General features: G+C 41.2%; 6 protein-coding genes across 15 annotated transcripts; 3 read left to right on the plus strand and 3 right to left on the minus strand.

The window, feature by feature from the left end:
- Window positions 1-11,989: 11,989 nt before the first annotated feature.
- spast (spastin) lies at window positions 11,990-16,279 on the minus strand. The gene is made up of 16 exons (XM_086045943.1): window positions 15,891-16,279; window positions 15,725-15,808; window positions 15,571-15,654; window positions 15,146-15,324; window positions 14,963-15,075; window positions 14,796-14,889; window positions 14,645-14,719; window positions 14,425-14,496; window positions 14,252-14,327; window positions 14,076-14,167; window positions 13,882-13,961; window positions 13,754-13,796; window positions 13,599-13,678; window positions 13,441-13,511; window positions 12,829-12,869; window positions 11,990-12,746 (listed from the first exon to the last, which is right to left on the minus strand). Exons 1-16 carry the CDS (start codon window positions 16,006-16,008, stop codon window positions 12,621-12,623), a joined length of 1,428 nt encoding a protein of 475 aa, XP_085902069.1. The 5' UTR covers window positions 16,009-16,279; the 3' UTR covers window positions 11,990-12,620.
- Window positions 16,280-17,873: 1,594 nt separating this feature from the next.
- On the plus strand, window positions 17,874-28,661 carry memo1 (mediator of cell motility 1). Its single transcript, XM_086045767.1, has 9 exons — window positions 17,874-18,332; window positions 20,304-20,385; window positions 20,474-20,542; window positions 22,714-22,826; window positions 23,022-23,133; window positions 23,340-23,482; window positions 23,583-23,659; window positions 23,832-23,936; window positions 26,121-28,661. The coding sequence occupies exons 1-9, from the start codon at window positions 18,272-18,274 to the stop codon at window positions 26,250-26,252; spliced, it is 894 nt and encodes a 297-aa protein (XP_085901893.1). The 5' UTR covers window positions 17,874-18,271; the 3' UTR covers window positions 26,253-28,661.
- Window positions 28,662-29,146: 485 nt separating this feature from the next.
- Window positions 29,147-34,871, plus strand: LOC147139707 (3-oxo-5-alpha-steroid 4-dehydrogenase 2-like). Of its 4 annotated transcripts, none has more exons than XM_086044478.1 (7): window positions 29,147-29,315; window positions 32,909-33,233; window positions 34,064-34,085; window positions 34,161-34,224; window positions 34,316-34,417; window positions 34,489-34,639; window positions 34,736-34,871. In XM_086044478.1, the coding sequence occupies exons 2-7, from the start codon at window positions 32,959-32,961 to the stop codon at window positions 34,800-34,802; spliced, it is 681 nt and encodes a 226-aa protein (XP_085900604.1). In that variant the 5' UTR covers window positions 29,147-29,315; window positions 32,909-32,958; the 3' UTR covers window positions 34,803-34,871. The 4 variants fall into 4 exon arrangements, with proteins under 4 accessions (XP_085900604.1, XP_085900601.1, XP_085900602.1 ...); XM_086044477.1 differs by lacking the exon at window positions 29,147-29,315 and adding exons at window positions 29,343-29,421; window positions 30,910-31,009 and having other exon boundaries at window positions 34,064-34,224; XM_086044475.1 differs by having other exon boundaries at window positions 29,150-29,315; window positions 34,064-34,224.
- Window positions 34,872-34,925: 54 nt separating this feature from the next.
- Window positions 34,926-37,382, minus strand: mkks (MKKS centrosomal shuttling protein). 3 transcript variants are annotated; one of them, XM_086044471.1, is made up of 5 exons: window positions 36,732-37,382; window positions 36,321-36,539; window positions 35,882-36,063; window positions 35,689-35,799; window positions 34,926-35,619 (listed from the first exon to the last, which is right to left on the minus strand). In XM_086044471.1, exons 1-5 carry the CDS (start codon window positions 37,303-37,305, stop codon window positions 35,197-35,199), a joined length of 1,509 nt encoding a protein of 502 aa, XP_085900597.1. In that variant the 5' UTR covers window positions 37,306-37,382; the 3' UTR covers window positions 34,926-35,196. The 3 variants fall into 3 exon arrangements, with proteins under 3 accessions (XP_085900597.1, XP_085900596.1, XP_085900598.1); XM_086044470.1 differs by having other exon boundaries at window positions 36,321-37,382; XM_086044472.1 differs by having other exon boundaries at window positions 35,491-35,619; window positions 35,733-35,799; window positions 36,321-37,382.
- slx4ip (SLX4 interacting protein) lies at window positions 36,760-74,078 on the plus strand. Of its 2 annotated transcripts, none has more exons than XM_086044474.1 (8): window positions 36,760-36,915; window positions 38,031-38,086; window positions 45,235-45,324; window positions 45,604-45,730; window positions 60,083-60,160; window positions 61,139-61,227; window positions 70,258-70,364; window positions 70,442-74,078. In XM_086044474.1, exons 2-8 carry the CDS (start codon window positions 38,060-38,062, stop codon window positions 71,166-71,168), a joined length of 1,245 nt encoding a protein of 414 aa, XP_085900600.1. In that variant the 5' UTR covers window positions 36,760-36,915; window positions 38,031-38,059; the 3' UTR covers window positions 71,169-74,078. The 2 variants fall into 2 exon arrangements, with proteins under 2 accessions (XP_085900600.1, XP_085900599.1); XM_086044473.1 differs by lacking the exon at window positions 36,760-36,915 and adding an exon at window positions 37,615-37,738 and having other exon boundaries at window positions 70,442-74,077.
- On the minus strand, window positions 73,233-116,498 carry jag1b (jagged canonical Notch ligand 1b). 4 transcript variants are annotated; one of them, XM_086044467.1, is made up of 27 exons: window positions 116,395-116,498; window positions 106,442-106,653; window positions 105,910-106,215; window positions 97,937-97,988; window positions 95,634-95,891; window positions 95,135-95,195; window positions 93,059-93,189; window positions 92,473-92,592; window positions 89,999-90,112; window positions 89,518-89,631; window positions 89,293-89,406; window positions 88,844-88,890; window positions 88,164-88,337; window positions 87,654-87,804; window positions 85,012-85,176; window positions 84,801-84,914; window positions 84,598-84,711; window positions 84,316-84,429; window positions 83,824-83,940; window positions 80,650-80,677; window positions 79,858-79,943; window positions 79,155-79,268; window positions 78,947-79,056; window positions 76,396-76,635; window positions 75,893-76,033; window positions 75,571-75,712; window positions 73,233-75,171 (listed from the first exon to the last, which is right to left on the minus strand). In XM_086044467.1, exons 2-27 carry the CDS (start codon window positions 106,496-106,498, stop codon window positions 74,684-74,686), a joined length of 3,672 nt encoding a protein of 1,223 aa, XP_085900593.1. In that variant the 5' UTR covers window positions 106,499-106,653; window positions 116,395-116,498; the 3' UTR covers window positions 73,233-74,683. The 4 variants fall into 4 exon arrangements, with proteins under 4 accessions (XP_085900593.1, XP_085900595.1, XP_085900594.1 ...); XM_086044469.1 differs by lacking the exon at window positions 106,442-106,653 and having other exon boundaries at window positions 116,395-116,495; XM_086044468.1 differs by lacking the exon at window positions 116,395-116,498 and having other exon boundaries at window positions 95,634-95,885; window positions 106,442-106,930.
- Between the last annotated feature and the right edge of the window lie 27,681 nt (window positions 116,499-144,179).

Raw genomic sequence — 144,179 nt, forward strand, 5'->3', positions numbered from 1 at the left:
CTCTCTGATTGTCAAAGTTTTTTTTTTTACTTTTTAATCAAGCAAGCACACATTTTGTTGACTTTTGGAGGCAAAGTTCCCATAAATTGTAATGTGTCAATGTTTAAGACGATACATAGTATATTTTAGTTTGGGTCCCAGTGGGGGCAACACAATACCATCAGGGTCAGCACGTCACCTGTTAGTTCTGAGGTTCAGTGTTCAATTCTCAGCTCTGTGGAATTTGCTCTAGCTTCCTCCTACATCCCTAAAACATGTATGGAAGGTTAATTGAAGAGTCTAATTGTCCATTGGCGTGAATGTTGAGCATGACTAGTCCGTATGTGCCTTGCAATTGGCTGAAGACCAGTCCAGGGTGTAACCCACCTCTCGCCTAAAGTAGGGGACAAGCGGTCTAGAAAATGGATGCATGGATGCATATCAGTGAGGAACCAAATTTCAAATTCAGGTCTTGCCTTGAAGATATTTGGGAAATCTGGCCCCCAAAATCCCCTTGTGAAATTAATCACATTATATTAGAGTGGAGTAAATTCAACAATCATAATAACTCCATACTTAAAGTATGTCTGTGTGACAGTATAATTAGCAATTACGTGTCAGTGAAAGTGTGTGTTGCATGTCAGTGCTGAGGACAACTGCAACCAAGATTGCAGTGTTGCTAAAATACGAGGTTGAAGTTCAACAGAGAAAACAGCAATCAGCAGGTGCTGCATATGACTGAAGTACTATGTGCCATCTACCTTGTCACTCTATTGCTCACTTTGCTGTTAAGATCCTTAAAGGGACGGTGGGGCCGGGATGGCCATGTTTTCACTAACAAGTTCATTTTATATATTTTTTGATCAGGAAAATGAAAGAGTTGTCATTTTCTATTTTATCATTAAATTTGCGAGAAATTAGGAAACAAGTGACTCCATGAATAACGCCTCTTGTTAATGAGGGGAATCATATCATTGTTCGGTCAGAGTCGCCGGAGGAACCGATTAACAAACTCTCCATTGGAAATCATTGTACTTTCATTACTTATAACGTCCAAAAACGGTGATCAATTGGCACCAAAACGTATGTGGACATCCTTACTAATGACCACTTCAACATATCAAAAGGATTAACCTCTCCTTGGCCGATTTATATGAGAATGAGGAAATGTAGAAGTGAGCAGAGCTACATAGATTTATGCTGGGACAAGCGCGCACTGCTTCTTTGCTTAAAAAAAACCAAAACAAAACATTGCTTCTTTGCTGATCACAGTTAGGACGGGTGAGGCATTTAACACCAGTCAAGATATTTACAGAGACTGAGGTGGGAATGAATTCACGTGCACATTTATTTGGATGAGGTATGGCCACAGTTTTTCGACCGACAACACGCCGTCCAATGGAACGTAAAGGCCGAAATGGTGCGTTCCAATGCGGCCACACTCGGTTGTGGAGTCGGATGCGCACGTTCAAGACACTCCTGGTGTTCGATGAGGTCTTACCTCACTCTGACGCCGGCTCTGCTTCACTCTCGCGGCTGCAAGCGGTGTCGGACAACGCACGCGAGCTTGGGAGGCAACCCCGTGACATGAAGACACAGGCTCATGATCACCTCCACACGCTGCGCGGACAGTAAGGAGCTAATGTTGTTGTGCTAACGCCTTTTGTTTTAACGGCCTGAAGCTAGTTGTTGCTTTTAGCTGTACCGTTATTCTACTGTTAGCCGGGGAGGGAAGGGAGGCTGGGGAAATAAAGATCCATGCTTGCCTGATTGCTTGCCCACTGCCAGTCGCCTTCTGCCTCCCGAGAGTTGACACGAGTTTAGTGTCGCTAAATGTCAGAAATATAACCAGTCGGGACTCATGTGCGAATTCATGCTCTTGTCCGCTCAGCTTGTGAAAGTGAAGGAGCAATCGCCACGGTGTTTTTGATTTTGTGGAGGTCATCATGATGGGATCATGTTTTATGTCAATGAATCCAAACTATTGTGCAGAACATTTTTATACTTTCACAGGTTGAAGTGGACAAGAGTAGTAATGTGCATTTGCATTTTGTTGGCCGCTGAGACCGAAAACATAACATCAGCCACGCCCCAAAACGGGGCGGGGCAATTTGTCGTAAATCTAATCACAAAAAAAGACCTTAAGTCACGACAGAGTGTTTTGGGGGGGCACTTTAGTACTGATGGCATTTTTACATGCAAACCTATTATAAAAGTGCCAATGTTAAGCTCACCTAAGTGTCTCTTTAAGGGCGTGACATAGTAATGATGAAGAGCAGTTCTATTTTTGCCTGGATACCAAAAGCGTGCACCAACAGTGAGCCAGTGTAACTTTGGTCTTAAGATGATTACTTTCTCTCTGGTTTACTCTGTCCCCCTAAGGCCGGGATGTGATGTTAAAAACGCACAGTATTCCGAATGGAAAATCACAGACATAGATACTATTATGGAGGTGAGTTAATGGGGTGCAAACTGTGAAAGGGCAACAAAGTCTCTCTTCACACTGGGACATAGACTCACTCGAGAGAGCAATACAGAATCTCCTTGAAAAGGTCCACACACTTTTTTTTTTAATCCTTGTCTCCAAACGACGCTGCTCCAACACAGAGAGTGCTTGTTCCGAGCCTCCACACAGTGGCCTGTCTGTCAATTTGGGCTTGGCCCTTGTACCATATTGGTAAGGTGTCATTTCATGTCTTTCACAACAACAAAATAGAATAGCACTCAATGAGGTGCAGATCTCAACTGAGACAGAAATGTCAACAAAAGTGACAAAAGTGTTTATTTGTGCTTCCATTAGTACAAATGCAGGCCACTTCTTGACTCTTTGAGGGTGATGATAGGACCACACCATTTCTTTGAGAATTTTAGCGCTGTTTTCTCAAATAGAAATTCCCGAATGTACACTTTATCATTGTCTGTCTATTTGTAGGTTAGCTTCTAGTTCATGGAGAATGAGGTAAGCAAGTGGAAATATACATTTGCATTTGAATTCCGAGGCAACAGGAACGGTCCCAATGACAACTGGCAAAAATAAAAAAATGACATAATAGTGAAAATTGTGAAGCGGTATCCCTCAGTTTGTTAATAAGCAGGCTACTTCTCGGATCATGGAGAATGATGTCATGAAGTAAGACACTGAAAATGTACTTTACCATTTGGATTTTTATGTGTTTGGAACAGTTCCATTGCCCCACAAATTATTAAAAAAGAATACATGATGTATTCAAAGTAATAAAAAAAAAAAACGACTTGCATTTTTATCCATATTTTTACTTTCAATTGGATTCAAGGAAAGTGCTTATGTATGTACAGAATGTGTCCTATACTACCAGTGAACAAAACATCAATTGCGCTTGAATTTGCCCTTTCGCCCTTGAGGAAAATGTGACGATGAACAGGAGGGAAAACAGCCTAGAAATGGTGCCATATTAGTGGTAATTCTTCCTTCCACACGGTTCTGAGGGAGTGGTGGGCTAATTTAAAGGGACATTCAGCTGGCCTATAGGTGAGGATGGCAAACATCCAAAAACAAAAACCTCTAAACCACAACTTCCTGACCCTGGCATGTTCTCACCTCCTCAAAGAACCCAAATCTCTGTTGAGTAGTGCTGTCAGGTGTTGATAGTTGGCGCCGTCATTGCATTTTTGTCGTTCATGTTACAGTAGTGCTACACGTGGACAAGGTGTCTCCCCGAATGCTTGGCAGTTGATGCAATCAGGATATTGCACTGAACATGATATGCACTCTGAGAGCTCCTCAGCCTCCTTTAAAGCTCCTCTTCCATGTGTGAGGCTCACAGTTTAGGAGGTGCCTCAGTCAAGTACAAACAGGTGATTGTTTTTCACTTGCCAACAAAACTCAAGGCTGCTGCTTTCACGTACAATTACTTGAAATCTGTGAGCAATGTAGTCTTGCCGGCAGACTAAGTTGCTGGAAATTACGGGCAGGAATGGGGCAGTTGCGCCATTGTGGGAGGGAACACAGTTGACTCCCGGCCTATCGTAACTCCCCGTAGGCATGCGGTCTACGTGGCTTGTAGATGCGGGAGATCAGCACGTGCAAAGTACATTTAAAGGGAAAACCAACCCAAACATATTTTTTCAAGAATATGTTCCCAGCAGGCCCAACGGTTGAAACGCGGCATTGTGATTAATATTGCATTTGTGGAATATGAGTTAAGCAGCAAAATCCACACCTTTTTAGCCATCTCAGGGGGCGGTCATTTTGTCACTTCTGTCGACTGAAAATGACATCACAACTGCTCAGGGCTCAGGTAACGATCAATCACGGCTCAGCTTCAGAAAACAGGTCAGCCGTGATTGGTCGTTATCTGAGCCCTGAGTAGTTGTGATGTCATTTTGAGATGGCCAGAAAGGGGTGGATTTATCTGCTTAACTCATATTCCACGAACACAATATTTATCAGAATGTCTTTTTTCAACTAGTGGGCTTCTATTGAACATATTCTTGAAAAAAATATATTTGGGTTGACAAGATCTCGACTTGCTTGCAGAGGGCGTAACGTTGGCCACCGTGGAGTGATCATTTGGCGGCCGCCGGCCACCTTCTACGCCTGATCGAATGTCCGTCTTCCGTAACGCAAAATTACTGCGTAGTACACAGTGATAAACCTCAGTGGGGAAAGAAAAGGATATGTTAAGCGTGCCTCATGTGTGGAAACCAAAAGGTGAGGTGGGGTGCTTCTGTGGCCCAAAAACCACATACAAACATTTATTTGGGCAAGTTTGCAAATTTCTTTTCCGTGTATTTGCGTAAGCAGGTTACTTATGTAAGAAGGTCTAATTAAGGGTGGAAAACCTTTTCCCCAGAGGTTTGCGCATGGCTCTTGACACGAGGGGGTGTTCAACAAAAATATGGAGAGATTTCCTTGCAGAAATGGGATTCTGTGAGTAAAACACTCCTTACACAGATGGTTCTAAATTCATGAATGTCTTTGTTGTCCTAGCTGCTAATAATGAAAGGTTTATGAAGTGACACCGTCCTCTGGATCCTCTTCTCAGACCGTCTGTGGATTGAGGAGATTAGTGACCTCGCTCTTCTACAGCTGCGTGATCCTGATCGCACCTTGTGACCCCTGCGTTCTTGTGATCACTGTCGCTCAAAGTAATGTGTTGTGACACAAGTCTGCTTCTGTCTGTGGTGTGAAAAATTCACCAAGCATGACCCCTCCAGTCAGGTTCAAAGTCACATCACGGAAGCATTTGGAATCCATTTTAAAATCCCTAACCCCATCAGTGACACCTCAGCTGGCCTGGCTTTCCGTTGGGGTCGTTGAGCTGACCCATGTGTGATGGGTGGTTAGAGGGCTACTCCCTCACTTAAATAACGACTACACAAAGATGACATCCTGACTGCAAGTGTTGAACCATGAGACTGTGCCTATTTACGAAGACAACACTTCGCCGCCCTTTAGACCTTTACGTGTATGTGGCCCCTTCAAGATCTCTATTAAGCCTCCGGACATTTTTTTTACTCAACAAATTCCACATAGGGCTTCACGGTGAGCCATGGTTCACACATTTGCCCTACGGTCAGACGTTCTAGGACCTCATCTTGGACCTTTCAGTGCACAGTTTGCATATTCTCTCTGTACTTATGTCAGTTTTCTCTAGGAACTTCCATATTCCTCCCATATTACAAAATATTGTAGGTATAGTATGTACTGTAGATGTCTATGTATGTATGTATTAGGGCTGCACAATATATCGAAAACATATCTATATTGCGATAATGGCCTAGAGATATGCAATCATTTTCTTATGGAATTTTTGTCTGAATTTGACCAGTCAGATGCAAATTTAAATGACCATCGCAACCCAATAGTTGGACTAGGGGAATCTAAATCTAGGGGAATTTCAATTTATTTGCTGAGAACCCATTGAACTTGCTTATTTTGCCGCATGAAAAAAATATACTTCTTTCATTAGATAATAAAAATGTCATTTCTTTAGGTACATGTCAAATAATGCAATAATATTGATGCATCGCTATAGTTGGCATCCATATCGCATATCGCATGTTTTTCCAATATCATGTAGCCCTTAATGTATGTATGTATGGTCTTACATTGCTAACATATTCATCCATGTATTAGCTACAGTACTTGCTCTATCTACATGTATCTTTTAGGATGTGAGATGTTCTGGATTTCTCATGGTTGGTTTGAGGGAGGGCAAACAAGACCTTTCGCTTCATGGAGATTGAACTGGGAGCATCATCCTGAGCTTAAATATTTGATTGTTTGTTTTGCACAATACAGGGGTTCCTCAGTTTGCATATGACATTTTGAGGAAACAAATAACACACAATAACCTCATTTGCTCACACAGGTAATTTGTTCTGGCACATGAAGTCACACACTTATTACTGCCCTGAGTTTCCACTCACGTACAAATTTGTGTGAAATAAATGAATAAACCGAGGACCCCATGTAGACTTAATCGTGTGAGTATTTGCATCATAATTTTTCAGGGTACAGAGACATTAACATTAACTATTCTAAGTCACATATGTAAGGTTTAAGTCCAATTTCATATGTCGGGCCGATACACCAGAGTATGTCAACATGTTCAGATCTGCAAGGCCCTAAGCCTGAAAACCGCCTGAATGTTTTTAGGCCAAACCCTAATGCCAAGGCAGGAATGTGAAGTTTGATTGACTATCTCAATACTTGCCAAACAGATAGTCACAATCTCATAAGTAGTAGCTGCACCAAATCCTGTACAAATAAAATATATGTGAGCTTTAAGGTGCATATAAAAACAACAAAAGGGCAAACAGACTTGGGATTCCCGGGAATTGCATGGTTATGCTTTCTTGACAATAAAATCCTAATGACTCCGGTGTGTGAGCTTAGTAGAGTACATGTCAACACCTTCTAGTGATCAGCTAGCTGTAAAAGTGTAAAGAGGGCCCCCCCCCTTTCATTTCAGGAGCTCACAAAGTGCATCTCAAGTTCATCACCACCTCTAACGTGCTGACTTACGACTGCCTTTTATTTTTAGTCACACAATCACGATGAGATGGCGCTCATGTCATTTTTCATATGCATGTTTATTTCTGGACGCACGGGAATGCAGTGATTGTATGATTGCTGCACTTAACATGACTGGGGTCAGAGATAGAGCTTGTCTTTGCAAGAACGGCGATGGAAGGACAGCAAATAGATAATACAAAGGGGAACATAATGGCGTGTGATCAGTCCTTGCGGCTTATACTTTTCACGGAGCGTCTTGGCTGCACACGAGCTGAAGGAATTTCAGCACAAGGTAGCCTGCAGCACAACATGACAGTGCCCCATTTCCCTTAGTCTCAAGGCCTCGTCCTAACACGTCCATCTCTGGCCAATTTTAAACGTGGATCTTCAGCGTCATACGGAAAGGAGAGTATGCATACAAATAATGTCTTGAAATGACTTGGCTCCACATGATATCTCAGATGTTACCAAGATTATGGCTTAGCAAGGCATGTGCATTTTGCTGCTTTGTGGTTTTGACTGGAGAGAAAATATGTATACTTAGCTTGCTTCACTCCAAGGAATAAATTATACATTCTTTCTAAAAGAATTTGGATGAATTCCCAATCAAAATACTCATAGTGGACTCCAGGGTACATATGCATTTTAACTCCCGAAGAGGAGACTGAAGTGAGAAACCCCCAGAATCTTTTGATCAGAAACCCAAATGACTTCAGCATACAACAAAAAGGAAATGACCTTGCCATTCCAATACTAACAATACTTTTTCCAGTACTGAACTCAGTATTTTTACAGATTGCAAAGGTGGCATACACAACAGCTTTTGATCTCTTCCAGTGATTTCAAAATCAAATCCCTTAAGACAGTTGCTTTAAAAGGTAACATTTTCAAATGAATTTGAAATCGTTTTAAAGTGTTTTTGTATCATATTTTGGGGTATATTTATGGTTTAAAATATCAATGTGGATACTTAGTAGCATCATCAGGTTTAGCCTCTGTTACTCACTTTTTTTTGGATACCTTCTTGAAAGATAAATCAAACACGCATTGACTAAGTAATTGTTTTGTAAATTGCTAATTGGGCTTATGGCTTCGAGACCTACAAAACATTTCTGTAGCAACAGTAAAACAGCGCTACTGTTTATGTATGTAGTACGATACATTCTTGTACTTGTCAGTAGGTTTGAACCAATTGGGTAAACCTCTCTGTATTAATGACGCCTGTATGACTATTTAAATTTCTTTTTGATGATGATTGTATTAATTAAACACAAAGAGTTCAACATTGCAGGACATTTGTTTTATTTGTTTTCATGCAGACATTTGGATGAAAACATCAATATCAGCGCTGAGAGCTCGCTTGGCTTGGCAAAAATGAAAAGGAAACACGCTGAGCCTGTCTCTGCGGGTTAGTAGGCATAGAATGACAACAGATACAAAACCACAACATGTTGGTTTTGAAAGGCAGTTTCTCAAGGGAATATGTAATGATCATGTACATGTAGCAGTCATTTCTGTGAAATCAAAACAGAAGTAATTACATCACAAATGGGTCGTGTTTAAAGGCGCTCAGATTTAACTCTTTAAGACAAGTGTGAATTGGACTGCTCATATGTGTATATCTGGATACAAACACTCATTTTTTCCACTCTCACGCACCCACAAATATGAGCATACCATAAATAAACACAGTAAGAAAAATAAATGTGCTCATAAAAGACAGATGTTGCCATTGGATATGTGATTAGGCTTGGCCTCCAGGCTCCCATGAGACAGAACGATAACAGTCCCAAGGTAAATGAACGGACATATTAGGTGTGCAAGACTGCTGGAACAGTAGCAGCCAGTAGTGGAAAGGGGATACAAGTCAGTCCTGAAGGCCCTTCACTGTGCTTAGCCTCAATCACATCTTTAAACTCATGGTGATAAAACTGCCCCGGAATGAAATCTCTCTTGGCCATGTATGTATAGTGAAACATTTCTTGCCTGTCTACTAATAATCCACTGTACCAGATTATCGACACTTAAAGGGGAATTGAGCTCAAACATATTTTTTTTCAAGAATATGTTCTATACAAGCCCACTAGTTGAAACAAGTCATTCTGATAAATATTGCGTTTGTGGAATAAGAGTTACTCCACCCATTTTTAGGGGTGGCCATTTTGTCACTTTTGCAGACTAAAAAATGACATCACAACTGCTCAGGGCTCAGGTAACGACCAATCACGGCTGATCTGTTTTCTGAAGCTGAGCTGCGATTGGTTGTTGCCTGAGCCATTAGCAGTTGTGATGTCATTTTCAGTCGACAGAAGTGAGAAAATGGCCGCCCCGTGAGATGGCTCAAAAGGAGTGGATTTTGTTGCTAAACTCATATTCAACAAACGCGATATTAATCAGAATGCCGTGTTTCAACTCGTGGACCTTCCGGGAACATATTCTTGAAAAAAATATGTTTGGGTTCATTTCTACTTTAATGCCACAGTTGATGCTGGTCGACTTCCATCCATCCATTTATTTTCTTGGTCATCGGCCAATTGCATGGCACATACAGACAAACAACCATTCACACGAAAAGTCACACTGATGGACAATTTAATGTCTTCAAATACCCTAACATGCATGTTTGTGGAATGCATATAACATGTAAATCTGGCGGGCTTGAGCCGAGATTTGAACACCACAATGCTTGATCGACTACAAATTTGCTATAATAATAATTTAAAAAAATTGTAATTGACCTGAGTGGTTCCAATGTCAAACCGTTGACATCATAAACCCTTAAACTAAGGCAATGTTTAAAGCAAGGTTTGAACATTCTACTGGTGTACAAATACAAAATACTCTTAGTTAACCACTGTTGATACCACTATATACTCAACTATGCTCAAAGAGAGGATGCAAGTCTTGTATACTTGCATCATATTATATATTATTGTCAACCTAATTGTGAGCAGCCTTGACAGAGATGTTTGTAAAGAATGACCAACTAGTTTCTGAAAGCGCTGCATAAATAAAGATGAGTTGAGTGGAGTTGCGCAACTTTGCTTTCTTACTTTACTGTGAGGAAATGTGCAGATTACCTTCTTTTATTTTTACAAGTTGTACCGTGCAGCCAGAACAACAATGCATGTTCCCCTTTTCCACTTAATTCAAGCATCCAATTAATCACAAATACCTAAAGAAAGAAGTTAAATACACTTGTGGAGCTCATATATTTCCCACTGAGCTGAAGTCCCACAAATATTTCCGGCATCTTTTCTAACATCAAGAATGATGATTGTTTGACCTTCACGTTTTTGTGTAACTTCAAGGTCTTATTTTTTTCCATTGTAATTAATGCCTCCACAAATAAATAATCCCTGCGTGTGAAGTGGTGCACGTGCAACACATTTCAACAAAACCCTCCCAGCCACATATCATACTTAAGGAGCCACTTGAAGAAACACTCCCAGACTGTTTGTTCAAGCAGAGAGGGGTTCTTGCTGTGTTGACTATTATTCTACTGTCTACAGGGTGGGCTCTTTCACTCGGTGGTATCAAGTGATCACCTATTCTGTTTTCTCTCAAGTGGATGTTGTGGTCAAAGCATCAATGAACCACTGTGGAGGTGGAAACATCTGACACGCAACTATGAAGGGAGGCTGTCAGTCATCACGCAGGCGTACGGACAAATGTATAGGGACACCTGGAAGAGATTAGAGAATAAGACAATATAGTTTAATATATGTAAAATATATTATACAGTATATACATCGATGATAGAATGAAATATGGTGTTGGTCAAGCTATGTGTATCTACAGTATAACAGCCGTCACTACTTAGAAGACATTAAGCAAGATGTTGGAGTGTTTCTGTAGGAATTGTACACATGTGGACAAAATTGTTGGCACCCCACTGCTAGTGAAAGAAAAATCCACAGTGGTCACAAAAATAAATTGAGTATGACAAAAGTAATAATCAAGCATTGAAAATCTGACATTTCTTTTGAATTGTGGTTCTACAGATTTTTTTTCTTTTTTTTTAAACACACTCATGATAAAATGTGTGCAGTCATTGAATTATCTTGGAAAGATAAAATAGAATTTCTAGCTGTAAACTTAACCATCCATTTCTATACCATCCATTTGTGTACATGTAGACAACCATGCACATGTACACAATTACTGATGAGGAAATCAACCCACGCCGCGTGCATGTGGTCAAATCAGGCAATCAAACCACTACACCATCAATGCATGCACTAACTTTTTAAGAACGAAAACCTACCAGTTTACTACAAGCATCATCTGTCAGGTCAAACGGACTTCAGATTATTCATGCATCAATTCTTTACAGGAATGTTTGGGGTCACAAGCTAGAGCTCCACCTGTACATCCGCCTGTTGTTTATAGAGACGTGGTGGAAAACATCATGAGCATCTTGTCTGTCTTAAAGGGAAGATGGTTTGCTTTGTAGGATGCTCTCAGTTAAGAGAAAACACAAAAAAAGTGATGAAAGAAGCTCTTCAGTCATGACATGTTTTAAAATTAAAAAGAAATAAAAATAAAAAAAACGTCCAGAGTGTATTCATGCATTCATCTGAGAGGACAACGTTATGGCGCTAAATCAATAAGTGTAAATAAAGGTTTGCATTTTGCACAGTGAGTAAACATCCACAAAGATGATGCAGCTGCTGTACCACATGAACCACAGGTAACACCACGGCTTGACCACAGGAAGGCCTGTGGGAATAACGTCACATTTGGTTGAAGTTTTAAGAGGGTACAAGTAGCACTAAAATAAAGCTCTCTGACCACACGCATTTACTACATCCCAGTAAACTATTCCACAACAGTTAACGAGCAAACGAGCAGATTCATGTGCAAACTGGTTGTTAGCTTTTTGTCTGGTCATGAGGTCTCGACCAGAGGTGCATAACTTCACTTATCACCACTGTGATCAGTTCTTCACAAATATTCACACATACATGTATGTGCATGAACACACACGACACACACTTGACACTTCAATGTGATGGCCAACATTTCAGAAGTGGAGCTTTATTTTCAATTTCACAGCATTCCACTCATCCGTGGCTACTTGTAAAATGGGTTGATTCCAGATGCAGCAAGACCACAGAGAAGAGTTGTCGAGGAGCTCCAAACAAATCTACAGTAACCTCAGTACAATACCGAAGCTCTTGATTCAAGCAGTAATGCAATCATTGAAATGTTAATACTAAAATGTGTGACATGACTGGAGACATTTTTTCCAATTATTCTACTTTTGCATAAGTCGAGAGCGCTTATTGAGCCGTAAGTGAAACAACTATGCTGGTACTGTCCTGTAAATGAGCTATTCCGAGCATTACATCAGTGTGCTGCCCTCTGGTGGCAGGGATAAAAACGGGAATTTTCAAGACATTCTTGAGAATAAATACAATGCAATAGTACTGTGGCGTGTATTAATGAAATAAGAACATATTGAAAGTCATAGAAAATTGCATCAAATTTTCACTGTAAAACAGGAAATGCAAACAGTGCTTCAAGTCAAATAATTATACAACTAAAGGTTTGCCAAAAGATCTCAGTTGTTAGTATTGTCTTGTATACATATATATATAAAAAAAAAGTTTTATTTTGATATACAAATGAATTCAATTCAAAATGCAGTTGTGTCACCGAAGTCCTTGTTCCATTGGTTGTACATATGGAGCGTTCCTGGGTTAACGCTGGGCTTGATGCGCTTCAGGGAATCCTCAAAGTCTTTTATCTTTATGTTGCGCATCTGTGAATGAGCGGAGGACATTTTGGGAGGTTAACCTCCAAACTAATAAGTACAAGGAACATCTTTGAATGCATGAACCAACCTGACTAGCAGCCATGTGCCGAACTTGGTCTAGTCCCAATTCTGTGTGAGAAGATTTTCCACATTAAATAACGTAGATTAATAACTATGATAATATAAATGGATTCAGGACATTAAAAGTAAACAATCATCATTTGCAAACAAATTTACCTATATGTGATCTAAAAGAGTACATCAATTTGTTTCTCATATAAGCATTTGGTTCAATTATACCCACTCGCGGTGGTTTGGGAGATTACATCACACACATTCCTAATTCAGTCTGAATTTGTGTTGACAATGACTGAACATTTCATACATGTATTCTTATCTCAAGTAATCTGTTCACCAGGAGAATGTTGCTGTTTTTGAGCTGACCACTGTCTTGGTACCTACCTGTTTCTATGACACAATCTGTGTGTTACCTTTGTGATTTAACATTATAAAAACATAGAGGTGGGTAGATGTGATAACATTATGGCATGAATTACCATCTGGATAATACTGCAGGTAGGAATTATTTCCCATTGTGTATAATTTACCAACACACTCAGTTGTCAGACTAATACAAGATTCAGGAATGATTTTAGCTATGGGAAAAGATGCGATCATTTATTGGTTTGAAGTTACTTACCTCTAATTGGCCCAAGTGCAGCATCTTTAGCCAGGGCTGTCAGATCACTTCCGGAATATCCTGCAGTTGCTCTATCAAAACAGAAAGGGTGGCACATTTATCATAAAATTGGGGAGTAAAGTTGTGAATATGGATGTGCAAACCATAAAAAAACTCACTTTGCAAGCCAGCTCAACTCATTTTTGCTCAGTGGACTCCCATGCTTTGCTAAAAGATGTTGCATAAGTGTGGCTCTTGTCTGAGAAAATATAATGTCAACAATTAAAGGTTCATTCAAAAAAAAGAACAGATTTTTGGTAGGTACAGCAAATACCTTCTCATCAGGCAATGCTACATAGACTCTTTTGGCAAAGCGCCTGGAGGTTAAATCAGAGAACACTTTGATGATCTGAACAAAAACAACAGCAATGTGACTTGTGCAGAACAAAAAGTAAATGGTACCTTAAAACTGCTTCATCTAGCTCCTGAGGTCTGTTGGTGGCTCCCATGACAAGCACCCTGTCATCTCCTCCAGATTGCACCTGACCCAAAAAAACACACCAAAGTGACAATAAGGAAGCAAAGACTGTGACACAAGCACAGTGTGTCCGTTATTAAATCTTAAATGTCCTTAAAAGACACTCCACATTTCTTACCCCATCAAATTCAATGAGGAACTCTGTTTTTAAACGGCGCGAGAACTCCTGTTCTCCCTCCCGCCGTTCACAGAGCAAACTGTCAACTTCATCTAAACACGGATGCAAAAACAGAATATGGCTGTTGAAATATAAAGGGGTCCAAATTGAGTGTAAAGTTGCATTCCAACACAAACCAATAAAGATGACAGAAGGCTGCAATTCCCTCGCAGCTGCAAACAATGCTCGGACAAGCTTCTCACTTTCTCCCACCTGGAAAGATGTCACAGTGGAACATTTCACAGTTAATATACTGCAGAGAAAAATGTACAAATTACTATGATCACTTGAGCAAATTGACTTTATTTACAAATTTAGACGTCAAACTGGCTGCACTCATGTTGAAGAATGTGCTGTTTGACTCTGCTGCAACTGCTTTGGCCTGGTAAAAAGCAAAAAAGCAAAAGCTGTGATTCATCTATCCATTATCTGAGCCGCACAAATGTGTGTTTTAGGGTCATGAAACCAAGCACATCCATGCTACCTTGCATGGAAAAAAAATTGAGATTGATATGAAATCATTCACTCACCAGCAAGGTTTTCCCATTTCCTGGTGGGCCAAATAAGAGCAAACCTCGAGCTGGAGCTCTCAAGCCAGTGAAGAGCTACACAGGGCAAGATTGACAAATTATGAAATGTGTCGCATATTACGGTGATCATGACACATCTTTAGACATTCACCTCCGGTCTTAAGGCAGGAAGAATGACAATCTCCTGGAGTGCTTGTTTGGCCAGATCCAGGCCCGCAATATCATTAAATGTTACAGATGCCCCGCTAAAATGAACACATGTGAAATATGGAATTACTTCATAGAATCTTTCCTGAAAAGTGCATTATTTCAACTTACGTGTCTACAATTTCATTCAGGATCATATTTGCCAGTTTGCTGTCCACATTCTTGAAATTTTTCAGCTCCCTCTTCTGGGGCTGTTTTGAAGGTCTGCCCACTTGTGGTGTTACCTTAGCCACAGCAAAAAAAAACATTTCATCCTCCATAATAATAAGGCACATGATTATGAAGGTTGTTTACCTTTAAATCAGGGGTTCTATAAGGTGGTCTTCCTGCTGTGGAGGGTCTGGTGTTTTTGGACACCCCTCGGACCGCAGGCTGACTTTTAGGAGGGTGTTTTGTTTGTTTCTGAGCATTATCTGAAGCATTATCTGAAGCATTCTGGGGTTGAATCCTGCCTTTTGAAGCCAATGTGGCCTCTGTTCAAACAGCAACAGTACTGATCAACATTTTTTTTGTCAGGCAAACAGAAGATAAAGCGTGCAGCATAAATGATAACCCAACAGAGTTGTTAGGAAACCATTTACTGGTGTCTAGTGAAAAGGGAGAACATGCAAACTCCAGGCAGAAAAGGCAGAGGGTGGAATTTGAATCAAAACCTCAGAACTGTAAGGCAAATGTGCCCGTAGAGAAATTATAAGGGAGAAAATCAGACAGTCTCCTACCTAAAAGAGCAAGTCTGTCTTTAGCCATGGTGAGGTTGGTGATCATTTTATCCTGAAGTCTCTTGGCCCGCTCATACTGCTCCCCTGTTGACAAACAGCTGAATTAGCATGAAAGCAAGCCAGTGCTGTACTGTCCTGATTGCTCGGCTCCTACCTTGGCCTGTGATCGTCACCGCGATGCCGCTTTCGAGCTCAACAATCCCCCTCTTGTACCATTGCAGAGCCTCCTCCTTTTCTCCTGCCACCACACAAGAGTTCTTACAAAGCTGTCATAGGATCGCACCAACTAAGCTAGTAACCCATGAGCACCGCAAACACACCTGTATCATCTTCGTCGATCCTCAGTGCTTTGGATATATACTCAAATGCTTGCTTATGATAGTTTTTAACCACCTCGCCGCTATCTCTGCCTTTACACGCGTTCGTTTTTACCGACATCACTGCCTTATTGCAATTCTACAGTTCAGACTTTAGCATATTATTTGGCACGATGCGGTGAAGTTGGACTAAACCATTATAACAAAGTCGGATTGATGCGACATGTGGTTTTTAAAATACAGCGGTATCAAAATATTTAAAATAGCTAATCTCGTCTGAAAACTATTCCGAAAATAAAACGGTATTCTTGTTTATCAGCGGGTTATGCCACAGTTTAGACGCTGTTTTCCAAAAGCGATCCCTAACTTCCGCTTTCGCATTCAAGCCCCGCCCTTCTTACTTCCCCCCAGCAGCAAACGTAGAGGTACTTCCTTGTATATTTTCAAAATAATAGGACCTTTTTGTTTATGTCGAGTCGGAAATACAATACAACACAATGAATTGACACTACGAAACACGAGTTTAATATGAACATTAATTGATTACAAAAAATGGGACAAATTGGTATACAATAATAATAATAATGATGATAATAATAATAATAATTATTATTATTATTATTTGTATTATTATTATTATATATTTTATTCATATCTACATAGGGACTGAAGGATAAAAAACACAGTTTTCTCAACTTAATACTCAAATTAAAAGTAATAATATAATTTAAGGTTATTTTGTCATGTCAGAGGTGAATTACAGAAATGCGATGTAGTTCTGTGCTACCTAGTAGAGCAATATGACAGAAACAACTTGGAATAAGAACGCCCTTAAATGAAATTTTCCCATTTAATTTATCATACCCATGGGCAGCACGGTGGGGAATGTAGAGTCCATTTCCATCTTTCCTTAACCTCTGTATCCACTGCTTGAACTATTTGCAAGTCTTGCTTCACCACATCCGCAAATCTCTGTGGTCTTCCTCTTTGTTTCATATACCACACGTGTACTCTGTCTTGCTGAGACTGACGATTCCTGGTGTCTCCATACATATTTCCATCTCTCCCCAATTTAATTGTATACTGAGCAATGACAATGAAAGATACTAATTCTAACTACAGTTTCTCGTCTTCTGTGCTCCCAATGCTCGACACAGATCACAATGTCATCCTGAAACATTGCAGCCTGTTGAGACTGATGTGCTGTCTGACTTCATCTGTCAATCTGACCATCACCATAGCAAACAAGGGACGGCAGTCCCACTGCTGCTTTGAAGTCTTCTGACACTCCTGCAGACTACAACACAGGATAATCACATCACAGCATACTAGACCATTCCCTCCATATTATGAAAATGTGCCACCTAGTTCTGTGAAAGCTTCTCAATCTTGTTGGATGCTCGGTAAATGATCCTCATTCCTGTTTTCTATAGATGTTGTCCTCAGTAGGGTTGCAGCTGAGCTAGAATCCATCCTATCTGATTTTGAGCAAGAGGCCGGGTGCACCCTGGACTGGTCGCCAGCCAATCGAAGAACATAACAACAACAACAAAGGAAATATTCACACACTCCACAGTCCACACTCATACATTTGACCAATATAATCCCTAATGAACCAGAAAAAAAAGGTTTGGTGTGGGATGAAGCCGGAGCACCCAGAGAAAATACATGCAACCACAAGGAGAACGTGCACAGTCCAACTTTAATTGAGAAATGGTCGGGCTTGGCTCAGCACAAATTCATAATATGCGTTTTGACACACGACAACATTAACGTGTTCTTGTTTATAAATAAATAAACAAATAAATAAATAAATAAATAAATAAATAAATAAATAAATACATTTTAAATAAATAATTTTGAATAAATAAACACGGGTTTCGCAGCATCTACGTCATGGCCGAGGCTCCGCCTGTTTCCTCCACGAGCGCTTTAATTTTTATTTTTTTCATGTTAGCCAACCAATCACAGTTGTTGAAAGTCATCACACAGACCACTTCGGCGACGCCCCTTCGCTGACTTGCTAATCAATCAAAACAACATTTTCCTCATTTTTGGACCGTGACAGCTATCTAAAAGTCAAGTGTTCTTTCTGATTGCATCCGCTGTGTTGTTTTTGTACTTTGTAGTTTGAGCTGCTTGACTGAACGTAGGTTCCCACTGTATTGCCTCGCGACTAACCGGCCAACAACGAGCAGCTGACGGAACACTTTAGCCTGCAAGCCGACTGTTTCCCCAGTCCCAACTGTTCTTTGTCTCTTCTCTCCGAACAAGTTAGCCACAGCCACAAATTCCCAGACGTGTTTGCTGACACTGGCTTACAATCCGATTTTAACCGACTGACAAGATTTAACTACACCAAAATAGGCGGCTTTGGAACCAAGATGTCCAACCGAGTGGTGTGCAGAGAAGCAAGTCACGCCGGGAGCTGGTACTCTGCTTCGGGTAATTGTCAACACAGCACCGGCCGTGTTAGCACACCGTGTGATAGCTGCCTTTTGTCTTTTCACCTGTAGTGTATGTTTTGGCTTAGTTAGCATTTTGTTTTGTTTCGGCGTTAATATCCAGTGACAGCAACCCCAAAATCGTTTCAGGAGCTTTAGACAACGCGTGCTAACGTTTGGTTTGCATTTCAGCTGATGGAGATAATAATGCTAACAGTTAGCAATCGCTTGTCTTGCTGCTCGCACATTGCTGTCATTCTGTAATTTCTGCTATTTACTCGCGTTCGTGTTTAACAAGAAACATGTATACAGTTCAACATTTTCCAACAATCAAAGAAAAAAGGCCAGTGTGACAGATCTTGCATAGCCTAGCTAGATAAAACACCACGCCAGCAACTCCTGATGCTATGAAGATGCATATCAGTCTTGTGGCCTCTTTTGGCTGTGTGACCCTGGAATGCTTTAGTTATGCCGTTTATGTCGTGCTGAGCGACAAACAACTAGGTAGGGCAACAGCTTCGAACATCAACGTTCACCCCTTCCCCCAGTTTCAGCAGCCAGTCGTTTGCCTGTTATCCCTTTAAGCCTCTCTGTCTGCATTGTAATGATAGCTAGTCTGTTTGCCCTATATGTCGTGTCCAGTGCTCGATAAGAATACCTGCATCATTACCGTACCCAGAATGAATGCATCTTAGGCACATCTGTTAAAATTAATTTTAAAAAAAACCCCCAAAAACCTTTAACGCAAGTTTTTCAGATTCAGCTACATGAGATGGTTAAATATTAGAAAGGCCTCCCAGTCTCTTGCAGTGCAGTTACATACCAATACAAAATATAACCACTATTGGTGTGCATCTTTCCAGTAAAGACGATTTGAAACGTGTCTTGATACAAGACAAGGCGTACAATACGAGGAAAGGATGGTATACCTGTATTTTCAAGTGGAACTATTTAATTACGTGTGATTTTGATCCAGTATAGTGCGGCAGTAGCCTTTGGCAGTTTGTTAATATGTAAAATCATGTAAAAGCTCTCCAAAGCCCAAAATATTCAAGTTAATTTAATTTAAAAAGCCAACAAATCATCACCATTAGACAGATTTATACCAATTTATACCTGCTATGCATCTCGCATGAAAGACGATTCAACACCAATCTCAATACACGGGGTGTGATAAGATTCAAGAGTGATACATGTTGAAATATAATGATTCACTTCGGTTAAATCAAAACTGATTTTCCGATCCAAATCGGGTTTGGTTAAACCCAAAATAACAACAATAAGAAACATTTTAGATTATTATTACTTTGACACCTTCAAAAGCTGAGCGTTTTAAAGCCGTTTCTCAAAGTAGCCTTAGAATACGATCTCATTAGCTTGCAGCACGATGCACCCGTTGTCAGCACGTCTGCTTTGCAGTTTTATTGTTCTGGGTTTGAGTTAGGGCTCTGGCCAATTTGTGTAGAGTTAGCATGTCATATTCTCTTGCGTGGGTTTTTTACCCGGTACTCTGACTTCCTCCGACATTCCAAAAACATGCATGATGTAAATGTGAGTGTGATTGTCTATACGTGCCCTGTGATTGACTGGCCACCAGTCCAGGTTGTACCCCACCTTTCTACAAAAGTCAGCTGCAATATGCTCCAGCTCACCCACAACCCTAATGTGGACAAGCGATATAGAAAATGGATGGATAGATTGTGAAGGTACAATATATCATATTTATCTCATCTTGCATTTGATTGGCCTTTGTACTGCATTAGCCAACAATAATACAGGAGGTAAAAAACATAGCAGAAACATCTTGAGTTTGACCTTAATCCTTTATGAACAAAGGTCCAAGATTTCTATTGAAAGGGATGATTGAATGGATGCATACAATATAGTAGCAATTTGAAAGTATTCTGAGTATTCTTAAAATAATGTTATATAACATTTCTATTTGATTGGTCTTTTACTTTTCTCCTTTCAGGAGCCCAGCTGAATGCACAACTAGAAGGCTGGCTGTCCCAAGCGCAGTCCTCAATCAAACCCGCCAGAGCCATCATAGCTCCGTAATCACATTGAAAAACTGAAGAGAAATGTTACTTGGGCACATCTCAAGACATCTCATTTGTGTGTTGCATTTTTGTTTGTTTGCAGGCATGCAGGGTATACCTACTGTGGTGCTTGTGCCGCGCATGCCTACAAGCAGGTTGACCCTTCTGTTACGTAAGTCTCATACTTCATTGAATATGACGAGTCTTTGATTGAAAAGTACAGTGCAACCGCTTAGGTCAAATGCTGGTCCGGGTGCTGGTTGAGCTAAGCAGCACAGTGCTGTAGTGGGTACTAGTGCGTCTGCTGTGTAGTTCTGAAGTTCAGGATTCAAATTGGAGCTCTTGTCGTCTTGTGTGAAGTTTGAATTCGAGGGTGACACGAGAGTGGGTTTTCACTCCCGTCCCATTTCGCTCCTACTGAAAAAAAATCCCATCCTGCCCCAGTCTTGGATCATCGTTAAAAAAAAAAAAAGAAGAAAATCCTCTTCTTTACTGTCTCGGTGAAAACAACTCCCATCCCATCCTGGCGACCAGTCCACGGCATACCTGAGTCAGTTGGGATACAGCCCCCTCCAAAAGTATTGGAGCAATTAGGTCAATTCCTTTGTTTTTGATGTGTACTGAAGACATTTTGGTTTCAGATTAAAAAAAAGATTAATATGAGAAAAAGGTTCTGAATTAGATTTGTTAAACAACTCAGGACAGAGTACCTTTTGTTTGAACCCACCCACTTTTCAAGTGAGCAAAAGTATTGGGACACATGACTAATGAGTGTTTCTAGTTGCTCGGGTGTTGCCTTTTAGATTAATTGCTTAAACCTTAGCTAGTGCTTGTTTTTGGCTATGGGATTCACCGGTAAAAATGACATGAAGACCAGAGAGCTGTCTGTGAGAGAAAACCGAGCAACCTGAGCAACAGACATCAAACAGGTCGGTCAAGGTTGTCAACAGCAGATGATGATGGAAACATTGTGAGAGCTGTGAAGAAACACCCAAAGACAAATGTGTTGACGTCAGTGCAATCATCTACAGGACAGAAGTGAAAGTATCACAATCAACTGTTCGAGGAAGACTTTGAGATGAGAAATATATAGGCCACACCACAAGATATAAAACACTCGTCATCAGTAAAAATAATCAGAAGCTCAGGTTAGATTTTGCTAAGAAGTACATGAGCCACTAAAGTTTTTGGAACAAAGTTTTATAAACCATTGAGACCAAGTTTAACCACTACCAAAGTGATGAAAAGGCCAAAGTATGGAGAAAGAATGGATCTGCTTATGATGCAAAACACACAAGCTCATCTGTGAAGCATGGTGGAGGTATTGTCATGGCTTGAGCCTGCATGGCTGCTTCTGGAATGCGCTCATTAATCTTCATTGATGATGTAACTCATGATGGTCGCAGCAGAATGAATTCGGAAATCTACACAAACCATTTTGTTTGGCAATTTAGATAAAAACGCATCCAAAGTAATCGGAAGAAGCTTCAATACGTAAAAAGACAAATGAACCAAAACACACTGCTTACACAACAAAGGACAACATCACTGGCCAAGTCAATCACTGGACCTTAACCAAATAGAGCATTCATTTCACCTCCTGAAGCGGAGACTGAAGGCAGAAACCCCCAGAAAGAAACAAGAACTGAAACAGACTGCAGTGAAGGCCTGGAAAAGCATTTCAAATGAAGAATGCAACAGTCTGGTGAAGTCAGTGGTCACAGGCTGGATACAGTTATTGCAAAGTAAGCATTACGCCACCAAATATTCAATTAACACATCTAGATATGAATACCATAAAATCAAAGATGTACTTATGAACTTTTGTCTCATATTCGTCTTTTGATCTGAAACCCAAATGTCTTCAGGATGCAACAAAAACAAAGGAAATGACTTTGCCGTTCCAATACCTTTGAAGGGGGGGGGGGTGGTGACTGTAAGCTCCAGTTCTCGACCCCAATGAGGAGAAATGGTATAGAAAATAGATAAATGGTTGATCTGTTGTTATTTTTCCAAGAAAAGGTATTCAGGCAGTTTTTAAATAATATTAACATTATTAAGAGTCATACAAACGTGAATGCAAGTTAAACATTTTAGCCATATTAAAACATAAACAAAACACCATATTTGATGCTCGCTGAACATTGGACTTGCGACGTACGTGGAGACTCGTTCAGCATGCTGACCTGTTGTGTGAAGTCATACAAAGTTTTTAAAGTGTTCAAAGTTTTTTTTTTTTTTTTTTTCAACCCCATGACTTCTTTGCTGTTTGAATTATACAACCTATCAGAAACTTTGGAGGTTCTGGTACTGTGGAGTGACACGATGTCTGTTACCCTTCAGTCGTAGGGTGTTCATTCTGGGACCCTCTCACCATGTGCCCCTTTCCCGCTGTGCCCTATCATCAGCAGACGTCTATAGAACACCTCTGTATGACCTGAGAATCGACCAGAAGGGTATTCATTCTGAAATCTTTTTATGTGTGTGGAATGATTAGAACAGATCATTTTTGTAAATGTCTATTTTAGCTTTTTTGACTATCACAGAGATTTGACCCTTTCTTCAGTTCAGCACTTTTTGACGCCTCACCCCCCTACCAAAAAAAACCAAAAAACCCCAAACACTAATTATAATTAACTTGTCAATTCCAGTTTATACTGACCTCTGGAAAACGGGGTTGTTTGAGAGGATGAGCATGCAGACGGATGAAGACGAGCACAGTATTGAAATGCACTTGCCTTACACTGCTAAAGCCATGGAAAGGTAATTCTTTGTTTCATTACACAAGTATTAGGCTGGATTTAAACTACAAGGTTCAATGGACACAATTGTGATTTATTTGCACTAAAGTGGGAAAATTTGATTGTGCCCTGACAATATTAAGGGGGAAAAAAATCACATTGGTGCAATAATTCCTATACATCACTGCATCATGTGTGACTTCACTGACTGTTTCTAATTCTTGTCAGCCACAAAGATGAGTTCAGCATCGTCCCTGTGCTTGTGGGCGCTCTGAGCGAGTCCAAGGAGCAAGAGTACGGGAAGCTGCTCAGCAAGTACCTGGCAGACCCTTCCAACCTTTTCATTATCTCATCGGACTTCTGCCACTGGGGTCAGTTGTGATGAACACGAGTAGTGAGAATGACGCACACAGGTATGCGTTTGAGCTGACATAGCTTTTAAAAAGGGTTGACTTTATTCTTTTTTTGAAGGTCAGCGGTTCCGATACACGTACTACGATGAATCTCAAGGGGAAATCTACAGGTCAATTGAACATCTTGACAAAATGGTAACCAATGTCAGCTTTGTGTTATAAGCTGTGTTATAATTGTTTTTGAAATAAATATTTGTTCTCCAGAGTAGAATATATCTCATATAACGATCTAGTACAACAATGATCATGTTTACCGTTGGCTGAAGATCATCCAAGATCATTGTTTATTACCGGTTTCTTTTTAAAGGGAATGGGCATTATAGAACAGTTGGATCCCATGTCATTCACCAACTACTTGAAAAAGTACCACAATACCATCTGTGGGCGTCACCCGATTGGAGTGCTACTAAATGTGAGTATAGTATTACAAAATTGAACATTTATATTAGGCAATAATTGTATTTATTTTATTTTATTTTTATTCAGTTCCAATGCGTATTAGGTACTATTCCCAATTTTAGCAGTTGCACTGCTAGTATAACATAGCAGAGCCCCGAAGTTAATAGAATGGTAGTTTTTACCCACAAGATCTACCTTGAACACCTGACTGACTGTTCAGCATAATTTACTTCATTATACAATCATCTGCCATTCATTACAACTGTTGCACACCGTCAACTCTAAAGTGACATTGGTCATTTCAGTAACCTTACATCAATTAAATTCTAAAGATATGCTAGGGCAGCATAGGGAGTCACTGATAGTGTAGTGGTACACGCGCCCGAGTTGTGTGCGGGCAGCATGGGATCGATTCACGCTCAGTGATGGTGTCTGTGTGTGTGCCCTGCTAATAGGGTTGCGCCAGGAAGGGCACCCGGCGTAAAATGCTTTGCCAAATCAATGATGCGAATCGAGCGTGCACTTGATTCTTTTTGACTGGTTTTATTCCTATCTCACAGACCGATATTTCTTTGTAAGTATGGATACTTGTTCCTCTAAAACTCATGAAATCAAATGTGGGGTTCCTCAAGGTTCGATTTTAGGCCCCTTACTTTTTAATCTTTATATGCTTCCCCTCGGGGATGTCATCAGGGGACACGGCATCAGCTTTCACAGCTATGCTGATGACACGCAGCTGTATATTGCCGTGTCTCCTGATGACACAGGACCCATTGATACCCTTTTAAATTGCATTTTAGATATCAAGTCATGGATGGCAGATAATTTCCTACAGCTCAATGAGGACAAGACTGAGGTTTTAGTTATCGGTCCCGAAGGTCAGAGAGAGAAGCTTTTACCAAAACTACACATTTTTAATCCCTCACACTGTGTGAAGAACCTTGGCGTCATTTTTGACTCTGAGCTCAGTTTTATTCCTCATATTAAAAATGTAACCAAGATTGGTTTTTATCACCTTAAGAATATCGCCAGAGTCCGCCCGTTTCTCTCTCAGGCTAACACGGAAGTGCTGATGCATGCCTTTATTTCCTGTCGTTTAGATTACTGTAATGCCCTGCTCTCTGGCCTCCCGAAAAAGAGCATTTCACCACTGCAACTACTGCAGAATTCAGCCGCTCGGGTGCTGACGAGAACCAGAGGGCGGGAGCACATTACGCCAGTTTTGAAATTGCTGCATTGGCTCCCTGTGTGTTTCAGGATCGATTTTAAAGTACTTTTATTAGTTTATAAATGTGTTAATGGTCTTGGGCCATCTTATTTATCTGATTTGCTTTTATCATACCAGCCCTCGCGGATCCTGAGGTCCTCTGGCGCCGGCCTTTTATTTATTCCAAGGGTGAGGACCAAAATGCATGGCGAGGCTGCATTCAGCCATTTTGGTCCTCACCTTTGGAATAGCCTGCCAGAGGATGTCAGGTCTGCAGAGACTGTTGATATTTTTAAGAGGAAGCTCAAGACACACCTTTTTAGTTTGGCTTTCAACAACTTTTAAATAATTTATCTTTTCTTTTGATTGAAGATAATTCTATGTTTTGCTTTGAATGTTTTAAAGCACTTTGAGTTGCATTTTTATGTATGAAAAGTGCTATATAAATAAAATGTGATTGATTGATTGATTGATTGATTGATTCGCTGTGGCGACCCCTTAGGGGAAAAGCCGAAAGTATAACAACAACATGCTAGGGCAGCATTGCCTAGTGGTGAGCACGAAGGTTCGGTGCTCAGCTTTGATATTCCTGTGTGGAGTTTGCTTATAATTCCAGTGCTAGTGTTTTTTTCTCAGGGACTGCGATTTTCCTTCCACTTTCACAAAACATACATGTTAGGTAAAAAAATTGTTGGTCGAATTGTCCATAAGTGTGAATGATAATGTCAATAGATTGTCTATAGGTGCCCTGTGCTTGACTGCCGACCAGTCCAGTCCACCAAATGGTATGATAAAAAAATGGATGGATATTACAAGCAAATTGAAATGTATTATCATTACTACTTTTTGAAAGTAAAGCCATGTCATTATCGAGAGAGTTTTGTGAACGGTCAATTAACATCCAAGAAAACATGCCATGATGAGGCAATCTTTTGATACATGTTGGCGTACAAGTGATCAGTCAGCGTGGTGTGTTTTCATGTCTTTCAGGCTGTAGCTGAGCTGAGGAAGAGCGGTATAGACATGAACTTCAGTTTTCTGAACTACGCTCAGTCGAGTGAGTGCAGAAACTGGCAGGACAGCTCCGTGAGTTACGCTGCCGGGGCGCTCATCGTTCATTGAGGTCGACGATCGCAGGGGTCACTGCAGCATCGCAGCCCTGCCATTTATTATCTATTGCCATAACCTGACCTATACACGCTCCTTAAAAACCCCCCCCCCCCCAGCCCCAAACCAACGCCTTCTATTTGCAGGAAGGACCAAGCCACATCACCCTCCCAGCTCTCCTGTCTTTTTCCACCCTCCTCCCAGTTTGCTGTCAGTCTCAGACATTTTGGGTGGAATATTTTAGTTTAAAGTGTAACTTTGAAAAGATAGGTCGGTGGAAAGGTATAGAGGAGCTGTTAGGGTTGAACATAATTATGGTTTGAAGTTACGTGGGGATCTTATTCGGGCGCTTGCTCGGGCCGTAGTCGTTACATGTCCCTCTTTGACCTCATAATGGATTTTGAGTTGTGATAAGCAATCTCCGTTGGACACCATACACGGTGGTTTGTGCTCATGTAATCTTCCTCAAAGAAGGAATGAAAATAAATCTGCAGATCAACGTGGAATCGAAAATAGCAATTTGGAAGTTAAAGAAGTGTTTTGATGGCTGCGTCAAACAACATTTAGCTATGACATCATTTTCATAGATAATTACTCGACATAGTATGTTGTCGTTTCTAACAAAAGGGCTGCATTCAGTTGTGTTCACTAACCCCTTGCTTTACAAAGCAAAAGACAGTTAGAGCTCACATTACCAAAACATATTTTAATCACCTTTTTTTCTTTTAAATCGTATTTATCCCTTAGCTAGTTTTAGTAGTTGTAGTGGTATTTACTGAGTACTGTGTGGACTTGGACACAAGCAGTGTTGTCATAGATGCTTTTTAGTCATCAACATAATTTACCCAGTAAACATAAATAATATGTTGTAACTTTTCCCTCTTATACATAAAAAAAATCCTACAAGCATGCATTACCCAAAAGTAACCAAAACTGCAAATTGCCATTCCTGTCCTGTTGTGTAAAAGATGAGGGTTCCCCCCCGCTAAACCCCTTATTTATTGTAGGAACTTGTAGCACATCACCAGCATTTGTTTTAATGTTTTGACCTGAAATTTCCAATCTGGAATCATCATTGAATGTTTAGATGTGACTACAGAATAGGATTGAGGAATTAGGAATATTTAAATTTAATAAGGGTTAGTGTTTTTTTTTTCCTTTTTTTATCTGCACTAAGTATTATGGCTCTGTGCAGATAAATTTAGCCGGTCTGACCTTTACATCTGCTCAATGAAACGTGCTCCATAATGAGGGTGTTAATACATACAGAAACTGAATGCCAGCAGTTGATTAATTTTGATGGTAGCATCGACTAATTGCAATACATGTCAGGCAGCACGCGGTTTCCATCATCCCGCCATTGGAGGATTATTACTTTAGACGGGGACTTCTCTTTATGTTTCCACTCTAAATGCTTAACATAAATGAGTACTTGAACCTCCCTTTGAAAAGTAAGCTTTTTCACCACTTCTCAACAAACACAAAAACAAATTCCCGAATTTGATGAGGATTAGTCAACTGTGGTTAAATTCTTGTGAAATGGACATTTTTTTCGGATCCACTGTAATTTGGTGTGAAACACATTTTGAAAACATTGTTGGGGGCTAAAAACATGTTTGCGTGGGCATAATGACAAGTCACGTTTGTAATCGATGACCCACATTTTGGGGAGCATTTTGTAGTATAGTAGAAAATAGCAGTTCCAAAAGGAACCTCAAGGTGTTCTGACAATTTTGTTGGGCTGTACTCATTTATGTCAAGCACCATAGGTGATTCAGTCCTCATGACCTTTGTTGTCCTCAACACCGTAAGAGTTGAGAGAAAAATACTATAAAGGGTTATTAAACTATGTGGGCACAGACTGAAAGTTGAATCACCAGTCACGTGGCCTGCTGTTGAAACCAGTAAAGCATGACACACTGTGTTAGTGCCTTTTTATCAATGTTGCACAAACACATTTAAAGTATATTCTCGCAAATAGTCTTATTTAGAAAGTGTAATACTCAACGGTTTTTCGCCATGTGTCCCGCCCCAACCCGGCCCTCCCTTACCTGGTACCCACAAAAGACACCTCCAGCCTGCAGTGTGTGTGACATCCACCCCCCATCTCAAGTGGCACCAACTGTTTTCGCATCAGGCAGTGGTGGTCGTTTTTTCCCCCCCCACCTCGCCTACCTAATTCCTGTAGTGAGATGAATTCTGAGACTCAGCACTGTTCTTTTGCTTTTTATTGATCTTTGTATTTTAGATTTTTTTTTTTCTTGCTGAGAACACGGCAACTTACACACATCATTTTCCGAAAATATACTACTCCCTAAAAGGAGTTTTTTGATCTCAGGTTCCACTGGCAAAGCATTGCAAGAGATTCTTCACATGAGGCAAAGGATTTATGTTACAAATCAAGTAAAATGTACTGAAAAGCAAGTCCGTTGTCTTGTGTTTCCTTATATTCCACTTATTACCGCAAATGATGTGTCATTGGGTGTCATTAATTATAATTAGCAACATGGGCATTATTGACCACATTTTATGATACTGTAAGAATTTTATCCAACAGTTTCCTAATCATTATAATGTTACACCTGCTTGTAAAAAATACAGTGAATTGTTTAGGCCAGGACACCACTTGTTTGTGTGTTACACTTTAAAGCTGTATACGCCGATTATAAATAGACAGTACAATAAACCACATCATATGAAGCTGAAAGTGACTTCTTTATATGAAAGACTAAAAAAAAAAAATATATATATATATATATCATTTGAAAGGAGAGGTACTGATGTTGAGCAATTTGATGGCAGAAGTAATGAATTCACTTTGAGTACAGTATACGTTGTCCTCATGAGAGACGCGCACACTTTTGGGGGGGGGGGTGTCACTGCTTGACCAAATACTTGATAGAAATAGGTTAAAATGGCTTTTTAAAAATATATTTATTTACATAAGACTATATATCACAAAGAAAATTAGTTAAGCTTGCGCAATAAACGAATCCTGTGTCGACGTCGCTTTACGACCGAATCTTTGTTCAAGTCCAACTTTAACTTGGAATAATTGAACACAGTGCAGCTGCCAAGGTATTTATCCAATTCAACAAGCTCAATTTAAGGATAGTGTGATTCTTGCTTTCGGGGTTTTCATATTTTGTGTGAAATCGATGATTGCTCCTTGCTGTTTGGAACAGTAAGTCATTTAGTTAAAACTGTACGCGCGAGCCAATTCGCGATGCTGTGTTTAGGATCGATGCGGTGTTTAGGATATGCAATTCGCGCTTATTTTTAAAGATTTAGGTGGGGATGTATTCCTGGAGTATGTTTATGTACTGTGGGCCTTTTATTACATTGATTATGCGGTCCATTGGTTGCTTTTCCAATTTCCGAATGGTAAAATGCATGTTTTCGGTGCAGCATCTCACGTGACTTAAGTGACACCTTGGTGGCATTTGGCTAAGGTTTCTACATTACATGCTACGTTACATGCAAACTTTTTTGTCATTCTCGATTGAAAATCTTTTGCCAACTCTTTACATGAAACACAGTAGAGATGTATATTCGAAAAGTGACCGTTAGGGGGAGGTAAAGGAAAATGTTTGGAGACCCATGTTTCGTTAAATGATCAGCCCTATTTTACACCCTTCACAGCAACCGTTTTATGTCATATCCTCAAGGGACTGACTGATGATACATTACTATGTAAATTAAACTTGGATATGTTTGAGTGAGTGTATAGCTTTGTTGAGCGGTATCGATTACTATCGAGTATCGACTGCAAATTACTAAACAGATTACACTGATCAATAGCAAGAATCAGAGATGGCTTAATGAATCCCTAAACATATGTTTGAAGCTGATATAAAAACATGTCTCTTGACATAGTTTCATTTTTTGTTTTTAAGTCTGACCTCACAGTTGCACAATATGGATTTTACCATGCGTTGTAACTTATAGATAGGACGTTTCAGAAAAAGAAATCACCTGTTGCTGACACTAACCTTAAATTAATAAATATTAGTAAATGTGTTACTCTATTATTATTATTATTGTTATTATTGTTATTATTATTATTATTATTATTAATTGTGTTGTTGTCACAGTCCAGACATTCAATCCCAGGAATTTATTTATATATTTTTTTTCACTTTCTTTCAAACGTTAGGGTAAAAGAGGGTCTAAAGCTATTTCGGAATGTATTGCAGCATAAAATTCTTAAGTTCTGGCCTGATCTTTTACTCCTTTCACTCGCCAACAAAAGAACTGGGAAAACTACACAACACGTGAGCATAACCTCTAGTGGCACCTGTTCATGTTGATCAAATGTGCAAGTCCACCTGTCTGATTCATCATGTTCAACTTTTTGCCCGCTTGAATGGACATCAAATTAACAGCGATACACAACTGATTTGTGAATTAGAACAGTGTTTTGGGTCCAAATGTATCATAGTGGTTACTGGATGTTCAAGCTAGCACTAAGGTCACCTCGTGGCAAAGAGGATTTGAGAAACAATTATTGTTTTGCCCTTAAGATGAGCTACAGTAGAGCTAAGGCTATAAGCTACAGCGGTTTTCCAAGATGGATTCCACTTGAAACTGGCCATGCCGGGGTCGATCAAAGAAGTTCCGTCCTCGTGGTCTGTGTAATATCTTAAAAAGACGGATGAATGACTTTCACCAGCATTGCTGCAGAGGTTGATGAAGCGGGACGCCAGCCTGTCGGTGGTCAGAGAGACGATATGCTGCACAGCACAGGCTCTGCATGGCCGTCATCCCAGAAGGTATCCTGTTCTGAACCTGGCTCATAAAGACAGCCCTAAAACAGTTTGCTGAAAACAAGCATTCCCACAGTATTGATTACTGGAACAGTGGAACCATTCCCTGTGGTCTGTGTCAGTGAGAGAAAACCTTTTATCGGGCTCACTAGTGTAAGGCACTGATTCAGGTTGGTGGTAGTATTTGAAGTGGAACAGGTCAAATGTTGCCAGCCGTAAGATAAACGTGTGTCCAGCGGGTATGGCAAGGTCTGTGCTGGAAATATTTGTAGCATCCCATTATCAATTTAAGTCTGATGCTGTAAAATAATTTTTAAGTTCTATGCCAATTCTTCTACAAAAAAACCCAACTCAGATTTACATATGGTTTTGTTAAAGACAGTTTTTGAAGAACAAAAAATCATGATGATTTTGATAATCATCCCAACAAAGTGATGTATGGTAATTTTAGAAGAACAAAATGATAGAATTCAATTGTGTGCTTACTGCTCACACTCTTAAATAGACCATTTAATTGAACCTCAAATGACTTAACCCAAATAAAAAAGGTCCTATAAGGCGTATCGCTGGTGTCGGGCCAAAACAAAAAAGTCACATTTTGGTGAATTTCGTATTTTTTCAAAAATATATACTATTGGTGAATCCACACGCTTGGATGTTATTCTTACAAATTATTGACTGATCCAAAGCGTTGAAAAAGGCTTGCTCTCTTTCTCGATGCAATGCTGGTTGAGCCAACTTGCCATTTTTTGGATCTCCTGAAAACTGACCGTTTTGGAGGTACAAGGTTTTGGCCCGACACCAGCGCTATACACTTTTAGGAGATAGTGTACAGCACTGGATCAACATTTATTCAGTACATGTCGATAATAAAAACTTTGCAAGCTTCTATTTAATCAAAGCTTGTATTCTTGTTCATTTTTTGTGTGGTTCCTATCCTCACCTAGACAGGAAGCCCAGGTGCGGAGAGGTCTTGCTGTAGATTGTGCAAGTGTGCCGAATAAATTGTCCATTGAGTGGAAGATGTGCCTTTGTGTATTCTAATATACTTTTGACTTTCAGCAAGCTTGGTACACTTACAAAGTTGATCCTCCAATCTAATGTAATCCACCACAACCAAACCACATTTCTTTAACTTTGTGTGACTGTATCGTCTTACAATGGCTTTGCCCATCAGTCAAAAGTAATTTTTATATTTGCATTTATTCGTAAACATCATTAATTTTACCGAGTCAACACTTGATCTGTTTACCAATCCTCACAAGGGCATGGCACCCATTTTACATACGAAAAATCTCATGGCACAACACCAAACAAAATTACTGAAACAATGACGATCTTGTCTCATTACAGTAATCTTGATTTACTCAGTGTGAAATCTGGGCCTATTAACTCAACACAAAGCTGATAAACTCAGGGGAAGCAATGACATATTTTACTGTACGAATGGCAAAAGGTGGATACAGGATTATTATACCTTCTACCATCTAATGGAAGAATATTTGATTGCTCTGCCTTTCACTATACCTCATTGTCACAGATAGATGAACAAAAATATTTTATTCTGGGCTTCCTTGCTTAAGCGGCTGCCCCCGCGACCTGAACTCAGATAACGGGAAGAGGATGGATGGGTGACACGGTACCCTGGTTTGGGACCACTTGCTACTGTATTTTATCCTACATTCAACATGCATTTGCAAGCAGCTGATGAAACTAAAGGCATACATTACACTTGCATTAAATCGGGATAGTATAGCATAAGATATTATGACGTTGCTGAAGGCAATTTTTCCGTAGGACTATGTCTTCCAAGAGGACCCCCCAAAAAATTAAATTCACATTTGTATACGCACACAAGTAACTCACAGGTGGCACACCTCTCTTTGCTTTTGAACGTTTCCACAGTGGCTGTTTGACATTTCTGAGGACTTCACAAGAAATGCAAGACAGACAAGATGTACTGCAATAAGGATTTATTGAACTATCTCAGCTTTGGCATGGTCTTGGCAGGACTATGGCACCTGTACCACCATAAGAAAACCCAAACCTGCTATGGTCGCCACATGGTACACACGCCTCACATCAGGTTGGTGCCAGCCCACCTGGCTTGGTTCCTCCAGGAGTTACCAGCTATTCTGATCCCATTACTTCTGATGCTCACTTCGCACAAACCCTACAATGTGGGAACGATGCTACTACTTGGAACCTTTTGCCTGCACTATTTTTACAGGTAAAGGAAAAAGCAGTCATGAAGAGATCTGTCTGCTGATAGCAGTAGGCTACTAACAATGACTGACTGATGATTTATTGGCAAGAATTTGCACAAAACAAATGCAACAAGTGCAAACAAGTACAAAGTAGAAGTGCATGAAGAGCACAGGAATTTAAAGAAAAACATAGGGACCAATTGCTGAAATACAAAAAGTAATTGCTAGTAAATTACTATGGAGGTAATGAAATGCAAAACATGAACAATAGTCTGTTGGCTCTGTGCATTACCTGCACAATAGATTTGTTGTACATGCCTGAGTATTGCCTCCATGATAGAACACTAGTACCTTCATACCATATTATACTATCGTTGCGGTCCTGTAAAAAACACATAGCTCCATTTTTTCCATTTTTCTTATTTATACATGAATGATGTTTTTTCGCATAACAGACATCGCATTAATGTGAAAATTAAAAAAGTCTCCAAAATTGGAGATGTGTTTTTCACAGGACAGCGAAGCTATACTATACAACTAAAACTTGAGTATTGTTTATCTGCACACCATCTGTGGACGAACAACTACACATACAGTATACATCTTCCAACAATGACAGTCTTTATCGGACAAATTAATGCATAATGATAATATTGTGACAGCATGATAGATTTGTGGTCACTAGTTGGCATATTCACACTAAAGAGGATAAATGATAGAGAGGCCCACGGTAAAATGGAAGAACGGATGTATGGTGGGACCTTCAGCTGAGAATGTTGACAGAGTGCACATTTAGTTTGAAGCTGTACAGCTAAATCTTTAACTTGCTTTGTGAACCCTCTTATAACCCCAGAACCTTCATCTATTCACTTCTGGTAAGAGGACAACCTTACCCACTGAATGTGATCTTGGGAGCAATTATCTTTACCTCTACAAACGGATTCTTGCAGGGATATTACCTGTTGCATTGTGCTCAGCTGGATGAGTGGAAAACTGACTGTCGCCTCAAAATTGGTGGGTGTCAAACACTTTTGAAGTATGCTATATTTTGTTCCATATTAAGAATATCTATTTTCAAAGGAATAATTGTGAGGATTTCTTTTAGGTTTATTACTATTTTACACCGGAATGGCAATCAATATACACAGTGATTATTGTCTACGTCACTTGAGGAAAAAGGGGGAAGTGACTTACAAGGTCCCTAGAGGTAAGAAACAGTCATAAGGTATTAGCTTTGTATGCGGAATCACCTGTGTTGTGTTTTCATTTTTCCTACAGGCGGTCTTTTTGAGTATATATCTGCTCCAAATTACTTTGGGGAGATTATTGAGTGGTTTGGCTATGCCATGGCCACTTGGGGCTTTCCATCGCTCTCGTTTGCTGTGTTTACTACATGCATCATTGGCCCAAGAGCTATTTACCATCACAGGTGACTGTTACTAGAAGCTTAGCAATACGGGCAAACTACGGCATATCAAATGAGTGACAGACTGTCTCATTTGCTGTATGTGTTTTGTTTTTTTAGGTTTTACAAAGGGAAATTCAAGTCCTACTCCAAGTCTCGAAAGGCTCTGATTCCATTTTTACTTTGAAAAAACATCCCATTGTGATATAAGACGAGAGACCTGCAGAATTCAAATAAAATATGAATTTGCTACTTATATTTTGTTCATGTGCAAAAGTACGTTTCCTAGTCATGACCGTCTAGCTGGCAGTCAGGGTTGAATACATTTATTTGGAGATCTTTAGAATAATCTCTGAAAACACTTGAAAATGTCCAGACCATACTATAAATCAGGGGTAGGCAACTCAGGTCCTAGAGCATTTTAGTACTGATGTTATTTTTACATGCAAACCTATTATATAAGTGCCAATGTTAAACTCATCCTAGTGTCCCCCTAAGCACTAAACAGCTCTAGAAAATGAATGAATGGACGGAATATAAACCATTACATTTTCTTGTCACAAACCACTCAACATTTTAAGCTAGTTCATATCTTGTATTGTATATCGTATATCCAGGACAACATTTACAGTTTCTATAGCAACTTGTAAAGCATTTAGTTTTGCTGTGAAGGAGTCAAGCACATCAGCATTCACAGTAACATCTGTTGACAAGGATGCAGGTGAGAATATTGGATGTTTAGTGTTCAGGTGACACCACTTCTTAGTCTGGCTACTCTCCATCAGCCCACAGCCACACCTGCTCTTATAACTCTCCATGTCCTCTTGTATCACATCTTTTGGAATTGTCCAGTGGTGAGCGCAAGTCAGATCAATGAGAGAATCCCCACTGTCGTGCTGTAGTGCTGCAGCCACTGACTCAAGAGAGCTGCAGAAAGCCTCCACACCAAGAAGGTACTCTGTTTGCAGGCAGCCTAACAACGATGCACTTTCAGTGGTGTCACACTAGGATTAAAACAAAACAATTAAATCGAGTAAGTAGTGATAGCAAGACTAAATAAGCATTGCTCTTACTTGGTGTCTGATGTAAGCAGCCAAGTGGGTCTCAGTGCACCCACCTCCAAGTAAAGCAAACGGTTCCCTCAGGGTAAGTCGTAACACTTGTTCTGTCTTCTGGCATGCCACCTTTCATGGCCACACAGACAACAATAAAACAACATACAGTACTGCGTATCCACCTTAAATGTGTGTGTGTTTTTAATTGTACCTTCAGTTCATTTAACATTGTCTCGTTCCTGTGGCAGAGGACTGTGGTACAAATCACAGACTCCTCTGCAGGATATAAATGCAGCATAGTTTTGGATCCAAACTGTCTTGAGGTGACATTCCCCACCTTTCCATAGGCCTTGTGAGGGATTGTGGTGTGTAATGTTGCCACAGGCTGAGCCCCTATGGATGTTAGACAAAAAAGTGTGATGAGTGAAGGCACACCGATTCAGTACAGGTCACAGATATAATTCACATTAAATTTGAGGAATGATGTGATTTAAATGTAAAATACTCCAAAATCAGTTATTACTAGAAATTATGTTTCTGCATTTACGGTGATAGGCCAATTATATATGCAATATTTGAGGGCTGTGAATCAAAAAACAGTCATGGCGTACAAAACACGACTTTGCAACGATGTCTCAAATTGTGGTTACCTGTGAGTTGAGTAAGAGGCTGCATGAGATTAATCCCCACTCTCTCCACAACTATGATGCCATGACTCCTCAGGTATTGCTGCAGAACTGGATGGATAACTTTCTGGCAAATACATAGGTCCACATCATCTTTCAATGCCTGTTTGCCAATCTCCAGGAGGTGATCAAGGATCTGAGAGTCCATGTCAGTGCCGCATTGGACCTCAATCGGTCCATCTCCTATTTCAGAAAGATCACCAGCAAGAGATGTACTGAACAATACCACACGCAGTGGATTACAGGGGCGATTCCTCACATCCAAGACCTCAAAACCATCTGGAATGTCAACTAATAATCCTGGAAACACCTTAGATTCCATTACAGGAAGACCCTCAATAGACACAATTACTGACATGCCCAGGGTTACTTTACCAGTGTTGTTAGACGGCACAGTCAGTAAAAAGGCTTCCACTGCCAACTTGCTGATGTGAAGTGCTTCACACTTATTTAGCATACTGGCTGGTTTGCTGCACAGAATACTGACAGCCAACTTGATTAAGTTTTCGCTACTGCAAAAGTCGAGCTTCACTTTACAACCAGATTCTTCTTGTTCAAGGTAATTGGTGCACAGACCCAACAGGTGTTTATTTATCCTGATAGCCTCGTTTTGTCTTAGACCAGACTGATTGACCTTTTCAATAAGAGTCACACAAAGAATAGCTGCAAACAACCCGCAGTCACTAAAACGAGAAACGTGATTGCGAATGGAGGCTAAAATTAAATTTAGAAACGGTGTCGATGAATAAATGGCTGGAAGCAGCACTGATGACGTTGAGGTAGTCACAACTTGCCCTCCGATGTTGTTGTGAATGGTTTTCAGTCTACCCGATGGACCAAAACAAGACCTGAGAAGCTGACCCAAAATATGAAGCTTTTTCAAAATGTCACTGTTTTTCAGTGGTAGATCCCTGCAAAGCGCTGGTGATTTCCTAGCGAGTCGAGACATCTGATTTCCTGAAATGTTCACTTCAACACCAAATTGGGCAAATGTAGGTAGCGTGAATGAATTGGTTGACAAGTCTGTAGAGTTTAAAAACAGCGTTGCAAGCTATGGCTTTGCCTGATCATAATTAAAACTACATCGGAAAAACGTGAATTAAATCATGTCAAGCAATCTAATAAAGTAAATTATTATGATTTTTAATTGAATATAATGTAATTATGATCATTGTTAAACAAGCGATAACCAGTTAACGTATTTCTTTATCAAATCTAATACAGGCTTCTACACGGAATACTTGTTTCCATAGCAGTGGCCAAAGCGTTGGGTCCTACTTGTCCAGCGGTCGCATAAATGAAAACGGTTCGAACGTGCTACAGTTACAACAGATTCCTGTATGAAAATTCAGCGATACCAGATTCATTAAGACAAAGTCGAGGTACGTGGTTTTCAGTGTCAATAGCGAGTGCGTTTACCCTAGTTTTAGTTGCAAGATTACGCAAAGGGAATGTGACGTCATCTACAGCAGCCAAACGACTGCGGTGCACAGAAATTCAAAATTAAGAGCGGCAGAAAAAATATATTGCCACATTTTACTGTAGTTGCATGTTACAACTGAATATTTTGCGCGCGGTGTTCTCTAGAACCATTAAGAAAAGGAACACAGCTGTTTACAGAATGCAAGTTTAATGGTAAAATTTGTAGTTTAATCCTGCACTGTATACTTTCAGGCGAAAACTACTGTACTCCTATAACTGCAATGGCACCACTCAAATTTGTCATTAAGGTAAGTGGAAAGAAAATGATATGCCGTATCTATTGTTGTAATATACGGTAGGAAATTGGCACGATTTTTCCGTGCTTGCATGGGTTTGCAACGTCTACTGTGGCTTTTTCCTCGCACAGGGGCAGCGTTACGGCTAGGAGGTGCTATAACCCCGTCAGAAATCTGTGTAGCCCCAGTTAAGATCACACAGCATTTTATATGATATTCTAAAATGTATTTATATATTATTTTCTCAGCCCTCCTATGTATTGGTCAAGCCCCCTTTACCTCCAGATGAGAAAACGCACTTAAGATGTGCCTGTTCCCACATTCCAAAAACATGTACGCGAGGTTAATTGAAAACTTAAACTTGAAATGAGTATGAGTGTCGATGCTTGTACACTGTATATGCAGTGCAATTTACTGGCGACATGTCCAGGTTATCCCTGCCTCTTGCCCATAAAAGGTCAGCTGCAATAGGCTCCAGCGCCCCCACAACCCTAATCAGTACAAGTGGTCTAAGAAATTGATGGATAGATGCTCATGATTCTGGTTTTTGTAGTTTGCGGTGCTATACTGAAAATCAGACGCACAGGCAGAATTTTCTTTTACATTATGTTAGCAAAGATGTGAAAATGTCTGCGTGGAGGTCATTGCATCTACTGTCAGATTGTAGTGGGTGAAATTTGAGATTTCTCCTCACTTAGTCCTCCACCATATAAATGACGCTGTACCTGCAGGGTTTTCTTGATGATGTGTGTTATATGTAAAATTATTATTTTTTGTGCAGGGGTTATTTTTATTTTACGTGTAATGTAACGTATACCGATGTATCCACCCCATCCATTTTCTATCCCGTTGAGGGTCACGGGTAAACTGGACCCTATGCCAGCTGACTTCAGAGAGCACATATTGGCAAACAACCATTCACATGTACGGACAGTTTATAGAGTGCAGTATTGATTTAACCTAACAAGGTTTCTGCAATGTGGGAGGAAGCTGGAATACCTGGAGAAAACTCACAAAGCATGAGGAAAACCCGCAAACTTCATACAGGAGGGCTTGAGCCGAGATTTGAACCCAGAACCACAAAGCTAGTAATTATTTTCATTGTCAAAATGTTTCTCACATAATATGTGCATGGGATGCTTAAGACTTTAAAGTCTGTATCACTGCCAGATTGTGCCTCCGAACCATTTCCAGCAAGCAGCACACGTTACTAAGGTTTTTTTTGTTTTTTTTAAACCACAAAAAATCTGTTTTGTAACTGGGGAAAAATATTTATCTGAATATATATGTTTCAATAAAAGTCTTGATTGTTTCATAGTAACAATCTTTTGCCACTAGAGGGAAGTAGTACTTCACGGTTTAATGATTTTGTTCACAGCAGTGCTACAGCACTTACTTCAAGTTCTGGTCAACTTTGGTCCAAATGTCAAATATGGATTGCCTCCCCCAGGGTCTATGTTAGTGAGAATGTCAATACTTACAAGGCAGGAAACTCTTTCTATTAAAAAAAATCAGAGTTGTTCATCCTCAGTCTGATTTTCTGTCAGCAATAATGCACCTCAGATGTTTTTGTTAAGTGCAGGCAAAGCTGATGATCTCTCTTTTGTTGATATTTCATTTATTGAGAGTTTTGGACAAGGGCTTCAGACATTTTCCACTGATCTCCACATCCTCCACTATTCCATGTGTGCCCTGCTGACCAGATATTGCATTCACTCCCCTTGATTTGTTTCATATGCATGCCACCTCACCACCCCCCACCATCAGTTGGTTGTGGGAGAGTAAAACGCTCGAGGTTCACGGCGGGTTCCTTCCCACTGGGCACATAATGATACAGTTGTGTTATTCTGCCTGAGAAAATGCTCAGAGGCTCAACCACACTCAACCAACTAACCACAAACAAGCATGTAAGAAGAGATCAGGCTAAACAATAGCATTCAAGGCACTGCGACTGGCTCCTCTTTCACAAAACCAACACCACTGTCACCGGGGTTTTAATGAATGGATCAACCTCTCGGACAACATTCTCCATGGAAACATTATATTTAGGAATGCATGTAAGTCAGTTTGCCCGTTGCAGTTTGCAAGCATAGTGAAAGCATGTATGCATCATGTTCTCTGATTCACAGTACCATGTTTACTAGGCTGTTCACTAGTATGTTTTATGATCCTTTCTTTTTTCCCCCAAAGGAGCTCCCTCCCTTGTCTGCAGACTGAAGGGGGTGCACTTTGTTATAGGCCTAGACCATGTAGTCACCCGCCACTTCATAGACCTCCCTTAAAGGGCCTGCAGGCAAAAACACTGATCCTCTGCAGTGCTGGCTGCCAGGACATTACCACTCTAGAACCCTACAATCTGCCTTTTATTAGCAAAATGCACCGCCGACATCTAAACATCTAATGTAGAAAGTGGCGGCAGAAACCCAGTTGTTTTTTTAGTAGAAAAGGTTTGAGGCACCGCAGAACATTTTCATGTCAGAGGTTTATGCACTGTTTAGTGTTGTTGTCACTCTGTAGATGGGCCCATGTGGGACCACACATCATGTCTCTGTACACCATCAGAGCAAACATTTAGACATTTTCCAACATTACGAATCCTTCTTAAGGAGCCTAAAGGGTGACATTGACCAAAAACAAAACAAACAAAAAAAAATCTATCACTGCTTTATTGTCTACGTAATTTACTTTCCATAAAGAAACCAAACACCTCCTACCCAGCAATTTGTATCCACCAATTTCTAGAGTCAGTGTCTGCCTGACTTTTGTTTGCTGTACGTTTCCTGGAAATATTCCTGTCGGTTCTTGCTTTTTGAATTCCACTCCTGGGTTGTGTCTCTTTTTTATGATCAAAAAAGAGGACTCAGGTGTGCTATCATTCACCTGCATGAAGGGTGCTTTGCACACAAATCACTTAGATGCATACGCATGCACGTACACACACACACACACGCACGCACGCACACACACTTGCCTCAATAATAATAATACATTCTTGAGCCTCAGTACTCAGGATCTGGCAGTTTGAAAAATCGGAATGGAGAACTTTGTTTATTTTTTTTTCAAGGGGAAACCCAGGTGACTCACAGAAAGAGTCAAATAAAGCCTGAAGAAACGATGTCACACCCACCGATCCAGTGCACTCCCCCAGATTGTTTGTAGACTACAGAAGGAGGGAGAAAGTCCCAAAAAGGGAGAGATGCAAGTTTTACCGAATGAGACCACATCTGCTGCCCCTTCTCATCTAATGTAAACATCTGTGGCTGGTTAGTGTTAGCCTCTGAGCTAAGTGCAGTCTGAGAAGGTCTGGCTCTTATATGTCGCGATAGCAAAGGCAAAGGGCAGCGAGGTGGGGAGGCGGGTGAAGTTGCTCGTCGTGTTCGGGCCCTGTGCCCATCTCGGAACAGCAACAACGGACAGCCAGGTCTGGAAGGGAGATAAGGAAAGGTAGAGAGTGTTTTTGGAACTGAAAGTGATATAGACCAGAGCCCTGTAGAACAGAAGGGAACTATCAGTGAGTTCGTGACAGGAATTGTTTATTTACGGGCTGAAAATATAATCGAGTTGTTTTGATTCTTGTTTTGCCTGCGGTGGACAGTGGTGAGCTTATATTTAAGATATTTCTGTTGTCTGTTTTCTGTTTTATACATGCCATGGTTCTGAGATTGGCAGCAGGGAGAATTAGGCTCGTTTTAGCATTGCCTACAGGAAGATGTAGTCCTATTCATGCACATTGTGTCAGCACACAAAAGATGGTACAACAAAGGGTTTGGTAGTAAGTAGCGTTTTTTTTTTTTTTTTTTGCCGCTTGTCAGTCAGCTTTCAGCTTACATCCATAATGCTAAAAAGGACTGTGCAAGACAGAACAAAGCAGTGCTGGGTCTCTTTAGTATGCACGAGAAGAGTAACTTCCTCTAGAACTTGGACCATTATCAAAGCTTTTTTTCCAAAAAGTAAAACAGTCTCACAGACAATTACCATTAAAATTTTTAACTACACAACAAATAGTTAATGGATTTGATTAATGAATATGTCAGGTTTTTTAAACGCTCTCAGGCTAAGGCCTCTGATAGTTTGAAAGAAACATCGCATGTGCAGCAATAATTGCTGAGATTGCGCCTTTAAAAGTTCAGGCATTCAACAAGCATACTGAAATATCTTGGGCCTCTTTCCGGTCCTTGTGTGCCTTTACTTAAGCCTCATGCTGCTTGTGGATATCTCACTAAAAAGGGGGTCACAAGTGGAGGTCAGAGTTCATAGCAGAGTTCACCTCAGAGATCCACTGGTCACTCTTTTTGCAAGGAGATGGCAAATTTAGACCACATGATGGACATGTAATGGAAATGGAACACTTTTTGTAAAATTGGATTCTGTCACTTGCGTCCGTCTTCATTCTGTCACACAATCTGCCACTCTCACCACCAATGTCCTTTTGTAAAATCTCAACCCACTCCTTTAACGTTGTCACTGAGAGGGGAATTCTGTGCCTCCACCGACAAGCTTTGCTTGGTAAATTAATAGTTTTCTCATTAGTGTGATTTAATTAGTTTACATTCCAGTCTTCCCTCTGAGAAGAAATCACATGCTGTTTTTTAGTGAAGGGTAGACTGATTCTTATCATGAATGACTTCTTTCCATCAGGTCTCGTCTGCTCCTCTAATGTGATAAAAAGAAGTTAGTCTAACGTTTGCTTGATTTGCTTGCCGTTTGCCCAAGTCAAAGATTCAATCAGAAGCTTAGGGATAACTTCAGGGGATTCACCCAGCTATGCCTCTCCAAAGACTTTTTCATGAAACTCTCCTGCTCCCCCTAAGTTATTGATCAAATTAACCTTGTCCTCTTCTTTAGAGCTCATATTAGCTTGTTTAAGTTGAAGCCATGCATCTAATCTTGTGATCTCTGGTTGGGTATACGTACAACACCTAGTCAGTGACTCAACCAACACAGATATTTCACATTCAATTCAGTGCTATAACAGTCAACTAGAGTGCAGGAGGCTTTTGTATCTACTTTTTCTGGGAAGGTCTGAAATGTTAAAGGTTGAGCTAATGTCAAATGCAGCTCAAAAAGTCACAGTGGAACGCCCCCACCCCCGTCTTTCTGTCAGTTTTGATGGACAAGACCTGACCCTCTGTTGCTAGGTTTTCCCACGCACTCGTAATTGTTGGACGCAGTCAGCTGAGACCACCAGTCAACCGTGGACTGCTGAGAGACAAAGCGCAAGGGGCGGAAAGAATACTGATGTGTAGGGAAGAGCTGACACTGAGAGGCAGCACGCACACATTTCAAACAGTGCATTTTAATGCATCCCTGTCATTGGCCGACAACCAGACGAGGGTGTAATCCGCCTTTCGTCCAAGCCATCTGCGATATGCTCCAGCTCCCTGCGACCCTGAACGGGTTAAGTGTTCTCGAAAATGGATGAGTGAAAAGCCAGCATTATATGAATGGGTGCTTTACTCTTGTCTGCTCTTTGTTGCCACAGTATTTGGTTTTGTAGACTACAAGCACCATTTGCTCAAAGCGCATTTGGTGTTTTGTAATTTGTCAGGGCCGATTTTGTAATTTTTGAGAGTGAGGATTTATTTTGGACTGAAATTTGGATCGAGGCAGTGCGCTGGATCACATGATCGAACTGTCTCCAGTGAAGACTAACTTCATGATGGCTGGGTGTAACATGAAATTATAACGTATGTTTAATGTGTGGATCAGTGTGTATGTATTTGGTATCTACCATCATTCCTGTACCTACTTAGTGAGCCTTATTTTGTGGTGACTGCTCGACATGCCAAGTCTTTTAATCGCCTAGTAATCTATTAGTATCCCACCATGATTTAGAAATCATTGTTCTCTACAGAAGTACATTGTGAGCCCAAGCAGTTTATAATATGAATGACATCATTGAGGCAGTAAATTATTGGAATCTCGAAGAACCAGCAGCCACATTTAGTCTTGGCAATGTGATGAGGTTTACCAGTCAAGTGGAGTGTTTGGTGTTGGCTTGTGTCCAAAATTTGGACCTTAACACCGTTAATTTCTGCACTCACGTCATTCTGAGTACAAGGCCTTGGGAACATCCCTCGGGACTGGGTTGTTGAGGTTAGTCATTTAGTGTACAACTTCAGCCCAGGGGATTGGCCTGCCTCAAAACAAAGCTTTGAGTGTGCCATTTTATTCAATGTACAAAGCCGTTTCCTGCTAGAATACTGAACTCTGTTATTTTTTTTCCTGTAAATTGTGGAACCCCCACCCAATTTGCTGAATTTTCGTCCATCGTGGTTAAAGGGCAGTACTTATAGCCACTCTGTCTTATGTTGTAGGTGGTCTCAGTCCTCTGCTGACTTGTCCAAGTAGAGGCGAGGTTCACACGAGACCCATAGTCAGTTGCTCTCTGCAGCAGGCAGATTTTGCACTCATGTGTAAAACCATAATCAGGCCAGCTTGAGAAAGATGTAACAGCAAGTTAACTAGCCGCGTCGGTTCTGGCCTCCCTGTCCCTTGTAGCTTATTGTCATTGACACAATGCTGTAGAGTTTCTTAGCCCTCTTGAGCCCTGAGAGGTACAGTATACATACGCACAGTCCTTTAAGACAGTGTTTTCCAACCTTTATTGTGCCAAAGCACCTATTTTACATTAGAAAAATCTCATGACACCACACTGAACAAAAATACTAAAATAAAAATGGCCTCGTGTCTGTTTACTCAAAAATTCACTTGTGTGAAATCTGGGCCTGTTTAATAGAACACATACTCGTACGAAGCCATGACGGAAGCACTATCATCTGATTTAAATCAATATACATTCATAGGTTGCATCTTTAGGATTTGTTTACAGTATGGCTGCCTTTTATACTGTGGCTCCTGAATTGTAAAGATTTGCAGAATTCTATAACCGGAGGCCATCATTTTATGCTGTAAGAGACAAACCAGAAGGCTGCAGACAGAACCATAATTTATTTTTAGATGTTGGGTAAGAAATGCCAGACAGAGAAGGGAGAGTGAAGGGACTGCTATGAAAAGCCCGGGGTGATGTTCGAGTACATGGGGGGGTGTCGTTTGTGGTTTTCTTTCGCTGTCAATCACTCACACTCTGATTTCTTTTGTTGTCTCTGAGCTCAATGGCCCACAGCAACCTGTGGCTGTCCTTCCTCTTTGTGTTTCAGTGTGGGAACTTTGCTGTGCTGGTGGATCTCCACGTTCTGCCCCTGGGTAGCCAAGAGGATGCCAGCTGGTTTACTACAAGCCACATCGAGGTAGGGACACAATGACAAGGGTGTGCGTGTGATTAAGCGTGTGAGTGAATATATAGGTTCTGGACTGCTTTGTGGCTTGAAAAGAAAACAGTAGTGTGGAATGTGAAATGACTTTTGGGCTTTGTGTCTATTCTTCCTGGGTTTTTTTTTTCCCTCACCTAGCTTCTTACAGACCTACACACTGTGGTTGTCCACTGCCACAAGTGCAATCACAATGTGAAATATTTTAGTAGCCCAACAGCATGTTGCTAAATCTAATGAAATGTCCTTATTTTGTAGGAAGTTACATCTCTGATTCGTGATGCTGTGGATCAAAGAGTTAAGCAGTATACAGAGTCCTTTCAAAAAGGAAGACAGTCAAAGAACAAAAAGGAGCTAGCACCTGCGTCAGCTTTTATTGTGAAAGGTAATCCATCCGTCCGCTCATCCATCCATCCATTATCCGAACCGCTTATTCACATTTCATTGGTCAAATGTTTGTCATTGTGTATTTTATTGCCTTTTGTGTCCGTTATGGTAGTTGTCCACACATATTTTTGCAGCACAGACTGGTTTCATGTAGAGCCATTTTGAATTTAGAAACCCCCCCCAAAAAAAACAAAAAAACTTACCATTACACTGAATGTAATTGTTGGAATTAGTGGGGGCCTTGTTTTTTTTTTTTCCTCCTGAACAAGCTAGTCCCATTTTGGGAATTTTTTTTCTTAATTAAAAAACGCTTGAACTTTAATGCCAGTGTTATGGAAACATATGACCCGTCAGAATTGGTGACCCCAGGGGGTGATGTCGCCCAAGGCATGTGTCTGAGACTTCGACAGCTTAAGATAAGGATACTTTCATTAACAGTGTAAACAAGGTTTTGTCCGAATTGTGACCAAAATAAGATGCAAAACTAAGTCTGCTCTCAGTTTACAGTGCTTTCCCTTCTGTCAAATTTCTACCTTATTGCATAGTTTCCCACTTTAATATTTACGATTGTCAAGCAAATTTAAATACCAAATAGAAATAACCCAAGTAAACTTAAAATCAAACTCAAATGTTTGGGGATGGCAGTAGTGTATCTGTAAGGACCTGAGCTTTGGAACCTGAGAGTCATGGTTGAAGTCCCTCTGCAGACAAAACTACATGCTAGTCTGCCTCCTGACAAATGTTGAGTTTGCCTTGAGCAAGGAAGGCATATAGGGCCTCTTCGCAAAGTCAAATCTCCTAACCTTTCCTTGGATGATGTCATCAGGTCAAGGAGAGATGAAAACGTGCTTCCTTTCCAACAAGGGAAATTATAGCGCTGTTTCAAATGAATTCAACTCCACGTTTTCCAACTGACATCATCGTGCGATGGCGAGTGATGGATTATGTTTTACTTTGGAGATTCTCTGTATGCAAATATATAGTACAGTACACCTATTAAGTAGGCAACAGTATGCTGATTAAAATGTGCTTGCATTAGGGAGAGACCGATTTATCGGCGCTAATATTTGGCGTTTTGATGAATATCGGCATCTGCCTTTTTTAAAAAATCTGATGGCCGATAATCAATTTAAAACTGTGTTGAAATCAAAATTAATATATGTGAATGTTTAACATTTCTGTCATTTTGAAATTTTGGAGGACCTAATTTACTGTAAAAAAGTGTATAGAACTATTGTTTAAGTTTTCATTTAACTTTTAAAGACATGCTGACGACCCTGGGTGCTTCCTGATCTTTTCCTTAAAATGGTATAACAAAGATGTATATAAATGTAATAATAATAAAAAACATTGTCAAAAATGTATAGTAGTAATAATAATAATAAAATTAATAACAAAAAAATCAACATAATGCAACTGAAAAACTGTTCAATAAACATGCTTGAAGATGTTTCAAAAAAGTTAAGGGTTTTATTCTTTTTTTTAGATTTTGATGCCAATATTTTCCTTTTTACTGAAAATGAATATCGGCTCAGAATATTGGTTATCGGCCTCCTTGATCACTAATAATCGGTATCGACCCTTAAAAAAAACATATCGGTCTATCTCTACTCGAGCTTGCATCTTTGGTTGCGCTCTCCCCAACCATTCAACCAAACACAAACACAGTCATAGCACGACCAAATCCAAGGGACAGCGCTGGTGAGTTGAAGAGTTCCAGTATATCCTTCCCCTTGGTAAGGTGTGAACTGACACACAGTTTTAGGTTACTGAAAGTCATATTCTGCAGACTGAGGGGAGACAGACATCTCTAATGATGGAGATCACAGGAAGAGACCCTGCAAACACACATCCACAAATACACACACTCTGTTGTGTGAACAGGGTTACTACCAGTGTGTCAGCAGTGAAATATGCATGTAGAAATGATCAAGCTTCTTGTAGTTATGCCAGAAAGAATGTAAGCAGTGCAACATGACTCCGTACAAACACTATCTTCACATTCACTTATAACATAAACATAAAAAAGCTCTAGCGCCTCAAACAGGACTATGTAGTTTCTATGGTTTTGTCCCATTAAAGGTCTTAAGTGAGTGTAATGACACTTTTGGCCCATTCATTGTCTCTTGTGAGAGAGGTGGCTGAAGTAAAGGTCGAGACTGTGAGAAGTGAGCAGGCAGGCAGGAGCCATAAAATGGGAGGACACACTAGGCTTAGCCAACCTAACCCCAGGGTAGGTTTTAAGTATTCGGGTCATCACTTCTGCAAACAGGTGAAATGCTATCCTTCAAATCCTCTCCCAGAAGTCCTTCCAGGTTGCCCGTCGCAAGCAGTGGAAGCTGGTGTTGTGCATACATCTTTTTCAGCACAGAGTCCAATTATAGCAAATTTCTTTGTGAGCACAACTGCTAGAATGACATACTAGATACTAGAAGACATGCATGTACATTGTTAAATATAGAAAAGGTGTCCGGTGGAATTACACTGTCTGTGCCAATAAAAGGCCACTGGAGGTAGGTATTAAGGGGGATTGTTGTTCTTGTCGCATTTGAGCTAATGCCAGCTATAAGGGCAATGTAACAACTTCAGCTGTTGGCACTTCAAATAAGCCATCAACAGCTTTTAACATTCCAAGGACCTACAGTGTAAGTGTGTCTGGGTTCATGGTATATGGAGGTAGAGAACATGCTAAAAGAAAAAGAGCTGCATAACATCAGTTTGAAAATTGGCCATGAAAAATAAAATATTCTAAAACCACTAAGCAAAGATTCAACTACATTTCTGTGGAACTTTATTGTATATTCTTATCCTTTCATATCCTTTGATAACTGTGTTGAATAAGGTCCAAAACAGTGATTCCAATCATTGGTTAAGATCTGGTTATGACAAATTTGTTTTATTTCATAGTCATCTGAACAATAAATGACCCCCATATATCATACCGTTGGGATACTTTTTTCATGGATTTGACTCTGCTGGAGTATGCAGCTAAATTGTGACAGATAAGAGCCTGTCCGTGTATCAGGCTACTTGACTCCATGATTCGCTCATAGTGATGTGATTTATTTGTGTTTTTAGAGGGATGAACAGAGGGAACTTTTCCCACCAAACAACTTGGCTCTGTACAAGAATGAACAAACAAGACTTTTAGAAGGCTACAAAAATTAGATCCTGGGAGAGGCTGGCGATCTCCTTGATGCACAATAGTGAACAAAATGTTTCTTTGAGTAATTGAATTTTAAAAATGAATGGATAATAGGGTCTCTGTTCCGCGAGCATTACAGTTTTCTGATATGATACTGTATTAAGGAAGTGAGTTTGTGACTATAAGTTTGTGACGGTACGAGTGTTATAGCCATCCTCATGTATATGCTAGACTACCAAGTAGGTTTGAACGATTTCAGGAAAAGATTGAATTGGCGATTTTTCTGACAGATACTGCGAAGCTTCTCTGGGCAATATTCACTATGTACAGTAATAGAAAACAGAAAATGGCAGAAAATTACGTCATACCGTCAAAACCTTAAAGAGTACCTCGGATGGCCCATTTCGAGGTATTGATGGGGAAACTGAACAATATTGTAAAGTTTGATAAATATCTGAGGAGTTTCCATCTTTGTCTCATCTAGGCAGACTACCAAATTCCTGCCAAACGGTCTGCAGAGTCTCCTGTACCCAATATCTGTAGCCACCATTCTGTGATTAATTTACATTCTGGATTAAGAGGTTTAGGCTTGCACAAGTAGTGCTTACTCTCTTATCCTTGTTTTTCCGCTTGTTATTGAGACATACGTGCGCTTTGCATTCTGCCATGATAGCTTTTTTATAGACCAGAATCCTATGTGAGCAGGTACTGCCAACGGCAGCCAATATCGATCTAGATTTGCCATCCAATGACGCTACATCTTGGCTCCACTTTCTGCAAGCCAAGAAGGAGCAAGTATTTTTGCATGCGTTATCTACCATGGCGTCTTGTACAGATAGGTCCAGTGAGCTATTATAAGCTTGCTTTAACCCTTTGCCATTCCACCTGGCAGTTTTACCTGAACAAAAGGTGCACCAAAGTAAATTTGATGCTGTACTTGAACCATTTGGAGTATCGGCATAGTTTTGGTCTCTTTTTGAAGATAACACTTTGAATTTTTCTCCTCAGCTGTTAGAATCTTTTTAAGTGCTACTGGCACTGAATTATGGAAGTTTGAATACATAAAAGAAGGCCGACCCACGGACGACCCACAGCCTTCTATGTATTCAAACTTTCATAATCACAGTAAGCAGTTAAAAAGATTCAGACGGTTTAGGAGAAAAATACAAAGTGTTATCTTCAAGGGTCGCGGGGGCGTGCTGGAGCCTATCCCAGCTGTCTTCGGGCAGTAGGCGGGGTACACCCTGAATTGGTTGCCAGCCAATCGCAGGGCACACAGACAAACATCCGCACTCACAATCACACCTAGGGGCAATTTAGAGAGTCCAATCACCTTACCATGCATGTTTTTGGAATGTAGGAGGAAACCGGAGAACCCGGAGAAAACCCACGCAGGCACGGGGAGAACATGCAAACTCCACACTGGGAGGCCGGAGCCGGGATCGAACCCACGACCTCTGAACTGTGAGGCGTACGTGCTAACCAGTCTACCACTGTGCCGCCCGCTACTGCAACCAGTGTAACCAAAACATGTTTGGAACTTGGGATACAATTTTTCTTGATAAACCATATTTATTTTTTCATCTGACAACCAAAGCTACTACTCTAAAATAGAGGAAACAACCACAACCACAAATGCATACAGTAGCTGATATTGTAAATGTTTAATAGATTACATGTAAATAATATACTTTTGGCCTTGTAAGTGCCTCGTCCTGGCTGACACAACTGATTTATTTCCTTGTTTTGGGGGTGCAGTGTGCTTACTGTGTTGATGCTATACTGTTTTTTGCCTCTCTAGACACATATTAATTGACATGTTCATTTGCTGTTCATACAGTAACTCGTTTCTCTCCACTTAAACGCGGTTCCAGACAGACTTCTGTGAAAAGTGTACTGTACACCTAAGCACTTTTTGTAGTGTTTGGCAACAAAATGTTAGCCTAGCAATTAGCATTGGCTTCTTCTGTTCTCTCTTGCTTCGTGTTGCGTGCTGAGGCTACTCTTTGTCCGCCTTTAGTGATAACGATGTTTACTAGAAGCGTATCATATTTGTTGCCACAGAGGCGAGGATTAGTTACTTAGCACAGACGAGCTACACCACAGGAGAATGTTTAGTCGCGACACCTAAACAGCACAGCTCGTAGTAGCTTATACCTCCGGTGACCCAGATTGCGAGCAGCAGCTCGGAGCTGATTGGTGTACATGACCTGTCGTATCGTGATTAGTGAGTTTGGCGGGCGAGGAGGGAGATGGCATTGTCTGGAATCGCGATTCCAAACTAAAAACGATAAATCACTCAACCCTACTGCCACGCCCATTTACACATCTTAACAAAGTTGATGCCAGGTATTCCTTTTGAAGGCCCGTTCTACACATATTTAGCAAATCCAACGACCAACCACAGAACCAGATGTCTTTCATCTGCTGCTGTATATATAATGCCGTAGCAAAGGTGATCTTTCAACGTAAGGCTTCTTTGTACATGTAACCTCGTTTTTGAGAAGTGTGACCTGCCAGTGTTGGAGTAGGTGTGGCAAAGGCTTTTGGTGGTACTTACAGTAGAGTTCATTTCAGCCCATGGCAGAGCTGGGTACTTCTTCCTCTTCCTGCACAGGTGCCAGGGCTTAGAAGGGAGGGAACACCTGCCAGTCTCTTTCCCCATGGTCACTACAGGCTGCAAAGGCATTTTCCCAGGCTCCCCAGATGAATGGTCACTAATAGCCGTGGGAGAGGGCTTTGCGAGTGCTGCACAGTGTACCACTGACTCCTCTTGGCAGCTCTGTGAAGGGGCTTAAGGCAGCCTGACCATGGTCATTGTAGGAAAAGCACAAGTGTTGTTAGATTTCTTTACTCTTGGAAAATGTGTTACAAATGACCTTCGCTTACAATAAAGACGGCGGATGTGTTATTCTTGGTGAATTTTAAAAAAAATATATATATTACCTAGCATTTCAGGGCCAATACATCCCTTTTATATCCCTTAAACAAACAGGGCAAACTGTTCAATAACCCACATTCTTTCTTTGTTGGAGGTCTTTTTTCTAGGGTATAATGACAGCTCTTCCAACTGTTTTCCTCTTTCTTTCTCCCTTAGCCACCACAACTCTTACTATTTATGTTGTGACTGCAATGTGCGGGACTTGTCTGTAAATAGAGAGGCATGCCAGTAGCAGATTTACCTGCCCTGCTCTATGTTACTGGGCGCATGGCGGTCTGGGATTAAGGCAAGGGTGAAACAGAGACCTGTGACGGGAACAAAGGAATTCCAAGGCCCAGGCTCAAAATGGATCTGCAGCGAGCGTTCCCTTCTTCCTGCTCACCCTCTTGTCTCTGGCCCCTTGCTGAGCAACCCCCTTCCTCACAGTACTATGTGGTGTTGATGTGGCTCTTAAAAGCTGGACTGTATACGCCCTGACAGTTTGACTCCATTGTTGACCACTCACAAATGAATATTCACACGCACCATTGGCATTTTTTGCCACTTGCACTTTTTGGGCATAGCCTCTGCTCCTAGTGAGTGTTCTATTTCCTAGTACCTCTGATGTCCTTACTTAGTTTTCTCACTTTTTCTTCCTAACCTTGTCCACGGGGTCAGCTGCAGTTTCTTAACACATAACCACAATCCCAGCTATAGCTGTCACACTACACTCTTTTCCCATATAATTAGGGCCTGAGCCTTAGCACGAATCACATTCATGTGACCGTTCACCACAAACTATCCGGGAGTAGTGAACACACTTTCTTGAACTAAAGTTAGGTGTTTTCTTGTTTTCTTTTTCTGTCTGTTACTTTAGGACTGGGGAAAAAAAAATCCCTCTTGTCATGTGCTCCCTGCAGCCATGTGATTTTGCTCGTGGACAGGTGTCACTTTAGGGCAATGTGCTAAATTTGCTCTGCATTCTACAGTAAGGAAATGACAATACAGTATAGAAGCTGCTCATAGTGCACCAAAACACATTTTAGCCAAATATTGTCACGTTATTATAACATTTTTAGTTCATCATTACTTTACAGTCATTATAGTGTAATGAATTCAACTACTGGGCTAAAGTGTCAGATCCTGTTCAACACTTTAATTAATAAGCCTTGTTCATTTATATGGACTAAATCAGTGATTCCCATCCATAGATGCTGCAGTAAATAACCAATTTGAACCGAGCAAGAAGAGACATTCTGATCTAACAAGAACTAGGTCTGAGTTTTCAACTGCAGCTCATTATATAACTTAGGTTCACAAACTTCTTTGCACAAACGGAATCCTCCTGTATTACGTCGATAATATAAACTAACATAATATAAATTCATTATGTTTCACCGAAACAGATTTTTTAAAAAAAATTGTTTTCTGCTGAAAAATACTCTCCACTACTTTGCTTCATTATGGGCTGGCCTGAGCTACCATGCTGGGGCGTATTTTGTAACTGTGCCGAAGGGGTCACCCAAATGTTAAATTGAGCGCTCGTGCAAATATTGATTCAGGTGCTCGTTGTGCAGGATGATAAGGCAGAGTGCTCTGCTACAACGCAGTAACACACAGGGTGATGTCCTTCCAGGAAAGCCCCCACTTACATGTGGGTAACTTCCTCGTGTTCTCTCATCCTTCCCTCCGTCATTTCTCACTCGCTGTAAGTTCCAACTCTCCACCCACACTTGACGGAGGGGGGCCCACTTCAAAGCTGATATGTCAAAAGAGCAGAATTCTTAGGTGCTGATGTCTGACTGTCTTGCTGATTCAACTCCTGTTCGTGAAGAAGAGCACATGATTTTGTTTTCCCAAAGTGTCATGACTAGGGGTGTAACAAAAACAGAATTAAATGGTGAAATTTGTTCTGAAGTTAAAGATGTGAGTGTATCGGTACACAAACTAACCCCTCCTCATTATAGCTGGAACCGGCCTTTATAATTCGGTGTAAATCAGTTTGATGTGTCGGATTATTTGTTGTTTCTTTGAATTGAATTAATTTGAATAATTTGGGATTTTGATAGCTTGTGCATGTTGTTGTCAACCTTTGCTATCCTTCGACATGGTTCGACAAAGAAATGTTGGCTGGCTTTTTGAAGAGTACCCGATGTTTTACAACACGTTTGGATAGGTTTAAGGACAGTAATAGCAAAAGAGAGGTGGTGAAGCAGATTGTCGCTGTCTTGTGAAAAACACTTATGTCCATTTTTTTCATCTTTTAAATTTTCACGTGAATGGAATGTTATAGACATCCCATTAACGTGAACATTTTTAAAAATGACAAAATTGGACGTGTTTTTTCGTAGGACAGCGATGAGATGGTGAAAGAGAAATATGAAGATGAGAGCAGCCCTGCACAACCTATAAGTTATAAAGTTTTTTTGTTCAACATTCGCTCATTGTCACAAAGCATCGCTAGTAGTCGCTAATGACAGAGGCGACCACCTGCTTTTCGTCAGAAAAGTTGGCGATTCCAACATTCGCTACCCTTGCAAGCCTTCACTGCACAGTCAGATACGGCCTAAAGCCTAAATTAATATGAATTACATTTTTGTCCTCAGCCATAGGAAAAATGTTTCTGATTTGCTTAGTTCTAATCCTACTCAAGTGTTTGTTCAAATGTGTTATTCACATATTTACAGCACATGGTTGCGTGCTTGCAAGTGATCATCTCTTCTCCTATCCCTTGGCATTGCTACTATGACTATACTTTGCCAAGTTTCAGAACTTTTGCTTTGAACATTGGCACTAAGTAATCACTTTATAAACCCAGTTATGCATTTGCATGGCAATTAGAATGTGTGTCAACCAGATTTTACTCAACAGCCACGTCATGTTAGCATTAGATTAAAAAGGGAAACTCATATGGCCAGCACACAGGCCATTAAAGCCAAGCATTATACCTACGCCAGTTTCTGTCTAGCACCCACATTGCTGTTACCATCATCTCAGCGGTCATGGGTGTGTCGGTCTTGAAATAATGTTTAGCCAGACTCATTGGTGGTGCAATTGTATCTTGCAGCACTTCAAAATATTTATGCCATTGACTCCTCCCAAATTTGCCAACCGTCTCTGGCACAAGAGAAGGACAAACAAATACTGCTATTTGAAGGGTGCTTTATGTAGATCACAAGATATGCCCATATAGGTGTGTCGAAAATAAACACTTACATGATACTTGGCTCAAAGCAAAGGACAAACAGGTAACTAAAAAGGACCTTTAAAAATGCCACACCTCGACCTAAGATTATACCTTATGACAGCCGCAGCATAAATCGCAGTTGCAACAGGATCTGGCAGGAATGAGGGTGGTGACTAAGGGTATGCTGTGACTGCGCTAAAATGTATCACGATATGACTGAAACAAATGAAGTCTAATGCCGCTCTTTGATTTTGCCCAAGTTCCAGTGACTCTGTATGTCCCTTTCATTTTATTGCCCTCATCAGTCTGTTTGCCTTTTGGTTTGTTGACTTTTCTTTACTCTCATTGTTTTTCAAGGAAGTGGTGAAAGCTGGAGGGATGTGCTCTTGTTTGTTTGTATGTGTACCTCAAGTACAGCTTCTTAAACCTTGGCACCAGTGGACTTTCTCTATTTGTCCTGTGATATACTACACCATGTCAGGAGTCTCTCCAGACAAGTGGTGACAACATTATCGACCACATTACTTAAAGCATGGCGTGATGACTTGCTTACAGTTTGATTAAACCAGCATAATGTTGTTGTGTACAGGATTTCAAAAGAATTAAGCAACCCAAGCGCTTCTTGAATCAAGAAATGAAACAGTCTCTGCTCTGCATTTTTGTGTTCTTCACCACTGTGGGCTACAGTTGCCACAGAATGGGACCTCACATTGTCAAGTGGAGGCACCAGGAAAATGTTTGTGGGAGAGAAACATGAATGTAAGCTTAGCATGAGAGAACCTGGGCAGAGGGCCAAGAGCAACTTTGTGATGTGCAGAGCGTTATGAAGTTGGAGGAACAGCTGATATCTCGCGCCACGCTGTTTCACTGGTTCCCAACTCTGTGTCCAGACATCCCCGTCAAACTTGTCCTGGGAATTGGCAAATTCAACCCACCAGGGATTGCGATGAGAATAGTTGTAGAACCCAACATAAAACTAATGGATTAAATTAAAGCTTCTAAAAACATCGGAAGCCATGAATGTGCAAGGGAACTTGAGCTGGAATGGTCGCTGTTGCCTTTATGGGCAGGGAAGACTACACAGAAATATAAATCTGCATTCCAACTGAATTGACATACAGAATGGTTAATAGGCGTCTGCTGATTTGATTTGCTATCTTAAATTACACAAGACCCCCACCCCCAAAAAGCAAACAAAATGTTTTAGTTGTTTAATCTTTCTCATGATCCTCCAACTCCAAAACCATCATCAAACATAATTTGCTGCGCCACTGACAATGCATCATCAAAGAGAGCGAGCTATTTCAGTACTTTATACTGGTCAAGACTCACGCGGGGACCACAATTATAAATTTGTCAAAAAGTATGCAATCGAACAAATGTGGACGTAAGAGCTTTGCGCCTGACGGTGACCATGTGCATCTTGAACTGGGGTCAGACAAACACTTATTTTAGGCCTTAATGTTTTACATATTTCTGAGTGGTCATGTTTATCTTATCAACCCCTTTCCTTCATTTGTTTAACTTGCTAAGGATCAAACTTTAATGGCTTAAATGAACAGACCTAAATGAGCAAAAACTGAGGATGGCTGCATAGAGGTCAAAGAATACCCTTAGGGAAAATACCATTGACAGTTGTATTCATGTGGACATTTAATGTATGCCGCATATACTACATACAAGATATTGATTATTATTAATATTATTATTGTTATTTATTATGATTTATTTAACCACTGCTGTGAAAAATTAGTATAAAATTGAAAAATGAATAAATTCCCTTATTTTGATTGAGAAAGGATAAAGCACAGCTCAGTCATCTTACTGAAATATTTTCTTCTCCAAATCACACAGATTGCTTGACAATTTATCATTGAAATTCAGTTTCCCATCCATTTTCAGTTCAAGTGCTATTTCCCTTGTCATCACTTCACACGATCACACATACCGTATGACTTAAAATTATTTTTATTTATGTCTTCAAAGATGTTTTGGGGGATTTCGTCTTAATTGAGCAAAGTACTATTCTGTCTCTGGGGGCTAATACAGTATAGTATGTTCATGACTCTTGACTGAGCTGTCAAAATTGAGTTTGGCTCTCGGCGTACGTTGTACCTAAAACTTTGAAGGGATCAGAAACATTCCAGTAATAAGTAACTTGATAAGCGTTCTAGACTGTCACACGGGGAAAAAAAAACATAATGACGGCAATTACCGGTATTCTTTTCTGTCTGATGGTGAACTGAGTTTTTAAAAACAAATTTGTTGTTTGCTTATCCTTTTGAATTAGGAATTGTCATAACAATAATGAAAGTGATTAGTGTCGCAGTTACTATACAGTAAGTAGAGGTAGTTAACTCTTAAAGTAGTGAAGCTTTTCAGTTGTGCACTGTCATTCATGATTCAACTCTAAAAGCATTTGAGTGAAAATGTGTAGGGTTGTCTTTTTAAAGTGAGGTTTGGGTAGGAAACAATGTATAGGATTGAGCTATGAGGAAAACTGTGAAATACAAATGTCATTTTTTTATTTTTCCATGGTATTGTTAAACAGCTACCCCGAGTCATGCTACATACTTATGACTAAAAATAAAGCATAAACCTGTCATTTATCACTAGGCGGTGGACTTAACTATACACCTGTGGCAGTTTTGTGGCTTGCTATCTGTGTAATTGCACACCATTGTCTAAAGAATCACAAGAAAACTTTTTTTTTCTTCTTTGAAGATGATAATTAGAGGTTTTGGTCTGCAGTTCAGATCAGATAAAGAAACAAGGAAATAGTCAAACATGCATCTTCACGCCCTTCTGTCTGGCCTGGCTGCTGTGTGTTAAAAAAATTTACGTTAAACACCACAAGGGCCATTTTTGAACTATGGATTTTCTTTTTTCTTTCTTTTTTTTTTTACTAACGGTGAAGGCTTGTTTCTATTGAATTATATACTTGAGGGGAAAGAAGCCTTCTTTGGGAGACTAAGTCTTTGACCACAAGATCCAAAAATGATTGAGCTTTATAGGGGAAGTCAACTCAAAAATGTTCTTTAGAATTTCTGTATCTGTTCTATGTGGCACCACTACTCAAAAGACGGTATTCTGATGTATCATGTGTAATATTTGTGGAATATAAATTAAGCAGAAAAGCCCACCCATTTTTATCCATGTCAGGTGCCGGCCATTTTGCCACTTGCTATTGGCTGAAAATGACATCACATTTGCTCAAGGCTAAGGTAATGACTAATTACGGGGTCAGCTTGCGAATGCCACATGACCAAACTCGGAAAACAGATGCATCGTGATTGGCTGTGACTACCCCTTTAAGGCTGAATGTTTTCAAAAAACACATACCGGTACTGCACCGGAATTTTAGTTCATTTTAGTCGGCGCAGTGGTCGACTGGTTAGCATGTCCGCCTCACAGTTCAGAGGTCGTGGGTTCGATTCCTGCCCCAGCCTTCCTGTGTGGAGTTTGAATGTTCTCCCGGTGCCTGCGTGGGTTTTCTCCCGGTACTCCGGTTTCCTTCCACATTCCAAAAACATGCATGGTAGGTTAATTGATCACTCTAAATGGCCCCTAGGTGTGAATGTTTGTTTGTCTCTGCGTGCCCTGTGATTGCCTGGCAACCAATTCAGGGTGTCCCCCGCCTCCTGACCGATAACAGCTGGGATAAGCTCCAGCACACCCACGAGTCTTGTGAGGATAACCGGTTAGGATAATGAATGGATGGAGAGTTAAAGTTATACTACATACTACAGTATAGTCTTTATGTATTCAAATTTTCCACCACAGTCGTCCCCTGCATAATCGCGGTTTGACACGGGGGATTTTTATATTTAGATTCTTCTTCAAATATGTTTTCATTTTTTTGTCCCCATTTCCACCCATTTTTCATGGAAAATGTACATTTAATGTTTATCAGCATTTTTAAACATTTTGGGGGGGTTTAAATCAATTGTATTTATTTTTCCTCCAATGCATTTCAATGGGTGTCAAACGCCGATTTTTACTATTCGCATTGGATATTTTCTATTTGCGGGCAGGCCCAGTCTCTATCCCCCCTGAACAGTGGTGGCCGACTGTGCTATTATAAATATACAAACAGAAACAGGGACAAGGAAGTTAAACTCACTTAACTTACTCAAGTACATTGGCTTTTCCATGAGATGAGTTGGCTCACTTGGCTATTCAGAACTGTTGACTAGTTTACAAAGAAGGGCTGTATTAGCGTGTTAGCTGGACCCTTGCTTGTAGTCAACAAATTCCTACCAGATTAGGCAACAGGCCACTGTGTCTACCCAGCGCATCTTGCATACCATGAGGAACATTCCATGAAAAATAGAGCTGATGCCCTGGAAAGGGATTCTAAGATCACACCTAATTATTAGAGAATGGTCTGGGCAGTGGGTTGGTATTGATGGGCTGTAATTATCCTGGGAAAATACCATCTTTAAATAATCACGGAAGTAGGGTGGTGGAGCTCAATACATGCATTGATTTTGGACCATTTTTATCTTTTCTAATGCACTTTTGCCTGACCAATAATTCACACACTAATGGTAGGAGTTTTATGTCTATCAAATTGAGTAAAATGTTACATTTGCATCACTGGACAAAATCTATGGAAGCACACCTGCTGGACATCCAACCTAGAAACAAAGTTCTCAAGTGGATGTGATAGCATATTAAGCTATGGTTAACAAATACAGTTAAAACTATTTAAATGTCATTTGAAGTGATTAAGATTTTTAGTTAAGTGTTGGGCCATTTTGGGACCTGAGCAGCATCACTGTGTGTTGTTTCTGCAAGTCTCTCAAAGGGGGAAATGATTTATTAAGCCATCCCTTAGTCTGTGTTTTGTTGAGGAGTTCTGATCCGAAACCAGTTCTGGATGCTGAGTTTCATCGAATGAAGCATTCATCCATTCATTCACGTTCTCTACCTACTGGTTATCGTATTCAGTCTGTCAGTCAAGCAGTTCTGTCCAGTCAACCGCAGATAATGTGCTGTATCTTAAGTGCCTCAAGTTTTCCATACTTACTCCTTCTGTTCTATGAAATCCCCTGAGTTATGTTTAAATTGATCCTTGCCTTTTTTTTTCTTGTAGGGAAAAATTTCAACCTAGTTGCCAATTTTCTGAAACGCCACATCAACCTTCGATGTATTGTCAAGCAGCACCATGGTGGTATGTGAACTATGTTTTCAAATCCATTTCCACTGAATCAGAAATTTCAATGACTCATGTTCAGCCAAATTTCCCACAGAAAGACCAAAGTCATTTGGACTCTACATGTTGATGTTTCTCCCCCTCACTTATTTTTATGTCCTGTCTCTACCTGCTCTGGGTGTTGTTGGGAACCAGCAGACATTAAGTGGTTCCCGTGAGAGGCCACTGTGAGTTGGCGAGTGAGAGAAATTGCCTATGAGTGCAGTTGAAATGTAGCTCCGTGGCCCATGTAGTTTCTGTGACCCTTAGTCACCTTTTCATGGGACCGACACAGTTCTCTTCCTGTCAGTAAAGTTAAAACCTGATCCCTCAGGGAGGGGACGTTAAGACAGTACTGACCTGCTGCAGAATGAGATGATGGCTTTCTCAGCAGGTCTGTTCCACATCAAATTAGTCAGTCTTCTGGGGTCATAGGTTGCCTAATTGGGCCTACAAGGATCTACAAGTTGATTATTTTCAGGCCATTTAAAATTTTACTGGGCCATCATTTCAGTCTGTTCAGCCAATTATGCTGACTACATGTAAAAAGACAGGTAATGTTGTGGTAGATATTTTACATAAAAAAAATAATTTTGCCAACTTTTAAACTTGATAGGACTTGTATAAAACAACCAGAATTTGGATTATTATTTTCAAATAGCTTCGTCTTAAACGAACGAAGTATATCACAATGGGTTATTTTGAAATCTAAGCAATAAATCTAATGCCCTTTTGGCAATACGATTTTGTTTTAAATAATGAAAAGTAACACTTCCGAAAGCTTATATTTCATGCTCATAAAACTTTGCTGCTATAAACTTAGACTGTCATTTTCTATTTATTCTCAGGGAAAGTAACTGCTATTGCTTTGTCCCTACCACCACAATGATTCATGATTGAAGCTGAGACCACAGTATTTACTATTGTGATCTGTGTTACAACTTTGCTTGCCTGCAGAATTGCGTGTGTTTCCTGAGCGCTACGTTGTGTGTGTAAGCCGTCCAGAAGATGCCGCAATGCACTATACAAAACCAAGCTCAACCGCAGTGAGTGTTGTTTATACTATATTTCCTCTTCCAGGCGCCTGGCAGAAGATTCTGAGAAAAAAACGCTAGTTGCCAAGCATTGCTCCCACTTTATATACAGTATATGGTGGTCTTGACTGGGGGCGAGGTTGACAGAATTGGAGTTAGACTGTTTAAAAAAACGTTCTCCTGCCAATCACTTGTGCCTGGATGAAAAAAGTAATAATGATAATGCTTTTTTATTTTTTGTGTTTTAAAATCAAAAACCTACATTACTGGGTAGAGAAAAGTAAGGCTGCAACTAATTAAAATCAGTTCTGCCAAGGAAAGACACCAGGAGGTACACAAGGAATTTGCACCCTGCTTGGAAAGTGGTGGCAGGAAACAGCAACGCTAAGGCTTCTTCATAATCTTCAAAATGCTAGAACATGTACATAAAAAAGGGGAAATTTAACTGACTTTATTTTTTTCATTATGTATATATATATATATATATATATATATATATATATATATATATATATATATATATCTCAACAGCAACCAAGTTCCGTATTTTGATGCATGGTATCTCTCAAACATATTGTCCAAGTCAAGAAGAAGAAAATACAAACAAAACAAAAACACCCATTATGGTAGCGGAAATAACTCTAAATTAGTCTGGGTAGAAATCATGGCCTGATGACCTCGGTTACACAGCCTGATAAAACAGACACTGCAATCAAATGATTCCTGTATCACGAGACATCTGCACCTGTTGACATGTATTTTGCCCCATTCCTTATGAACAAACATTTAAAGGGCATTTTCAGCATTATCCTGTTCGGCTCAAGAGCACCAATAACCTGCAGATGAAACCGAGCATGGCAGCACATTTTGCTCCAGGATGATTGGTGGTCTTTAGATTTGTACAGATTCAAGCGACAACATAATTGGGCCTCCTCTATGTTTTCAAAGCACAGTATTTTATTTGTACAAACCGGGCAGGCGAAACTGTTGGTAAGGTAACCTAGGTATTGTTTTTTGTAAGAAAGACAGTCTCACATTGGACACTGAGATAACTTAGGGACTGGAATTTGCCTAAATGATTTTTGGACATGCCACAAAACATGTGGGAGTATGTCATTTTGACAGATCAGACTAAGCTTTTTGGCAAGTCACATCAGCTCTGTGTTTACAGGTAAAAAACAAATGAAGCATATGAAGAAAGGAACTTGTATTTGTATTACTTTTGTCACTTTCAAGTTATTTCAGTGACCATTGTGAGTAACAACAATTCATCCTACATGGCTACATATGTACTGTAAGTAAGTCAATATACACAGTAATAGCTAACTGTCCGTTCACTCCTTGAAATGTCACAATGCATAGCAGGATACATGGTATTTATAAAAGTCATGCTTTCTTGAAATATATACAATACATTTGGTTAATAACGAAGAATTTGACACATTCAATTGGCTGAAGAGAGATATGCGGTTTGGTTACGGTATTTTCCTGTCAAAGTGTATGTCATGTTGGACTCTTGCCAATATTACAAGCCCACTTTTTTCTTGTCCATTCATATTACGGACAACAGTCCTTTGGCCAGTGCTCATTTGATCCCAAACTCCCTAGTGTATTCTGAGAATTGCTGGTGTAGCTTCTCACCTTGGCACTCACATCAAGCATGGACATCTCTCCCAATGCATTCCATGAGCAACATCCTGCTGCTTTCCATGAGCTTTTTTTCTGTTATTTCCCTTTGAAATGTCTCTGCACTCTCCACAGTTTGGCCTTCAATCAAAGCGGTGATTGTAATATTTTTAGTGGAGCACAGTCATCAGTGAAAAGTTCAGTACAACTGATTTCTCCAGTTCAAGGAGGCCTTGCCGTCGATGGCGTTTCCCACCCCAGGATGTGGTTCTTGGGCTCATAAGGCCCTGATACACCAAACGGAGGTCGGAGGTCATGAAGCGTCGTGGCGTCTTTAAGCGCCGTCTGATTGGTGTAGTGGCCACCGTCGTAGTGTCGTAACCCGTCTGTAAGCGTCTTGGGGGGCGTTTACGTATGTTGAATCGGCGTCGCCAGTCGTGATATTTGGTCACTCTGATTGGCTGTTAGCTAGCAAATCAGCGCTTGGAGCACCAACGGGACGTGACAAATGCGGATAAACAGTGAGCACGCCTTCGCTGCCTTAATCTTCTTACAAGTACAAGAGCGAGGGTTGACAATGTAAGTATTTCACAATACCGTGTCAAGAACGTGAGGGTTTACTTCGCGTGGGAGTTCATCGTGAGTGAAGAATAGAGCCGAATGCATTGTTTACGTTGTTATAATCCGCTCCCGGCCAACAGCTTTCCGGTTGGATTTTTCTAACAATGAGAAATAGTGACTACCGCCGCCGATGTTATGGAAGGGTATTACATCTTAGGCATGCGCAAAAGGCAATTTAATGGTCAGCGTCGCTGTCTGTCGTTGCAATGTATTCCTCCAGCGTGACGTGCCGACAGCCGGCCGGACGCCACAGGGGGTAAGCGTCTGTCACTGTTGGTGAATGTCGTTTTGGTGTATCAGGGTTACACAGTACATACAGTGGGCTGGGAGATTAAGAGTTCTGTGGTGGACCTCGCACTTGGTTGACAAAAACAATTACACTGTTTGTTTACATCACAGCCTGTTTTTATTTGTCTTTTCCATGTTCAAGTTAAATATTTAATGAAAACAATTCAGGAACATTTAGAGTTGATGTTGCTGTTTAAAATGAATATAGACTTTGGTGGTCTATATCTGAGTCAAACAAGACACGTTATCTTTTATGTCTTACACTGTGAAGAATTCCTGCCGTAAAGAAAGAGTCATCTGCAGGCAGCTGGGGTTGCCCAAAATATTCAGTAAAAATAAAATATTTCACCGTTGACAAAATTCACAGATTTTTATTGTCAGTGAAAAGTACAGATATGGACTGTTAACGAAAGCAGTGATCTACTGTTATGTGCCGTTGCTATGATTATTCCGTAACAGTATGGCAGTTTGCTGTCACTATAATTTATGGTTTTGGCCTGTTAATGAAACGCACCATTTCTAAAAGTCAATTTTGCAATATCCAACAGTTAATTGATGCAGTTTAATAATGCATCAGTGAGCCGAATCTAGAAACTGCAACAAAATGTGCTTTCTGAATAAAGCTGGGTGTTAAGCCACTCATGTTTCAGCATGGCATTACATTGTTAGAATAAAAAAAATAAACACACCTAAATCCTTTTTCCTTTTTTTTGGTTTCTTTTTTTTTTTTTTTTTACAGAGTTTTCAAAAATGCTGCAGCTTGGCCTTTTGCATGCACAAAGTGTATTAGAAGAATGTGATAAAAGTCATCATAACATACACTATATTGCCAGAGGTATTCACTTGCCTGCCTTGACTTGCATATCGCCTGCGTTGGGTAAAATCCTCATACCCCCAAAATCATCACTTTTCAGGAGACCACCCCCGAAACGACATGTTTGTTCAACTGTTAACATTGCATCGACAAAAAACAGCAGCCATTTTCAACACTTTAGATTGGTCAATAATTTGTAAAAATTATTATGAAATTATTTAAAAAAAAAACACGCACACATATGGACTGACCAGTAGAAGAAAAAAAAAGAAATGGACCAAATCGTGACATAGGAGGTTCTGGCCCAACTCAGCGAATTTAAGTGACCTGACGTGATCTGATTCGTAATCCATGTGGTTTAATGAGACGTCGGTCTACCCTCCCTTTGCAGCTAATGTATAACAGCGTCATCTCTTCTCGGAATGCATACCACAAGGTTTAGGAGTGTGTTTATTGGAATTTTTTGACCATGTGAGAGGTCACACACTGATAGACAAGAAGGCCTGGCTCTCAATCTCCTCTCTATATCATCCCAAAGGTGTTTTATCAGATTCAGGACTTTAAAGCCTGTGAAATGCATCCATACCAAACTCTTTGCGTGTCTTTATGGACCTTACTTTATATAACTTTATGCATCCCATGAGGGGCAAGTCGTAGTTTCCCGGTGTGCCTTCATACTTGCAATTAGAACAGGAATAGGACTGGAATTTTGGAATTGGACCTTCAGTTTCAGTGAAAGGAACTTCAGCATACCAAATAAATTTTGGACAATTCTATGGTTGCACCTTTGTGGGAACAGTTTGTGGATGGCCCATTTCTTGTTCCAACACAAGTGTGCACCATTGCACAAGTGTGCACCATTGCACTATTGCACAAAGCAAGGTCCAGAAAGACACGGATGAGGGAGTTTGCTGTTGACAAACGTGACTAGCCTGCACAGAATCCTGACCTCAACCCATTAGAACACCTTTGGGAAGACCTCACAAATGTACTTCTGGAACAATGGTCAAAAGAATCCCAGAAACCCTGTGTAAAGCATTCCCAGAAGAGTTGAAGCGGTTATAGCCGCAAAGGTTGGACTGATATATTGAACTGTGGATTAAGAATGGAATGTCGTCAAATCCATACACAAGTCAAGGCAAGTAAGCAAATACTTTTGGCAATATACTGTAAGTGTATTTTTGTCACAGCATTCATTGCGATTGAAATATTGAAAAAAAATACTGCATGCGCATAAAACAACAGTCAACAACAGCCTTGGTAATCCTGTGTTCAATTTGTCTTCAGTGTTTTTAGTCTGACTTCTGACTTTGTTGAATTTGCACTGAAAGTTCATGAGCCGCCTCAACAAAGTGGCAACACATGTTACAGATAGATTATTATTATTTTTTTTAATGGCAACATTGCAGATTTTCTTGGACCGATAAATTTTGTCCAATAGCATGTGACTGAAAAGATAAACAAAACCCAGGTTTTACTGAAAGAATCTCGCCTTTGGATGAATTCAAGTGTGCACGCCGCCTCAGCTGAGATTGAAGTTGTAAAATGTGAAAAACATGTAGATGTGTGGAACTTAAAATGAGCTCCTTTTGTTTTCTGATTATTCATCATGAAGTAAGGTTTGTTAACTATAGCTGCTAAATTGCGTTAATTAGCTCCTGAATCCATTTCTAATCATGTGCACATATTCAGTACACTGATACAAAAAAAATCAAAAACATCACTTTATAACTTTTTCCCATGTTCTGAGTGAAATAAAACTGCTACTCAGCAAATAATTAGCAGGATGTCGAATGACGGAGGAAAGAGCCGATCCTGTGTGTGCGATTTGTGCTGGTGCAGTTTAGATTAAATTTAACCACAATGCAACAAATCTTATGGAATTCACAGTTTGGGTTGACTGATTAATAGTTAAGTGCTGTATTTTAGGAATACGTCAAGATTGAAAAAAAAAAACAACAACAGATGGAGCGTAATTACATTATTTATAGTAGATTAATCTTTTAAAGAGAAAGTCAACGCAAACATATTTTTTTCAAGAATATGTTCTATGCAAGCCCACGAGTTGAAACAGGGAATTCTGATGGATATTGCGTTTGTGGAGTAAGTGTTAATCCACTCGTTTTTAGCCGTCTGTGGGGGCGGCCATTTTGTCGTCTGTCGACTGAAAATGACATCACAACTGCTCACAACGACCAATCACAGCTCAGATTCAGACAAGAGGACAGCCGTGATTGATCGTTGTGAGCAGTTGTGATGTCATTTTCAGTCGACAGAAGACAAAATGGCCGCCCCCAGAGATGGCTAAAACCGAGTGCATTTTGCTGCTTAACTTATATTCCGCAAACGCAAAATTAATCAGAATGCCGTGTTTCAACTAGTGGGCTTGCTGGGAACATATTCTTGAAAAAAATATCTTTGTGTTGAAATAACAATTTGCCATCAATTTTCTATGATTCTTTACTGTGGATGTCGTAAACTGGCCAACATTTAAGTCAAAGTTTATTTTAGCCCGAAACAACACAAAAATGTGCCGAATCAAGCCCAGATCACTCCCAGGGAAAGGCACCGTCACACAAAAAAGTGTACTTAGCTGTTCTAATCCTTTTACGCAGCCTCACTTAGCAGTAGCATTGTTGGACTGTCAGCCTGAGCTTAGTTGAAAGCTGACGAAGTTGACAAGCAATTTTGATGTTGGAACGGTGTTGACTTTGATTTTGCGAGGTTCAGACTTTGATAAGTAATTCAGCAGTTAAGAGTGCCATGCCTGATAGTGTTAAGTCAAAGCCAACCCATCTTTGAGGGAAGTCCGTTTTGTTGGAACCATCCGAAAGCAGTACAGAAGTGCAGCTACTTGGACACACGAGGCACAGCCTTTGCAAAAAGAGTTTCCCTTGACCTTTCTACACTCAAATCCTGTTTAAAGAGTTGCTCCTATGGTGAGTCAGCACCAGCAGTGGGTAGGGCAGCATGGGAAGGAAGAGCAAGTGTTTAGGATTGTGGCCGTTGTTTTCTAGTCTGGCGCAGAGTGGGCAGCGGAGGTGAGTGGCGTGCTGGGCTGCAGAAGTTTGGATCAAAGGCAGAGCAGATGTGTTTCCAGCCCCCTCCTCCCCCGACTCCCACTCCACCACTTCTTCTGCGCTCTGGATGGGCCTTTGTGTTTACTCATCACCTCAGCACGCCTCAGTTGTTCCCGTCTCACAACAGCCCGCGCTGCAACTTTCCCAAGGGACCCGAGCGTGCGATCTTCTCCACCTGGGCCAAGTGCAGGGCCAACACGACACGTGGTTCTGTCCCGTTTCGTGTCATGCGGCTTGCTGCCTTGATTGTTTTGCACAACATGAGCGCATACTGGCGGGCTTACGTTAATCCTTACGATATGGGTGGATCCACAAACCTCAATGTTACAGGGATAAGAACTGTCTTCAGTGTTCACCAAGTCCATGCCCATGCATGTTTGTTGATTTTGTGCATGGAGATGTGGTGCACAAAGACAAACGGGGCATTCTTCTTCACTTGAGTGAGCGATGGAGTCAGTGGATTCGCTTCTCTGCAGGAGATATTTTCTACTCCAGCAGTGAAAGTATTTTTTTTTTTAAATATATCTGTAATTATCATTACTCTTGGTGCCAGTTTAAGCCTTTTGTCTACTTGCCATGATAATTCTGCTCTCAGGCATTCGAATGAAAAGCCATGATTTATTTTTCCAAACTCCAGTTGAGTGAGGATTAAAACATTTCAATATGTAGTTTGAATCATTGCGTGTGTGTTTGACAAGATCCTGTTTTTCATCCTGTCAGCTTTATATCATCTTCATCGAATAGCTTTCCTTTTCTTTGCGTTAAATTAACAAGCCTCAGGGGCCTTAAAGAGCAAGCACTAAAAGCAATAGAACTGACATTTCTGATTAGAAATGTTATGGGATTGTAGAAACACATTATTATTATTATTATTATTATTATTGTTATTATTATTGTTATTCATGCACTTCTGCGGTTGCTCCAAAGTGAAATTCCCGGAAACCCCTGGTGATGAACCATAATCGGCCATCCCTTTTCCCTCTCCGACTTTCTGTCTCTATCCATCTCTATATATATCCGACCTCTGTCTCTTTCCTTCCTTCTTCTTCCACTCTTTTGAAGTTGCGCCGACACGAACAGACAGGCATCGTTCTCAGAGAACTTCCTATCGGCTTCTTGTTGATTTTTCTTTCAAGTTTATTTTCAAACGCCGTTTTTTTTTTTTTTCATAATAAATGGACCGAAGCACATATCAAGGCTTTTGCAATGCAATTGACTGCACCCACACTTTTCTCAGTATTGTTGTTGGTGTGTTGGCTGCGCATGGGTTTGTGTTTGGGTCATTGTCACCAATCCAAAGGCAGTCCTCCCCCGTATATAACAGAATGAGCGTAAAAGACTGACCTCCAGCCTACACGCCTGACTCAATCTGGCCACAAAAGACAATCTGTGGAACACTTCCTGCGTGAGCATTCTTGAGTTTGTGGGCAAGATGAATGGCCAGACTCGCAATATCTTTCATTATGTGAGTTTCCCCTCTTAATCTAACTTTACACTTTTATTCTGTGTCATCGTGGCCCTTTTGTTTCCTGGTGCCTGGTGTCCCATTCTTCGCCCCATGTGTGTCCTTTACACCCAGGCCAGCACACAATGACATTTAGGGCACAGCCTCCATGCTTCAGTTTGTGTATTCCTTCCTCCATTACATGTAACTGTCACAAATCATTTTTCCTCGGATCTGTTTTGCAGACCGGAGACAGTTTGCCAAGCCAGAGCTCACCACATTGGCTTTTCTCATATTGGATTAATCAGTTTATCAACCACATTATGGAATAGCAATGATCTGAAAAATTATGTTTTAACCATTGCGTTTGAGGACATATAATTGGATGGTCATTGAATATTGTACATCCACAAGTGTGGCTTTTGTTTTTTTCTGAGCTTGGTTGAAAGTTTTCTCATTTTCAATATTAGCTGTTTGATGGGTTACCGTGAGCTTGACATTTGCAGATTGTAATCCACAGGAGCACAATCAAAAATATGACGGTAACTGTTTGCTGCTTTGCACACATAGAGCATTCTAATCAGTTATAAATTTCAATCAAACACTAATTAGCGATTTAACTACACCAAGTACTTCATTGGTGCAATTTATTTGCAGTCACGTCTCGTTTCACATACAGCTTTTTAAACTATTTTTCAGGTGCTCATCACTGTTGTTTTACATCTAGCATGCTCCACAATCCAATACATAGGCATTCTAATTTTAACTACAGGAAATAACCACGTTTAACATGATCGTTTAGAGATATTAATGATTATTTGCACCAGGTGATTTTATCTTTGTCAGCAAGATTTAATAACATTTCTGTGATACTTTATTTTGATTCCTCTGATGCTGCGTATGTGGCTGCAATATATGTTGAATGTAGGTGTTTCAAATTAAACACATGTAATGTGCTCCTTCACAATATAAGCTTTTGGGTTTGACTTGATCTGATTGTGTTCTGATTTTTTTATTTTTTATTTATTTTTTATTTTTTTAAATGCATTCTGTTAAGTGTTGTCCGACACCGCTAGAAGATGACAGCTGTCTGCAGCGGAGCCAAAACTTTCCCAAGGATGCCAGGGATAATATTTTTTGTTTACACGGATTCTGTTTGTCCTCTCTAGACCGAGCTGAGTGAACAAAGCAGATCAGAATATTTTTCCAGAGAGGGAGAAATCCAAGAGTCTTTCAACTGCGCCACAAAAATAAAGAAGACTGTGCTTCAAAAGATGTAAGTATGATCTAATTCAGAACTTTCCGACCCCTCCAGTCAGACAGGATGCTCAAGTATCTGCTTGTCTTGTCCAGAGCCCAAAAACCCAATGTCCAGCAAGAGCAGCGGGTTCTCATTGTGAGAGAGCAACAAATTGAGCAAAGAGCCTGCGTTGAACACCAAAGCGGCAAACGTGACGGTCAGCATATCTCATACACAAGCTCATTGGTAAGTGTCTCCATAGAGCAACAGGTACCATGCACCAATGCTGTGACTGGGAGCCAAGGCCTGACCTATCAGCGCAAAACAGATCATTGCTCTCCAGACAACATGAAGCCAAACTTGGCCTCAGTAGCTTTGTGCCCACACGAAATCAGTCCGGGAACCAGGCGGAGCAAGAGGAGTAAACCCAGCGATTCAGAAGACCCTCGCCCGCTGAAGGCCAAGAGGACAGGCCTTGACAGACCTCCGGCCACAATGCAAACTGACTCCAGTGAGCGCTTCACGCAAATATCCGAACACGAGCCTCACCCTCCGCCACCCCTTGCTCCAGACGAAAGCAAGGCTTTCCCAGTCGACGAGTACAAGAAAACCACAGTGGAAGTAGAGCTGCTTACTCCAGGGAAACGGGACCAGAGGCTCCCCCTCGCAAGCAATAACACAGCACAGACGAACCAAAACAGGCCGGCCGCAAGTCGGAGGGGCCTATCTGTCAAGCTTGCATCCTCGGGCTCCTCTATTAGTTCCAGATCCGCAGGCGGCGAGGAGGGAAGTGAAAATGTGCCCAGAACCTCGAGATTACGACGACTGAAGAGGTCCTGAGGGGGACAGTGGAGCTACAGTCAAAATGCCTGACGCCATCCAGATAGAAACGAAATTGTGTCAAGCCCCATCATCCCCCTCCCTCCCTCCCTCCCTCCCTCGCATTTGTACACACACATGGCCTTTTACTACAATTTCTATTCTTTTCACATAAAGCCACACATGCAGATCCAGTACAGAGCACATAATTGATACATGAGCTTGAGTTTTGAGTTATGTTTTGTCAAATACTTGAAACAGACTTCGCCTCCACCCATAAGTAGTGGTGGTCAGGAGAGGCTTGCAAATGAAAGTCAAAAACCCTTAATTGGAGTTTAGACTCGGGTTTTGTGTTAAAGATTGGGGATTTCAGACAGGCAGGAGCCATGCAGTACGTCATGGCTTTTAGGCTGAAATACTGGCTCCCATGTGTCTGTAAATTGTCCACTTTCCCTGCTCAAGCTCTGCTGTGATTGATTGCTGTTTCCAGATTTTTTTTCATGTTTGTTTTTTGTTGTTTATTCTTAGAGAATTTTCATTCATACATAATTTCCATTCATACTTAGTTCCGCGCTCACAATTCCAAACACATGTACGGTATCGCCACCAATGTGCCCAGGCTTTTCACTGTTACCGCATCATAGGAGTTTATTTGAATGTTTGCGGTGCAGAGATGCACAGCCAATGCACACTATTGAAATATTAGCGGAAGTACCAAGGCATTTCACACTCGCTCCATCAAGAGATCAAGATCCTCCGTCTGTGCCAGCTGAGCATCTGTCAAGAGTCACATGTCCCCAAAGAGTGCAGGGTAACGACAGTCCCAACAGGCAGTCCTCACCCAATTGAAAACTTATGATGCGCTACTCGTTGACATGTCACCCTATAATATACTCTTTTAATAAACCTTGGTTTTACTGGACAGACATTTTATGATCTGAATAAATCCGTTTTTTCCCAGGGAAAAAAAAAAAATCACTGCATCTTTGACAGGCACGTAAATTGCCCGGTTGTCATTGGAAAGCAACCACGATGATATATGATAGAGATCTGTTCAATGTCTCGCTCACACGTTCCAGAAGCCTGATGCTCATAGCACATTGACAGTGGAAGTCTGTCCAACACTAACCATCAGATCAGTGGTGGCTTCCTCAGAAGGCGCTGATGTAATTGGAGATGAATAACATAGAGGCCAAATCTTAGAAAGGAAGAGCAACTATGGTATTTTTGAGAAATTCACCCAAGTGTTTGAAGCTTTTATGTTTTAAGTTATTCTGAAGAGGTGGTTGATCATCTCTTGCATGGGCTTTAATCACTCACTGAATCCGCAGAAGCGTAACAACTCCCAAAACCTCTCACATTTGCGAGTCTGAGGTTTTATTAAGAATTATATTTACAACAGGCTTGTAATGTAAAATGTCTTGCAACGACAATTGGAGAGAACAAGATAAAACCACGACAAAATAATCCGTTTGTCTGTTTACCATTTATACTCTAGGTTTCTATATTATATACTACAGACACAGTGCAATTTAAAATCTTCATTTAAAAATAAAATTTAAAAGACATGATACCATCTCCCAAACAGTCCTTCACTTTGCTTGCAAACATTTAAATAGCTTGACTGTTTGATGGCTTGTGATCTTAGCCCTCTTACTTTTGATCATATTCAAGGGATTGGGCTGAGTGGTCCGGCGGTCCTTTTGACCTGATTGTGTGACTGTGCGTCGTTGTCTTGCTGTTCAGAACAATCCAGAGGAAGGGAAAATTGTCAAAGTAGGAAGCCCATTTTCCTCCAGGACAATTTTGCACGTGGCTCGATTGAAGACGAACGATTCTGTTCGCTTCCAGCGGTGCTGAAAATCCCGCCAGGTCAGAGATCCTCCAACAAATATTACAATACGTGTGAGACATTGCGGCTTGTGCATTGGAATGGAATTCAGCAGACGCTGAAGTAGAATGACTGCCATATATCGATACGCTGATATAGAAAACTTTGGAGTGGTGGCTTAATTTTTTTTCCCCGGCGCTGTAAATGCATTCAAACCCCAAATCGTCAAGAGAAGTCACGCTCATCACACACTCTCTCGAACAAAGACGTCTTTAATTCTCTTTTCATACAAAATATTTAATAAATACAACTTTCAAAAATATATTGCCAGATCAACACATTGTTCTCAACTTCAAACAAGTCAAAAATGGACAAAAATGTTGCCATGATCTCAAAAGGGTTAACAAATGAGATAAACATGTTTGTCTTTTAAGAGCCTCATTAGAAAGGACTGTGCACAGAAACGATGCGTACAAAGACGTTTGTCAAGGGAGGCAGTGTATTTAATGTGGTTTTACAGTGTTCCCATCGCCAATCTACTCTTCAAGTACTCACAGTCTAGCTTATGATATCATGCTGACTAATGCGGATGGGAATCCTTGCGTGTCGTAGTCATGTGACCTGCCTTGTCACTTTGCTGGATCTTGACAGCCTTTGAAAATTGAGGGAGAAACTTTTGAGGCTGCTTTTGGACATTTTTGTTCCCTTACTGTCTGATGGCAAGCAATATGTCTGCCAGCAAGTCCATCTCACACATCAAGCAGCCTTTATTTATCCTCACTTGCTTTCAGTCAATGTCCTGGCAACAAACAAAAGAAATGTCAAATGTGTAAAAAATAAAAAGCCTTAGGCCAAAAGTGCCCATAGTTTGTCTCTGAATTTCTGACATTTGGCTTTATAGAACGTATTGGAGGAAACCGTCATTGAAAGAAATGGTAAGCTTCCACAGCTATCAAAACCTTCAAACTAGACAGAACATATAAATAAAAAGGAATGATATCTTAAGGCTCTTGATTATTAAATTAATAAATCAAATATACACAATGATTAATAAAAAAAAATGTACATATCTACATGTTCTAAATCAACACATAAATTCTTCATATTGGCAGCAATTGCTGACATTAAACCCACCCCGCCCCCCTCGCCACACTTCCCCCCCCCCCCAAAAATAAAAATAAATAATAAAGTTGATCTTTTTTCCTCATTTGACAGTGGCGACGTCCAAAGCTGAAAAAGGCACTTTCTCCAAAATGGTACTAGAAAAGAATTCAAAGAACACACACTAAAATGATTAGCTCTAGTGCGGAACGCAACAGGGTTGTTTTAGTCATTGTACAACAATTACAACAGGAGCCCATTCCATGTGTCCACTCAATTTAAAAGGGAAAAAAAAAACAAAAAAGATGAAAGGCCGGGGTGGGGCAGGCTGGGGGAGGGACAGAAATGTAGTGGAGTAAACTTAACATTCTACAGTGAAATATATACCAGTGCCTTGTGTTTCCAGCCAACCAAAGCAACCGTCACTGCCAGTGTAAGCCAGCTTGTCAAAACTTAAATTAACACGGGCAAAACAGGAAAATACTGCGGGGATCGCAAGTGACATGACAGTTTACCAACTAGGCATGCCAAAGCTCCCCTGGTTCACCCACCACTGGGGTGCGAAGACGCTTAAGGCTCGGTTGCACAGCAACACAGCTGTCCGCTATACTATGTAGTCCATTCTGTTTATGCTGTTTGCCGTCTCCAAGTCTCTGTTGTCCTGTTTATTAGTCCAATTTGGGTGTTTGGATGTGGAGTTGGGGCTGGAGATCTTCTCGTCCCGCTCCACTAGCGTGTACGCTGGCTGTTTGGCAAAGCGGCCCTTCTGGAGGTGCCTCTCCTTGTCGTCCTCGTCCCCCTCGGGGTGATTTGTCCTTATATTGGCAATGATGGAGTTCTTGTTTTCGTAGTCTTTGATGGCCACCGAGAGTCCCACGTGCTTCTCGATGGGGTTCTTGATCTGGTTCAGCTGCTCGCGCACGTTGTTGGTGGTGTTGTCCTCCGAGCCGGAGGCCGCCGCGCCGCCGCCACCGCCGCCGCCGCCGGGGCTGCTCTGTTTCCGGCGGCGACGCATGCACCACAGCAAGAGGCAGATGAGCAGAAGGACCCAGAGGACGATGAAGACGGAGCTGAGGAGGGGCACCAAGTAGTCTGGAGACACAAGAAATTTAACGGTCAGCCGGAGATCCAAAAGTGAAAAAGGATAACGGGGATTTTAACGTAGGCTGCTCCTGCCAGCGCAACCTGACCTCGGAGCCGTGCGCGGGGGAGGGGATTCTTTGAGCTGTCAGCCTGGTGATGAATGGCGGACATGTGGGAGTCTTACGAGCCCGGCCAACGCAACGCGGCAAAGCCGAGAAGCTCTGCTCTTTCTGACCATAGTTTGGACCACATTCTTTTTCAAACTCAATTACACCTGATACGACGTAGCAGCCAGCGGCAGGAATGTTTTGCTGCCGGTGCTACCCCATTTTAATCTAAACACACAAGTGTGTGCAGGCCTGACGAAAACCTCGGGGGCAAACGCGCGTTTTTGTTGGTGGTTCGTACCGGTTTTGTTGGAGCTTGGCACGCGCACCTCCACGATGGAGGCAATTATGGTGTTGTTCCCGTTGCGTTTGCTAACCAGGTCGATTAGCCGCTCGGTGAACTCTTTTATGGGGCTCCCGTCCAAACGATGGTCCTCTGTCGACTACATGTGCAGAGAAGAGAAAAAGAATTAGGTTTTTTCACCTCTCCACCGGAAACGTCTGATTGCATCATTCTTATCAGACCGATAACGACACGTTTCAACCTGAAGACGGCACACAGGCGCTGCGTGCTGTCAATCAAATCCGACTAACAGCTTTAACGATGGGGAGGAGCTACTCACGATGCAGACATGGATCTCGTTGCTAGCTGAGAATGACGGGTCACAGGTTATGGACACGGAATGCTCCAAGGAGAAATTCTTGACCACATACAAGCGCCTGAGCTGGTTACACACATTCTCCACCGTCAAGCTCTGCACACCCTGGGGAACAAAATGAGGCAAATGTTAATGCAAATAGAAAGCAGGGCGCTAACCGGGAAGCGGGAGGGGAAGGCGGGCAGAGCTCGGCAAGTGTTTTGTCAGTATGTTCTACCGGCTAGCTGGTTGAGCTGGAGACCACAAATTTACAGTATGTGCTAGCCTCTATCTGCTGTCATGCTTGTGCGTGATGATCCCATGTGGCCACCGTCACCAAAGTTCCTCTTCATTCCTTGTGATCCTGAAACTAATCCCAGTGAGCGGCTGGATTGCCTGGATTGGCCTGTGTCCCAAAATTCATTTCAGCGCAAACGGAAAAAACTTGGAGCTCTCCCGCCTAATACAAAAGTAGAACCCTAGCTCACCCGAGTCAAGATATCCTTATTGAAGGTGAAGGTGATGTTGGCGCAGCTATTGTCCTGGTAACTGGAGCTGGGGTGACATTTGGGGGTCGGCGGGATCGGGTTAGAGCGCCAGCACTCCCCGAGTCCGAGGCAGGGCTTGACGAAACAGTGGCCCTCCCTGATGGGGAGGCAGCTCTGGCCTGAAGGACACCCGCCTCGAACTGTGGCACCAAGATGGCAGGTCATTGGACCGCACCACATCTGGAGAGAATAGAAAAGACAACCGATGAAGCAATTGCACCCAGAGCATTAGTTACACCAAATTGTCGTGTCACTGATATCGTTTCTTAATGACAGTATGACTGACTTGATTGGTTTTCAATTCTATTTTTTTGTGTGTGTATGTGTGTGTGGGGGAGGGCTGAGGGTGCTTAATTCTAAGTCTGAAAAAAAAAAAAAAACGTGTCAATGGCTGACGTACAGTATTGTATTCCCGATCGGGACCTGTATGATCCACTACATAAATAAAAAATACAAAAACAGTTTTGAATTTATTTTTCCTCAAAGCCCTTGCCACCCCCGAACCAGTGGTTGGCGGCTACTTCTCTCTGTGACTTTCACCCCGTGATGCATTTCCTCCTGAGGGGAAACGGCACCATTGTTTCATTTAATTCTCAGATGGGAACGAACAAAAACGGCACTCGAGGCCTTGTCTGTTATCAAATGACTCATCCTCCTCCACTGCGAGTTAGGGTGACCGTATGTCCCGATTTGCGCGGGACTGTCCCGCATTTTAATGATTTTTGATGCGCCCCTCAAATTGACTCGCTGTCCCGCATGTCTGATCGGCAGGCACCAATTTTCAAATGTGCGTCTAAAATTTTGTTTTTTATTAAACGCCTGTGTGCTGAGAGCAGACAACACACAGTGGAGGCTATTATGGGGGCGGTTCTCGGGCCGTGTGGGGGGCGGGGGGGTGTATGGTGTTGGGGCTGGTGTGACCTTCTGCGTGCGAGACTGAGAGGCAGGTGTATGCTGTCAATCAAACAGCCGGGCGCACATGCAGGATGTGAAAACATGTTGTTTTTAAAAATACGCCTACCAAAAACAAGCACTTTAGCGACGCGTTCCAAAAATTTGTGATGAATTAATGAAAATGGAGGACTCTAAGGAAAGTAAGAAGACTGCAAAGAAAAGGAAATGCAGTTACAACAAGGTCAGTGAGAGACAAGTCAGATAAAGCTTTCTGTGAACGTTGTGGCTGCTGTTGCTGTTAGGGAGAAAACTGAAAGACTTGAGTTGTGATGGACATAACCGAAAGTGTTTCATCAGTGCTTTCCTTGGTTCTGGAAGTGCATAGTGCTGCTATGGTGGACGTGTTTGTTTACAACTGAATTGACTGTAGTTACAGTATTGTTATATCCTGACTATTTTTGATATACTTCTTCGTTTTATGCTGTGGCTGTTTAATTTGAATTGCAGCAGTTGTAGTAGCCTGTCTTTGTTTGGATTGTCTTTGTCACTGTAGTAAATTGTTACTGCACTTCATGCTCTACATGTTGACTTGACAACTTTGACAAGGTTTTATTGTGTGTGTGACTATTGTTAAAGTGCATCGACCTCAAGATATGATGAAACTGACTAATTTCAGCCTTTATTGTGAGCTCCTATTGCAAGTGCGGAGCTATGGTGGGCCTGGGTGTGCACAGGCCCACCCAGATTGACAGACTGCCCACCCAGTGAGATTCATGAAAAAAATATATACTTTTACATTTTTGGTCAATTATTATGAAATTATTTTTGAATTTGTGCTTTGTTGTGTTGTTTTTTTTATTGTATTGAATATTAAGAATGGCATAATTGTGGTTGTCTAAGGAGGACCTGAGCTTCATATTATTCAGTTTGTCATTTTACTTGAATATACGATGTGTCGGGATAGGAGGATTGTGCTCAGTGAGAGAAATATTCAGGCCCACCCTGATTTTTCCAGGCCCACCCATTAGCCGCGTTCTGGCTCCGCCCCTGTGACCAATTGATATTAATTAGTCTCAGAGACTTACCTTTTTACTAGCAGTTTGTGTTGTATTTTTGTAACTGCAATTCTGTGTTCTGTTTTTATTTGTAGATCTATAATTGTTAATTTGTTACACAGTTTATTATATCATATGTTACTGAACAGTTGACAAGCTGTGTCCAATGCATTTTTGGTGTCCGTCGCGAGCGTCAGCTGCGTCCCACATTGTCCCCCATAAGCATACTCCCTGTCCCACATCTGGTGAGTTTGGATCTGGTCACTCTACTGTATGTGTGGGTGATGTGAGACTGGCACAGGACCAGTGCCATTGTGTTTCCCTTCAAAACAAATCACATCATCGCAGTCGAGAATGTGACGCCGCAGAGCGAAGCTTCTCCACATGGCTGAATATTAGTGGCCCGACTTAAGATCTTTTTCTGCTGCCTGCCTCACACCCACTCGGAGTCTGCTTCTAATCTTGTCATTGTTCACGCACCCGATCTCCCTATAGACAACATGAACACTCGGTGACACGCGCGCGGTTCATGCTTCACATACCTTTGTGCACACGACCTTCCCGTTGGAACAGTGGCAAGTGTTGCAATCTTCATCCCATTTGACCCCATCTGAGATCACGTGTCCATTAACTGAGCAGGCTCTTCTTGTCACTGCAATGAAACAAAGTACACAAAAAAAAACAAAAAACGTGGCATTTATGCAACACTGGTTTTAATGATGATTCGGTTATTTTGAAGGAAGAAAGTACCTTCTTGACAGTGCGACCCACTTCTGTCTGTCGGGCACAGACATCGGTAGCCATTAATTTCATCGACACAGGTCGAGCCGAAGGAGCACGGGGAGGACTGACACTCATTGATATCTGCAGTGAGGAAAGAGGAAAAGGCTCCTTAGCGGAATAAAGACACCCAGACAGAATGCAAACATTGGGTATAATCAGTGCGCAAACAACTATTCTCTGGCTAAGTTCACCGAGGCCGCGTGTCATTTAAACAGCACACACCACAACGCAATAGTTCATTAAAAAGATTGCATTTAATGGGCTCTGATATCTCCTCCCCCCACCTTATTCAACTTTAAAAGCAGCATCACTCACAAGTATGCAGGAGTTACAAGCTGGACTTAACGGAACAAAGGGCTCGCAATGGGAAAGAATGTGGCCATCTGAAAGCCTTTAAGAGGGAAAACAATCTGTGTAATCAGTGTCAGAGAGCATGGCTGATTAGCTGTTGGCACACTAAGCCGCTTTCCCCTCGGGACAGCACTGGGGCCTGGTGGAGTGACACCGAAATGGCTCGGCCTCGCCGTAGCCCAACGCCCAGATAATTGGCCGGCGAGACCTGACGTTTGCGGCGGGTCCGTCGGCCGCCCGCGCTATATGCCACGGCTCAAACGCGGATCAGGGACGAGCGACACTGGCGAGGTGGGTGAATGCGGAGCTTAATACTCACTGATCCGACAGTCTGGTCCTGCAAAGCCCGGGGCGCACTCGCAGCGGTACCAGTTGTCTCCGTCAACGCAGGTTCCGCTGTTGTAGCTGTAAAAGAGGAGGAAGGTCATTTTTAGAGAGACACCTTTTTCTCTGTTCGCAATATTCAACAAGTTACTACAAGGGGTTTCTATTACAGTCCAAGACCCAAACCGAAGTTCCCCCTGGGACCCAAAATCAACATGATATCGTTGCTGTCCTGTGTAAAACACTTATGTCCAATTTTTGAATTTTTTAAAATGTTCACGTTAATGCGATGTCTGTAACGCGGAAAAAACATTCACAAAAAAATATTGAAAATTGAAAAAAAAGGGACATAAGTGTTTTTTTCCACATGACAGCGGTGATATATTACACCAATATAAGCATATATAATTGACCAAACAACGAAAATACTGAGTTTTCATTGACGGTCAGAGATGTATTTAAATCATAGTATTTATTGGCGCCAGTGTAGAATCATACAGAGGTACTATCATTCTAATCATACGTGCATTATATTTGATTAACAACTGCTGTACAGGGTCTCATCCGATGTGGTCATAAATGTTGCCAGTCGGTGTACGGCACATAAACTTGAATGAAAGAATTGTGGTAGTAGATGACCACAATGTAGACCACTTATATCCTCTACTGTTTTTGAATGTCATCGACGGAACGTACTGTAAACATTTGTTTAAAGCGTCACCTGTTCAAACCTAAGGGGAATTTTGAGCATTCTGTAAAATTAAATCTGCATTCAGCGTCAACTTACCATGGGTGGGGACTGCAGTCGTTGGTGTCTGAAAGAGAGAGCAGAAAGTAATTGAGTGTGTGTGTGTGTGTGGGGGCTTTATTTTTGTTGTTCTTTTGCTCACGTCAGAGTGTTCTGTAAACGACACATAATGGCAAAGAGCACGTCCGGGCTTGCGTGCAGGGCTCCCACGCCGCCCAATGGTTTTTTGTCTTATTAACCACACAGTGAGAGCTCACTCCTCCCTTCCACCACCATCACCACAACAATTCCACACACCCAAATTCACAACCGCACTCTCCCCCGCCTCCTTTTGTTTTCTTTCCTCAAATGTCGGGGAATTTCTGTTTTGGAGTGCATGAGCTGAGGGGCAGGGCGGTCGGTGAAAGAGAGCAGGGCTGCAGAACAAGCAGACATGTCACTGTTTGGACAGGAATGCAACAAGGAGGGGGGGGGTGATTTGGACAAGGGGGAGAAACATCTGTCTCCACTTTCCTAAGGTTGAGCTCCTTTCTCTTTCTCCTCTTTCTAGTCTCATGGCCGGCTGCAGCCATGTTTTTTATTTACATAAACACCGTAAAGGACTTACATCTCTAAGGGTTTGTCCATACGGGTGTTGTGCGTGCAAATGCCACATCATTACAGTTTTAATACATCAACTAGGATTTTTATGATTCTCGTTTAACTTTGCTGATACTTCACACACTCATGACATCATACAAACAAAAATCCACAATAACCCAATTACTTATAAATCAGAAAAACTAAACGGTAATCTCTTTATTGTTTTGAATTTAAATTAATCTGATATTTAATTTTCTAGGTCAAAAACTGAGCACACGAAATTTCCGTTCATTCAAATTTGAAACAGATTCAATGAATCAATTTCAGTTTAACATGGAAAATCTCATTTCACTTGTTAAGTCACATTGCCTTGAAATTCTAAATCAAAACCTGAATTTTGTAGATTTTTGCAAATTGATTAAAAAAAGAAATCACATCATTCAGCTTAATTGGACTCCACCTGTCGCAAATTCAGTTGAGTGGACATGATCTGAAAAGTCACACACCTGTCTATATGAGGGTTATCATAATTTAAGAAAACTAATAACTAAAATTGAAATTGAAGAAACATTTCCGTTAACGTCATGTATAAAATATAAACGAAAAAAATGCAAACTAACTAAAACTACATATCGTCGCTGTCATGTGAAAAACACATCTCCATTTTTTTCATGTTTCTTATTTTTACATGAATGGTGTTTCCGCGTTACAGACATCGCATCAATGTGAAAATTTAAAAAAAGCTTCCAAAAATACGTGTACGATACGTGTTTTTCACAGGACAGGACGATGTTAATCTTTATAAAACTATAATTATAGCGAACATGTCCTTCGTTTTCATAATTTAATATCAAACATGAGCTTTTGGTTTCATTTCAAATGTAGTTATTTTGTTATTGCAGTACTTCTTTACAGAATAATAAAAGGTAAACAGTTGTTTAAGAATTGTAATTCACTTTATCGCACAATACTCTGACTTTTTTTTTCTATGTTATCTTGTACTTGACAAATGCTCCATTTATATAAAAAAATCATAAAAGTAATAAACTAAAAAGCAAAACTCAAATGAAGCATTTTTGAAAAAAATAAACTAACATACCTGCTCTAAAAAACAAAATACTAATAATAGATTTATTTTTTTTAAAAATCAAAACGAAATTAAAACTAACTATAATGAAAAATCCCAAACTATTATAACCTGTTACAAAGGTCCCACAATTGACAGTGCATGTCAGAGCACAAACAAAGCAAGAAGATAGAGGAATTGAGATCTCAGACAGGACTGTCTGGAGTCATAGTTCTGGGGAAGGCTTTAGAATGTACTTCTTTTTTGTTTTTAATTTTTTTAGTTGGAACCACTCTTTCTTATGCTGGCTAAACTGAGAGAACAAGAAAGAAGGGCCTTGGTCAGGGAGGTGACCAAGAACCCGATGGTCACTCTGTCAGAGCTCCAGCATTCCTTTGTGGAAAGAAGAGAACCTTCCAAAAGGACAGCCATCTCCCCAGCAATCCACCAATCAGGCTTGTACGGTCGAGTGGCCAGACAGAAGCCACTCCTTTGTAAAAGGCACGTGCAGCCCATCTGATGCTTGCCCGGACATCGAACATTGAGAGAACAAATTCTCTGGTCTGATGAGACAAAGACTGAACTCTTTGGTGTGAATGCCCAATGTCATGTTTGGAGGAAACCGGACACTGCTCATCACCTGGCCAATACCACCCTTACAGTTGACGCATGGTCATAGCAGCATCATGCTGTGGGGAAATTTTCCTGTGGCACGAACAAGTAATCTACTCAGGATTGAGGGTAAAATGCATGCAGCAATGTAGAGACATCCTTGGATACAACCCTGCAACAGAGCACTCCTGACCTCGGACTTGGACACACAGCCAAGCTCTCGAAAGGAGCACTTTAAGGACAACTCTGTCAATGTCCTTGCGTGGCCCAGCTAGAGCCAAAACTTGAATCTGACTGAACATCTCAGGAGGGATCTGAAAATGTCTGCACCCAAGTTCCCCATCAAGCCTGATGAAGCTTGCGAGGTGCCACAAAGAACTGCCCAAACATAGCTGTAGCTAGGTAGATAGCTCCCAAGCTTTTGGCATCATTTTCAAAAATACTTGAGGCTGTAACTACTGCCTAACGTGCATCAACAAAGCAATGAGCAGAGGCTGTGAATACATATCAACACATGATTTTCTGTGTTTCTTCTTTCCTTTCTTTCTTTTGTTTGTTTTTTGGCTATGTGAATACTTCCCGGTCCCACTGCCATGTCTTTTGTCATCTTTCATCAGATCAAGTCTACTGTAATTTGTTGTGCATAATACTGCATATGTAGGAACTCACTTTATTTTGCTCAAATTCTAAATTTGGATGATTTTTTTTTTCCTTTGGTGTTTTTTTGTTGTTTGCTGGTTTTGCTCGTAGCTTTTTTTTTGCTACTTACAAAACAACCCTCAATTTACATAGACAAGTCTGCATGCCAGTGAGTTGATTTAATAATATTAAAAAAAAAAAAGACTAACTGCTTGTCCTCCTGGAAAACGTTGATAGCATAAATGTGAGTATAATAAGTCAGCTGTTAGACAAGCATTATTTTCACTGGTTAAACAGCAAAAACATTTACTCACTTTGGGTACACGTGGAACCCTCCCAGCCCTCTTTGCAGACACAGGAGAAAGACTCCCCCGTCACCACGCAGGTACCTCCATTCTCACACGGGTTTGGTAGACAACTTGAGTTCTTAGCTGAGGGCAAACACAAAATTAAGCATATAGTTATGTCTGGGAGTACTTCGATGGTTATCAGAAGGGCTATTTGCGCTCTTAGGTTACGCAGGGTGCTCCATTCTAACTTGGATATCACAGAGCATTGCTATTGCTTTGGGCTATTTTGACCAGGCATCCCTTCCTAGAGGAAGTCTGCATTCCAAAACATTGAAGGGTATTGTCAGTGCAATGGGGGTATTTTAGCATCTGTCTGTCAGCGCTCATGGGAGGGCAAAATGGGCAGAGACAGAGAGAACGTTGACAGAGTGAAGGGCTAAAAACTGCTTTTGGATGTGACTAGTGTGTGAGACTAGACAGACCTCTACCACACAAGAGTCTTCACGTGGGACTCACCTATGTTGCATGTTGTCCCCTCCCACCCCGGCGAACACTTGCACTGGAACGTGTTGCCTTCATCATGGCAGGTGCCTCCATTGTTGCAAGTGGCTTCATCGCACTGACTTTCGCCTGGAGGGAGGATTTAAAATTGCTTATTTTGCATGTGCAAAATACCAAATAGGCTGTATTGTAAACTGAGCACTTATGCAGCCATCAGGAAAGACATGGCACAAGCTTGCACGGGCAGACTACATAGGGAACCAAAAAAAACCCCCCAAAAAAACGGTAGGAACTTACGGGAGTGGCACGTTTTCCCCTTCCAGCCATTCTTGCACTCGCAAAAGAAATCAGTTACCAGGTCCCGACACGTTCCACCATTGTGACAGGGGTTGGTGCTACAGTCATCAATGTCTGGTGCCACATGGGAGATGGGTGGCATTAATGTGGTGCACCTCAAAAGCATAATTAAATAGTCTTTGATGTTGCAGTTATGTACTCACTTATCTCACAATGGTCACCCTCCCAGCCATCGGCGCAGATACACTGGTACACGCTAACTTTGTCAATGCAGGTGCCACCATTGCGGCATGGGCTGCTCTCACAGTCATTGATATCTTACATAAAAATAAAACACACACACACACACACAGATTAGGAATATTATCTGATTGACTGCTTTAAATTAATTTCATTTGCATTAAGAGGTCTTACTCTCGTGGCAGTAGGTGCCTCGGAATCCTTCTTGACATTCGCAGCTGAATTGGCCGCCGGCTTGGCTCCGGCACCAGCCATGAGGTCCACACACATTGGACGAAATGTAGCGCTCTCCTCCCGGTGTACTGTTGGATGCCACCGCAACCGTGCAACTGTCTATCACTGCACACAGAAGAAGGTAGGAACGCTTGCTGTTAAGACACAAACAACTGAAGCTAACATAAAAACAATGTCTTACAGCTCAACACTAATCATCACATGCAAAGTCAGATTACAGGAGTGCGCAAAAAGAAAATCTTGAGATACTCTATTAGATCAATCAATCAATCAATCAAGAGATGGATTAGACCCCTTAGTTTTTTCTTAATCTAGACCAGGGATGGGCAAGTGGTGACCTGCGTGCCACATACTAAAAAAATGAATAAATAAACAAATACACATAAATATATATATTATACTGTACATTATATTTTAGTGCTGTCAAGCTGTTAAAATATTTTATCGTGATAATTGCATTTTACATACATAACTCAGTTAATCGCGCATTTTATTTATTGTAAACAAAAAAAAAAAGAAAAACATTGTATCCCATTATTTTATAGAATTTTAATACTCTTAACATGAATAAGAGGATTGATATTCTTATGCAAATACTTGATTAAAGGGGAAGTCAACCCAAACATGTTTTTCAAGAATATGTTCTACGCAGGCCCAACAGTTGGAACAAGGCATTGTGATAAATAATGCGTTTGTGGAATAAGAGTTAATCCGCCCATTTTTAGCCATCGCTAATCATGGCTCAGATTCAGAAAACAGGTGAGCTGTGATTGGTCGTTACCTGCGCCGTGAGCAACTGTAATGTCATTTTCAGTCGACAGAAGTGACAAAATGGCCGCTCTCTGAGATGGCAAGATTTTGGTGCTGAACTCATATTCCACAAACACTATATTAATCAGATTGCCTTCTTTCAAAAGATTATTACACGCGGCTCGAGTGTCTAATAAAGATATTTTCTTTCTTAAAAATCTGTTGTATATTTGAATGTAAATTATGTCATATAAATGAATTGAGAAAAAGCGCAACCCGACGGCACCTTTTGGCCGGGGGGCTTTTTTAACTCTGACTCTCACGTGACAGCGGAGCAATTCAGCCTCAGACTCGTCAATATTTTGAAGCAGATGTAGGGCTCACGAGGGTCGTGGGTGTGCTGGAGCCTATCCCAGCTGTCTTCGGGCAGCAGGCGGGGCACACCCTCAACTGATATCAAGCCAATCACAGGGCACGCAAAGCTGAACAACCACTCACACTGACAATCACACCTCGGGACAAGTTAGAGTATTCAATTAACCCACCAAGCACGTTTCTGGAATGTGGGAGGAAACCGGAGAAAACCCACACAGGCACAGGGAGATCATGCAAACTCCACACCGGAAGGCTGGAGCCCGGATGCGAACCCACGACCTACGAGGTGGATGTGCTACTATGTGGGTGTGGGGTATGAACATGCTTCCCCTCCTGCAGTAAACTCCAGCATACTCGCGGTTAGGCACCCACAGATACTATTACATGTACGCTTATACCATTATGTGTAATTTGCAACTGGGTTTTCGATAATTATTCTCTTATTTTTGGGGTGGAGGGAAACCCCAGTTTTCGTGGAAAATGCAAAATGTAGGTTTTTTCAGCATTTTTTTGAAGGATTTGGGGGTCTACAAGATATGTCCTACAGACATACTCTTTCCAATTCATTTCATTGGTTGTCAATTATATGCAGATTTTTGTAATTCGTGGCCCCTGTTGCTCACAAATAGCAGAGGTCCACTGTATAGTTTTAAGATGTAATATAACCAGTCACGTCTAGATGGCAGACATCGTTTAGTTGCACCAGTTCCTATTCTGGCCTATAGTACTTGAGTAGGCCCAATACTTTGGGGATTTGGAATGACATGCGAGACATTGAGGACATGGATCGAGGTATGAGAGACTCCGTGCGGACAATAGTGTTAATTTCCGAGTCTCTTTCTGATCCAGTTTCTCTGCACCTGATGTCAAACGGAAACAAGGGAATAAAAAAGACCAATAAACTGTTATGCTATCAAAAACAATTTCATAGTGATCCGCGCCACTCTGCACCGAAATCCTTCTTTTCCCCTTGTCTGATCAGGTTAGGCAAGTGGGCTGAATGTGCTCCCCTGTAATCACTTAATTCTTGCCAAGAGCAGAAAGAATCTCACCGTCTGGTATCTGACTCCGTGGTTGGTCCCCTCACTCAATTAGACACACACATGCACACACAATGTGCAGATTCATTGAGGAGGAAAAAGAAGTGGTCGCCCACCAAGTCATTCCCAGGAACACACAGTACGATGTGCCTTTTGCCAGATTTTCTGGGACTCCGAGGGGAATCAACGGAAAAGATTTGCAGAGGAGATGGAGGTGGGGGTTTGGTGTGCTCACCTTGGCCAAGAAAATTGCGCACAGGAACTAAAAAAAATCAGGTATCACACTCATGGGAAGAATATAGCCAAAGTGCTCCAATCTTCATTTATCCAGTGTACATAAAAATGTGTATCATTTTACAGGAAATTCCTGGAAAAGGGCCTAACGGCTCGTGGCTTTGTGCAGGCCAGAGGACGTACCTTTACACGTGGTGGTGCGACAGTGGTCTTTGAGGTGAGAGCAGTTCTTGCCCTCATAGTCCTCCGGGCAGGCGCAGTAGTAGTCTGTGGCCAGGTTGAAGCAGGGTGCTCCGTTCTGACACGGGTTGGGCGAGCAGTAATCGATATCCAGCTAGGGCAGGAAAAGTATAGAATAGAGAAGGAGAGGTAAACCTGATAGCTGACATTGTTTCTGCTACACTAAACAGAGCAAAAAGCCGCAGCATCCTCCCTACAGGTTGTGCCAGGAAACAATACACACACAAAGTACATGGAGGAAGGGGGAAAAACAAGCCGGAGTCATAGGAGCCGTCCTCAGAGTCTGGGCTTCAGCACTGAGGAATGCATCCTACATAAGCCAGGGGAAGCTTCAACAAAGCATTCCCTTTAAAAAAAAATACTGCAGGGCAGCCACGTGGGAGGGTGGGAAGACACCGTGACGCTGGCAGACAACGGCCCACGTGTGGATAGAGATGATGTCGGCCGTCTTACCTGGCAGAGATTCCCTGAAAATCTGGCCAGACAAAGACACTGGAAGCCGTTAACGTCGTCCTGACAGCGCCCGCCGTTCAGACACGGCGAGCTCGAGCACTCATCGATGTCCCTCTCGCAGTGATCGCCAGCGAAGCCAGGGGGACACACGCAGTGATAGCCATTCACCAAGTCCTGTTTAAAAGAAAAAAAAAGGTATTAATTATTTATATTTTTAACAACAAATGAAATTTGTAATCAGAAGTCACTAAAAATACTATTACTAATACTATTGTTCAGTTTAAGTTAAGGGATTTGGTGGTGAAAAAAAATGATTTAGTAATATTATATCTGTATAGGGTGAGGAAAAATTGCTATTCATACGGATTTTGTTCCAAAATAAAGAAAAGAATGAATCAATTAAGCTTTAGTGGGCCACAACAAAAAAAGATGTGTAGTTGAAATGCACTACAAGGAAAAAAAAACATTGATGGACGGGTTAGTTTAGAGACCCGTCTTAAATTACGATGCACTGATGAGTTGTCCATAAGCAATCCTGCCTAGAAGTGGGGGGTGTACATGCACCACAACACCATTTATGCTACCCCATCTCACACATCGGGCATTCATATCAAGTTTTAAGAAAGTGCGAAACAATCTTACAAACAAAGCATAACTATCAAGATGGTTTGGACAAGTACCTTGCAGATTCCCCCGTTTTGGCACTGGTCCATGCAGTCGTTAATATCTACGTGGGGGAAAAAAAAAACATTTAAAGAGTTAAATCTACAAACATTGAATAAAGTGAAAAGGAGTTCATGATACTGTAGAATTGTTGGGGTGAGGAAGTGCAACGTGGCTACAGAACCAGTGCAGAGAGCACAGAGTGTTGAGCAATCCGGTTCTGGAGCCAAGCGAAACTAGTCCTGGGATTGTTTTAGAAGCACAAATCTGGGCCTGATAGCAACACCACAGCTTCGTTTGGGCTGCAGGGACCATTGCATTTGTGTTGCTGTTTTGCTTTCTCATTAGAACAAGGTCTGAGTTTTATACAGTTACTGTTGCAGGACCAGAACGAGATAAAAAAATTAAAAAAAAAGGCAGGGCTGTCAGCGCGGTCCACAGCTGCAGCTGACAGCTGTCAACTTACTGACGTCACAGTTCTGCCCCGTCCAACCAGGGATGCATTCGCAGAAGTATCCGCCAATCAGGTTGCGGCACGAGTTGGCATTCGAGCAGGGCTTGGCCTCGCATTCGTTGGCATCTAGTGGGGGGTTGGGGAGGGGACAAAGCGGACGTTGGCTTGGTATTTACATATGCAGTTGACAGCTATGTAGTGGCACAGTGAAGTGAAAGAGTTCAGGGGGAGGCTCACCTATCAAACATGTCTTCCCAGTCCACTGCGAGGGACAAAGACACTTGTAGCTGTTGACCATATCTTGGCACGTCCCTCCGTGATTACAAGGGTTTGGAGAGCAGTCATCAATGTCTGCAAGGGGGAAGTCCAGTCAGATTATTTAGTATATTTGAGCAAAAGTCTTGGGAAACCAAGTAAATCTATCACCTGAATCTTAATTCATTTTATTAAGATACTTTGCGTCCAACTTTTTGAGGAACTACTTTACAACAGACATTGTCATCCAGGCCCTTAAATCCAACATATGTAATTGACCTCTAATATCAACAATTCGCAATCCATCACCCATGTATAGCCTTCCCAATAGAGTGAAAGCCATTATAGTGACAAAATTGGGAGAGGCAGCCCATTTTTCCCCCCCAATTTCACATCGGGTCCCAATACCTTTGTCCATAGATTTCATTTTTATATGAGGGCTGCAAGTGCAAGTCTTACTCACTGAGAGTACAGGAAGGGCCGCTCCAGCCTGGCACACAATGACAATCATAACCGTGACTGGTTTCTGAGCAGCTGCCGCCATTTGAGCAGGGATTGGACAAACAGGCATGTTCCGCTAGAAAGCAAAAGTACAGGTTATACAATCATGCACAAGCAGAACACACCCGTCTGACTCATTACGCCCCACCTCCAATTAAACTTTTCTTTTCTGCAATTACATCCCTTTGAACGGGACCGTTCCAGTCAAAACATCAGACGAAAAATCATCTGCCTAGTTCTTGCCAGTGACGGTTCTGTCAAACACAACACCTTCACTTATCACAAAGTCCCGCCGGCCGCAAATCTCACACTCCTTAACCGCCCGCCCGACAGGCAGGGCTGCTAGGAAATCATCTTTCATGCCAAGTTGACCTGAACAAGGCACTGTGACTTCGCAATGACTGCCCGCCAATCTCATCCTGAGTGGGGACACCAAATGAGAGTGGAGGGCTCTGGGAGAGTAGAGGGGGGGGCGGGGGGGGGAAAGGGGGGGAAGCATCTGCCCGAGTTATTTCACTATGAGCAAGTTTAGGATGAGCGAATCGCTAAATGAATCTCAAATGAATGATTTACTCATGGGAAGACATGGCAATCAAGCTGATCAGTGAATGAGGAGGCAAGAGGACATCCTCTCTGCTCCAACATGTCGACGGCGACGCCTCCGCTGCACACCCCCTGTCAGGGAGGGCACGGTTTCCTGACATGTCTGCAGTTAAGCTGTCAGCACCCCGCAAGGCTCACTTTTAATGAGCAAAGAACCATCATCTTCATGGTAAGTGTTTGCAGCAGCTGAACATTAGCATTACTGGAACGTGACGATCGGCCCCAGACTACCACACTGTGGATACCTGTTTTTTTTTTTTTGGGGGGGGGGGGGGGGCAGACTCAGAGTTACCTTATTCCAGATTCATAGCACCTCAGTTCTCACGTCAGCACAACCTTCTCACATCTACATGACATCAAATACTCCATCAACTCCACCAGGGAGCAAATAGTTTCATTGCCGTTGCTTGTTTGCTAGCAGTATAACACAAAAACTACTTCAAATAAGAAAAATACTGTAAATGATAAAACGCCACTGAGTGGTGGCCATTAAATGAATCTGTCACTAATGTGCGTTTGGCCCTGGCAAAAGGTTAACACTTTCATTCCCGAGTTCCAAATGTGCCGTGACTTCAGTTTTGTGTATGGTGTTTTTTTTGCAAGCTAATCATGTCAATAAACACAACTTTAACAACATCAACACCACTTTTTTCATCCACCAATGTGAGCCTGATGACAAAAGTGTGAACAACACTAGTTCAAATTTTACCATTTAATTTTCTGGAGATTGTGAACAAACACTTCACTAACACTTTCATAAGGAGCATCAAACAAGAGTCAACTACAGCATGAACAGGAATGTCGAGTCAGGAAATAAGAAAAGAGGGATTTCAAGATTACGACTTAAAATATCAAACAAGATCAGACAGAGTCTATCATGGCAACAAATTAAAGCAATTATTATATCTCTCATACTTTCAAATGTCATGTCACACACCCTTGCTTTCTTGTCAAGCAGTCAAATTACCACAATTATTACAAAAGACACACTCCAAGAGGTGTTCATCATCCATCGTCCTTTCATGTAGAATTTAAGAAGCCAAAAGTGGTGCCTTAGCTTATGCGTTTGATTGGTGCCGTGATCACACTTGTAACTGCATTTAGCCCATGTCAAATCATTTTCCTATCGAGACAGCATCCATCTGTTCCAGTCCGCCAAAGCCCAAAAAAACACCGCTTTTGCTACATGATTTTAATGAACAAAAATAACACTGTACCGTATAATAAAAACATACAACAAAATATGCGAGAATGTAAAGGAATGACCTGGTTTTATCAAACGGAAGAACCGTGAGTTAGGAATTGTGACGTTTTGGCCAACTGCAGCTCTTTGCGAGTGTTCTCATTTTGTATTTGCTTGTTTGACTATCGGGTTCAATAAACAGCGTACGGTGTGTGCTGTGACTGTGCTCTCTGTTTTACTTCACTCTCAAGTTGCAGCTTGTAACTCACAGTTTGGCTTGCAGCGCTCACACGTAAACAATTCATTAAAAAAAAAAAATCCTCAATGAGTTACAGCTTGAAAGTAAATTGGAACACTTGTATATTAAAATACCACGGCGTAAGAAATACTAATAATAAATTGTGATGGAATGCAAAACATCTCAGACTGTCTACTACAAAACAAACTTAAATTGAGCATTATTATCTCTGCAAAGACAAAAAAAAAAACAGGAGCTGTAATTACTGAAGGTGGACCCAATATCGCCAGTGAGTGCTTCAAGCTTAATATGACCCCATTAAACAATTTTTGGATGTTACGCAACACTTTAACACCATCTGAGCTGCGTTTTTCATTATGGCTCCAGTCAGCAGTAATCTCGTGGCGCTCACCTCTCTCACAGTTGGCTCCAGAGTAGCCCTCAGCGCACGAACACTGGTACTTGTCCGGTCCCGTGTTGATGCAAGTCCCTCCATTCATGCACGGCTGGTGAGTGCCACAGTAATTCAGATCTGGGGTATGAAGGAATTCACAGGGATTTAGTTTGCTCTGGCACAAAGTAAAAGGCTTCTAATTAAAGAGGAGGTCAACCCAACCATTTTTTTTTTAAAACAAGACATTCTGATTAATATTGCGTTAATGGAATATGAGTTAAGCAGCAAAATCCATCCCTCTCAGGGGGCGGCCATTTTGTCACTTTTGTCGACTGAAAATGACATCATAGTTGCTCAGGGCTCAGATAACGACCAATCATAGCTCAGCTTCAGAAAACAGGTGAGCTGTGATTGATCGTTACCTGAGCACTGAGCAACTGTGATGTCATTTTCAGTCGCCAAAAGTGACAAAATGGCCAACCCTGAGATGGTTAAAATGGGTGGATTTGGCTGCTTCACTCATATTTTACAAGCACAATATTAATCAGAATGTCTTGACTTGGTTGACTTTCCGTTTAACGGCACTTCAATCCAAAGTGCGAACCTTTGTCGCAAAGATGTCCGCCCCAGTTGGTGTCGCAGAGGCACTGCCAGGGCTCCACACAGGTGCCGTGTACACAGCCGGGGTGGGGGATACACTTGTCGCAGTATTGGCCTTGCCAACCGTACAAACACCTGCAGGAAACAAAAGACATGTTGTTCAACTCCTATACACGCGCACACACACGCACTATATCTAAAAACTGTAAATTAATCATTTGTTTAGTCCACATTGCTAAACAAGCAACAATAATCTGGATTTAACTTGGGCTGCACGGCAAACAAAGTGGCCGTTTTTTCTGCCTTGACTGCTGCATCTTAAAAGGCCACACATGCAACTTCAATGAAACGCTGCTTATGCAACAACTCTGCTTTGCAATAACACTTACGTCCAAACACTAAATTCCACTTCCAAAGACCTTTGACATGGCTAACATTAGCATCTGAACACACATTTTCCTGACCAACAGTGTGCTTGCGGCTTGGCAGGAGAACCAGAGAACAGCGTGGATCCCACCGGGCTCTTCGCAGTCTTGGTTCCCATGAGTCAGGAGTTAGGCTTTTGCCTCAGGCCAGTGGAGGAGGAGGAGGAGGAAAGCTCTCTTTCTTGCTGACCGCCGACATGTCCAGGTCCATAATTACACAGATAACTTGCGCTCTTTTTCTTCCCGGACTCTATAATAAAACCTGGCTGATAGGTGCGCTCCTTAAAAAGGTGACTGAGTGGTGATGGGGCTGCATACTGCAACGACAGCAAATGGAGTGTGCTCTCTGGGAGAGCCGCATGGTGATTAGCCCCCAGAAATGGACTGTAAAAGTAAACCTGTGGTTAAGTAAACCTAACTCTGTGATTAAAGAGGCGATTCTTAAAAGTGTGCTAATCTTCTCTCAATGAGTAGCGGTGGAGGATTCCCCAGCAAGCTCCCAAATGATTTTATTATTACGCGGCTAAATTACGGGGAATGCAGCGGTACTTTGCGCAGCACTTCTGACGCACACTACTCAACATGGAAACATAGACCACTTCAGTGGGTACAGATGATGTTTTATAAAACACACGTTTACAGGTACATTATTACCAAACCATTTGTAGAAACTCCGCAAGATTCCCACGGTGTCAGCTGCAATTGCGGCTACCCCTGCCTAAGGGCAGGTTTGATACAAACTATGATGAGAAACACAAGCAAGTCAGATCCAAACACAGCCACACCTGTGTGGGAAAACATTTCAACCTCTTTTTCAGCCAGTGGCCACACAAGCACTTACAAGAAACACGATTGAGTTCAAAAGCTTGAGGAAAAACAACAACGCTTGTGAAAATAAAAATGAACCGACCCCACACTCCCTCTTGCTTGATTTGGAGCCAAAGCAGACAACGAAGAAAGCAACTAATGTCAGACTGCGATGGGAGCAGGGGGCTTCGTACAGGATGATGCACACAATGCCCGTGCGCCGATACCCATCTGTGACTGGCTCTTCCTCTGGCTGTGTGCATAAACAGCATTAGGAAGCCATTAGCTGCACAAACAATACGCTTTTAAAAAAGCGCACCCCATATGTTACACATGATTTGACTGATAACACCAGCCTAATTAGAGGGCGAAAAAAGAAAAAAAAAAAAAAACATTTCCAACTTGGATTCTAAGCAGTTAACCCTGTTTTTCCTCAAACAGGCTGCTCCCATTGAGGAGGAAGTCGCTCAACCTGTCGTCACGTGCTAAAAGGCAAATATATCAATTCACTTCCCACAAACTCTTGGCATCCTTGAGCAAGGCACATTATTTCCACTACTACACAGACAACACTTGCACAATCAAGAGCTTTAGCGAGGATAGCTAGAGTGTTTATCGGGGATATTATTTGGATATTTGACTGTAATAATACTACAGTGCTGCATCGTATTGTTTGCACTACTTGTCCTGGCATGCAGGGAGATAAGGTAACCCCATAACAAACGCCCTTCAGTATGCTGCACTACAACCTCAATAATAAGCGGATTGGCAAAGTGATGTCACCATCGCAGTCAACAAAATATCAGTCACGCAGTAATAAATGGCACAGGGCAGCTTGGATCACTTACGTGCAACCACCTGGCTCCTGACATGATCCATGTTCGGTGCTGCAGCCTTGTCGGCATATCGCTGAAAGAGAGGGGAGAAAGTTCATGTTGGTTGCCTGGCAACTAAATGCAAACTTATAAGCTTTAGCTTGGCTGGATTGTATGTTTAGCACTTTAGTCTCCGAGCAGGAATACGCATGTATTCTCCATGAGATCAGTCACATGTCAACATTTAGGACTACGAAAACTAAGCAGAAAAATTAGGACAAATTTGTTCAGTCATGCTGATGACAACATTTGAATGGAAATAGAAAGTGGGGGTGGAGTATTTATACAAACAAAGTCATCCATTCAGTAGCAATGACCCAGCGACCATGTATCAGCATGAGTCACACTGCAGTCTGGCTGCTTTTTTTTTTCAAAATACATAAATAATTTAGACTTTCTCAAGCTTCTCCTTGGATTCAGTTAATACATTGTGATGTCACGCAGTCCACGCCGACAATTCACGACCTCTTACCCGTGTTGCACTCTGGTCCCGACCAGCCTTCCAGGCAAGTCTTGTTCCCGTTGTAGTCGCACGTGTAATGCCCAAAGAACTCGTCCCTGGGCCGACAGAACTTGTTGCAGCCGAAGCCATAGTAGTGCTCATCACAGCTGACCCGAATCTGGTACTCAAACTGAGCAACGGGGCCGTTGTGAGTCAGCTTCTGCCAGTGCGGGCTGGGGTTGATCATGCCCGAGTGCGAAGATTTCTCTATCACCTTCCCATCTGCACCTTGAACACGACAACAAGCGAGAGCGTCAACACCAGCTGCAAGGTTCTTGCTCCAAGGAATCCAGCGTGTTTCGGTGCGAGTGTGCTGGAATGTACCGCGCGTTTCAAAGCGCACGACGGGGGACTTGCAGCGGCTAACCGAAAATGCCTGAGCACAAATCGCAGAAGATAGCTGATTATATGTAATCAAAGCAACTATGTGTATTGGTGAGCGAGAGTAGTTACAGGAAATGCAAAAAAGAGAAGGCGGCTTTTAATGAGCACTTTAAACTGCTTTTTTTGGCCTCACTCACACTCCCTTACCAACTGTCCCAAGTCGGTTTCCAACTCAGGTTTACAGCTTCATGCTGCCCTTTGCATCTGCTTGGGCCAGGACAGAACCGCAGTCGCCATAAATTATAGTGTGAAGACACCAACGCCGTATTCATTGCTGGAGCGAAAGCCAGTGTGCCCATCAGCACTTTTTCCCTTAGCTCACATAACATTTTTTAAATCGTCTCAAGTCAACCTTTTTCTCCCCCCCAATATTCTCTAATAAGGTCTGACCACATGTTGTTTACAACATTACACCGATACCACACACACAGGCTTTCAGTTCAAACATGAGGGGGTCACGGCTTTGTCAAGAGGACAAGGACTAAGGTAGACCACTGGACTCCACACACACGCACGCACACGCACACGCACACGCACGCAGAGAGTAAACATCTAAACTGAGCCACTGGCGCACAGCACAGAGTCTTCACTGTACAGCACGTACAAGACACGCACACACAACAATTCTTGCGAATCTTTCACCTGGGAGAGAATGAAAAATGTGTCAGAGATGTTATTTACTGCGCGGAGGGGGTTGACCGGGGGGGTGAGTCGCTCCTCTGTGTAGTATGATGCAATGTAGCCGAACCAGAGTGGAAAGGCTGGCTCGCTGTCATTTATTTACCATGTTAGTGGTGCGTATGCGATGGCAGCGGGGCGGTGTTTGAGTAGTGGAATCACAGTGAGCGGCAACATTTCGCAGGGGCTTGGAATCTAGTGCTTCAGCTATGTGGCACTTCTCTACTGAGCAGCGGCCTGCTGTGTCGGGGCTAGCACATCCCCGCTAAGTGTTGCCCCGCTTGAGGCAGAGCGTAAAATAGACGAGACAAATTTGCCAAGGCCACGCTCCAACCCACGACATCACAGCACTCCGAAGATATTAACTTTTGAAAGCAAACGTGGCCGTCCCCCCCCCCCCCCCCCCCCGCATACTTCATTGAAATCTATCTGAAGATTGCCAATGAAATAAGTCGGTACTTCTGACTACGTACGACGATATGAGAATAACCTCCTCGCAGAGGGGCTTCACCAGCACCGAGAGTACACTCAAGGGGGCTCTTCACACCAGTGCCCTAATGGTTCTCTGGGAAGCGCCAAATACGGCAGAAAAGACCGAAACCTTGTTGACCTCATACAAAGAGAGTTGCACAAACAAGCTGGGCTCAAAACTGCCAATAGCAAGCACGCCATTGCCAATGAGCAGTTAACAGTCAGGACAGTAAATCACATCACAAGTGACGCTTCACTGCACATACACCTTCTGAAGCCTACCTTGACTAGCAAGCTAGTAATATAGATCAAGACAACCACCTGCTCCTTCTGTTCCACTTGAGCATGCTGGCATCAGGGCCGGACCAGGGGGTGGCCGGATGAACTCGGCGTTTCACGCCCCGGTGACAGTGAGACTGCGTGACCCAGACCCTGACGGGCAGCACCTGCCATCAGTCATCGGGGCAGAATGCAAACATTTCCACTTGGTTTCTTCTTCTTCTTCTTCTTCTCAACCCCACCCCCCTGCCCCCTTTGCTTTCTCATCTCCTGCCCTCGCGCCTTACATCCACCTGTCAACACACTTTCTTCTTTCAGACACGTGCTCGCCCAGGAGACCTAGTGGAAAGCGGGTGGGTGGGGGGAGCGGAAAAAAAATGACTTCCTTTCCTGACCTTCCGGACGCCATTAAGGACAAGAGAGGTAAAAGAAGGAAATGAGGGGCTCAACATCTTACTCACCGCTGGTCTCATTGTTGAAGTCCAAAGCTTCTACTATCAAAGTGTAGGATCTCTGTAGAAAAGAGAGAAAATGAGATCGTTAGATTTGACGAAAATCTGTATGTACACATCAGAGTTGTTTACTAGCAATGATTAAAATACGGGTTACACAAAGCGCATAAATAAACTTGTTTAAGCTTCACCTCACATTGAGCGCTTCCAAAGCAACAACCTGTTCATCTAACAACAACAGTTTTGTTGATCTGATTAAAGGAGGATAAGCTCGCAGTTTTTTGGGGGGGAACATGACGGACAAAAGCAGACAAACGGCAGGAAAGATGAGCAGACAAACCCTGCAGGAGGGAGTCTGATGCACCGCAACCAAAGCGGCCCCACCCCCCATCCCAATGACCCAGCCGGATGACACGACACAGACTCTACAGTAATGACTTCAACAAGTCATAATAAAATAAAAAGTACACAAAGAGGGATAATACAGACGACCGTGCCAAAAATATGTCTTCGTCTCAGCCACAGAAAGCTTGCTCGCTTTTGAAAACCGATTTTCCCTCCCAAATAAAGTTTTCCACATGTTTACAAAATGTGGCCAGAGATGTCAGCGGATGACTTCCAAAGTTCTGAGAAAGCACGTCTGTTTTGCAGCCTATATGAGATTTGCAATTTCATGCCAATTTAAAACGTGGCGCTACGAAGGCTGGGAAACACCCACACTTGACACTTGTTTTTTTTTTTCTTGTTTTTTAAGATGAGCGTCACAAAAAGACAGCCAGACAAAATAATAACAACCGGGATGATAACTAAAGGAGGCATATGGGAAACAGAAAAAAAAAAAACGCTGCATTATGTCGGGCTTGTCTGCACTCCTGAAGCACGAGGACTGATCAGTGTCGGTAGCTCTCGCACCGATATCAGCTTACACTTTCTCACGAGTCACCACATTCACGAGGGAGCACACAACACGCCTGCGAGTGCACACAACAGCGTCCTCTCACATCCGCAACGGCATGTTTAATAGTCACATTTTCACCCCGACAACTCTTCTTGGAGGCACACGCCGTCGCTATGATGACCTCATGGAGTACACACCTGCTCCGAGGAAAACCCCAGATCGGCTCTGAGCGAGGGCAGAGTGGCAATGAGTCACCCAATTTTTTTTTTCTTTCCCCCCCCTCACTGCTTTGCCCTATTTTGTCAGCCATTAAACTTTCCATCTCTCTGGGAGACATTTGTCTCATCATGTGCCAGCGTCTCCTGCAATCAGAGTGGTTATTTGAAACACAGCACTCATCATCACCATGCTTGGCAGACTCTGACTCACAACTTGGCTGCAAGCGCAACACATGCAGACCAAGTAACAATGGAAATCCAAGACCTAATCAACAACTATCGCCGCCCAGCATGCAGCTACATTATTAGAAAAGAAACTAGGGTCCACTAGACGCCTTTCCCTCCCCACACTAACATTTAACAGCGTTGTTACGCTGGTGTTCCCCTCATGTGTTCTCACTTAGCCTCTTGGATTATAACTCCTATTTTCATCACGGGAGACATTCCGTATCAATTCACCTCAACAACTCTGTTCAAGCTAATATTGTATAGTGCTACATTCTGTGTTAAATATTGCCCACTCGGCATCTATTGCAGCCTGGTCATCCTGGAAGGGGAATTCCCCCCCCCCCCCATCTGTGGTCCCTACTCAAGGTTTGTTCTATGAGTTCTTCCTTGCCCTCTTGTGGGTTTTAGATCAGGGGATGTCAACATTATTTGTCAACCGTGAGCTTGTGAAGCCCTTCGAGACTCTATTGTGATAAAGGGTTAGATACTAAAATACATTTGACTTGACAAACAATAAATGAGCATTAAAGCAATGCTATCGTTAATCAAGGCACTAGGGACGGGCATTTAAATATCCTTGATGACTATTGAGAAAATTAGTCAATTAACATTTATTTTTTTAATGGAATAGGAGAATATCTGACTGCTCTGAAGCCATGTTTTGATGTGTATGTCGAGCAGAAAAATGGTGCCTGGAGGTGTTGAGCTACAGGAGAAGTTTGAATGGATTTCACTCAACTACCTATAGTTGATGTCAGGTTGTTGAATCCCTAGCACCTCTTTTGGATGCGTCCAATTACTGCACACCTTTCTGTCCCAATAGCTTAAAAGATTAATGAACAATTTCATGATCACTTTATAGATTATTATACCAAGCCTTACCAGAGATTGTTAGAATTGATGTCAAGGTTCAAACAATGACACTTGTTCACTTAACTGATCATATTTCGTAGCTTTATCCCTTTTGTACACATTTGTGACACAGCTTTGTCAACGTAAGTGTCCTTTTCAAAAACGGGAAACTCAAATCAACACAGAAACCACGAAGATCACCCATCTCCCAAAAATATCAACATCAGTCATGGTTGCGACATCACCATTGACGTAATTGTGGTTGATATGAGAAACCGGGAATGACTGCTGGATTTTCTATAGTTGACCGTAAAGCAGCTCTGAAACAAATCTCTGGATCTGGTTTTGAAGGATTATCGTATTACTAAAGCACAACAATGGCCAAACCTGAATCTTCCCTGAGGGTGCAGGACATGCACCCCGCACAGAAATCTCCCGGTTCCACTTCCAAAAAAACCACAACACTAAGGGGGATTGTCGTCATGGCGCACAACTTTTGTTTTACTGGCAAATTCCTTTTTTAAGGCCGATCTCCAACACACCCTTCTCTTTCATGACTGAGGACTTGCCTCAACATGGAGACAAGAGAACTGTGCCGCCATAGATTCACACTACTTTTACATGCGAGTACTCAGACCTCTTGTACAAATAAGAAAGAAGCCTGCAAAATTAGGCTTCATATTTACCTATGGTAATTTCTTTAGGATTTGTTAAGACACACACACCAAATATTGCCACAACTGGAGCCAAATCTTGATGTAATCCAACATTGGGTTCTAACTGAAGGTTGGGGAAAAAAAAAAAAAAAAAGTCTGGCGCCAGGTAACATTATTCATTAAAAACAGATGCCTTTATAAACTGATCGGCCCTTTGCCAAAGACCCACCAGGACGATCCAACATGAATCACCCTTTAAGGCAGAAAAACAAAATCACACAACTCCAAATTTTGTGAGGTGTTGTATTTAAGAAACAACTTGACATTCATCTTTTTTGTTCATTCCAAAAGTTTCCTTTAATTTGAGTTACAACACATGATATTTTGGTAAAAAAAAAAAAAAGAAAAATTACTATTCTTCCCAAAAATGACTCTGACATGCATTCTAGACAAGTGAGTGATTTGTTCTCTTTTCTGAATTTTAAATTTTTTGTTTGGAAAATAACGGCAGCTGTGGCATAAAATTGACAGTACCCACTACGGTCTATGCTGTCCAATTAAAAGAAAGTCTCCAAATGTGCTGTTTATTTAGAAGTTTTAAGCCAAATTCTCACATTTGTGTTTGTTATTTTTTTTTATCGCGGAGATACTTTCCATCGAACAATGATAGTGTGGATACAAACATGAGCAAAGTGCTGTGTGAACAACATCAGCAGTAACTCAATCTGAAGTAACTTTACCATTAATGTAGTTCCAGATCAAATAAATGCTTGCTGAAACCAAGATAGGGAACAGGTCCTCACTCCATCACACCATAACTCGGAGGCCGTTATCTGCTTGTCTGCCATTGCCAGGTTCACTTTTCCCAGACTCCAGCTGACTCCGAGCTTGTCTTTGAAGTGCAGCGTGCATGCTCCCGAACAAAGTGAGTGAGTGTGGCCATCTTATCTTTCCTGGCCAAACAGCCACTATCCAACAAGACAAGTTACATACCGTGAGCAGCCAAGAACACTCCAGTTCAAATCACAAAAAACATAACGCAAGTCTCACCGCGAAGGGGATTTTTCCTGAATGCTAATACTGCTCTTGGAGCTAGCTGATATACCCTCCCAAGGAAGTTTATTGGAATAAAAACAAGCTAAGTCTTACTGCTCACAGCCAAATGACAAAATAAAGGCAAGGCACAAGAGATGAGAAAAGTCCGGCCTCAGAGGAAATGTAAGCGGTTGTGACAAAGACATGTTGACCTCCTCTATCAGTTTTCCTGAGTCAATCGCTTCGGGAGCCTGAGATCAAACCAATGATTGAGGCCACTGAGTAACACGCATTGTTTGTCATTACATTCAGGCTCAGTCACAATAAGGCAACTCCGAGAATCACCCACTAAGCCGACGATGGCACTGATGGCCTGGCAGGAAGGAATGTGTTGTTTGCGCAGAGATTTTCATCACAAAGACTTGGGAGGAAGACAATGTTGTACAATCAGCAGCTTACTAAACATCCTGCCAAGGTATTTCAACTGGCATGGGAGAATGAAGAATCTTTCCTTGTGCCAAGGAAAACAAAAACGCCGCGCAAGGGACTCCAAAGGCCATCCAGCCCTGAACCCAAGAGGAAGAATGAAAGCCATATAAACGACTGAACCAAAACAAGCAGCGTCGCCCTCGGTCCACCGTGAGGGTCACTGGGCTTATTGGGAAACAAAAACAGCTGAACCCAATTAAAACAGGTTGTTTTCTATGCACGTTTCTATCCAGTTTGAAGCGACCCTGTGAAGCGGCTATTATGTAACTGTCACAACACCACCAGCACACTTTCAAAATGACCTGGCCAACAGAAAGATTTTACTCTTATACTTGAGTCATTTGCACTTGAGCACCACATCAGAGCAGCCTATAGAAAACAAACATATCATTACTCCCCCCACTTGCCAGAGGTGGCCGCACTCAAGGTTGAGCCCACTATTGACGGACTAGTCCCACTTCATCAATCACTGAAATGCCAAAACAAGACTGAGAGACATTGCGATACAGCAGAAAATGACGCTATAATTAAAAGAATGATTACGCAGTAAAGTCGACTGAACAGCTTTGAAATATTACCTTCTCTTCCAACCGTTTAACGATTAATGAAAAATATCCTGTATTTGCACGAAACTCTAATGCTTATTCCACAAAGTTTTCTGGCAAAGATTTATTTTGGCAACATACAAACTAGCGATGAGCATGTTAGTCTACTCAATTATACTTGTCATCGAATAAATTGGAGGTACTGTATAGTATAGTATTCTTTGACCCGAGTAGGAAATACCGCCAAAGCAACCATTTGAACACCTGCACTCAGCTAATCCAATCAGGTCTTTTTTTACTGTATTGATATGGACCAACATGCTGAGGAGATTTCAGAGGCAAGATTCCAGTTGGCCTGCGAGCCGACATCATCACTGCTGAGTCCACTACAACTGCTTCCTGTTGCTTGTCCTGCACTGGCATTAGAACTGCACTGCCGCCATTGTGCTCAGTAATCCTCACGGTAGTCACCGGGGGTACGCCATTGTCCCGCAGCCATACACGCAGCGAGGGTCCGGCTGGCTGGGCTCGCGCACTGAATGAAAGGGCGGCGTAAAACGGTCGAATCAACACGGGGCAGCATGGCAACTCTTGTTGAAAGGCGTCCAGCCGATGGCATGCAGCTGGATGCTTGGCTCTCACCCTACCTGATCTAAGCACATGTGTGCAGCCTCATTAAGTGCAGCAGTTGCTGTGGGTGGCAAGGTTAAAGTGATGAAATGCCTGGGGTCCAACCGAGCGTGACTTAAACAAAGACCCTGCACGGACAAGAGGCCAACTTCATGCAGCTCTGAGAGAAAACGAAGGGGTGGAGGGGGAGACTTCATGAACCCGAGGTTCCCACCATCCTGAATGCGCCGCACTGCTATCCGTTCACAGCAGCCAATCAACTGATGAAAAGTGTGATATCATACCTAGGCTGACAATTGTAGATGTGCACTGAGGTAAAGCATTTTTTTTTTTTTTCAAGCTATGGATGAGAGAAGTCAAAAGGTTCGCTTAGCTTTTGAACGGTTCCTCCGGAAAAATGCATCTATTCCCAAAAGCGCTTCACTCGAACAGGAAATGCACTGGAATTCAAACCATATTTGGCCTCATTTGAATACAGAACCAAAACGAATGTTGCCTTTGTCTGGATGCATTTCAATGACCCTCCAATTGAATTCCAACCTCTAATACAATGAATCTGGCACTGAGATGCCCATTACCTCAGTGTTACCATGAAGGGGGCCTAAACAGAGACAGACATTTGTCTTTATACCTTTAGGAATCCTCAGTTGGAATAAAGAAATGTCACAAAGGCCACTAAACTCTACCATCAACTACTTATGTTGTCCTTAATCAGCCATACTCATCACAATTAGCATAAACAACAGTATCCTCAATGAAGAGGAACAGGGTATCCGCCGAGACTTTTATCAAGAAGAATCTACCAAAAAAAGGAAAGCAGGACAACTTCCTCAAGCTCAAGAGGTATATTGAAATTTGAAGGTAAAGTCACTTTGTGGTTTTAGTACTTGGTGGTAGCTTGTGTCATCAATCTGTCAATTTCAGTCAAATGGTACTAGACTAAAACGAGGGCAAAAGGATGGGGGGGGAATGTGTGAGGCGCCAGGAGATATCAAATAGCACGTAACCCTGCTGAGAACATTGTTTAACTGACTATTAGATCGCAGAAAATGTCTCTTTCTGCCTTCAAGTAATAACTTGCTGCTGAAACACGCACAAAAAAGTATGTGAGAAGGAACCATGCAGTCTTCCATTTCGCTCATAATGTGACTCTTCGTGTGCCAATGACATGCGCAGTGCTCAACAAGCAAACAAAAAATAAATCCACCACATGCACCTCGATTGAGACAAAAATAGTTTTGATGTAATTGGACACACATACATAGAGCCACTGGTCCTTTCACCCATCAGGCCGCGCAAGTGTGTGTGTGTGTGTGTTGAGTTGTCTGCGGGCCAAGCTGTGGGGCCAGTCAGTCTGTGCAGTCAACATTCAAATGCACTCCAGCATGGCAAATCATCTTGCACAAAGCTACAACATTCCCACAGGCCGAGCTGTGAGAAAGAGCTGACACTTGAGGAAACCAGGAATTGAGGTTTTAATGTTTTTAACATGTCCAGCTTCCAGGGAGGAAGAGGATCGACACGGCACTGGAAAACCAATGTTGTTCTTTTAACAACAAATTGCATGTGATTGCTGAGAAATGCTATCCTGCGGCCAAAATACCAGACAAAGAAAGTGCTGGTTACACATTGCTGTATATTATAGCAACTCGCAGATTTTTTTGGGGGCATTGTTGATTGTTACTATACATGAATACATCAGAGCACTGTGATTTTCGATCAACGTGTGCTCTGTGGGAAATGATCAAACTTCACCCCATTGGTCTAAAAATGATTTACTCATCTATCTATGCCAGTGACATATAGTGACAGATTTAAATGTTCTTCCACTAGATGGCAGAATACATAGCCTGAGTATCGACTTTAAATTACATTTTTGTAAGGTGGTGTGTCTTGGGACTTCTTCGAATGTAAATACATGCCTTGGCTCACTAAAGGCTGGGACACAATATAGGAGCACTATCAGAGAATCTTATTAAAAGTCTTGAGATCTTCTGGCGACTACTTCTAAGCCACATCACTGCATTTTTTATTGCAAGGAAAACTCCCAACTATTCAGAAGCAGCCCTAAATTACAACACCATTACTCATCCTTAAAATCAAGCGAAAGAACTCTAAGAGGAGCAAAACTTTTGATGCACATGACATTTGTCAGAAATAAGATTTCATGCTATCTAAAAAGAAACTTGAAGCAGCAGGCTGTCAGCCTAAGGCCTTCTTGGAGGAAAAATACCGCTGCACCTGGTTAATTGGTGCAGATAATGGGACCAGGGGGGTCCTTCCTCACCGCATTCACATTGTTGTGCTTTCTTGAGAAGCAAGTGATTGACAGACAGTAATTACACACAATTGCCTTGTAAACAATACCCCCCACCCCCATATATATAAATATATATATATATATATATTTTTTTTTTTTCCTTCAACTCACCGGCCAGGCGAAGCTGAAGGGCAAAACTATCCTAGCCTTGTCATTCCTGACCGAGCTCCTAAAAGAAAAGGTATTCCCTCCGAGGACAGGCGTAGATCCCATTCCGAAACTGCACGGCCCCGCCGCTGAAACCCTCGACTGGTATTCCTTGAGGCAAACTTTAAAAAAGGTACGACACTCTCCCCGTGTGCATTTGGTATCCGCCGTGCTCCTCGTGCCGTGGCAGCACGCGCCGCTCAGCAACTCTCCGTTCGCGTTGTGCGTGGACAAGATTTGCAACTCGAATTGTCCCGATCCATCTGACACCTGTTGACGACAAAGCAGCGCCATATTAGAGAAGTGCTAGAAAACTCTCAAAGGGATTGTTGTTTTCCAATTAAAAAAAAATGTTGTTGCACGCCGTTTGTCATGTTAGCATAGCCACATTAAAGCGACAATCAAAGTATATGAACGCAGCTTGAACCGCGTGACCCTTCTCATGCATACATGCCCACCCTCCCCAAAAGAGGAGCCCCACACTACCGTTACGTACCTTTAGGAGAAAGGGGAGCAAAAAGGCAGCAAGGACGACGACCCGTCTCCAAGTCATGCCTGCGGACTGAGGTGGCCCCTGATCGAACTACACGTCTGGCCGACACTCGGCACCACGGCGCTCCGATTTGAACATGCACGACACGCCAGAAACACGTCACGATTCAAGCCGAGCACGGGATCCTCTTCCCTCGCCGTGTCCCGCGTTTCGTCCTTCCTCGTCCGGGGAGACAAGATTCCACTTGTTAGTGAAGAAAGTTGGCGCAAAGACAAGCCATGCGGCGGTGCGCGTTTTCTGACTGCCCGACTGACGCACTGACTGACTTGACTGAGAACTGGTGAGAGGAATGAAGCAGCCTGCACAAGTTCAACCGAGAGGGAGTGTCTGTGTGTGCGTGTGTGAGTGTATTACACGGTCTTCCTCCACCCTTAACATATTCATGAGCGACACGCAGGGCCCGCCCATCGCCTTTCCGACGACGAAGATTGCAAACCGCCAAGGTTGGCCTTTTGAAATCAACACCCGCCACGATGATACGCTTTGTTTTAACCACCAGAGGTACGTGTACGTGCAGCAAACCAAAATTGTGCTCGAGTCTACCATTACTTAATATTATGACTTCTCCAAACAACCCAAATGATAGTATTCAATGAAAAATGACTCAAGTACTGAGTAACTGGTGGGTAACTTCCAGATTATTTTTTTAAATCAGAGCATGAACATCACATTGACAAAATAAAATAAAATAGGACTGTTCAATTTCAAATATTGGCCAACAGTATCACTGTAAAGCAATAATGAATTAACTTTATTAAACAACACAGATTAGGGCATATTTACCCACCAAAATTGTCATAAATTCACTTCAAATTCATTAAACACGGAATCTGTTCTCTCAAATTCAAAATTGAGTTCTTGGAGGCTGAAATGTTGATATTTTTAATGAGCAGACACAGACAACAACACATGACATAGCTGTGGGTTTTTCTTTTATAATCCATCCATTCACCCATCCATATTCTTAACCACATCACACAAACATATACGCTGTGCACAGACTGAGTGCAGTCATTTGATTGCCTGGCTGTGGTTCATTGGTCAAATGGAGTTCAACATCACTAGTACTTGCACTGAATTGGCGACAGTCATGTGACCAAACCAAAATAGGCAAGCAATAAGTACCTTTAGATGATAATAAAAGTCGTGAGAGAAATGTAAACACTCTAAAACAGTAAAAATATTTTTTCTTCTCACAAAAAATACTCAAGTAAACCTATATACAGTATATAATAAACATATGTTTCATTAAAACTATTCTGACAAATGCAATTGTTCCAAAAAGTTTAGTAAAAATAATTAGTAAATATTGTGTAAAGAAAGACAGTTGTAATATTATGAAAATATTAGGTCCTACTGCTGTTTGACTTTAGGAATGAAAATTTGCCTTTGGTATTGAAATTAATGGCTATAATGATGGATTTAGGCTCCTCATATTGTGGAAGGAAGCAGACCCCAAAGTATTTGCGGACTACCTCATAAACACAGCAACTCATATTGGAGGCTGCCCACATTGACAGATCAGACACAAAACATTCTGCACACTTTAAAGTCCTGATAGGGATAATTTGATACTAATGTACTGAGTATTTTGTTTCATTCCCATAAAATTGTGACTTAAATCTAAAAAAAATAAACAACTGCTTTCAAATGTACTACTTTGCTCTCGTAAGATTACAACTGTGCTTCTGAATGTCGTTACCTGTTGTGTTTGTAAATGCTTGTAGGTGTTGTCTTTGCTTGTGAAGTTGAGTTGCCTTGAGTACGAAATGTGCTGTATAAATAAAACTGCCTTGCCTTCCTTTAATCTTGTAGTGTGTTTTTCTTAGGGTGGCGCTAATACTCCTTCATCATAACCACACTGACCTGCATTGCAAGAAAAATCAGCATCAAGGCCAGTGGCTTTGTGAAGGGCTTTTTGATAGATGAAGAGTATCCTCGTCATCTGTTTGGGCGGTACGAGCCTTGGAGCAAATGCATTGAATTCCATGAATGAAATAATCAGAATGCCTGCTGAATTCTTGCATTTTTTTTTTTTTTTTTTTTTTACTGGAATGTCTTTTTTTTTTTAAATGCAGTGAAAAACAAGCTGGGTGTACATGTTCATTGTTCCACAGTCCAAACATTCTGCATAATCTTCCACAATTACAGTACAAAAATGGATGAATTTACCATTGTTCAATATAAAAAGAATTGGCGAAAGATATTAGTGCACCTTTGTGGAAGCCTTTTTGTAAAAGAGTGATTGCAGCCAGGTGAATCTTTTGGAGAAGCTCATACAGACAAGAAGATGGCAACCCGCTCTCATCCTGTGGTTAGTGGTTAGTGATTTGTGTGAGGCAATTACACAGGTCAGTCAGTGGGTCACAAAAAACGGAAACACACTTGGGAGCTACGGTGGACTGTATCAATCAGTAACCATGTCGAGTTTCACCATCACACTTTACTGCTCTTTATGAGGGAGTCACACATCTCCTTTGTACATTTCTACCACAGAAGCTCCAAACGATCTCAAGAACCACATTGTTGTGTGAATAATGTTCCCACTAATGCACTGTGACATTTTTCGTGGTATCGGAGAATAAAGAAAAGGTGTGGGGCAAAAATAACAAATAATAATTAACAGCAGTTTTATCTTTGTGCTGATAGGAAAATTAAATGAACCTGTTGTTTTGTTCTTTTCTTTAAAATTTCATCTTAGTGACAGCATCTCTTAACATTCACAGGCAAGAAATGAAACGCATGGGGATTTTTCAATGATACTTGAAATCTGCAATGCCCAAAGCTGAGGAGTTCTATCAATTTCTGTTCTGTATCCTCTGGCATTGTAGTCCTCAAGAGTTTTATTGTCCAGCATTTTGACTCCAGAAAAACATCATGCAATCTGTATTTTCAAAAGGGAAGAGCCGCCATCAAAAGATCAGCTTTGTTTTTTTGTTTTTTTAATATACAATAAGTTCCAAAGTTATCATTGCAAAAAGAAAAATATTGTCATTTGCGATGGCCTGCAAGAATTGAACTAAATGTTTATTATTGGTCATAGCATAAGATTTCTTGAAACCTATGTGAATTCAAAGAGTAGCGCGCTCATTCCATCACTTTAAATCACTGCTGTCAATATCTAAATGCCACATTTCCTGTGGTTGAACTTCAAGATGAAAGGTATCGCTTGCTCACTGCCCGCCAGAGCTGATAGACATCTCAGGTTACAGGCCTCATTGAAACACTCCGTCTGGGTAATTAGGGTTAATTGGAGAAGTTTTAAACCCTGGGGGCCATTTTTTTTTTCCCTTGACGGCAAAAGGCAAATTTGAGTCTGGAATGGGTGTGTGCGTGTGTGTTACGATCCCATGACCTGCCCAGAGGTGATGCTTTGGTTGGAATGATAATGACGAGATGTTGTTGGAGATCAATGTGGAAAAAATAATTATACAACAAAAAAAAAAAAAATAAATAAAATCCAGATTGTTAAAATGACCCTTGCTCCTTATTCCCTTCTTCCATCTACTTCCAGAATGGTAGTCAAGCAGCGTCCCGTTAAGCATGGTGGAGAGCAGGGTTTCTCCTCTGAGGCCATGGTGCTAATCTCCTGCAGCCATAATGTGATTATGGTAATGATCACACAAATGACCCCTGGGCTTTGGGAGGGAGGGGTCGGGGGATCCGTGGTTCACGCATCCTCACACAGGCACTGTGGCCCGGGCCACGCAGGCGAGACCACCAGACTGATCCTGTCCTGGTGGCCCTCTCCCGTCCTTCTGTCCTCGCTGAGCTTGGAAGAGTGGTGTGAATGAGCAAATACATTCCAGCCGCCAACAAAAGAGCTGAACAACCACGAGGGAGATGGATATCCTTTGTTGTCTGACACTCAATGCCGTATTCCAATCCAATTACCTCAGCCTTTTGCAATCCGTCCCGTCGCCATGCTAAGCATTGAAGCCCTGTCTGAATTCAGACTCGGAACCTGAACTAGAGTTTGGTGGATTAGATACCCAGAGAATGTTCCCCTTCCCCTACTTTGAACAACTTTCGTTCACCAAATGTGATGGATGCAGAATTACACCATAGTCTGTCTTTCATCCAAATTTGATTTGGGCTACATAATACCAAAGTTAGCCTGTTTTGGTTATGACAGAGTTTTTACAACTTGGTTATTTTTCCAAAACAAAACTTCATGCAGTTAATGCTTTGAGAGAGCAGCTGCATTGAGAAGGTTTGAAAAGATGACATTACAGTACAGCGGGTTAGGTTGAGAGCAGAAGATTAGATGTTTGTTGATTTAAAGTGAATTTAATTGCTGTGAGTGTCATGTCGGTGACTCATGTTGTGTTTATTCTTGTTGTCTTTGCCTTTTTTGTTCCCAAAGGGTCATCATTTATGTAATTTTAGCAATGACCACACTTAAATGGATATTAAAAAAAAAACAATTCCCACACCAGAGTTAAACAAAGGTGCACTAATGCTGTTTTGAGAAAAATCACTGTTTACAATGAAGGCAATTTTGCTGGAAGTCAAGCAAAGAAACAAAATAGTGCCTAAAAGCAAGCAAAAGCGTTGTCATCAATCAGACGCAAAAAGAAAGTCTTTTGGAAAATGCATATGAATGACAAGGCCATTTTAAGGAAAATGGGACTGATAATAATGAGTTTAAAAAAACAACAACAAAAAAACGTTGACCTAAATGGCACTTGAAAAAACATGACCTCTTGCCTTGAACTGTTTCAAATTAACTAGATTAGTTTACTCATAGGGCTGCCCAAATCTGATAGTGATATCAGATATCGTTGAGCCAAAAAAAAATGACGGATTATATCGGACCGTATCCAAAATCTCTTATCTGTGCACTCCAATAGTCCGATTCCAGCACTAATACCCAGCAGCACCAGGATCCTGCATCCAAGCCCACATGATCACAACAAGGGCGTGTGCTAAGTTGCTATCAAAGTAGCAAGGAGTATGAGTTATGTCGGCCATGTGGCAGTATTTTTCGTTAAAAGTCCAAAGACGTTGCAGTTTCTTGTGGTGGAAGAGAACTAGTGAAGTGTAACGTGACCAAGCGCATTGAAGCGGCATAACAAAAAACAGCATGAGAATTTTCACAACACCGCAGAGTTGAAGAAACAAACCTCTTGCTCCCCCAAGAAACCAACACCCTCCAAAACATTTGCAAAGCAAAAAGGCAGTGCTTAATGTTGGGTTTAAATGCTTAATTGAGCACTTCAAGCCACACTAGATTCTTTCTATCCTCCACTCACTGTCAATGAAACTCTGTCACAGATGTTTAAGAAGTTAAGTCTGTAGCTGCACAGAAAACAATTGGAGTGAACTTTGTTAAGTGTGATTATTCGACTCAATGGGATAATATTCTTACAGTATGTTTAAGTTAAACAGTGGTTATTTTGTACTTTAAGAAATATATTATTTGTTTTCATTGCATTTGTTGAGGTAATTTTTCAGGATTTTGCAATTTGATTTTCAGAATTGATTTGATTCAATTGTGGTACATTCGTAGCCTGGACCAGCTCTGAGTATTGGTAGTGTATTGGAAGTTGAAAAAGTTGTATATGGTCATCCGTACATTCACTGCATCTTCAAAATATGACCAGATCTGCATTGCATAAGGATTACGTTGCACTTCTATTATAAATTTGTCTGTACATTACTATGACAAAACATTTACCAAATAGCAACAGGAATAGAAGAAACGTGCATAAATGTATGTCCAAAATCACTTCTTTATCACTTTTTGGATGAGTGTTTCAATTAAATATTGAGCGGCAGCTAGACCAAACGAATGTGAAGTATTGACTGTGGCTCATCTCATAGCTTCTGTTGCCCCCTCGTCTGGAATTCTGCATGACAACAACAGAGCCGTCGCTTTGATTGGACGAAGGCTATGCCTAGGACCCCGCCTCCCCAACCCTCCACCACCATGTGATTCTAGAATGTTTTTATTCCGTGTTGAAGGACAGAAATTATTGTGTGATTATTTTCTGCTACCATAGCTAGCTAAAATGCATTACTTCCGGTCCGTCAGTTCTGGTAGGTCATTTTTGGTAGGTTATTTTTGGTGCACCAGCACGGCAATCTAACTCTACACTAAATATCAAAGATAAAATACTGAAAAATACAGCAAGATGTCCGAGGCGCTGATTGGCTTAATCAGCATTTTCGTATCTCATCTAGTATTGGCTTCAGTTAAAATGACTTAAAAAACAAAGTTACGCACTGTGGCTTTAAAGTTTAGATGCGTTTGAACCTGTTTTCGAAGCGGAGGCCCGGCCGGTGTTTCCAAATCGCATTATCAATCATGGGAATCAGTTCCAAGTTGCCAACAACGCTTCATTCACCAAGGCCTTGTGATCATGTGATAAAGAAGCGTGTATACTGTGTGCAGGTGTGTATGTGAGTGTGTGTGTGTGGGGGTGTATAGGCGTGTGTTTGCGGGTGTGTGCGCAACTGGACAATACAATTGTCAAATGTGACAATATTTCAGATGGGAGGATACAGCCAGTTCAAGTAAAGAGATTAGAGGCATCATACTATCTGAGTGAGACGAGCCAGCATGTGTTACTCTGAGGTTCAGTGGATCAGAACAGTGCTCTCTTCAAACAGGATATTGACTTAACGTGACTACAGTCAATTACCCGGACTTCCTATCTGGAGGAGGTGACACTGATAAAAGTCTTCCTCTCTTTTGTCCCTGATTGTTGGTCACAGTTCACTACGGATAATGCAGCCCCGTCGTGTCAACAACATATATCGGACTCAGCATAAAAAAATAAATAAATAAATACCGTAGTCTTTCCCTCTTCAAACTCAAATGTGTGGCCAATGGATTTGTAGGGAGGAACTAGAACATGTACTTAAATCCTGTCAAATATACCATCACTGCCAGCCTCCGAGGAAAAAAATGAATGCTGGCGACGTCTGACGTCCTATGCTGCATGACGTCGTGCTTTTTCCATGACACATTTCAAGATTGCTTCCAAATGGACCTGTCAGTGTGAATATGGGCGACCCATGCATTTCACTTTTCTCTAAAGTAAATAAGATTTGCTGGTTCTCCCACACATGGATAGAAAATGGGCTCATGGACCAAGAATAAGTCTTGAGATAGAACAGGAATTTGCTTGCTGAAATGTGTTTTCATGTCCAATCATCTGAGTGTTGAGTGAGTGAGAAGGTTGGACTGATGTTATTTTTGGGCAAGTTTGCAGATAGAAAGCCACAATGGCACAGGGAAAGTGCTTGTATTTCCATCATACACAACAGGCCACAACTTTACTATCAGCCTTTATTATTGTGGTTGCAGTTTGCAGCAGTGTAGATCTGCACTGCCATCATACTGAGAGTAAAAGTATGTCGAATAAGAGTAAACATTGCTAGTGTTAGATATCATGAAATGAATCATTCTCTGACTGTCAATCCAAGTGACAAAATCAGAATTGGTTTGCACTTGCATTTAATATTATTCGACTGTGCAAGCGGTCATAAGGTTGTGCCGTTTTATATGTAATGTGAGTAAGAGGAAAATTAACTTAACTTCATTCGAAAATGACTCACATCCTCACAGTTTGAGTCAGAATAAAGACTACTGTGACTGTGAAACCAATTAGCTAATTTTTAGATATACTGTACCGTACTGTATTTACTGAGTCAACACACAGTCAGTAAAATTATCAACTGAGGCACAGACAATGCTCAGTTTGTGCTGCAGAGAAGCAGAACCATCACAAACATGAAACAATGCGGCAACAACTCATTTACAAGAAACATGCCTAAGCTGGAATCCACCTCACTGGAGCGTGTCACCTACCTGTTAATGTTAAACTAATGAGCCCATTTCCATCCCCATTGTGGTCAGGCAGTTAGTGTAAAGGCTCCGGCGCATGATGTAAATCACCAGTGAATGTTGGCATTCCTTAAAATAACTTCATGATGTTCGTTTGCTTTGCCTGCTGAGTGATGGACGAGGATGTCAGTGAAAATGTTGGCAGGAAAGAAAACTTTCAGCTAAAAGGACCCGTTCTCAGGATGTTGAATTGTTTACTTTAAAGCAGCTAAACTAATGTATTGTTTGTGTGACTGTGTGTGGTTGTGGGTGTGTGTGTGGGAAAACATGCACACATATTACTATAGTACATATTATATTATTATTTTATGATTATGATTTTTCTCATTATTATGAACACCTGATGTCATAGAGAAAAAAAAACAAGGGCAGGATTCAGAATCAGCGCCTGATAATCTTCATAATCTAGAAAGGTTTACTTGCATCTCTGATTAAAAAACATGATTAATTATTTATATATATATATATATATATATATATATATATATATATATATATATATATATATATATGACTCATAATTGATCATAAATGTCAGCATTTCACAGTCGATGTGCCACAGGAGTGTTACACCTCTTTTTTTTTTGTCTTCGCCACGAGTTTAAAAACCAGCAGAATTTACTTGTAAATCTGTCAGTTGCTGCAATATTTTCCACACAGCATGACAAATAGTACACAGTCAGTGCACAAGTGGATGTTGTACATACCTCAACATAATGCAGTGTGTAATTATTTTTGAAAATGTCTGTTTGGCTCCTCTGATTATAGTCGGAGCACCGCTAACTCTACTTTGGTAGCTAAAAAGAAAAATAATGGCATGACATCTTGTTGACTCAGCAGAATTTGATTAGACTTCAAACAAAATGTAATCACACAAGACAAGTGGGAAGGGAACTATTTCAAAGAACAGAAAATTATACCCGAGTAGGCTATAGTAGTGTATGATAAACTTCCAATATTGTTGTCATTGTTTTAGATCTGAACACGGTTAACATTTATTATTTTCCAGATACAAATGTCTCACTAATGTGCAGTTAACCGCATTGACCACACAATCCTGTTATTAAGAGTATAATCTTTTGAATGCTATTGATTATGTGCTCTACTACGCTACATCTGAGACATTGGAATGTTGTTGATGATGATGATGCCAATGAAATAATGTAATTTACCACATGTAACACATGAAGCTTTGAATGGGATAATGAGAGAGTTTTGCCATGTGAGCTAGGGTCAGAAAAAGAAACCTCTCTATGGCTGCCTCATATGCCTTTGAAGGAGTGTCATTTTGCAGCAAACTGGCATCGCTGCTTGGATTGATCATCTTCTGGTTACAACACACTAAGGACCTCATTTACAAAACGTTTAGGTGTGCAAAAGCGGGCGCACACCTAATTGCACATACAAACCAATGTGGAAGCTAACTGGGCGCACCTAGGATTGCATATGCAAAATGCGCAAAATTGCTGTGCAGTTACTTTGCGCATTCTGGGAGGGGTACATTCAAACAATTTAGCTTGCACAATGTGATTCATCAAACGAACCACAGCTCTGCATTTTACAAAAAAATTGCGGACCGTTTAGTAATCGCCTATTGGCCGGTCCGACTATCATTTTAATCAGGCTTCTGTTAGCATCTCCGACTATCAACTTCGGAACACCACACCCAACCCCGGGTCCCGGCGCGAGATCGACAAATGAGAGTATGCGTGGATTTACCATCATCGCATCATCTCAGCCTCACCCGACATTTCCCTTGTTGAATCTGATGATGACACCTGTCTCATCCACGCTAATAAACGAGCGGCATTGTTGAACAACGTTCTGTTTGGAAACTCATAACGTTATTCAGAATGGGCCGTTCAGTTTGTTAGAGTCAAGCTGGATAGCGGATAGTAAACGGCTGTGATCACAAGTTGTGAGAGGAGCGCGCTCAGCCACCCGAAAAGCACGATGCATTCAGCACAAGGACGACAAAACATTGTCAAATAAAATGTTGTGTTTGTTAAAGTGTTTGTTTAAGTTTGTTAAAACAGCTTACCTTAACTAGAATCCCGTGTTGCATTTCATCCAAAGGTCCTTGTTGATGTCGAAATCCAAAGTTAATTTGCCATGATTACCTCCAGTGACTAAGCCTCTTCTTCTTCACGTCCCCTCAAAATAAAAGAGAAGAAGAAGACAACAATGAAGAAGAAGAAGAAGAAGCCGCCACTACACAGAAGAAGAAGAAGAAACAGGGTGCTCTAACAAGAGCAGAAGTATGACACTCTTTTGCTTCGCACAACAACAACAAGGGTTTAAAAGTGCATTCATCCTTGAGGATTGTACTTTCGGCTAAAATGCAAGCGAATTTTAGGATAAAATGTAAAATAGACGATTACATAGACGGGTAAAACTTAAGACTATCCTTCGTCCGACAATTTTTTAAAGTTTCCCGTCTATCGTTTATCGCCTACAAAATGGGCGTCCGTCATAGGCGGATATAGACAGACCGGTCCGTCACATCGGCGGAATTCCCAGCTCTGTGTATTACAATGTCTGACTTGCGTTTTTAAAGGTAGGTAAAAACCGGCGTGCAAAGCAGTTGCAAGAGGCAGGGTGAACATTTCCTTCATGGAAGGCCACAAACAAGAATTAGCGGAATACGTCGTCTGTTCAGCAATGCAATTTTAACATCTTCACAATGATCTAAGGCCTGACGTGGAGACGGTCACAAGAAGTCATGCCATATCACTGATGAAAAAACTCCTTTCAACTCTATATTACTGCTCATCTGGTTCATTTTAGTTCACTGTGACAATTGGTGCTGGCCACATCCAGAGCAATGTTTCGTGCCTGCTTTCTCAAGTTTAAAACTCAAGGTTATGCAGGATGGACACATCCAAATGCCACACACTCAGGACAAGTCAAACAAAACATGACACAATGTCATTTGAAGCTGAAGTAGGCAACTTTAAATTTGAAAAAAAAAATAATAATAATAATAAATGCACACATTATCTCTGACTCGCCAGGTTGGGAAACCCTGGTCTACATTCAACTGTGTCACTATTGAATGTCATTAGCTTGTCCGGGTGTACCTAATGTCATGGGAACGATTGGAATTGTCACTACTAGGTTCAGAAAAAAGCTCTTGTGTTGATTAATTGGTGGAGGTGTACAAAAACTCTGGCCGGCGCATGCATGTATTAAAGTGATGACTGGGCTGCTATTTACATTTATACCCTAAGTACCATGTGCTGGGATGAATCAATGCACATGTCAGTGATATAGAGGGTGAGAGTGTAACTGTGGCTGGCTGCCTGCTGTCTGAGGTTGCTGCAGACTGGCAGCAGCAGACAATGTTTTGACATGAGGGTGCCTGTCTGTCACTGGCTGACTCGACTTGTGCTGAAAGAAGCCGGACTGCTGGGAAGTCTCACAATAAGTGCAAATGAGGGGGGTCTGTAGTAGCTACAGAAGAGGCTCAGCATTATCCTAGCTAAAGCTAAATTTCGGCTGTGATGCTCCCTGAACAAAATAACATCTTGACTATTTTTTTAAATTGTGAGTTTATGTGAGCTCATCTGACTTGATGCATTATATTCTCTACATTAATCAACAGGATGATAATAACAGTGGTGGTTGGTCTCTTTTGGCTAAGCATTCTGACATTCCTTTACGGAAAGTTAAAGGCTCGTCTTGAGGAATCACAAAGCACTCCTTTTGTGTACATGTTCATTATGGATCGCTTGTGAATGAGAATATGTTTGCAGAGGAGTTGAAAGTGAGAGGTTGCTCTCATTAGCAGGCTCACAACGAGCACCAACCTTAATCATGTGTGCCTTAAAAAAAAGAAAAAGAAAATCTAATTAATGCAGGGCACCAAGAACATTTAGTCATGGTTAGTGGACATTACTACCTTGTTTCTATGCCAACCAAAAACGAAAAAGTTCACATTAAGTCTGGCTCAATTAATACAGAGTGCATTCACGTTAACCAGTAATCATAACGCTCCAGTGATCTAAGGGCCATTGTCACAGAGGCACTTGAAGCAGTCTTTTGTGCAACAGAAGAATGGCTGAGTGACCCCCGGCCGTGAAGAGCAAGACCAAGGAGACGTACGGCTCTTTGGCCCCTCCGCCCACTCCTCTCAACAGCCTGGGGTAAAATTTCAGGGTCCAAGTGGCCATGAGCGTTGCTGAGTGATAGGTGGAGAGCCCAAACCCAATAGCTTTGATGATGGAAACAAAACACAGAATCCCACCAGACTTCTGCAGTCCAGTGACTACAGTAGGCATGCTTGTATGAGGCTCATAGTTGACATTATTCACACTGTATGTGTGTCAATGAGTGCATACTATAAACTCTCCCCAGAGACCTGGAAAAAGTCAGGCTTTTCTGTTCGCTAGTTGACACTCAGTGCTCACACCACCGGCCAGCCTTGGCTCTGACATAGATAAGTAGAGTCGAAGGTCCATCGGATGGGTTACCATTCTTTTGACCCTTTTGAAAAATGCAGTGATTGTTTTGTGCAATCACCTGCCATAATAAGATATGGTTCTATATTGTAATTTCGGTGAGATTTACATGGTTAAGTTCCCAGGAGACCACAGGGGATGTTTGGGGGTGGTTCACCTGCTGAGTCTCGCACATGCTGGTGGCTTCAAAAAAAGGCACTTGAAGTCAGCACTTCATCTGCATGCTATGACATGAAACGCTCAAATGAGAACAGGAACTCTTCACGACCTTAAAAAAGTGCGACCAAGAATAAAAACAACAACCATAAAATTATTGATAATGCATATTGTATATTTTTTTCAATAACATTTTATCTATCTTTTTTTGTATTATATCCAAATGTTATTTGTCAAGGGGAACTACACCGTTTACTAGAAAGATAGATAGATAGATAGATAGATAGAGATAGATAGATAGATAGATAGATAGATAGATAGATAGATAGATAGATAGATAGATAGATAGATAGATAGATAGATAGATAGATAGATAGATAGATAGATAGATAGATAGATAGATAGATAGATAGATGGATGTTCATTAAATCCATGAATGCTAAAGAAATGGCGAGTGTTGTATTTGAAAGAACTCCAAGGTCTGAGACTTTCACTTTCTAGCACATACCCTATGGGAGCACAAAAACAATGTGATGTTGAAGTGTTCCAGGTTCATGGACTGCGTTTCAAGCTGTTGATGTTGCTCAATCAAAGAGCAGATAGTGGCTCCTGCTCGTTTTATTGCCCTGTAGAAACATACCCAGGGTATTATGTTATCAAGCTGGGGAAAGGGAGGGAGCGCACAGACGGCTGAACAAAGGCAAGGCTAACAGCTGTGCCAGTGTAAACAGCGGTTAGATTATTGGAGGGTGCAAAGTTAAACGACTCTCACTCACACAGGGCATTCAATACAGACATGTTCTTTACTACATAGCATCTCACTGACAAAAATTTGGATGAAGCTAATAAACTGCTGTTGTTCCCTTGATATTTGTCTTTGACAACATGTGTGTACATTTTTGGCCATAGAGTAGGTATATTAGTGGCCATAGAGTAGAATAGTTGGAGTTCAATAATTTGTCAGTGGTGGAATTGACTTAACCACCTTTTATGACCATTATCACATCACAATTATAGACACCATCAACACTATACAAAAACGCAATACAACAACATATAACACACTAGAAATGCTGATTATTGCCAGAAATGTTGATTTTATTTTGGGCCAGCCTCCTCTCCCATTTCAAATCTGATTGGTTAAAGAAACAGTCCCATTGCTAATGTAGTTTATGTTACATCAACCAACACTACTGATTCCAAACCCCCCAGGGCAGATTAGATTGACGTGGCAGCACACAGGTGCTGAAATCTGATTGGGGAAAAAAAAAAACGTCAAGCTCCGCAGACACGTACTAGAAGCAGTGCGGCCAAGAGAAACTATGATATGAAGAGAACAGACTGTTGCAATTAAATTATCACAATTTCATCGTACAAATATTAGAATTTAGGTTCTAAATGTACTGTAGATTAGGCCGGCAAAGAAGCTTTTGCCGGCACTGACGGCCCACCACTGATATTTGCATGGACTGTACTTTGAGGGACAAACAAGGACTCAAAGTATGTTTGTTTGCCTAGTCGACTCATCAAAAAATACAGCGGCTTGCCTTGTGTCTTCAAATGACTGTTTCTCAGACTCCAGTTTCCCACTTGAGGTGGCTGGCTGCAGTAGGAGGAGTGTTGATACAGCTGATCTCTGTTATTCCAAGTGAAATATATGGCCCTGTTTGTTTTAAGAGATAGAACAAGTTCATATTTATCCACAAGTTCATATTCATCTATCAAGGCAAATATTCCACGGTTTGTGCTTTCTAAAGTGTCTTCTCGTAGTGTGTCTTTGTTACATGCTAAAAACAACCTAATTGCTATGTGGCAAATGAAAAGGGATGTGACAAGTGGGATGTTGGATGACTCTGACTGCTTTGCTCACATTATTGAGCCCAGAAATAGTCCACCACAACCACAATTATGCACAATTAAGTTCGTGTGAACCCTTTATAATGAGAGGTGAAGGCCTTCATATGATTCTTGTTCAAACATATACGAACATCTCTGCGTGCAGTGTTAGTTATCACAATAAAGGTGTACAATGTGTGCCAGGGACTGTGGAGAACGGTAATTTCAGAATTGCGTGCAAGTGATACCTCGTGGAGCTGCTAGACCCATGTGACGGATTTCCCCTGGAGAATTTTGGATCAGTATCTGCTCTGACTAAATGCATTGTGCGCCACTCATGACAAGAGATAAGGTAATTTGTTCTTTTGACTTTCCACAGTCTGTCGCTACAGTCAATGTATTTTTACACTACATGCAGGGCCATAGCCAGGGCAAATTTTTAACCCTCGTTCAGAGACAAAAGTACAGCGACTTATTTTTCCCTTCCTTTCAGACAACTTATGGTTGTTATTATTGTATTGGATAAATTTGCAAAATATCACCGTTACAGCATTGCTATGTCTGTAAATAGAACATTTAAGGAATGGATTGATTTACAAAAAAATCAATAATATAATTTCATAATAATTATATGTCTAAAATATATTTTTTCCATCATATTTGACTATATTTTTTTACATTATTATCATCGTGTTCATTGATTGGAGTAATGAATAGGTTCAATTGCCTTCTAGTGATGCGTGTGGCCTCTATTTTGACTAAGCTAAATAAATATGATTCTTTGCCCTATAAAGCGCTACAGTGAGCAGTAAAGCGCAATTACTTTTACTTGGAGTCAGCAGTACTGAGCAGAGCTGTTGGTCAGTCATTTATCTTGTGAAAGTGCAAGTGAGGATATGTCACTTTCTTTTTTTTGTTTTTTTTCTACTAGTTTCTTACAACACACAAGACTTGCAATCATGTTTTGTCATTTATGGTTTTAGTTAAGAGTTGATGTTTCACTATGTATTACAATTACATTAATTAAGACAAGCACTTGTATATTTTCATTTCACTTTTGGGACTACTTTCCTTATACTGTGTGACTATTGAAATGAAAAGCTAATTACATTCATTCATTTTCTACCTCTCATACCATTCCATATCACAATAACATGGAGCATATCCCACTTGACTTTGGGCAAGTTACTGAGTCCAGCCTGAACTGGTTAGCAGTCGGGTACAAATAATACATCGCAGAAAAACAACCACTCACACACTATCACACCTTTGGGCAATGTAGAGTCTCGAATTAAATAAACATGCAAAGGCCTGATTGTTGGATGTCTCAAAACATTCTGATCGGTTACCCTGTGGTATCGGGTGTGTAAGAAGTATTTTTTTTCTTTGCCGATCTGTTTGGAATATGGTCAGAGCCAACAATTGTAAACCATAAATCTGTTTAATACTTCCAATTCCAAATCCTTGCGTTTGCGGCCAACTCGGACATCGGCCAAGCCACCGACTTCTAGATTGTGACGTGAAACGGAATGACTTTACTAGGAAGCAAAGTGACGCTCACCCTGTTGCTGGACTTGAATAGAGGAGCAAGTATTTGTGGACAGTGTTTAATGTTTCCCCCTCTGCACTACAATAAAAGTGACAATGATTAGCATTTGCAACAATATATTTACTCGATAAGCTAACATTTAGCCCGGTTTCTTCGCTTTTTTCTTTGGGAACTGTTTCTTCTTCTTTGTATTTTCTGGCAGTCTGGATGCCCCATGACTACATGCTGCCTCTCACAGGTGAGTCTTGGTTGTAAAGCTAACATTTGTTTTGGGGGAGGAGACTCACGATTGTTTTTAGAGATTTTGTTGTTATGTGCGTGGTGTGGTGTGCTGATAATCTTGAATATGGCAGTAAGCACAGACGTCAATGTTTTCCCCATCATGCGTAAAGGTCTCTCACATTTTAATAATCGATGTTTGTAACTCGCTTAAAGAGGAAGTCAATCCGAACATATTACTTTCACTTGGGGCGGAAGCCAGCTGAACTCAGGTAAGGTTAGGTCATGTCATGTATACTTTTTTTTGTTACATTTCACAACTGTCCATCCGAGAAGGAACTTTGGGACCTCATAACTGGCTATGGCCATCATTGCATGAAGTTTTTAATGCTACGATAATCTGAGACTCATGATTGTGTTCCTCCTTTTTCGTGTGCAAATAAATCTATATATACCATTTCGACATACTGTATGCTCTCAAACTCTATGGTGTGCACTTATAGGACAGTTTGGGTTTGACGTTGCAGTACTTGGTTGAAGTCATATTATTACCTCAGTGGTGCATGAGGCAATACAGTATCCCTCTATGTCTTTGGAGGAAATGGGAAGTCCCCACGTCTGTGTGCTGTTTGACTGGACTGGTTGAGTAATGCAGCATGGGATTAGGTGGAGTAGCCTCACAGCAGCAAACCCTCCCTCACACTGGACTGTGAGGACCCATACGATCGGAACGTCTGGATCAGAACCGCAGCTGGCTTTTGTCCTTCCACTGTGTCAAAGCTCTTATGCAGCAAAATGCAAAGCTTTATTAGAATCGCAATAGATCCAAATAACATATAAACAAAATGCAAATATTTGGAAATGAACAAATAGGGATTCAAATGTAATTTTTAAAATCTCAGACCGAATGCCATGGCATATATATATATATATATATATATATATATATATATATATATATATATATATATATATATATATATATATATTTGCATCTTGTTTGCTCAAACGTGGTTTTGTGGATGGCACTTGCAAAATTGTGCGGTGCAAATTATACACATCCTGCGGTTGTATATCCTGCAGGTGTGGTCCACTTTGTGGTTACAGTGGTGTAAAATTGCAACATACCCAAGTTTTCTATGCATGAATTCGATGCTGGATGTTGACTTGAGCGGTAGCTTCATATCTTGCTTTGTTGTTGTTGTTGATGGTGTTATTTGTCCACAGCAGTGTTTTCTTCAGAATTATGATGTTTGGAAGCATCTTTTGGTATATGTCCAACAACAGAATGGCAAAAATCAAACATGAGTTTTTCAACACCAGATGTGTTAGGTTACTGCGGTTGTTTGAATTTTAACACTCTTATTGGCATTATGAAATCTGGGGTCACTAAGAGGAAACAGTCTCCTGCTGACTCATGGCTTGAAATGATGATTCAACATGATGTCTTTTTAATATTTGGACACTGTTATGAATTATGCCAAAGCGCTGGTAAAACAAAGACGCCTCTGTTTGGATTGACATGTTCATAAATTCAATCTAATTTTCTAAAATCAGCTCTAACACTATGGCAAGCACTGATTTGGTGTAAATCAATTAAAATCTGTTATTGCATTAGTGTTTAACAGTGGCAGGAAAACCAGCCCAGTGTGGCACATGACAGCATTAAATCATGTAACAGATGTTATGGGTGGAAGCGACTACAGCTTTAAAATGATTGATGCTTTCACATGCTGAGTGAGAATTCATGATCGTGACAGAAGAGCTTCAATAAATACAGTAACTCATATATAGTGTCAAAAACCAGAAGAAAAAAAATGTGACGCCTCCTCCCTGCAGCCATTTAACGGAACACAAATCAACAGTTCAAAAGTCTTGGTTAAGAAGCAATGACTGGACCAGAGCAAGGTGACAGAGGGGAAACAAGTGAGTCGTAAAAGAAAGGTACACTTTTTGGTTGCGCCACTACTACACTCATAAATGTATGAACGTGCTTTGTGAAAATGTCATTGACCTTATACTTTCACACGCGTCACGTTGGATTAAACAATCAGCAATTAATTAACTGATGGCCTGACTGGCTGGTGAATAACGAATGACGGACAGTTGAAATTGACTAAAGCGCCCATCACTGCTGTTACCCTTGTAAACAGTTATTTACCGACAGTCCTAAAACAACAACGACAAACTGACGGAAGTGCGGTTAAAATAACGATGACTAACTGACAACTGAGGCATCGATACCCTCTCCCATGGACGCTCGTAAAAAAGTTCCAGCATTTTTGAAAATGATTTGTTTTAAATTTCAACACTGCCCCAATAGTTTCTGCTGGCGTTTGTATCCGAAAACGTCCAGGAAACCGACATATGACGGATGAAATGATTGAAGAGTACGGGCGGAAAGCTTTGTGCATGACCGTATGCATATCTGACAGAGCACAAATGAGTCATCAGCAAATGAGGGTTCAGCTTGCGAAATTGACTTTAAGACTGGGGCTTATTGTGCCACCTGTTACCTTGGCATACACCCATCTGTGGCATACGGACGATTCCCCATGAAACAAGAAGTCACCTAGTAACTAACAAACAGATGAACAAACACAAATACGGCACTCCGTTCACAGTCTGTGGAGACATCTGCTCTCGAATGAGTGACATTGCAGTCACGTTTATATGATCGTCATAGCTCTAATAAAACAAAACATCTAAGCGGGACTAGACTACCGACTTGCATTTATTTGAATATACAGTGAATGGAGGAGTTACTAATGGGAAACGGGTTTTATCTCTCTGCTCTACGTTCTCTTTCAATGAAATGTCCCAAATAGCTCTTAAGTCCAAGGATGGTCGTGTGTAAGACTATCACACAGCACACAGCTGCTTTGACTGTTTCCAAGATGACGGCTGCTACAGTTTGATGTCCTTGGAAGGGCTCAGCTTGACTCCTGTGTCCGGTCCTTAGTCTCAGCATGCACTGGTGCAGACTGACAGATTGCAACGTTGAGGGAATTGTTTAACCCCTGCCTCCCTTCCAATTAACAAACTTGTATCCCATTTCCTAAAATACCTTAGTTATTGGAGCAGGGCATTTATTTACTGATGGCGAAAAAAGGGACATGTGCTCATGTTTTGCCAAGTGGAACATTTTACTGCTCAAAAAAGCCTCTTTTGCACTCTGGGAGCATTATCCATACATACATATACTGTCACTTCATTCCACACATTAGTGTGAGAGTACTCCGTCCAAACCCGAATGTGAATTATATACTGTTTCTAAATCTTGAATTGAATCTTACACAATATTTGAATCGCTGCTTACTCCATGTAAAAGACTCCTTCCTGACAACCAATTAGCACAAAATGAACACCATTGGCCTCCTTTTTCTCCTACCAGCTGTTGTCTTCAATGTGATCGTCTCCCAGAGCAAAATTGAAACATTGGACTTGTCACAAGCAAATCTTTGGATGTACTGCGCTTTGGTGTTAGCACCTCAGCCGGCTTGACTGAAGCCAAGAAGGAATAAAAGTTTGAGTTCCTCAAATCTTACAGCTACTTAACTGAATCCAGTTAAAGTTCACACTTCACACCACCCTAAGATTATTATGTCATTAGAGCTTCTGTTCGGTAACTTTTAAATGAAAGAAAATATTCTCTGGTTAACAATGAGGTAGGACTTATTAGAGGGCAATATGCTTGGTGTGTCCCAGGAGTCAAGCCATCTGATGGTCCATCTGTTAAGCAGGTATTATTAGGATGGGTCACAGGTGACTCACAGATGGTAAATGAGAGTAAGTATCAGTTCATCTGGAACTACATGGCCCTGGAGATCTTCAACTGCCGGCAGATTGCTATTTTTCCTCTATGCAAAGCGATCACTGTACTCAATGAAATTCATACCATAGGCTATTGATGAAATTAAAATGCAATTATATATCAATAACGTATTCATTATTCTATCAATAATATAATAATGATACATTATTATCATTATTAATATTACTACGATTATTATTATAATTGCTGTTGTTGTTATTAATTTATTGAATATTTTGAATATAATAATTAATAATTTTCAAATACGTTTCTCTTACTGACTGGCATTTGATCTGCCAGCAGACAATGCTATTGAAGTATTCCCCGCTGACATGTCTCTGACCTACACATGATTGCACTACTGTCTCTATTTATTGACTAAATAAATGTTTTATTATTTTACAATATACCGGTATGCTTTACATACACTGATTTAAATAAATGATTAACTGTGTTAATCAAAACTGAGCATCATTACCTTTACCTTTGTAATCATTTTGTGGTAATGTAAATATCCGTTCACACCCCCCCCCCCCCCCACACACACACACACACAGACACTCTTGCCCAAAATTGACATTGGTAATTATGAAAATAATTTGTTTCTGTAATGAGAAATATAGAAAGTCAAAATATAATTATAATTGCTATCCATGAATTTTCAAGCTTAGAATTTGATCAAATATTGAAGATGTATGTGGTGAGAATAGAATATACATCTAAAGTTTCATGAAGACACACTTTCAAAACAGTAATCGGCACCATGTGTTATCACTTGTAATTCAAAGATAAATTAAGTCACGTTTTCTTGATTTGACATTTTAACGTACAGTGGTTAACTTCTTTACAACCTATGAAAATTAGGCATGTCACACAAAATGAAATGCGTGTGGCACATGTGAATCAGCTTCACATTTGGCCTTCGTTATTAAATATATAACTGAGTGCTTTATTGTTTCCATATCTTTATTGTTTTCATATCATATCATATCAGATTACCTTTTTTTTTTTTTTTTTTTTTTTTTACATTTGTATGACCATTAAAAATGTTATAGTGTTTCTTTTAAAAAAAAGGCCTGTAGACTGGAGAAAGGTTTTATGATGGTGAGCATTCGAGCCCGCAATGGAATATTTTTAATTCCTTTTGCAAAGGTTACAGCTTCCCCATGACCTTGAATAGGAAAAGCGGGGACTGGGGAAAGCTGTCCAATACATCATTTCACATTTCTTCATTACAGAAGATGATCTTATTAATGTCATAATTCGAAAATGTGCTTATATTTGATCATTTCATTCTTCTTTTTTAACGCTACCGAGGACATACATGATAAACACTTCTCAATAAACTGAAGGTTGACCACATTTCGGCCTATTAGGTATGTTTATTTGAGTTCAGCTCAACAACAAAAGCCTCGTCATCTGACTTTCAAGGGAGAGTTGGGGTGTGCTCTCAGGAAAACGCAACCACTTATTAAAGTCTAGACGCAACATAAAACCATCAGAAGTCCTGCAGTAAGCACTCAAAAGGCTCTCATGTACTGAAGAGTCAGTGTGAGCCCAACCACCATGGTTTTCTGATGCCGCCTGAGCAGCGTTGGGAGGGTTTTGTGCGCAAATATCAATGCATCCAGTCAAATGGTTGGTGTCAGAACAAAAGGAAGTCCCGTCACTTTATGCCTCATAAAGACAATAACATACCAAAACCAAGGTCCACCAAAATGATTCCTCTGAAGAAAACGAATGTTCGTTTTTCTTGGCTATCATAAAATATTTACCACGGTGCCTTACAGTACTGCCAAGACATTCCATGTCATTTTCGAGATCCTATCTGGTCTTGTGCGTAGCCCAGTGAAGAAGGGTGAAAGCAATCTACACACTTGACTGGATCTAAGTCAATCGGGCATTTAGAGGGATCCCATATCAGCTGTATGAACGTCTTTAACCTCTAACTGCAAAGTATCCATCATTTCATGTTTCGACTCTATATCACTTAGCTTGTTCAGGGTCAAAAGTGGACTGGAGCCTATGCGTGCTAACTTCGGATAAAATGCCGGTCGATTGCGGGGCACATGTAGAGAATGACCCCCATTCACACTGACAATCACGCTGTCACTGAGTGCATTGGAACTGAACCTGCATGAAAAAAATCTCACCATCTGTGACCTGACTGAAAAATGTATCTACAAAATCATTTGGATGGTACACTAGATTGTAACGGTGTTGAATAGGTAGCTTTATGGCAGCAGTTGTGACACAAGACCACCTACTATAGTGGTATACAACAGTGTTTTGTTTCTCAACCTTGATTGATCCAATGCATCCATTTTACATAAAAAAAAAATCTCAAACAAAAACACTGAAAATAATGCTGATTTCATCTTAGTTGTGAAAGCCGATATGCTTGCAAGAGCTGGTGCCTGTTGTATTAATGGCAAGAGGAGGATACACAATTTTATTGTACTTTCTAGGTCCAATGGAAGAGCATTTAATTGTCCAGCCTCTCACTGCATATCAATGGTATAGATAGATCAATTTGATAATTTCCCTTGGCACCCCTGATGAGATGATCTCTCATGACACACATGAGTGTGCCGGCACACTGGTTGGGAATCACTGGTCTATAATATTGATGGCATGACATCCTTTGCCAGATGACATGATGACACAGACTCACTTTTTACGCCAATATTCAACAGTTGTTTTCGGTTTCTCTCAAAATATCTTCTTGTGAACGCAAATCCAATATGAAATACTTTTTAATTTCCAACAAAACAAATGTACATTGGCCACTGTCACTTTACATTTACCACAATGGCTTAACTGTGATTGAAGAGCAGAAATAACAACATAAGAAACAACAAAACGAACAAACATGCAACAACAACAAAAACAATCCTCAAAGTTGTGTGGTAGAAAAACTGTGCTTCATCCACTACAGGTAAGGACAGAAAGAGCCAAACAACAGATTCTCGGAACTCCTGAATTTAAACAGATCTTCCTAATATAATTAGAATTAAGCAGGCCAGCAGGAACTCATTTCAGAGGCTCAGGAGTACAGTTAATTTGCGCGCTCCTTATATAAGCAAAATACTTAACTTTTTTGTGACTCTAGCACATTGCAACCTAAAGTTCACCTTGCACTACAGCGATGTCATGACAGTACATGTTGGGTACATCTGATATGTTCACGAGACTTGTTTTAGCACATGATAGCATGCCACATTAACAACCGTTACATTACATTAGCAGCGGGGTTGTTTGAGCTAACGTCGCTTGGATTCTCCACATTCAAACAAAAATCATGAACGCTTGTGGAATGAAAGAATTTCTCTAATCTTGTGTCAAGACACTGAGATAGAGAAGACTGCAAGGTGAAAGAAACAAGGTTGATGTGTACACTGTGCACAGGAACATGTCTCTGGAGTCCGGAGGTCTGGCCCGCTCTTCAAATGGCATAGTGTTTGTTGGGGAATGTGCAATTATGGAGGCCAGGCCTTTGATCCAGGTTTTCCATCAGGGCTAAATTGTCCTCACATTGAGCGCTGCAGTGTATCCTTGGGCACTCCTTTATATTCTGCTACTCTTTCATGTGCACCCCTCTGGAACTCAAAGCATGCCCCCTTGAAAAGTGAGATCGGGCCCGTCCATGCTCGACTGTGTATAGGCAAAAATGGAACGTGTGCAAATGACCATACAGCGTACGGCTATCTATCTTGGAGAAAGACTGCAAACTGTAAGAAGTGAGATGTGAGGATAATACAATAAGTAACACATGGTGTATAGTATACCCTCCATGTGTTTGGACCGTGTGTCCAAGTTTATGACTTGCATAGAGTGTATGCAATAAATTACACAAATGCATTGATTACAGAAAGCCACTCAGAAACTGAGGGTGAACGTGACAACTGCATGCACAAAAATTAAAATCTTGGCTCTGCGCGCGTACCAATTTTAACAGTTTGTATTATACCAGTGGCCTTTTTTAAGTGAGAGGCTGTTTAAATGCTGCTTGAAGTTGTGTTCACAACTCATGGGTCTGCCCGTCAAAATAATGTAATTTCCCAAATCATAGGCAAATCCAGGATACATGTGAAATATTTCACTGCTCCTACAGTGTGACGTAGTATGAATTTGTAGACCTTGGTCTTTCGCTAACCTATGCTATACTAATGTCATAATTACAGTAAACATTTGTATGAAAAACACTTCTAGTCCAAAAATATCAAACAATCCAATGAAAACCAGTAAATACGGAGCTGAGTGTGCCTTCTTGTTCCGTGTAAGAGACGTGTTATTATGCCATCTGTAACCTCAAAATGTTGTATGTTGTATGAAACATTGTAAACTGAGGAACCACTGTCATATCTTACCACCTGTCTGCGACGCGCCCAAAGAAGCTGTGCGACACACTTTCGGGTTCTGTACTACCAGTTGAGAATCACTGATATGAACAATAATTATCCGTGTGTAACGGTCATTCAACACACCTGGGGTTATAAAGTCAGAAATTCAAAATGTCACAGAAATTTTTTTACTCCTCTCGGGTATGTTGTGCAAGACATAGCATATCGACACCTGCTCAGTTCACCCGGCATCAAGCAAAGCTACCAAAAAAGTATGAGGTTCGAAGTTAGAGCAGCATTTTTTTTCCCCACAAACAAAACAGTTACTAGTTAAACATGCTCGTCGGAAATATCTTTTCTTTACATTCTACTGGAAAGCTTTAAGGTCCAACTAGGGTTACCAACATTCTCACTCCTAAATAAGGGACAGATGCACGGTGCCACAGTGGTGTGAGCAAGACGTATGAATTTGGGATTTTTTTCCCTAATTTTCACGTTAATGCTGAAACCACGTTCACGTAAAAATAAGAAAAAATGAAAAAATGGACAGTGTTTTTCAGCAACAGCGACGATATGTGACCTCATATAAACCTCATATGAAACCACTATTTGGCTCTTTTCATCAAAAAACGGGTGCAAGAAATCTGAAATGTAAAAGAGGAGTGTGGCTCACCAAATTTATTTTTTCCATGGATATTTCTGGCTGTTTTTGACTGACTTAAATAGTCTTCTGTCATTTTGCGCAGCCAGAGATAAGTCCTTACATGACAGGTGGGGTGATTGACGCTTGTTCTGATCTAGGATCTGTCATGTGTAGTACCGAGAGTCTCCATTAGGAGCGCTGTAACCAAATTAGCCCAAAATACGGGACGTCCCGGCTAATACGGGACAGTTGGCAACCCTAGGTCTAACCTAGCAAGCTCCAAATGGGATATTTCCCAGCTCTCTCAAAAGTATCAATAGATTCAACAAGATCCTGCAAACATTCCTCAAAGTTTTGCTAGCATCACGCACATGCAGCCTAAATTTCGGCAGCACATCAATGATGCAAATCTCCCATTCCACCACATCACATTGGTTAAATTTCATATGTGGGATACATGTTTTTGACAGGAAGTGTGTGGGCCTGTGCTTGCGTGTGTTCGAGTCTGATTGTGATTCTTTCCACATGCTCCCACGTGCTATCTGTCCTTATAATAACCACCACATCTTTCACCAAAGGGACTTTCAATGTTTTTACTGTATTTTCTGTTAGAGCCCACATAAAGAGCCTTTCCCCCAACATCAAGGTTACATGCTTCATGTGCTAGCCTTCAAATAATCCTGTCTGATAAAGGGTAGTATAGTAAATGAACTGTACATGTATTTATATTATCTGAGCGTCTAAAAACACTGCAGGGCCTCCTTAGATCATTCGAGTGGTTTAAAAATGAGAAGCGAATGCAGCGCTCTGTGTGTCCTCATGAGACTTTGTGTCCAACTTGACACCTCTAGCAAGGCTCTGTAAGACCTCACATTAAGACCAGATGTTTATCAGATGTGCATAGGGAGGTAAATTAGCACTGCAAATAATGTGTTGTGTTTAGAATGCAGTATGGTGTTCACTTTCATTTACGCTCTTTCATTGCTGGGGCTGTGTGGCCAATCTTTGGGCAATCTACTGTAACCGTAAAAAAAAAAAGTCTGCCTCTAATCACTCAAACATCATCCAAAAGCATGTTTCCTAATAATCAGAAGTATCTAATTTCCTACTGTGAACTGCTCAATCACTATCATACAGTACATATGAAATGTCAAGAACCATGGGCCCTTGAGGCACTTGGTAGAACATTTGAATTGGCTTACGTTCAAAATATTATAAGACTGCAAATGATATGCAGTCCATATAATGGCTGGAGTGACGTTGTCTGGCTTTAACTATTAATGTACAGCAGCTGCAATGTAAGTGTGAACGATACAATTGTCTTTGGCACAAACGCTCTGAGCCGCCACGTGCTTACCTTTGCAATTCAAAGAAAAGTAAACGTGTGGGCCCAAGGAAGTTCACTTAGGTTATTACAATCATTTGACATGATCTTGCTCTGCTCTGCAGAATTATTAGATTATAGCCATCCATCTATCAATTTTCTGTACCCTTTACCCTTTTCAAGTATTTCATATCCAGGGCAGCTGTCCCATGGTTAGGAAGTTACATGATTAACAGAAAAAACAAAACAGACAAACAAGCAAAACAAACACACAAACACACAAACACGCATGCACACACACACACATTTAAGTGGGGTATACACAAACCGATTTTGAACATCTTAACTGATTTTTTTAACATATGAGACATCACATGTGACAAAAAAAAACAAAAAACAGTTTATATGTAGTTACTGTGGTGTACTCAGGATGACCAACAACAGCCTACCACACACATTTCGCACATTTCAAGTCACAAGACTAGTAGTACAAAAAAGTTACCTGTTAGCTTATCTGGTAACTCCATTGCCGTTACAAACTCTTTCCCTAGTCCTTTTATTGTCGTGAATGACTTGAGTGACACATTATACAAACACTCAACACAACCAGTTGCTCCTCTATTTGTGTTTGATTCCTAAGTCACTGGCAGAGAACGTTGTCTGCATGGGTGATGACTCCTTGTCAGGAGAAGACGGTTGGGACAGTGGTGTTCCACAAAGTTCAATTTTAGGTCCAGCACATTTTAATGTACATGCTGCCACTTGGCAGGCTCATCAGGACACATGATATGTTTTCACAGTCATACTGAAAATACACAGCTTCACGTTTATGTTTCTCTTGATGACCACAGTCCACCTGATATTCTTTTCGGTGGTATTTTATATTCCTGGGTCTCAAAGAATTTCCTAAAGGTCCACCGGCAAAAAAATGATGTTTCAATTATCAATACTGGAACTCAGCGGGCGAAACATATGTCAAAATTACAACAACTTTCATTTATTCAACCAGATAAAGTTAAAAACCTTGGCTTCACCTTTCACGCTGAGCTGAATTGTATCCCACATGTCATTAATATCGTGAATATATCAACTAAAAATATCATTACCATAGTTTCGCTCCTAAGAAAAGACAAAGGTTCTAATACGCAAAGTCAGTTCCAAGACCCACTGCGAGGCATCATTCCAAGTCGATGGAAGATCAGTGGAAGAGCCTGAGTGGCTCAGGGCCACAAACACCCTTGATATTTTTAAAAGGAGGCTCAAGACCCCCCTGTTTAGATTCCATTTTGATTGATTATGACTTGTTTGTTTTACACCTATTTAGTCACTTATTTATTTTCAGGTTACCTGAGTTTGCTTAGACACTTTTTAACTGTAGGTACCGGTTATTCATTATACATCTTTTTTCTTTTATTTATTATCATATATTTAAGAGGAGTATACTATTTATGTTTTTATTTATTTTAGTACTTCTACAATATATCTTTAGTCTTATTTTGCTTTTCATTCATTCATTCATTTTTAATCACATATTTCCTCAAGGGAGCTGTGGTGGGCTCTGACTGCGAATGGTCTCTGGGTGTCTAGGGGTCTTGACTTGTGGTCTTGACTCCTCCATCTTCCTGTGGCAGGCCGGTCCCTGTGTGACTCGCTCACTGTGGCTTTGAGCTGTTTGCGGCTCTTGGTGCTGGCGGCCCTAACATGATAACGCTTCCTTATTCCACTCTCTTCTCAGCCATGTTATGTATTTTAACATATATTTAAACTGTAACCGCTTTTGTACAAGGCTGACGTGTGTACCGGAGAATGGGGAATGGGTGGGGGTTTAGAGACTGTGGGTTGGTGGGAAGGTTTTTTTTATCTGAATCTTTTATCACCTGTTTTGTGAAGCATTTTGCTTTTTCATATGAAAGGTGCTATGTAAATAAATGTTTGATTAATTGATGGATTGTTTAATTGTGTCCAGCAACAATGCAAGCTTCAGGTTATTCTGGCTATTGTTCTGTTTAGGCATGGGAGTTCATAAAAACATAGTGATTCCTAATCGGTTATTCATCCTGCTTATCAATCCAATTCCTTATTAATTCTCTTATCGATTCTCATTGGTGAGGGAATGAAATAAAAGGCTTTGTTTGCTTTAACTCTTTAATACCTTCAACTTTGGACAGATGTACAGCACTGATAATCTGCAATGTATCCTTAGGGGAAAACAAGAAAAATAGGTGACTTACTTATCATGTTAAGAAACCCCGAATCTCTATTGAGGTTTTGCATACCATACAAGATATCAGATTACTTTAGAAAATTGTCCAGTCCAGGGAAAATTAAATACTTGGGTTTAAGACCAACTGATACAACAATTTAAAACAGTGAGACTGAGAACAGTCAAAGGAGAATTCTAACTTTCATCATTCCCACCGTCTTTAAAAACTGCCACCTCCAGAGTGTTGGAGGAGAGGCACATCCAAGAGAGGTGCACTGTGATGGCTGGTTCTCAACACTTCCTCACACTCAACAGTCTTCCGTCATTCTCACATGACATGAGTCAAATCATGGCCTAGAATGAAACGCTTTAAGTGGCCTCTCCAACAACCGAGCCGAGTCAAAGCGCTGACTTTTTTTTTTTTCTATCTTCTCATCTTGCTCTTTTTTTCCTGTCCACTAAATGGCCAAATCACACCCAAGAACCAGGAGCTTTAGGTGACCTCACAAGCAGCAAAGCACCAGTCTGGTCAAAGCGGTGGTCCTTTTTTCCCCCTTTTTCTTTTGCTAAGAGGAATTGATGAGTGATTCCACTTATTCGGCGGGCAAAAGATTCCTAGAAATTGAATTACTGGAAATCGACTTTGAAAAAGAACCGTTTTTCCATTCCCATCTCTAGTTACTTTTCACATCACAATCATGGATTCTGTGGCTTGGCTGCCATCTGTGTTGACTACACACATAAGGACTTTTAATTGTAAATATTCAACATCTACAATTGCTGACCCCAATTTGCTACCAGATCAAATTGGAAAAATTACTTTTCACACCCACCACAAGATCAACGGTCAGGATAGTCTGTTGGAGACATCTGATATTTATGCCTTTGCTGACTTTGATTGGAAGAGGTGTGTGTGTGTGTGTGTGTGTGTGTGGGGGGCAATAGTAATGTTGTGTCACAAAAATTATCATGTTCATCTATTATCTGTTGTCTTGCAGCCAAGTCAAGATGGCTGAGCCTGCTACTGCTATTAGCATTACTGTGTCAGCCCATGCAACAAGAAGACCAACTGCTCCAAGCTCAAAGACATCAAACTAAGTAACCATGCATGCCACAAAATGTCTAGTAATATGTGATTCAGAACTGTGACGAGAACTCCGTTTTAAGGGGGGCATATGAAATGCATGAGTGGCTCCAATTGTTATTATTACCAGAGCTCGGCATATGACAGACCTGTCCACCTAGCCGCCTATGACGGACGCCCATTTTGTGGGCAATAAATGATAGACGGGAAACTTTAAAAAAAAAAAAAAAAACGTCTATGTAATCGTCTATTTATCAGAGTAATCACACGTTATCAGAGTCCTGCTGAGCTTGCTGAAGATCTGATAATTTGATCTAAAACATGCAGGATAGCGGCCCTGGAGGACCGGAGTTTTGCACTTATGGTTTACAGTATATTTCCGTAGTACTCGTCTAACATATGTTGATGTCGCAGCCATATTGAATGTCGCAAAGTGAAGTGATGAACTGTATGAAGAAGCATCAGTCATTTGCTGTTTGGACTTGTATCAACAGTTTTACCCTCAAAGCCAGAAAACATAAGATTAAGTGTGGGTGTGTGTGCGGTTGGTGCGACTATTTTATTGATCCCTAAGGCAAATATATGTGATTTGTGTTAACTCTGCTTTGTTGCTTTAATGACATCATTGTTTTTGGACAGTGCTGTGAAAGAAAAGGGAAAGGGTCTGATGTTGGCAATTCATAGCTAGTTAGTCATAGTATCATTTTATATCATTTTTTTATGTTTGAAGTTTGTTTTGGAGTGTAGATTTATTCAAATTAACACCCTTTGAATAGTCATGTCCATGCATACAAGAAAGTTGACTTCCACGCTCAACCCATCAACAATTCTAAACAAACATAAGCATATATACATTTGAAAGATTGCAATCAGTTTTTGTTCGTGTTCGGACTTTGGATTCAAATGATTCAGAAAGAAAGAGCTGTGTGGCATCTGAATGCGTGAAATAACTAAACATGTTTTGAAACATCTGAATAAAAGTGTTTGATAAATAAAGAAAATATAGAGAAAAAATATATATGAACAGCTTGACAGGAGGTTTAGTGAAATGACCAAGTATCATATTTCACCCACTTCCTGCGGTTAAGGTAATAGCTTAATCCCACAGCCCCCCATGCTGTATCAGCCCTCTGCACACTGACCCCAACTGGTTCAACAGTGGTTGGGAGACCTCAGCTGTTGAGTTGCTGCGTTAAATATGTGAAAGAATGCGTTTAAAGTGGTTTTTGCGTTTGGGTTGAGGCAAGGCCGGGCTCCACACTTAAGATCCTCTCTTTTGGCCAGATGCCAGGCTCTGCCACAGCTAGTGGCTCCCATCTAAGGGCAATGGTGTTTGCGTGTGCGTGTGTGCGTGTGCACAACGGCTGTCAACAACCTTCGTTCGTGGCTCTGTGCGGCGAGGATGGCTCTGACGTGATGTCTCTTGGAAATAAAGTCGATGGGCCTTATGATGTGTTCAGTGTCACTAATCTCCAAAATAAACATGTATCTATGTTACATTAATGGCTTTTTACTGCTTAAGGCAACCTCATCACTCATTGTCCTTTCCAGCAGGGATGGCACATGTAATGTTTCATGTCAGAGGGTAATAAAACTTGAGAATTAAATAAAACGAAATGAGTGTCTCACAAATGTCTGATGACTTGGAGATGGCCTCATCTTGTTTGGATCTACAAGTAGGAAATAAATCCTCCTTCTCTTTGTTGTTGTGCTAAGGGATTTAGGAAGCGTGAGAGGAAGGGGATATTTCAATCCAAAGTGACACATTCTCTTCTGATAAAAACGCATTACCACAGACAAAGACATTACCACAGACGCTTGTAGAATTAGATCTGACTGGGACTGGTGCCTATGGGAGCTTGGCTAGCTGCCTTGGAAAGCCACACATAAGAGCATTTAATTGCCAGACAGACCAGAATAATTCTTCCATAATCTGAATTTATACAGTCACTTGAGTGGGTGTTGGATATGGAGACAGAATAGTGGAGACGGCGGAGGCGCAGAAGGACGCAGATGGATAAAGTGGCTATTGTTAAGTTGAAGGGCCTCATCACTGTACTAGCAACTGTAAGAGGCATGAACAATCTCCCCTTCAGAGCTGACAGACAGCATCAAGGGGACGTCGAAATGTCCCTTAGCCTTGGACAGAGCACACTTGTCTTTGGTTATCTTGTGAAATGCAGATCCAAGGGCAACACTCATTCATTCATTCCGCCCCCACTGTCCTGCGTGAGAGTGTTTTTCTTTTTCACGTTCGGGCCTGCGTTTGTACGCCAAGGTGGCATCATCTTCGCTGAGTGATGCATACCTCCGCTAAGGTCAACCCCCCGCCACCCCCCCACCCCCACCGCCAACCGTCCTTGTGTTTTCCCTTGACCCTTCCAAGAAGGTCGGCTTGCCCCGTTGCATCTGTCCCGCTCTGGAGACACTCAAGGAGAGCGAGTGCTTTTTAAGAGGAAAGGGGGGCAATGCTGGGCTTCTTCTCCAGTGGCCATCTTTCATGCATGCGTTCTTTTGCCCTTGAAGAGCCGTGAAGGATTACCCTGTGTGGTCTCGACTTTTCCTGACTGCATGTCAATCAATGCTACTATTTTTGCCATTCTTGCTTTTGTCCAGCTTTGTATTTTAATCCGTCGGAGGACCATTGACCTGCATCTTAGCACAATTCGGTCCAGAATGCCTTGATAGTCTTGAGGTTTCGTTGCACCCTGCACAGATTTAAGACACCATGTGCCAGAGGTAACAAAACAGCCCGAGAACATAAAAGGGCTTCCTCCAAGTTTCATAATAGGGACAGGGTTTCTTTGTTTATATGCTTCATTTTTGCGAGTGTAAAGTTCATGTGATGTGTCAAACAGTTCTGGTTTTGTCTCATCTGCCCAAAGGACATTCTCCCAGAAGGTTTGTGGCTTGTCAATATGCATTTTGGCAAATCCCAGCCTTGTCAGCTTCCATTGACTTAAGTGACCATTGTGAGTTTTTCTTTCTTTAATGGAAGGGTACTCACAATTTTGTCAAACAAAATAAAAGCACTATTATAGAAAAACAGTAGTGAAACTGCACAAAACTCAGACTGGAGCGATACTACAGTATTTAATAGAATGCAGGGAACTCATTTACTAAGTGGCGGCTGGGTGGTGGTGCTGCTGCATAATCATATCTTTGTGAGAATGATTTGTGACACGTTATTTTGTCTTCGTTTGCATGAGTTTCTCATTTGTCCTTTAACACGGAGTGTTTCCCCCCAATTGTAATTGGTTTATCTGCCAATTAGGAAATGTTTGCTTTAGAGCTTTTGGAATCCATAGCCAAATGTGGTCATCTGGAACTAACATAGTAGAAGTCCATCTGCCATCGCCATCCACTGCACGCGGGGCATTGATTTTTATCTTCCGGATGAGGTGGACGCGCTTTGAGTTTCGAGGCGATCCGATGATTTTTTTTTTGGACTTAGTGAATGCATTTTCTCCTTGACCATAGGCTATGTTCTCATCCATATCTCCTCTCCCTGGGTCGAAGGGTTCCACCCAAGTGAGCAATAAGTCATTTATTTGCTGAAGCAAGCAGGCATGCAGATACCGTCCCCCACATGCAATTTTTGGTAGTAATCTGTCCCTTGAGCATCAGTTCTAAACTGAGCTTGTTATGGAACCTGGCCCATCTGCAGAAAAATTCTGTCCAGAGGCATTAATTGATGGTGTGTGACCACAAAGTGACACTGAAGTTCAGTCTTTCCAATAGAAATCCATTTAGCTCACCATCAGGCAATTACATGCGATGCAAGAGCAGCTTGCCAGCTCAATAACAAACTCAATTGCACACTCCCCATCTCACAACCCCCAACCAAATGACATTCGCAACATTGAACGCACTAAATTAAATTTCAGACTTTTATTGTGGCTCACCATGAAATTACCAACTGTAAAAAAAGAATTTTCCAGAGTTGTACATCCACATGATGAATGCTGCTGACACACACAATAGCTTTGCTCGTGGAAACTTGAGGCCTCACTTGTGGAGTGACGGGCTGGACGCTGCAGAGGAACCCCCTGCTTGGAAGTGTTTAGGTTAAAGAGAGATGTCCCCTAAATCATCTGTCCAGTCCCGCAAGAACAGAGAAATTGAGCTTTTCAGTTATTTATACTGAAATAGAGCTACAATTCTATTCTTGGATACTGTACATAAAACAGACTTTTACTGCATTGTGTCTGCATCAGTTTTAATGTCTAAAGCAGGGGGCACAAAACTGTGGGACTAATAACCTCTGTTTGCCGAATTAAAAGAAAGCAGAGACAAGAGACAACCGCATACAAAGTAAGAAACAACATATAAAAGGTTGTTGGAATTTTTTAATCACAGTAATTTGGATGAGGGATTACATGTGGCCAATGTACTGTGGGTGAAATGTATTGTATACACTCAGTGGCAAGGCTATCATTAGTGAATGTGTGGGAGGACTGCGACTGCATCAGACTGACTTCACACTATAATTAAAAGGATCCATAGGTGAATATTCACTTGCTTTTAAAGGCCTTATTTTTAAAGGCATGTTTAATAGCTTTGTCACAGCCCGAACAAATCCTGAGCTTGTGTTTAACGTTGGTCGCCTGATCTTGGGCCGGACAAATAAAGAATGGCATATTGCTATGGGCTACTAGAAGGAGGACGCGAGCAAGGAAGGGGAAGAGAGGTGGTGAGAGTTCAACAGCAAAGGAGGGCAAAGGGAGGGATGAAAGCAGGAGGCCCAGACAGGCCAGAACAAGACAGCAAAGAAAAATATCTAATTGGAATCAAGTGTCCTGACAGAGTGCGTGGGCTGACTGGATTCCGCAAAACGTGCTGTATTTGCACTTACAAAAAACAAGCACATGAATGCAAGAGAAGAAGGATTTTAAAAAAAAAACTCTCTCTCTCTTTCTCTCTCTCTCTCTCTCTCACTTTCTCTCTCTCTCTCTCTCTCTCTGGTAAAGACAAATGAGAGAAGGGCGTGGAACACCAAAACAACATTTCCCTTTCAAACTGTTTTGTGCTAACATCAAGGCTGTGTCTGAACACATACTACATGGCATTTGAAACATTTTTCCCCATTCCTGGTTATAAATGTTTTTTCTCCACTCAGTTGTTGTTTACCAAGTCTCAGTCCACATGAAAGCTGTCACGTGCATGCCAGAGCAAAAGGTGGTGCTCTGATCTAAAACAGCAATACCAGTTTAGCTGACGCAAAAGAACATTACCATAAAAGTGGGCTAACACTAAAGTTGCTGCATTCTCACTTTAATTGAAGTTAACACAAACCTTAATAATAAACCAACCATACAATATAAGGCCAGTGTCCATCGCCTCAGACACAGGTTGTGCATGGATTACATTTGGGACAAAACACAATAAAACATAAGAATTAGAAGAGACCTTGTGACATGGCTTGGGTAAGAGGAAACGCTTCTGGTCGACAATCTTAAACCACTTATTACATTTCCATTTTCCAATGAGTACCAATCGCTAATGAGCCAAAGAAGTATGTTTGCTTTGTACGTCTAGAAGTGTGCTCCCGTGACAGGATGGTGGAGGGGTTAAAGGGCATGGCCACCATTTAAGGGGTCAGTTCTGAGGGAGTCGTCTCTGTTTCAATAGCGCTCTGTTCATCTGGACGAATGAAAAAAATGGAAAGTGCTCACATGGATGTGGTCCGTGGCTACTGCATGAAGGTTAGCGGCTGCATTTCAGCGAGCCCTCGCATATTTTAGAAGAACATTAAGTGAGTGGAGATAATGATTTAGCCAAACGGATGATTTCTTCTCTGTCTTTAAAATGGCAGCTTGTCCAAGGTTATACCATTTGCCCTAACAATGTATCTCCACACCCACTTCAACCAAACAGGAGCACAACATTTACGTTTATGCTTGACATCACATCGCTAAGGAAACTTAATTTTAAGCATGTTCAGCTAGGGTGACTGGAACAGACCTCTTTCCTTGGAAACATACGCTTTTTGGAACCGAAAAGGGGGATTTTAATATCATTGGGGATTTCATGACTTCAGTCGACACGCATACTTCAGCCATGCCATACATTCTCACATTCCTTTTTATGTTTCATTTTCTTGCAGGAGAGACAGACTTTCGTTTTTTTTTTTTTCATACAGATACAGTATATTCATAGGGCATGGACATAATTTATCCATCAATTTTCTGTTGCTCTGGAGTTTATCAGACATCTTTTTACATCCATACTTTCACTCACTCAACAGGAAGTGATTCCACGCCAGCTACATGAAAGTCGGTATGATTGATGGGCATAATAATTTGAAATATTTGTATATTTTATTATTATCCATTTTTAAAGAATTGCTTATTATGAGGAATTGACCACTGATTAATGTGCACTATTACTGCAACCAGGAGCCGATATTTTACATAATCATTTGATGTCAAGGCAGTTGAGTTATATCCACATGGACATCCTCACTGGCACAACTCCCCATGCCGCATGAATCTGCTCAAACCAGAAGTTCAGACCATTCAGAAAGATTGTACAATAATTCTTATTATTATATTTTAAAAAAATACACTGAACTGATGTATTAATTTTCTACGCAATCAATTAAGGAACTTTAATCACTATACCTTATATTAAAGCAATAGTATGTATACTAAGCAGATTACATTAGACATGGTTGTTGTTTATAATGGTAGTCTTTCGCAAGCAGTGAAAATCAGTATTGCTTTCCCTTCACACGAGACTCTATTCCTAGTCTTGCTGTGTGGGCCTCATCACACAATTCCCCAAAACACATAATGGAATGTATAGGAGTGGAACATGGGGAAAAATGTGGGTGGGGCTCAATATGCATAATACAGTATTGTGTACCCCAGGACCCCCACGATGGCAGCATGGGGCCACCCAGGCAAATGCCAAGCACATCATAACAAAAAAATCCAAGCAGCTATTTCTTAAATCCCATAACATTTGAAATCGTTTTTTTCTAAACTTTTTAAAACTTTCATCTTAACAGTAAAACGTGTGACATGCAATATAGCGACAGTCAACTAACTGTATTCTTTGGTTATGCTACATGATAATTAGTGTTATTTGTGATGAAGGGCTTGGCTTCTTTTGTGGTCCACAGAGCACAGACATTGTTAGTCTGGCGTCACATCTGTAACCGGATTACATTCCAAACAAATATGGCTTCGTTTTTTTTCCCCCTCCACTCTTGGTGCGTATATAGAACAAGGGATTTAAACTCCCTCCCACCACCTGTGTTTGAGTGGGGTGGTTGGTTGGGGACCAATTGGAGGGTGTAATTAAAACTTAGGGCTCACTTTGCAATGGACACGCTATTTGAGAGCTACAGACCAAGAGGGAAACTTGACACCAGTCATTGTTCATTGTGTTCCCATAATCAAGGAAACACTCTTTATCACATAATGTTTAAGAGTAAAGACTCATGATCAAAGGTGGGTAGTAACAGGTTATATTTACTCCGTTACATTTACTTGAGTAAGTTTTGGGAAATTATGTACTTCTAGGAGTAGTTTTAAAACACTGTACTTTTTACTTTTACTTGAGTAAATTTGTGAAGAAGAAACTGTACTCTTACTCCGCTACATTAGGCTACATTGAACCCGTTACTTAAATCCCCTCCGCGCATGTACGCGTCTCTCTCTCTCTCTCTCTCTCTGTATGTCTCTTTCTCTCTGTGTCTCTCTCTGTCTTCGCCGATCAAACGTAGCCGTATGGCAGTCTCGTCACGTGATCATATTCAACTTCAGCTGCGGGAAAGAGTTGTTTTCGGATGAAAAGGATCGAAAATGTCTGCATCTGCAGCCTGTGAGAGACTTTTCAGTCATGCTGGACTCCTGTTTACTGCTAAACGATCACAGCTTCACTGCAAGAACCGTGAGAGCCAACTACTGTCAAAGCTTAATAGACATCACTGTTTGTTTTGCATGTTTTGTCACATACATACAGACTGAAATATACGCACACATGCACGCACACACCCCCACACACACCCCATACGAGTTCACCCCCCCCCCGCGCGCACACACACACACACACAGTTTATACGAGTTCATGGGCTACCTTGTTCTGCCTGCGAAGCCTGTTAAAAAAAAGTACAGGGGCTGAAATGTTTTGCTATTTGTGCTCAATTTTTTTTTATTCTATTATTATTTTATTGTTTATTAAAGTAA

Source organism: Filicampus tigris, chromosome 11 (genome assembly GCF_054856515.1).
Source record: "Filicampus tigris isolate MCC_2025a chromosome 11, RoL_Ftig_1.0, whole genome shotgun sequence".
Taxonomy (NCBI): Eukaryota; Metazoa; Chordata; class Actinopteri; order Syngnathiformes; family Syngnathidae; genus Filicampus; species Filicampus tigris.

Coding starts and splice junctions, on each gene's coding strand:
- jag1b (XM_086044467.1), bottom strand. CDS start 106,498: ATGACTTGGAGACGGGTCGTCGTCCTTGCTGCCTTTTTGCTCCCCTTT. Junction 95,892..97,936: donor CTTCAACAATGAGACCAGCG/GTGAGTAAGATG, acceptor GTCGTGTTCAAG/GTGCAGATGGGAAGGTGATA. Junction 80,678..83,823: donor GGGTTCCACGTGTACCCAAA/GTGAGTAAATGT, acceptor TCTCTCTTTCAG/ACACCAACGACTGCAGTCCC.
- mkks (XM_086044470.1), bottom strand. CDS start 37,305: ATGTCTCGACTCGCTAGGAAATCACCAGCGCTTTGCAGGGATCTACCA. Junction 36,064..36,320: donor GCCTCTTACTCAACTCACAG/GTAACCACAATT, acceptor TAACATCCATAG/GGGCTCAGCCTGTGGCAACA. Junction 35,800..35,881: donor CAATGTTAAATGAACTGAAG/GTACAATTAAAA, acceptor TGGCCATGAAAG/GTGGCATGCCAGAAGACAGA.
- memo1 (XM_086045767.1), top strand. CDS start 18,272: ATGTCCAACCGAGTGGTGTGCAGAGAAGCAAGTCACGCCGGGAGCTGG. Junction 18,333..20,303: donor GAGCTGGTACTCTGCTTCGG/GTAATTGTCAAC, acceptor TTCTCCTTTCAG/GAGCCCAGCTGAATGCACAA. Junction 23,134..23,339: donor ACTGCTAAAGCCATGGAAAG/GTAATTCTTTGT, acceptor AATTCTTGTCAG/CCACAAAGATGAGTTCAGCA.
- spast (XM_086045943.1), bottom strand. CDS start 16,008: ATGTCGGTAAAAACGAACGCGTGTAAAGGCAGAGATAGCGGCGAGGTG. Junction 13,797..13,881: donor CTAGATGAAGCAGTTTTAAG/GTACCATTTACT, acceptor TTTAACCTCCAG/GCGCTTTGCCAAAAGAGTCT. Junction 12,747..12,828: donor GGCACATGGCTGCTAGTCAG/GTTGGTTCATGC, acceptor GCTCATTCACAG/ATGCGCAACATAAAGATAAA.
- LOC147139707 (XM_086044475.1), top strand. CDS start 32,959: ATGTACTGCAATAAGGATTTATTGAACTATCTCAGCTTTGGCATGGTC. Junction 33,234..34,063: donor TGCCTGCACTATTTTTACAG/GTAAAGGAAAAA, acceptor TTATAACCCCAG/AACCTTCATCTATTCACTTC. Junction 34,640..34,735: donor AGAGCTATTTACCATCACAG/GTGACTGTTACT, acceptor TTGTTTTTTTAG/GTTTTACAAAGGGAAATTCA.
- slx4ip (XM_086044473.1), top strand. CDS start 37,654: ATGAAAACGGTTCGAACGTGCTACAGTTACAACAGATTCCTGTATGAA. Junction 38,087..45,234: donor CACTCAAATTTGTCATTAAG/GTAAGTGGAAAG, acceptor TTTGTGTTTCAG/TGTGGGAACTTTGCTGTGCT. Junction 45,731..60,082: donor GTCAGCTTTTATTGTGAAAG/GTAATCCATCCG, acceptor TTTTTCTTGTAG/GGAAAAATTTCAACCTAGTT.